This window comes from Zeus faber (genome assembly GCF_960531495.2).
Source record: "Zeus faber genome assembly, chromosome: 1".
Lineage (NCBI taxonomy): Eukaryota > Metazoa > Chordata > Actinopteri > Zeiformes > Zeidae > Zeus > Zeus faber.
In genome coordinates this window covers 37,530,367-37,653,957 of record NC_137193.1, presented here as the reverse complement: position 1 = coordinate 37,653,957, position 123,591 = coordinate 37,530,367, and the positions used below count along the sequence as shown (strand labels likewise).

General features: G+C 44.1%; 9 protein-coding genes across 11 annotated transcripts in view; 4 read left to right on the top strand and 5 right to left on the bottom strand.

Annotated features, from left to right (window-relative positions):
* The window catches only part of LOC307236144 (GTP-binding protein REM 2-like), a gene marked incomplete at both ends in the record, with an annotated part of 12,322 nt that extends 12,095 nt beyond the window's left edge, over nucleotides 1-227 (top strand). Inside the window, one exon of the mRNA XM_080008447.1 lies at nucleotides 6-227. Coding sequence (XP_079864573.1) covers nucleotides 6-227 — 222 coding nt within the window. The remainder of the gene's footprint in view (nucleotides 1-5) is intronic.
* A 1,747-nt stretch (nucleotides 228-1,974) lies between these two features.
* On the bottom strand, nucleotides 1,975-14,407 carry paics (phosphoribosylaminoimidazole carboxylase, phosphoribosylaminoimidazole succinocarboxamide synthetase). The gene is made up of 15 exons (XM_080024227.1): nucleotides 14,083-14,407; nucleotides 13,196-13,657; nucleotides 13,051-13,110; nucleotides 12,075-12,668; nucleotides 11,494-11,562; nucleotides 11,030-11,184; nucleotides 8,186-8,228; nucleotides 7,858-8,061; nucleotides 6,395-6,573; nucleotides 5,067-5,246; nucleotides 4,851-4,964; nucleotides 4,645-4,728; nucleotides 3,938-4,118; nucleotides 2,988-3,146; nucleotides 1,975-2,333 (listed from the first exon to the last, which is right to left on the bottom strand). The coding sequence occupies exons 1-15, from the start codon at nucleotides 14,090-14,092 to the stop codon at nucleotides 2,167-2,169; spliced, it is 2,661 nt and encodes an 886-aa protein (XP_079880353.1). The 5' UTR covers nucleotides 14,093-14,407; the 3' UTR covers nucleotides 1,975-2,166.
* Nucleotides 14,408-21,540: 7,133 nt separating this feature from the next.
* ppat (phosphoribosyl pyrophosphate amidotransferase) lies at nucleotides 21,541-25,259 on the top strand. The gene is made up of 5 exons (XM_080000715.1): nucleotides 21,541-21,593; nucleotides 22,433-22,555; nucleotides 23,341-23,562; nucleotides 24,076-24,196; nucleotides 24,464-25,259. Exons 2-5 carry the CDS (start codon nucleotides 22,433-22,435, stop codon nucleotides 24,637-24,639), a joined length of 642 nt encoding a protein of 213 aa, XP_079856841.1. The 5' UTR covers nucleotides 21,541-21,593; the 3' UTR covers nucleotides 24,640-25,259.
* A 399-nt stretch (nucleotides 25,260-25,658) lies between these two features.
* Nucleotides 25,659-31,774, bottom strand: LOC307248024 (uncharacterized protein; the record flags this gene model as incomplete). The annotated part of the gene is made up of 8 exons (XM_080024212.1): nucleotides 31,664-31,774; nucleotides 31,463-31,526; nucleotides 30,815-30,870; nucleotides 30,630-30,663; nucleotides 30,510-30,535; nucleotides 30,373-30,430; nucleotides 26,836-29,793; nucleotides 25,659-25,684 (listed from the first exon to the last, which is right to left on the bottom strand). The coding sequence occupies exons 1-8, from the start codon at nucleotides 31,742-31,744 to the stop codon at nucleotides 25,659-25,661; spliced, it is 3,303 nt and encodes a 1,100-aa protein (XP_079880338.1). The 5' UTR covers nucleotides 31,745-31,774.
* Nucleotides 31,775-32,972: 1,198 nt separating this feature from the next.
* Nucleotides 32,973-60,669, top strand: aasdh (aminoadipate-semialdehyde dehydrogenase; the record flags this gene model as incomplete). The annotated part of the gene is made up of 14 exons (XM_080024200.1): nucleotides 32,973-33,199; nucleotides 34,130-34,250; nucleotides 35,394-35,677; nucleotides 35,750-35,942; nucleotides 39,194-39,432; nucleotides 41,934-42,213; nucleotides 44,043-44,412; nucleotides 44,877-44,995; nucleotides 45,386-46,145; nucleotides 47,304-47,467; nucleotides 47,955-48,077; nucleotides 48,173-48,304; nucleotides 48,749-49,173; nucleotides 60,564-60,669. 13 exons carry the CDS (start codon nucleotides 32,973-32,975, stop codon nucleotides 49,151-49,153), a joined length of 3,417 nt encoding a protein of 1,138 aa, XP_079880326.1. The 3' UTR covers nucleotides 49,154-49,173; nucleotides 60,564-60,669.
* On the bottom strand, nucleotides 53,474-62,852 carry cracd (capping protein inhibiting regulator of actin dynamics). The gene is made up of 8 exons (XM_080012758.1): nucleotides 62,453-62,852; nucleotides 60,558-60,684; nucleotides 59,887-60,042; nucleotides 58,650-58,910; nucleotides 56,179-58,438; nucleotides 54,815-54,999; nucleotides 54,011-54,170; nucleotides 53,474-53,752 (listed from the first exon to the last, which is right to left on the bottom strand). The coding sequence occupies exons 1-8, from the start codon at nucleotides 62,608-62,610 to the stop codon at nucleotides 53,592-53,594; spliced, it is 3,468 nt and encodes a 1,155-aa protein (XP_079868884.1). The 5' UTR covers nucleotides 62,611-62,852; the 3' UTR covers nucleotides 53,474-53,591.
* A 12,568-nt stretch (nucleotides 62,853-75,420) lies between these two features.
* Nucleotides 75,421-78,738, top strand: chst14 (carbohydrate (N-acetylgalactosamine 4-0) sulfotransferase 14). The gene is made up of 2 exons (XM_079998839.1): nucleotides 75,421-75,785; nucleotides 76,481-78,738. The coding sequence occupies exons 1-2, from the start codon at nucleotides 75,540-75,542 to the stop codon at nucleotides 77,303-77,305; spliced, it is 1,071 nt and encodes a 356-aa protein (XP_079854965.1). The 5' UTR covers nucleotides 75,421-75,539; the 3' UTR covers nucleotides 77,306-78,738.
* A 9-nt stretch (nucleotides 78,739-78,747) lies between these two features.
* On the bottom strand, nucleotides 78,748-99,340 carry cep135 (centrosomal protein 135). The gene is made up of 26 exons (XM_080024188.1): nucleotides 99,278-99,340; nucleotides 98,609-98,736; nucleotides 97,884-98,074; nucleotides 97,570-97,737; nucleotides 97,120-97,261; nucleotides 95,875-95,959; nucleotides 95,657-95,785; nucleotides 94,470-94,685; nucleotides 93,288-93,353; nucleotides 92,787-92,937; nucleotides 92,364-92,608; nucleotides 91,316-91,471; nucleotides 90,639-90,728; nucleotides 90,123-90,188; nucleotides 89,419-89,570; nucleotides 88,814-88,929; nucleotides 87,849-88,003; nucleotides 87,616-87,671; nucleotides 86,983-87,151; nucleotides 86,224-86,334; nucleotides 85,948-86,133; nucleotides 84,866-85,075; nucleotides 84,497-84,699; nucleotides 83,877-83,981; nucleotides 81,075-81,218; nucleotides 78,748-79,132 (listed from the first exon to the last, which is right to left on the bottom strand). Exons 2-26 carry the CDS (start codon nucleotides 98,719-98,721, stop codon nucleotides 79,111-79,113), a joined length of 3,447 nt encoding a protein of 1,148 aa, XP_079880314.1. The 5' UTR covers nucleotides 98,722-98,736; nucleotides 99,278-99,340; the 3' UTR covers nucleotides 78,748-79,110.
* Nucleotides 99,341-99,876: 536 nt separating this feature from the next.
* On the bottom strand, nucleotides 99,877-118,423 carry exoc1 (exocyst complex component 1). Of its 3 annotated transcripts, none has more exons than XM_079996513.1 (19): nucleotides 118,393-118,423; nucleotides 116,949-117,080; nucleotides 116,579-116,709; nucleotides 115,793-115,952; nucleotides 114,342-114,529; nucleotides 112,280-112,507; nucleotides 112,057-112,189; nucleotides 111,374-111,483; nucleotides 110,007-110,075; nucleotides 108,142-108,291; nucleotides 107,795-107,903; nucleotides 106,364-106,527; nucleotides 105,388-105,501; nucleotides 105,200-105,279; nucleotides 104,889-105,117; nucleotides 104,611-104,794; nucleotides 102,554-102,753; nucleotides 100,885-101,079; nucleotides 99,877-100,487 (listed from the first exon to the last, which is right to left on the bottom strand). In XM_079996513.1, the coding sequence occupies exons 1-19, from the start codon at nucleotides 118,400-118,402 to the stop codon at nucleotides 100,335-100,337; spliced, it is 2,739 nt and encodes a 912-aa protein (XP_079852639.1). In that variant the 5' UTR covers nucleotides 118,403-118,423; the 3' UTR covers nucleotides 99,877-100,334. The 3 variants fall into 3 exon arrangements, with proteins under 3 accessions (XP_079852639.1, XP_079852641.1, XP_079852640.1); XM_079996515.1 differs by lacking the exon at nucleotides 110,007-110,075 and adding an exon at nucleotides 107,293-107,337; XM_079996514.1 differs by lacking the exon at nucleotides 110,007-110,075 and having other exon boundaries at nucleotides 118,393-118,422.
* Nucleotides 118,424-123,591: the final 5,168 nt, after the last annotated feature.

Sequence of the window (123,591 nt, the reverse complement as noted above, 5' to 3'; positions counted from 1 at the left end):
CGGAGCTGCTGGAGTGCGCGGTGCGGCTGGCGCGGGGCCAGGCGCCGTGGCCCCCCGGGGCCTGCGCTGACGACATGGGCGGGGCCGGGCAGCGCGAGAGCATCACGTCCCGGGCCAAGCGCTTCCTTACCAGCCTCGTGCCGCGCTACCCCCGGGACCGGGAGCGCGAGGCTGGCCGCTTCTTCAGGCAGAAGTCCCGGTCCTGCCACGACCTGGGGGCGCTGTGACGGAGGAGCGGCGGCTCTACGGAGAGGCTGTCACAAAAAGGGGTGGAGGGGGGTTAAAGGGAGGAGAAAGAGAGAGAGAGAGAAAGAGAGAGAGAGAGAGAGAGAGAGAGATAGATAGCCATTCAGCGAGTAACAGACTGAAAGATTATGTAGATGAGGAGACGCCAATATGAAAGTGCCAGAGTCATGAGAGGAAATTATAAGCGATGATCATCAAACATGAACCCAGTGGAGGTGAGCGGCAGCCGGCGGGTGGTGCGGGTGTAGGCGGTGCGGGTGTAGGTGGTGCTGGTGTAGGTGCAGGTGGTGCTGGTGTAGGTGCAGGTGGTGTGGGTGTAGGTGGTGCTGGCGTGTACATGCGGTCAATATAGAGACTTTGTACCAGAGAATCACAGTGGTTCAGAGCTGGACGGAGCCAATTACAATGCAGTTTAGAAAAACAAAACACTTGTAAATAAACTGTAGTAGTAATACTAGTAATAATTATGATTATATTAATAAAAGAGCACTTTTGTTGTTTTGAGAATAAAATAAAATCGCTTTTGAAAATCACAAATGATGTGTCGTGCATTTTGTTAGGTTGATACCGATGATGTGGAATCATTAACAGGGATATTAAGGTGGAGGCAGCGTCGGGTCCGTGTCAGATTATCATTTTGATCGTGGCTCGTTCATCATAAAATGTCCATCGTTATCCATCGACAGACGGCTCCAAAATACCTGGAGAGGCAGGAAGAGAGGGGGCTAAGGCAGGACGCTGAATAGGAAGTGCAGAGTTATTGTATGTAGAGTGATGGTTGCCAGGTTACGGTTACCTAGGAGACCCGTGTTCGTTGAGACGTATGCATTGTGTGCGTTGGGGCTCAGCCGCCGTGCGCCCACTGTGGAGGATGCGCGCAGACCCCACACCGACCGAGCCGCACCCGGATCCCCACCCAGGAAAACATATATATATTTTAATGAAGGAAACATCCAAACGCAGAGGGTTGTTGTCAGAAATCAGTTTGGCTCCACTCGTGTGCACTTGTGCGCTGAGCTGCTGCTGCAGCCTCCCACCTCCACCCACACGGAGAGGACGCGGAGCTCACCGCGGGTCGTTACATCCTCACGAGCATCAAAGAGAGAAGCTGCGGCGGTAATAACACACAAAGAGAGAAGGAAAGAAAGAACATAGTGGCCCGACATTCTGACTCATATTCTTGGCTCCAAAACCACTTGGGTGGTGAAACTGGTTCGACTGGAGCTTATTCGGCTCAAGTGCGCCTCCTGTGGCTCACTGTTATCATATATTTGTCCTCTTCCCAAATCTTCTTTCGGCTGCTGCCGTTAGGGGTTTCTTCCTCCCAATTAAATATCAAATCAGAAAGGGGGGGTTGGGGGGTGGAATAGGATTCAAGGTGTAAAGATAAACAAGGGATCAGCTATTAAACTGTCAATAACAGATTTGAGTGGCATCTTCTGGCTGATATGAAAAATGAAAATAAATAATGTACGGCGGTATTGGTGCACAATTCAAAGTGCTTTGCGCAGGTGACATCAAGCCGCACATTTAAATATCTTAAATGAAATGTGCCACAGACTATATAGAAAAGTCAAGTTGAAAAATAGCTTAATTTAAAGGACCTGGTCGGTGTCAAATTATGTTTTCAACCTGGAACCTATGAACTTATAAAAACATGGACTCCTTTGAACTCATGCAGAATCCTCAATAGAACTAAGGGAAAATGAAAACACAACCACAAGCCTGCTTAGTAAATTCTGATTTTATTTAATGGAATGATTTAGTTTGTGGTTCAGTGATAAAAGTATTAATCCTAGAGATGGAAAACAAACAAGAGGTCACAGAGAGGAATCGGGAGCCTTCACTGGCTCTGGTGAAAAGCATCACCGGCGGCAGGAGGAAACTGCAGCTTCAATCTCAGGGTGGAGGCTTGCAGCTTCAGAGGGTGCAGGCCTGCAGCTTCTGGTCGGCCAGCTTCAGAGACACCCACGTGTTGAGCATGGCCGCCCGCAGCTTCGCCCAAACCAGGTGGTTGTTCAGCCCAAAGATTTGAGCGGCGAACTGGGCGGCAGCATCTGGAGAGAGGACGGTGGAGCAGCCCAGACCTGGAGGAGGAAGCACACGGTGAACGATGGGTAGTTGGTAAGGCATCAGGTTGTTGTTGAGGTATAGTTTTATGTGGTAATGTGGCACGGTGGCGCAGTGCATTGCACTGCTGCCTCACAGCAAGAAGGTCCTGGGTTTGATTTGTTGGCACCGTGCGGGTTATCTCCCAAATAGGCGCCTTTCTGTGTCGAGTTTGCATGTTCTCCCCATGCTCACATGGGGTTTCCTTCACCTAACATCAGTAAGGACCCTCTCCAAAAACATGCACACATTATCGTCTGACCAGTGATGGACACTCGTCCCCGGGCGCGTCGACGAATGCTGCCCGCTGCCCCCCCCGGAGTAAGGACAAGCCAGGATGGGTTAAATGCAGAGGCCTTATTTCACTGGCCACCATCCAAAGCATGTGTTGTAGTGTGGTGTGGTGCGTGATAATTAAAGATTCTAATGCATAAGACCGGCTGTGTTGGTGGAGTTTCCTTCTACTCATCCATTGATTTGTTTATTTTGTTTTTTTCCCCCCGGTGACTTGAGGTGAATGTATAGACAATTTACTGACCACAACTACTTAAAATAAAAAAAATCACATTACTGCCAGGCAGTTTTAATACTCAATTATTCTAGTATTTAATAACAGAGTTGAACCCTCTCACCACTGGGCAGGCGCAGTGACGACCACACGTCCTGAGCCCCCCAATCCGGGGTGACGGGGGGACAGTTGATGACGGGGAACGCTGTGTTCCCAGACAGCACAGGACCCAGGCCGTTGCTTCTCCCTGCCACCGCAACAAACACTGTGGGCACGCCGTCACCTGGGAAAAATTATGTTCTTCAAATAAAGCCTATAATGACAATTTTAAAGACAGCACTTATAACTTTAGTTCATGCTTTTGACAAATATTACAGGGATAATCTCACATTGCGCAAAAGATTAGTAAATAATATTAATCTCTGAACAGCTTACATTATTACAGGGGACATAAAATATAGAAAGTTAAAACATTCAAAATTAATAATAAAATCATAAATACTAAGAGTGCAGTCCTTTATTGTTACAACTTTGAAAGTCTAATGTGACTTAAAGCAGCTCTGAACATCTTGATATCATTTCTAATCAGTTTGGGTTTAAAACATGAACCATTTCATAGTACAAGCATGAAATGCAACCTAAATGTTTTCATTTAGACACTAAAAAGAACACACGCAATTTTCATAAACTGCCCATATCCATAGATTTTTCATCCAGACTCTTGATCAACAATTACATTTTTGAAATAAGACAAAAAGTCAAATGACCAACTGAAGGTAAGAAAATATATTCCATCACTTATATATATATATATATATATATATATATATATATATATAAAAACAAAAACAAAAAAAAAAAAAAACAGTCAGTGTGGCAGCAGCAGAGAATCAGAATTGATTTTATTTCGCCAGGCACATTTGCATATACGAGGGATTCCTTCTAGTAGGTTTGGTGCACTCCAGTACAGACCATAGCATTTAAAAAAATAAAGAGTGTATAGATATAATGTCCCAGAAGAGCAGTAAAGGACCCAAAAGAGCGATAAAGAGAATAAAGAATATAATCCCCCACCTTCATACTCGGCCTTGATGCGCAGCGTCTCGTCAGGCCCCTTGTGTGCCGAGGTGACCCTCAGCGTGCACGGGACCCCGTAGGACACACATGCCTTGCGGATCTTCTCGCAGTGAGGCAGGTCCGAGGTGGAGCCCATCAGCACCACCACCCGGCCGCTGGACTGGGACTCCAGCAGCAGCTGTGAGGAAAATTATAATAATAATAAATGCACTAGACCCGAATATTACAGTGATATTATTTCACTGCAGAGATGCTTCATTGTGATTGTACAGTTTTACATAACGTATTCTACTTCTTAGACGTGAATCTGCAGGTACAAGCAAACACTTTAATGCCCGTTAATTTAAGACAAGTTCAGAAAAACAATAATAATCTATGCATTGAAATGTTTCTCTTTCAAGCAAAATTCACATTTATTTATATACAAATGTCGACCACTCATCCTCAAGGGTTTAAAAGAACTTCTGACTTATTGGCAAACCAGTGAGCAAAAAGCCAGGTCGGCTTGCGTAAAACCATCAAAGTCCAACTAATCATAGTTTCAACAAGCGTATAGAGTCCAGGGGGAACTCTTAACTGATAAAACTGGACAGATTCTATCAATAATGTGTGTTGATAAAGGTTAAACCGTTATTTTCTGGAAAGACAAACAATGCTTCTCAGTGATTTTGATGTGTGTGTGTGTGTAGGTAGGTTCAGTGTACCTTGACCCGTTCAGAGACCCACTCAAAGTTCCTCTTCACCATTTGCATGGCTTCGGGTGTGATTTCTTTCAGGTCGCGGTACACCTGGCGCAGAGAGAGAAAAATTACTTGAGAATGTCCAAGAAAAACTAAAAAAAAAAAAAAACTACATCCGATTTTCGTGCGATTTAAGAATGACTACAACCCTGCAGATGGGGGTGGCTTACCTGTTTGTCTTTCTGCTGGCTACGATCCCCCGCTGGCCACAGCCTCCACGAGTCGTTGTCGATGACATCAGCGAGGACGACCTCTTTGGTGGAGACATTCACGCCAAATTCTATCTACAAGCAGAAAAAATGAAAACATCGGCCACTAAACAACTTAAAGGCTCATTCCCCTGTACATCCAGCAGGTGGCAGCATACGACCACCACCACACAGTACCTTCATGTCCACCAGCGTGCAGTTCTGCGTGGCCCAGGCCTTCTCCAGGATCTCGAAGATGGCCACCGTGCTGCGGTTCATGATGTCCACCTCGCAGCGGCCGATGGAGAGGCCGGCGAGACAGAGCTTGGCCTCCAGCAGCTGCTCCTCCGACCACTGGGGGTCGTTGTTGGCGTCATCCTGCGTGGAGTGACAGGGCGAGGTGAAAACAAGGGACGTGGACCTCAGCTAAGAGACAATCCTGAGTTCAAACAGTTGAAGTTAAATGAATGCTTAATGGATTTCACTCTAGTCGTATTTCTGGGTTGTTGCCAATGATCAAATCCAGGTTCTTGACCCCAAAAAACAAAAACGGGGGGACTTTCACTTTCTTAACCCGAAAATCCCACCCCTGGAACAGGACCATGTGTTCTTAAAGAACACATTCTTTGCGGTTTCCCAGTATCTAGGCTAGTTGATCCCATTGGCAGCCATGTATGACGCTAACACAGTTAGCATGGAGAATGTCACCCTCCCTTCTGGACACATAGGGATGAAATTTGTATCAACCATCTCATCTGAATGTGGGTAGAAAGACAAATAGCTAATTCCCCCAAAAACTGGAGTATCTCAAGCTTGGAACCAGACCAATCTGCAGCTCATGTTTCATTTGCTCTGCAGAGTACGTCTGGCCACCCTCCCATTCAAACAGATTCCCACCCGACTTTGCCAGGGTCGGACCGATCACAATCGTTTATCTGATATGGGGCGGGTTTGATACGATGGCGATGCAGAGGAGAGCTGTTGAGTCATTTTTGTAAATTAACAAGATGGCTGCTGCTGCTGATGTGGAACGGTCCGCGGTTGAATCCGCTTTCGCGACAGTATTAAACAAACTGAACGGTATATTTTCTCTAAAAAGGTTTAGTTCATAAGAAAGATGTGTTTGCCATACTTCCAACGGGATTTGGTAAAAGTTTAATGTACCGCCTCACTCGCTCAGCACAATGTCACACGTGTCCGTTGCGCTAATGGGTTGTAGGTCTATCCAGTGCTCTGATGGGTTGTAGGTCTATCCAGTGCTCTGATTGGTTGTAGGTCTATCCAGTGCTCTGATGGGTTGTAGGTCTATCCAGTGCTCTGATGGGTTGTAGGTCTATCCAATTGTGTACAGAGACATTTTGGTCTGCGCCCGTTGGTCACGAGCAGCCGTGTGCTTTAATATTCCCTTAATGCCCATGTTGCGCTAAAGACCATAACTAAGACCCTCCTCCCGTTTTCCAAAGAGCAACGCAAGATTTATTTCACTCTGTTGCAGTTTTTCTCTTTGAGCAACACTCTTCACCTACCTTGAAGAACAACTCCATCTTGAGCGGGGAGAAGCGGTATCCCTCCTTCACGCCTGGGTTCCTCTTGAGGAAGGATCCCGTCGCCACCCTGCGGCAGACCCACTCGATGGGGATCATCTCGCAGCGCGCCGCCACAAACGCAGTGTCGGAGTGCTGCCTGACGAACGCCGTCTTAACACCTGGAAAATATAAAATATCCCCAGCAATATAACTTTTACAGCTCTAATGTCCAATCCAATCTCTGAAGCATGTCAATAATAATAATAATAATAATAATAATAATACGCAGTATTACTTAGTTTTCCCCAGTTCCCAGGATTTGGATAAAGTTGAACCACAAAACATATGTTTGTGACATAGCGGTTCAAACGAGAGGTCAACCGTGTTCATAACTTCTGCCGTTGTTCCGTTTCAAATAGTTTTAGACTTTTACAATATATAAAAATGTGCAAAGAGTAGGACAAACATTTGACAGTATTTGGGAAATTAAACATGCATACATGCAAACATGCATGGTGTGGAGATTTGGGGACGGCCCGAGTCACATGGTGGTAATGTCTCCAAATGAAATAAAGTCACAAGACAGCCATGAGCAGAGTGGAGCGGAGCAGATTAGACTCATGAGGAGCAGATGCTTAACACTTACTCGATTAGTCCCAAATTAATGAGAGACAGGAGGGTGACTTTTTACATTCATGTTTTTTTAAAGGGGACGAGCCGACAGCTGTGTGATTGGAGATCAGATGCACATCTTGCACTACGGTGAAATGTAAATAAACGTGTCAAATAAATAACAGGGGGAAATAGGCTGTTCAGAAGCGATACCAGTAGGACATCTTTGCGTTAATGTGAACAAACTGGTTAACGCAATCAAGACACACTGAGGGGAATGATGTCCCATTTATTTAACTCTTTAGCAGCAGATACCAGACAGGAGCCACAGCTCAAAACCTGTTTAACTTATGAATCAGTCATTATATGCAAAAGCTGAGTGTCAATTTATTGTCAATCTAATTTATCTGTTCTCTATTCGCCTTTATGCAGTGTCTCATTCCAATGCACGTCTCCCTTTAATGCACTTTTGCACTTCTTATATTTTCTGGAAAAGATTGAGGTATATCTGTTGCATGGATGGTGCTGTACAAATAAACTAAGCTGTTTTTAGTAGTAGAGCCTGCAACTGTCGGATTAATCAACTCCCTCCCAAAAAACACATCTGTACAACCAGAAGTAGGAATTTGTTAACAGATGTGTACGTTCACTATTATTTTCTTGTATTTAGGTTTGTCAACGGTCTCTTTTTAACTGCTTACATTACCTTTTTTTCGAGTCACTTGGCATTATACCGTCATGTTTGATTCTGTACAGTTAAGTGTGAGGTTCATGGAATATTCCACTTTTTTTGATTTTCATTTTAAGTCTATTGTTAGTCCATTTCTATGCACCCACCCACCACCCCTCACCAGCCTCCTGCAGCAGCCGGAAGACGCAGCTCGTCGTCAGGTTGGCGATGGCGGCCTTGCCCTCCATCTGGTCCTTCCGAGCCGCGTTCCCCGCGGTGATCTGGTCCTTGGACTGGACCAGGACCAGGCCCGGGCGCTCCGGGTCCAGCAGCTCGAAGATCTGCTTGGTCTTGCCCTCGTTGAGCTTCTCACCCAGCTTCAGCTCTGGGAGCAAAGAGAGACACGCACGTTCACCCGCGGGCAGCGAGGGGGGTGGGGGGGGGGGTGAGAACAAAAACACGCAACTAAAGTGAGAAAGTGCAACTTCGCGGGTGTCGCTGAACTTTACCTGGGGTGGAGGACGCCATGTTGCTCCGGGGGAGGGTGTTCTCCTGCGACACAACAGTGAGGAGCGGTGAACAAATGCGTTTTCCGAAGTGTTTGCCCACAGCTCCACGCACATGTGGCGGAACAGGGAAGTCTGTCAAGTCTTGAAGCTAAAGTACCGACCAATCACCGCTCGTGTTGATCCGGAGGGAACCAATCAGAGCCGCGCGCCACGCGGGAGTGGGGGAGCAAACGCTCCTCGGTGGCACGAATTGTACAAACGTTCCCGGGATGATCGATTCCCTCCCTCCCTCCCTCCCCAGAGATTTTGGAATCTCCGAAGCTGCTGTTTCGACAGGCATCGCATTCCAGAGCCGCGATTAGAACGTCGTCAGGACAATGTGTTTGGCGAAATAGTTGACGCGCGACACCCTCGCCGTTGCACCGACACGCTGCTACTTTTGAGAGGTGCGATAGTTCGGGATAGAGGTGTGAAACGATCCTCGTCGTCATTAATTACAATGACTTTGCTTTAGCTGTTTTCCCTCCACCTCTGCCAAACGGAGCGCTCGCGTTTCAGGGTTTAGTAAAAGGGAACACAATTTGACAGATGTATTGCAATTTGAGGTTGTTTATCCAGCGCAGCACCGGAGAATCCGACACGATGCTGCTTGAAACGCGTCTCAAACACACTGCTACTTGAAACGCGTCTCAAAGACACTGCTACTTGAAACGCGTCTCAAAGACACTGCTACTTGAAACGCGTCTCAAACACACTGCTATAGCGCTACGTAGGTTTGCCTCGGGTCTGCGTATCCTTTTTTGGTGTCGATTACTTGGCGTTTCACTAATGGATACTGTTCTCGGTGGATTGTCCCGACTTCCGCGTCGCCTGGAACGCACCATTAGTTGTAGCGGTGAAAGGCTCGACTCTTTTTTTGAGAGTCGGTTCTTGACGGGTCACCCGGTAAAAAGGACTCCTTCGATTTGCCCGACTCTTGGTTCGTTTGGCTCCGAGTTGCGAACCGAATTCTCTCTTCGAATGATTTATTGAGGCCGAACAAAGCAAACCGTGGATTTCCAGCACCTTTGAGCCAAATCCCACAGAGCAATGTATTTTGGCAGTGTGAATTTTTAAAACCTGAAATAAAATGCAAAAAGACGTCAAATAAAGCACCTCTTATGAAAATTGCTTGTTGTGATGGAGCGCAAAGTGTAAACACGGGGACATATAATATTACTTACGCCAAATACTTTGACGTTTTCTTTTTTTCATTTTTTTGTAACTATTTCCAATTTGTCAGTCGAAGACTGTGTCACTGTTGAGGGTTGTTCGTGATGCCGTATGGCTGCGCCGTACTGTTGTATACTGTGCTGTATTATCCCAAACACTACCTCACTCTATTCACATTCACATGCCACTTTAATTCACATGCCACTTTAATGCACATATCTGTATATACATAGGCATATTCCTTCAACCTATTCCATTTTATTTTTATTGTATTTTATTCTATATATTTTTATCTTATTCTATAAGTATTCAACTTGCTGTATTACGTTTTAGGAGTCAGTTAGTCGGCCTATTAGAAAGGATTTTTTTTACTTTTATTTTTTTCCTAGGACATATTGTGTGCTATCACCGGGTGCGTTGCATTACATCCCACTGCATATATGTATGAAAGTATGTATATGTATGTGACGAATAAAAAATCTTGAATCTTGAATCTTGAAGACGACAGTCTCCAGCCGGGGTGGCTCAGGACGCCCCGACTCCTTTTCAAGGAGTGGTTCGCCACGAACCAATCGCTCGCGGGTCTTGAACGCGCCACAAGTTTTCGGGAGCACAAAGTCGCACGTGGTCCGCGGGAGCGTCGCGCGCCCGCCAGGAGCTCGTGCCCCTCAACTCCCTGTGCGTGCGTGCGTGTGCGTGGGTGCGTGTGCGCGCATGTGTGTGCGTGTGCGGAGGTGAAGCGCGAACGGCATGGAGGTGGAGGACAGCGGGATGCGCGAGGAGTGCGGCGTGTTCGGCTGCGTGGCGGCCGGCGCGTGGCCCACGCAACTCGAGGTGGCGCAGGTGCTGACGCTGGGGCTCGTGGCGCTGCAGCACAGGTACGTGGGGGGGAAGCCGGTGCCGTCTGAGTGTCACCGCGGAGCCGTCGATCAGAGCGACGGGCGGACGGGCGGACGGGCGGACGGACGGGGCGTCTGACGAGGCGTTAAGTGAAAAATACAAATACCCTTCTTCGGGGAAAGTAGAGCAAGTACTTGTAGGTGCGGAAGGTATCACAATGAAAAGTACTTGTCATATCCGGAGCCCTGATACAGCAGTGAGCCGTTCGATAGATCCAGGCACTTATTCAAAAGAATACTACTAATAATAATAATAATAATTAAGTAACGTCACTGTCAGACACGAAGTCGAGCAGTAGAGATATTTGCTTTGAAATGTAGTGGAGTAAACGTGGAAAGGCTCTAAAGACTTGACAAAACCTACTTCAATAAAGTAACGAAGTACTCTTACTTACTTTTCACCGCCGCCTAATAGTCTTTGCATATGCGGTAGTTGTTAGATTTTTTTTTGTTTTTTTTTTGTCGTTGTTGTTCTTTGTTTTTGATTGAAGACCAAAGTTGTGTCCAGCCGCAGCCGCTTGGCAGCTGTTACAGACCAGCATCACCGTACTGTAAATGTTCTGTTATTCCCTATGTCCTGTTATTCCCTATGTTCTGTTATTCCCTATGTTCTGTTATTCCCTATGTTCTGTTATTTCCCTATGTTCTGTTATTTCCAATGTTATGTTATTCCCCGTCTTCCGTTATTCCCAATATATTATCTTATTTCCTATATTCCTTGGCTCCATGTTACCGGTGTATCTGTGGGGTGGCTGTTCTCGTGGGCTGCCATGGAGCAGATGGAGTTGATCTCTATGATGGGGATGGGGTCCTGCTCCTCTTTACATCGGGCCTCCGGGGTCTGTGCAGAGTCAGGGTCAGCTCTTTTGGCTGGTCTGAGCAGGGCATCTGGGAATAAAACAGTGGTCAGTCAGCGGAGGAGGAAGTACTCAGAACTTTTATTTAAGTAAAAATACAAACACCCTGATGCAAAATTACTTTAGTTAAAACAAAAGTACCACAATGACATTTCTACTTGGGTAAAAGTATAGAAGTACTTGCTCTAACTAGACTTGCTCGCTGCTGTCTGATAATTTGATTACTAAACTAAATGGGAAGTCACAGGACTGAGCCACCGCATCAGAAATTAGAAGAGATTTTTATTTTTAACGCTTCTCTTGTGACATGAATATTGACTGCAGCGCCAAAACTCCAGACCTTGATCCACAGCTTTCCTCTTTGTCCCTCTGTTCCCAGGCAAACTTTCCAATCTGGTGTCAGCATGGCCTGAAACATGCAGCACAAAACCGTGAATTTCCCATTTATCTTTTCACCACATCTGAAACTGCAATTTAAGTCTGATCAGATTACCCAAGTTGTTTTTTTGTTTTTTTTTATCTAGGGTTTGTTTATTTTCTTTGATTTATTTTTGAAATAACTGCATTTTCCATAGTGTGATGTTTAAAACAATAGATATCCTAATCAGTAAATCTTATTCTGCCGTCTAGCAGGCACAAATCGACTGCTAAAAAAGTGTGTAGAGTTCGTTGACATAGACTTGACAAAGACTTTTGAAGTCTCTCTGCATTCTGCGCGCGCGTGTGCGTGTGTGCGTGTGTGCGTGTGTGTGTGTGAAAACCTTAAGGAATGCAAAGTCAAGAGAAAATGTTTTGCAACTATGGATTCCTGGCTATAGGCAGAAGGAGCTTGAGGCTAAACCCGTCACTGAGTGGGGTATATACGTTCAGTATTTGGACACTAAATGAATGAATGAATGAATAAAGTAAAACCAGGCTTACTCAGTAGTACTCTCTGATGTGGACCGAGGCCATGCTCCTCTCCTTTGGCCTTCACCTCCGGTCTCGTAGAAGTGACGGAACTGGACCTGCGAGTCCCCTCGTCTTTACCTCTCGTCATTGTTGTCACCGGCGCCCCCTTCGTCTCGTTTCCGTTCTCCTGGAACCCTGCCATCATGGACAATCCCAACGGCTCCCCCTGGTGGTCGGGGTACATCCCTACATGACACGGCGAGGCGTCACTTGCTCGGTTCAAGATGGCGTCCACCTCATCGTAGAACCTCATATAGCGCCTGGGGTCGGCGCCGTCGGAGCGCCCCCTCTGGAGCGAGCGGTACAGGTACTTGAGGTTCTTATATTTGGTGTGGCACTGCTTCCAGTCCCGCTCCACGCCCTGCTGCATCAGCCGGCTGGCGATCTGCACGAAGATCTCCCTCTTGCGGGTGGAGTTCTCCAGCTGCTTGGACACCCCGTCTTCGGACCACACACGGATCAGTGCCCGCACTTCCTGGTCGCTCCAGTTCCGGCCCGAGTCCGACACAGTGACCACGTGGAACTGATTGGAGCGGGACGGGTCTGCGGGGGACAGACGGACATCTGGACGGCAAAGAATGATGCACAAACAGTCATTTAAAAAAAATCAGAATAAATACAAAGGTAAACTAACAATTGGGTATTTATTTAAAATCGATACTCTGATTCAATTCTATCGTTTCAATTTCTGAATCGATTTGAAAACTAATATCGATACTTTGTTTGGAAGGTATGCAAGAAAGCTGGTAAACAGAAAAGTTGGTAGGTATTATTATGTATAAATTGTAAATATATTAATATAGAATGTATCGTGAGCCATCTCATAGATATAAGATTGAATCTAATTCCCTTTACCCGACCCTTTTATATCAAAATTGAATCGTGAGATCCTGTCCAGTACCCAGCCACGGTATTTAAGAATTGTTTGGTTGAGTTTCTTCCAGACCTGCTCCTTTCCATCTTGCCTCCATTTCTGCATCGATTTCGTAGTCATCGCTGTTGTCGTCTGAAAGTAGAGCGCATCAAGTTAAGACGGCTCTTTCTTTGAACACCTTAGTTCTGTTGTTTTGCAGTCCAGATTGAACACTTACCGTCATCTATTTCGATGACCAGTTCGCCGTCCGCCACCGCTCTCTGTCCTGCTGGTGACCCTTGACCCCCAGCGTCTATCTCGTCATCGCATGGCTTGAACCCGTTGTCCAGCTCCCTGTCCGTCAGAATGGCCTCCACCTCGTCGAAAAACTTCATGTACTTGCCGGCGCCACCGGCGCCGCCCCCGGCCGCTTGCGCGTTCTTGGCCGTCTTGTACTCGTACTTGAGGTTCTTGTACTTGGTGCGGCACTGCTTCCAGTTACGGACGACACCGAAGGTCCTCTGCATCTCGCGGGCCATCTCCTGGAAGATGGACTTGTTGCGCAGTGTGCAGCGCAGCCGCTGGCGGATCCTGCCATCGGCCCAGACACACAGCAGCGCACGCACCTCCTCATCCGTCCAGTGGCGTCCGCTCTCCTCTGCCCCGTACGGGAGGGCGCTGTGGAGACGGCCCTGGATGCCTGCACACACGCAGACGGACAGATGGACAGTGTTTTCTCGTAGAAACGCTAGAAGGAACTTTGACCTAGAATTTGAGTGTAAATTATCCAGGTCCATGTAGGAAAATATTGTTTTGATGTCATCAAAATTGGAACAGCACTATTCCAGATTTTTCCCTAAGGGAAAAATATCAATCTTCACTGAATGCCCCAAGATTTTATTTTATTCTATTTTTTAAGGTTAAATTTGGTCAAATGACCCATTTTCCTCTCTTATCAGTCACAAGACTGATAAGAGTGAAATATATATATATTTTAATATTTATATATTTTTTGTTTTTATATTTTAATAACTATTTTAATTTGAATTAAAAGGCTGTTTCTAAATGCAGAGTTGTTCTATAGTGATTCACCATCTTCCCACCCACCGCTCATCCTCCAATTACCTTCCTGCATTGGGATAGTGACTGAGGAGGCGTAGATCCCTCTCTCTTCCTCCTCTTCCTCCCAGCTGTCCAGAGGTTGGGCCGTTGAGCCGGCCGTCGCTCCTGCCTTCGTGCTGGGGCCTGCCAGGCTCGTGCATTTGGCTTGGCACTCCCTCCAGCCGCGGTGCACGCTGAGCCTCCTCAGACGCTCTGCGAGCACCTCGAATGTGGCTCTGCTCTCCCCCAGGACAGCAGGCGGCCTACCCAGGTCTTCCCACACCGAGAGCAGGGCCAGCTCCTCGGCCTCCCCCCACGGCCTCTCCACGTCCACTTCCACCACCTCTCTGTCTCCGCCACCCCCTCTTTGTTCCACGCCGTCCCTCTCCATGTCTGAGCTGACCTGGAAACGCTTTCTGCCGTCCCCCTTCCTCCTCAATCCCTCCTGCCGCTGCTGCCCGGTTTCCCAGGCAACCAAGCGGTTAAGCCTCGGAGCAACGCCCACGCAGCGCAGAGCAGCCTCACTACTGGCTTAAGCTGTGTGGTGTGGGGGTGGGACGGGCTGTAATCTGAGAAGCCGCTTGGTAAATAGGCTGAAACTGCAGCAAGATGACTCTCCCTATATGGCGTCGCTGCAGACACAGGCTTTCCCTTCGCTTTGCAGCTCCAACCGCCTCACTGCCACGCTTGCACAAACTGGTTCAGTTTGCCTCAAGCTCTCTCTCTCTGTGTGTGTGTGTGTGTGTGTGTGTGTGTGTGTGTGTGTGTGTGTGTGTGTGTGTGTGTGTGTGTGTGTGTGTGTGTGTGTGTGTGTGTGTGTGTGTGTGTGTGTGTGTGTGTGTGTGTGTGTGTGTAACCTGCCTTTTAAACAAGCTGATTCCTGTGCTGACTGTCAAATTGACTTGACTTTTTTTAATATTTATTCAAAGGGGGAAAGCTTTGCTCTGTTCTGGAACATGAATCCAACCGGTTTATGCTGTTTACTGTGTACTCACAGGGGCCAGGAAAGTGCTGGTATTGTCACGTGTAATGGAGCCAGCCCTCCAACGTACACAACCCACAAGGTACAGTTAATGCAAAGAGAAGTATTCATCATTCATATACATATATATATATATATATATATATATATATACTTGCATTTTTTTTAAGAAGTGACTATGTTGTGGTTTAAAACATTTGAGACAGTGGAGGCACTGTTTCCCCCGATCTCATTTATTCCAGCAAATATTATCTGCAATTACAGGTTTTGTTTTTTTTTAAATAAAAGTTCATTTTGATGTTGATGTTCAGTGTTTATTTACTGTCTAACAAGCTGCTTAGAATGATAGTCAACATTCAAGGCACTACGAGGGGTTTCCCACCATTTCCCTAATCACAGTTCACGTTTATTCAATGCATAACACACAGACAGCTAATCTAAAGATCTGAAATAGCTTTACAATCATCTTAGATGTTTAGAATGTCTAGAATGCCTTTCACCGGGTCTGGTTCCCAGCAATGTCTGACTGCAAATACATTCCGTACAGTAAATTATATTGCCTCATCACTGTAAACTGCTGTTTACAAGAACTACTGGTAAATCTCTCTGACCAATGTTTCAATGCAAATTTTCCCCAAAGGCTGAATCCCCATTCACCTGAGTGATTATGTGTTGTGTTATTACATCTAAAGTCTATTGATGTTAGAATACGTTAAGACAGACAAAACTGTTGTTTTAACAACAAATGCAGTCTCATATAACCTTTCAAGGAGAATTTCCTTGTTTCACTGTTTCCCCCAGCATTATAATGAGAAATGAAATGCATGCAGAGAGAAAACACACAGATCCCTCTTATAATGGAGAACTCAGCTTGTTTAAAGCCTTTTTAAAAACTAGTTTCAGCACCCCAGTAGGTTTCAAACAGCGGGGATTCACGATCAGAGTAGCTCCCCAAGGTTTAAAAAAAAAAAAAAAAAAAAAAAAAAAAAAGGTGCAAAAAATGAAATGCAGCTACAAAAACATATAAGAAAAGAAAAGGCCTTAGATGGGTGGGTGGATGGAAGGAAAGAGAGATCAGTAATGCATATTTCTTGTCAGTCAGTGCTTGATGCCAGATCAAAAACAAGATGCATGGCTGCAATACACAGGGTCCAGTTTAGTCATGTTCGGTAACCTATATTGTAGGCTTCCTAGGTTCCTTAATCCAAGGTTCCCCAATCTGTGCTCTGTGATTATATGCGTGAACTTTTAGAGTGGACCGCGGGACTCTCCGACCATGTCAGACCAGACGCAAAACGTGAAAATCGCGGATCCTTTTTTTGCGGGGATGCGGCCCACGCAGAGCCCCCTTTGTTCTGACACCTTTCTATCAGGTGCGCCACAGTTTGCTGCTTATGGGGCTGTGTAGCCGTAGACTGGTCAGAGTGCCCATGCTGACCCCTGTCTATCACTGAAAGCTCCTACAATGGGCATGTGTCAAACTTGACCATGGCGCAATGAAAGAAGGTGGCCTTTTCTAAAGAATCATGTTTTCTTTTACATCGTGTGGATAGCTGGGTGTGTGTGCATTGTTTACTGATGTGCTGGAACAACAAGAATTATCATGCTGGAAGTAGCCATTAGAAGATGGGTCAATTTTGGCCATGGTGGGATGCACATGGTCAGCAACAATACTCAAATAGGCTGCGGCATTCAAGTGATGATTGATTGGTATTAATGGGCCCAAAGTGTGCCAAGAAAATAATTCCCCACACCACCGCCACCAGCCTGAACTGTTGACCCAAGGCAGGTGGGGTCCACGGATTCATGCTTTTTGTTGCCAAATTCTGACTCTACCATGCGTGTGCCTCAGCAGAAATTGAGATTCATCAGACCAGGCTACAGTTTTGGTGAGCCTGTGCCCACTGCGGCCTCAGCTCTCTGCTCTTGGCTGACTGAAGTGGAACCCGACGTGGTCTTCTGCTTTTGTACCCCATAGGCCTCGCGGAGCTGAAGGCACTCCCACTTCTGTGCATAGGGTGCACTAAATCAGAATCTGTTTGTTGGGCCAATTACATTTTCATGTGCAAGGAATTTGTCACAGTGTAGTGTAGTGCAAGAAAAATAATGCTTAACAGTCTAAAAAAAACGACAATGTGTTCTATGCACCAGATAAAGGATAAAAATAACAAACGGTTCTAGCAGGGGCTAAATGTCATTTAAGATGCAAGTATTGACTGGTTATAAATAAGAATGTGGTTGGATATTCCTGTACATGATTCATAAAATAACAATATGTATACAACAGTATGGACACAGCTTATAACAGGTGGGATAGAATCATTTATTCCAGAATATTGCACAGTTGAACTGCTCTGTGTGCCTAGTGTTTGAATTGGTCAACAGCTCTTAGTGATGAGTAATAATTCTGAATAATGCTCCATGTTTTTAGGGGATGGGGCTGGTGAGCAGCGCCTTCCCCCCCGAAGCGCTCCTGAAGCTCCGCTATGGGAACCTGGGCATCGGACACACCCGCTACTCCACCACGGGGAACTCAGAGCTGCAGAACTGCCAGCCCTTCGTTGTGGACACGCTGCACGGAAAGATCGCTGTCGCCCACAACGGAGAACTTGTCAATGCCGCCGCCTTGCGCACAAAGGTTTGCATGCGTCCAAATCAAATCACACACACAGACACACACACAACAGCATGATGACTATACAACAACATTCTGTCCCAGTGACTCATGTAGCGCACAATGTGGACCAATGTTGAATCTTGTCTGCCTCTGCTGTTTACTGGACTCAATAAACAGATATTCAAATATTTATTTATTTCAGTTCCACCAGTGTAAATGCCGAACAAAAGCAAGAAGTTGTGGATTTATGCACAAAAGCATACAGAATATATACATATATTTATGCATAATAATCTATGTTGTATACTTAATAATTGGTAGAAAGTACAGGTAGATGCATAGTTATTTTGATGCATAATTGTGTATGTGTCATTTGTAACTGATATTTTAGCACCGGGCTCTGTGATAATTTGATATTTCTTTATTACTTTTTATTATAGTGGTTCATGAACTGAAGATAGATGAGGAATCCTGAGTCTTCATGAAATGATTATTATTACATTTCTTTAAAAAATTCTCACAATATGAGCTGTGAAATATTTGTGGGAATTTATTTTGAAATTATGAATTTCAGTCTCATATTTCTGATATTGTGTAAATTTCCCTGCGTTCTCACTCTGTTAATCAGCGCTCTTCTCTGCCCGTGGCGCCTCCTGCAGGTAATGCGTCACGGCGTGGGCCTGTCCACCAGCTCGGACAGCGAGCTCATCACCCAGCTGCTCGCCCTCACGCCCCCCATGGAGGAACTGGATGCCCCTGACTGGGTTGCCAGGTCAGCCTGTATTAATCTGCTGCCATCAGTGGCGAAATGGCTCTCTACCAATTTTACATGAAAAAACCATAAAGACAAATAAAATATTGTACAGTGACTTACACAGCGAATTGTCATTCTCATCGTGGACGCTGCCACTGTTGGTCGTCGCAGCTCAGTGCCAACTAAGCCTTTTGGTACTGGTTTATTGAAATGTATTTTATTCAAATGCAAATTGCATTGCAAGTTTTGGAGGGACTTAGCTCTTGTCACATTATCTCCTCCTTGAAAGCTGTGAACGATATTATTATCTGTTTTTTATTTTCTGTTTGCAGAATAAAAAATCTGATGATGGAGACTCCGGCGTCGTATTCTCTGCTGGTGATGTACAAAGATGTGATCTACGCCCTGCGTGACCCGTATGGAAACCGGCCGCTGTGCGTGGGTCGCCTCGTCCCAGTCTCTAAACTGCAGAGCTCAGGTACCCAGGGCTTCACCGGGCACGTTGAAAACAAAATAAAAAGCCCTAGAATGCATGTCTGGTCAGTCAAAAATGACCCGTCTTAAAATGTGTTTTAATTATATTTATAGTATAAGTTTGAGAAACAAATTAGTCAACATAATCTAAAATTCTGTTTTAATGAATTTATGAAATTTTAGATTTAAAATATTCTTGTTTGGGAGGGTGGAAATAAAAAAAATTAAAAAAGCAATAAAATCGGTTATTTCTGAACCATCATATTCTGGGATAAAAGCATCAGACATGCTGCAAGTGAAGGGTTGAACTGATTTTCTGTAGCTTCTAATGCTCCTGGTGCTTCTCTAGATAAGAGGTCTTCCTTATCTGCGTGGGGTTATCACAGCGCTCCTGTGTCAGAGTTTTAAACACAGTTTGAGTTTGTGGAATGCGGGTCAATAAAGGTGGTCGGCCGATATGGGTTTTCAATGGCCAATGCCAAAATTTAGAGAGCAGGGTGGCCGACATATAATGCCGATATCATGTTTTTTTGTTTGTTTTTGCGTCTGATAAAATACAACAATTTAATAATAATAATAACAAATGAGACACACAACTGCTGAACTTAAATTAACATTTATTTAACACTAATACCCCTTTCTGGGGATGCAGTGGGCTCATGGTTCAGTATGTATCACGGTTTTGGGCCACAGTAACGGCACGGTTTGGATGTCTTCATATTTAAGATGTTGTTTTTTTATTTTTTTATTTTTTAGGTCAAAGGTGTAAAAAATGTTTTTATAGTAGTCTGAGCACCTCGTGTCGGTTTCACACATTTTAGTATTTTTAGAGCTCATTGTGCGTAATCACTGGGTGTCAATTCATGACAAACATAAACACACACATAAACTGTATGTATGACCGTATGTTTATGTAAGTGACAAATAATATCTTGAACTTAACTTGAACTTGCCACAAAAAACTAGTGTAACGCTCTGTGTGTATGACTGTGTACAGAGGGGGCAGACGGGGTTCAAGTTAATACAATTCATATATATATATATATATATATATATATATATATATATAAAATTAAAAAAAATAAAACCTGTACTACACAGGTAGAACAGGTATAAACAGTATGCGCCACACATAAATAATAGTAAAATTATTTATTGAAATAAACCTCACGTGTGTGCCTTCGCTTTGTGAAGCGAGAGTGGGTGCGCTCCTTTTCAGCCAGGGCACCTCCCGGCCAGGAGCCGTCTCTTTCATGAAGGGGGAAATATTGCCAGCGACAGGAGACGGCTACCTTAACAAACAACACAACTTAAAACTCTAAAGCTTGACAAAAAGAACGGCTCATCACCCAGGGAGACTCGGTTCCTTTCATTCATACAAAAGAGCTGTTCAAATGAACCGGATCGTTTGTGAACAACGTGGTGCAAGTAGAAGCGAGTGTCTGAAGAGAAGTTTGTAATAAAGCGGGACATGGCCATCCCAGGGGGTTATTTTCCTACTGGACACCTTGATTGATTGCATTACTTTATTGCTCTTCACAAAAACATTTCTATGTAGTTTTATCTTGTGTTTCTATTGAAAAGGCTGCATAGCCGGGCGCAGTTGGGAAAAAATAGACCTCTCCGCCGCGCAGACCCCGCACGACTGACGTGGCCAGTGGTGCTGCAACAGTGGATTCAATAGGAAGCAGCACTTACGCTGCACCAAGACGTCCAGTCCGGTGTACATTACATTTGTGTTTTTAATATACACTTATTGAAATGTGACATAAGGTTGAAATTTGTCTGGTAAAATAAATTATGCCTTGTGAGCGCAGGCATTGGCGTTTTTTTTTTAAATCTCAAAGAAACAGATAATCTGCCCCATTAATCGGCCGACCGATTAATCGTTACTGTGTTCCCGTCAGGTTCTGGAGAGGGAGACACAGAGGGCTGGGTGGTGTCGTCAGAGTCCTGCAGCTTCCAGTCCATCGGAGCCAAGTGAGTCCTCACACCATTTGTACAGCTCTGATGGATAGTTCTTCTCCAATGTTTTTCATGATGTGGGGTCTGAAACTGGGTGGGGAGATATTCCATTCTCAGGTTTATTGTTTAGCTGCGCTGTACCCTGATGAAATTACTACCTTTTCACATTGTGGTTTACTTAAAATATTTAACAAGTTGAGGTATAAAATTGTGTTAATCGATCAAAGTCTTTCCGCGCCATTGTGACAACATTTTGACATTGTCATAAGTTTGTGGTCTACGTTAATGCAAGTTGTTTGTTTGGAATAATTCATTATCAGTCATAGAGGAGTTGACAATCTGCTTATTTATTCAAAACCTCAAAGAATCAAACAGAGGTTCCTCACAGTGAATTACAAGTCAGTTCAAACTTTTTTCCTTTTTTTTTAAAATTTTTTATAAAATGCTCAAATATTTCACCTCATATTGGGAGAACTGTTGCGGCGTATATTCTTATCATGAATTTCAACTACAAAAGAGTCACACAAGAGGACAATGTTTTAATCTCATAACAATGAACAGGCTGATCACTGAGTGTTTTCGTGCTCTCAGGTACTACCGGGAGGTTCAGCCCGGCGAGATCGTGCAGATCTCCAAACACGGCGTGAAGACGCTGAGCGTGGTGCCGCGGCCCGAGGGAGACGCCCCGGCGTTCTGCATCTTTGAATACGTCTACTTTGCCAGACCAGACTCCATATTCGAAGGTAGCAAGATGGCTGTCACAATTAGTTGATGATTAATTATCATACAAATAATTGCGGTTTAAAAATCGAACTGCCTGCTTTTTTGCTTGTTTTTCACGCCGCTATGATAGTGCTTATACATAAAACTTTCAATATTGTAATAATACACGTCTAGCTGTTGCAGAACAGCCATTTATTGTCATTGAACATTGCTCAAAAACAATGATCTCACCTTATTCACATTTAATTTATTGCAACATTTCTAACATTGGTTTAAAAATTTAAAAAAAAGTTAGCAATCTTCCCAAATAATTGTAATTGGGAAATAATTGTGACAGCTCTAGGTATGAATATTATGTATATGAAATAAATGTAATATTGCTGTTCTTTTAAGTGGGACAACGAAAGGCAATAGGAAAGAACATGGTTCTTTCAAGGAAAGAGGAGTCACCTTGAACAAGCTTTCAAAAGTGTCAAATGTTACGTCTCAACTTTTCCAACATTGTAGTTTCATGACAAAAAAACAGCCTTTAGTACAGGAGTATCTTACCACAGGAAATGTGATCACTGCATATTTTAATAAATAAATGCATTTCTTAATGACAATGTGTTCATTAATCCACACAATTTTGAATGCACAAATATTTTCAGAATGAAATACAATAATATACAAAATACATTACGGCATATACAGATATTTATTCGACATTTTACTTATGCATGGTGTTCAAAATAAGTAAATCGTGGGACACGGATTGTTTTCCCTGTGATGTTCAATGTGCTCCCGAGGAGAAACAACCTGGCCAGTGGCCCTCAGGTACTTTGAGGGACTCTGAACTTGTTTTATTCCTTCAGGGCAGATGGTTTACACTGTCAGGCAGCGCTGCGGACGCCAGTTGGCCATCGAGGCCCCGACCGATGCAGACGTGGTGAGCACCGTGCCGGAGTCTGCCACGCCCGCTGCTCTGGGATACGCTCAACAGGTCTGTACTCTACCTCTACCTCTACTTTTACTCTTACTCTGCGGCTAGGTCGGGGCGGAGGGGCGCTGTGAAGCCAGCGGCCGGCTGGTGACACGGACACCAACACCGGGAGAACTATCTTCTGTTCGCCACATTTCATAATAAGTTTAACCGGTGTAATGTTTAACCAGTGTAATTAACAGGAGGCTCAGTTCATGTGCGCAGCGCTTGTAAATTTATTCCTATTTTGAAGGCTGGCTGATTAGTAGGTTTTGTATTTATCTGTAATGTAGCACAGTGTTAATGTTAGTTAACAAGTTATAACATTCTTTGTCAGCTCTTGAACTCAAAACCATTTTATGTTGCCCCAAAAACATATAGTTAAATAATGAAATTAATATCGTAAACTTTCAACGATTAGTTGACAAATGGCTTGAACTGACGAAAATCTCTAGTCAGGGGCAGCCCTAGAAAATGACAATCAGGTTATTAAATTTTTGGTGGTGAAGAATGTTTCTTTTTAATTATTTCTTGTGTTTCTTATCTATTGTCTTAAAAAAAATCAAGACTAGATCAGGTATACCCACACTGCTACCACCTTCATGTTCTCTGTTTTTACAACTTGCTTATCGTTAACATTGCACTTGTAGAACAGTTTCATGTTCTATCTGATATGTTTGTAAATAAGCAGGAAATAAATCAATGAAAAGTATCAATGTATTTTTAAACCAGCGGCCAATTAAGCAACCGGCGATTTTTAAATGTTCTGCATCCTTGTGGTTCCTCACATTTTCCCGCCCGTGCAGGCTGGTCTTCCCTACGTCGAGGTTCTGTGTAAGAACCGCTACGTGGGCAGAACCTTCATCCAGCCCAATACCCGCCTGCGTCAGCTGGGCGTGGCCAAGAAGTTTGGGCCGCTGACCGACAACTTTGCAGGAAAACGGGTGGTGCTGATCGACGACTCCATTGTCAGGGGCAACACCATCTCCCCCATCATTAAACTGCTGAAGGAGGCGGGGGCCACAGAGGTTAGACCCTAAACCCAGAATTGCTCGCTGTGGGTGTGTATTTTATGGGACAAACTGGACTTTTAGTCCGTTATCAGACTTGACATATCATTGATTCCATTATTCCATTTGATTTTGTTTGGACTGTGATAAAACAACACTTTATTATCCACGGAGGAAAATTGTATTGTGTATGTAAGTGGGGATTTTCCCTAATATCTCAACATATTTACACTTCCACGATGCCTGCATTTCTTAGCCACATTCCCATCTGGAAAATTGTCCTCGGGCACAAAAAGTGCCGCTAGCTCAAACCTTCCAAGTTATAGCTGACCGGTTGGAATGGAGCCGGTCGTTTTGTTGTTTCGCATGTATGTGGCTGAGAAACTGTGGGAGGAGTAGCATTGCAAAAATTGGCTGTAATATGTGTGATAACCGTAAGTGTGCTAAACCAGCACACTTAATAAAGGAGCTGATATCTAGATGTTTCTGATAACTCATCCTCCTGTATTGATTTATTCTTTTCTTGGTCAGGTCCATATCAGGGTTGCCTCTCCACCGATCAAATTTCCCTGCTACATGGGAATCAACATTCCAACCAAAGAGGAGCTCATTGCCAACAGGCCAGAGTTTCAAAACATTGCTGGTTACATCGGTGAGTCAGTTATTTAGTAGCATTTCCTAGTTTGTATTACCGTATGTCCTATTGAAATATTTACTTTTTATTTTTAAATGTTGTCATTACACTCAAATTAATAACTTTGATCTCAACATTTTATCTTCCATCTCAAAATTCAGTTTATTCTTTAAATATGACTTTAATCTCAAGATTGCCAATTTAATTCAATAAAAAACAAAAACAGTCAACTGTACGTTGACTGTTTTTCTGACCGTGTAAAATGCGTTAAAATCTCTTCCTCAGGAGCCGACAGCGTGAAGTACCTGAGCGTGGAGGGCCTAGTGTCCGCCGTGCAGGGCGGCATTGCCACTCAGCAGAAGGACGACAACTTGATCTGCTCCAACAACCAGCCGTCCAGGAGGGTGGGCCACTGCACCGCCTGCCTCACTGGGAAGTACCCAGTGGAGCTGCAGTGGTGAGACTGAGAGGGCGGAGCTCATCAGAGGAAACCTGTACATTAGAATGTGCCTTTTGCTTTGGAATGTTGGTTTGGATTTAGTTTCTGCTTTCTGGGAAACATACCCACGTAAATAAGCGCACAAATGGAGCATCTTTTTTTGTATTAGTTCAGGACCAAACAGTGATTTTTCTTTAGATAGTTGCATTGTTCCCACTCTTCTTCAGTGTAAAATGAATTGTGACATGAAAATGTCAAACCAGAAAAGAGCCAGATTAGAACGAGAGATTTGTTGATTGAGTTTATTGCCTTAGAAGCATAAAATAACGGTGGGTATATTTACTTTCCGTAATCCAATGTACTTCATTTAACAGAACTTAACTACTCATGTCTCAGTGCTAGAAGTTTGAAATTAAAACAGTTATTTTATGAAGAGTGAGAATGGAGTTGGCAATACAATCCTTGATTGGGACACGGTGTATTTTCTCTGTGGCGCCGTCTCTGCCAGGTCCCCTTGGGCAAGGCATATAAACCTAGTCTCGTGCAGGGGCGCCTGTTTTTTGTTTTTGTAATGGGTCCTGTGTATGTGGTCATGATGATGTGGGAGAAAAGATGTTTCAAATAAAATTGTGTAAATTGACACTATTTGATTCTAGTTATTCTATGACTATATAGACGAGAAATTATGCAAAACTGACTCATTTGGGAAATTGCTGTATAAGTGGATAACTAACACCACAGACAGGGGAAAGTAGTCTTTCATCTGAAACAGATTTTTATTGTACACTGACATTCACAAGTGAACAGGAAGAATAGAAAGGACAAACACCTAAAAGCATTGCTTGCTAGACAGAATCTCTAACAACCAAATAACTACAAAGTATAAAAATCATTGTAAAGCAGAAACATGTCCAAATGGTTAAAAAAAGAGGAAAAAACAACTACACTTCATGAAGTAGTAGTAGTATAGTATAGTAGTAGTCATGAGTAGTATAACATTACTGTCAATGGTATATTTTACAAAGCCTTGGCATAAGGGTGTCACCATTTTGCCTTGCCAAGTAAACCTGCAAAGTGGAGATAACATGAAGATAAACACTTAATTTGTTAGAATGTCTTGTTGCTAAATAAAGAATTACATATTTGAGCAGTAGCTTAACAGCAGGAGGACAAATAACTGATGTTAGATGCTTATCTTAATTTAATATTTAATACTGTGGCATGTTATTTTTTAGTGATTTTATTACAAATCCTCAGGTTTGATGGTTATTTCAATTAAATGAGTGCTTTCTGTGTACAAACCTTGTTCTCCATGTAGTTTCGTTCTCTCTGAAACAGAAATCAGAGGATTAGAAGTGGATGAAATGCCTCCAACCAACCAGGGCTGAATATAAGTTCCTAAACAATAGTTTTTACTACTAAATTTCCTTTTCTGTACTAGACATAAAACTAGTGTAATACTGGTTTTAAGTCATTCTATTCAACACAGAAACATGTCTACCTAGCTTTTAAAACAATCTGAAAATCAAATGACACTGGTCAGACCCTTTCATTTTGACCAACTACTTGGGTATTGAAATTTAGGAACAAATACCACAATGTTTCAAAACCCAAGTCTCCTAAATTTGGTCTGTAACATAACTGAATTTCATTTATAGACTCCCATATTTGTTACTTTATTTAGCGGACACTTTAAAAGAAACGGCAAGAATATCAAGATTTGGCATGTACCAGCCATGGTGAATTGGCTAAAGAAGCGCTGCAAGACAGTAAACTGTTGATATGAACGTTCCATAAAAAGTACAAAAAAAAAAAATCCACTTCAAGAGACATTACATTTTTTTAAATGTAAACAATAGGGGTGTGCATGTCTCCCTTCTAAGACGATCCGATATGCATCTAGATACATGGGCTACGATACGATTCAGAGACGATAGTTTAATTCGCTGCAATTTGATGCAATCTGATACAGTTCTGAACATTTGTTTAATGGACGCATTTATTTTCCATCATAAATTAAAATAAGCCAAAGCAATGCAATTAAAACCGATTTGTATCGGTGAATGGTTAAACCCTTACTAAACAAGGCAAACTTTGAAGAAAGTGTCGTAAGACGAGGGTAAACACAGCTTCAAATGTACTTTTGGGACAACGTGATGGATTACCACTTTAAACACCACTTTGCAGAATTCCAGCACTGTTTCCGTATGATTCTTACCCAGACTGAGCAGGTCTGAGGGGGATGCGGGCTGAACGCGGCTCATCCGTCCTTCCTGCCGGGACTCCCTGGCGGAGGGCTGCTGCTTGAAAACCTTGGTCAGAGAAACTCTGCTGCGGCCCCTGGACAGGCTGTCGCCACGGGCCTCCACCCATGTGAAGGAGAGGGGGCTGATGGGATACTGGCCGTCCAGCCTCTCCGTTACGTGGCGCAGGGACCCTGGGGAGCAGGTCCCCTGCCAGTCCCGGAGCCGCTTGGACTGCGGGGTCCGGTCCTGGTCCAGCTCCCGGAGTCGCTTCTTCAGTACGGAGCGGTGCGGGGACAGGGCCAGCGCTGCCAGGGAGGACCATGGGCACCCCCTGCTGGACTCCAAGCTCCAGTCACCGCTGCAGTAGCGGCATGGGGGGGCGCCAGGGAGCAGGGGCCCGGACAGGCACACAAACTGGTGGCATCGCTTCAAGAAGTCATCCTCCACCTTGGCGGGGGAGAGAGCTGCGCCGCTCGGCCTGAAGGGCGACTCTAAGGAGCGGCCCCGCTGCAGCCTGTGGTGGCTCTGCGGGGAGAGGAGCTCCAGGCAGGACAGATCGCCGGAGTCCCCAGGGTGAAGCCTCTTCCTCGGGGAACCAAGAGGCTTCTGCAGTGGAGAGGCAGAGTGATACCTGACTTCTCCGGAGGGGCTTTCCAGAACCTCGCTCCTCGAGCCTTCCCTGCCCACCCAGCGTGCTGTGGCTGGAGAGAGGTGGGTGCCGGAGCGGCCCCGCTGCAGCTTGTGGTGGCTCTGCGGGGAGAGGAGCTCCAGGCTGGACGGATCACCGGAGTCCCTGGGGTGAAGCCTCTTCCTCGGGGAGCCAAGAGGCTTCTGCAGCGGAGAGGGTGGAGATGCAGAGCGACACCTGACTTCTCTGGAGGGGCTTTCCAGAACCTCGCTCCTCGAGTCTTCCCTGCCCACCCAGCGTGCTGTGGCTGGAGAGAGTTGGGTGCCAGAGCGGCCCCGCTGCAGCCTGTGGTGGCTCTGCGGGGAGAGGAGCTCCAGGCTGGACGGATCACCGGAGTCCCTGGGGTGAAGCCTCTTCCTCGGGGAGCCAAGAGGCTTCTGTAGTGGAGAGGGTGGAGAGGTAGAGCGACACCTGACTTCTCTGGAGGGGCTTTCCAGAACCTCGCTCCTCGAGCCTTCCCTGCCCACCCACCGTGCTGTGGCTGGAGAGAGGTGGGTGCCGGAGCAGCCTCGCTGCAGCCTGTGGCGGTTCTGCGGGGAGAGGAGCTTCAGGCTGGACGGATCACCGGAGCCCCAGGGATGAAGCCTCTTCCTCGGGGAGCCAAGAGGCTTCTGTAGTGGAGAGGGTGGAGAGGTAGAGCGACACCTGACTTCTCTGGAGGGGCTTTCCAGAACTTTGCTCCTCGAGCCTTCCCTGCCCACCCACCGTGCTGTGGCTGGAGAGAGGTGGGTGCCGGAGCGGCCCCGCTGCAGCCTGTGGCGGCTCTGCGGGGAGAGGAGTTTCAGGCTGGATGGATCACCGGAGTCCCTGGGGTGAAGCCTCTTCCTCGGGGAGCCAAGCGGCTCCTGCAGCGGAGAGGGTGGAGAGGTAGAGCGACACCTGACTTCTCTGGAGGGGCTTTCCAGAACCTCGCTCCTCGAGCCTTTCCTGCCCACCCAGCGTGCTGTGGCTGGAGAGAGTTGGGTGCCAGAGCGGCCCCGCTGCAGCCTGTGGCGGCTCTGCGGGGAGAGGAGCTCCAGGCGGGAACGATCACCGGAGTCCCCGGGGTGAAGCCTCTTTCTCGGGGAACCAAGAGGCTTCTGCAGTGGAGAGGCAGAGTGACACCTGACTTCTCTGGAGGGGCTTTCCAAAACCTCGCTCCTCGAGCCTTCCCTGCCCACCCACCGTGCTGTGGCTGGAGAGACGTGGGTGCCGGAGCGGCCCCGCTGCAGCCTGTGGTGGCTCTGCGGGGAGAGAGGCTCCAGGCTGGGCAGATCACCGGAGTCCCCGGGGTGAAGCCTCTTCATCGGAGAACCAAGAGGCTTCTGCAGCGGAGAGGGCGGCGAGGCAGAGCGACACCTGACTTCTCTGGAGGGGCTTTCCAGAACCTCGCTCCTCGAGCCTTCCCTGCCCACCCAGCGTGCTGCGGCTAAGGAGAGGTGGGTACTGTTGCAGCCCAGCTGCATCCTGTGGTGGCTCTGCGGGGGGAGGAGCTCCAGGCGGGAACGATCACCGGAGTCCCTGGGGTGAAGCCTCTTCCTCTGGGAATCAAGAGGCTTCTGCAGCGGAGAGGGCAGAGAGGCAGAGTGACACCTGACTTCTCTGGGGGGGCTTTCCAGAACCTGGCTCCTCGGGCCTTCCCTGCCCACCCAGCGTGCTGCGGCTGGAGAGAGGTGGGTGCTGGAGTGGCCGGCCAGTGGGCTGCGCGCTGCCAGGAGCTGCTGAACGCTGAATGACGAGGGACCGAGCTGGTCGGACCTCTGAGTGGCGGGGGGGTGGCAGAGCCTCTCGGGGAGCGCCAGTTCCTGTGACACAACAAACGTCTGGTTCTGAGAGACGTTGGAGCGGGCTGAGGTGGCGGAGGAACCAGAGAAATCCAACACCAGGACGGGTCGGTCTTTCTGCACACAGTCCGCCTCCTGTGGCTCCACTGCCGGAGGAGAACACAGGTTGCTCATATGCCTCTGATTTGAGGTTTTTACCCATTTTGTACAAATGGAGCGGCTGTGAGGTTTGTCGTTTCCAGTCTTCTTGACTTGGTCGTTGGTCCGTCTCATTCTGCGGTACCTCTGCAGCACGGAGGCCGCCGTGTTGGAGACATGTTCCCGGCGGCGGGCCTCCCAGAGCTGGCTCATCATGCTGGGGTAGAGCTCCTTCAACGAGGTGCTGTTCAAGCTCAGAGTCTTCTCCAGGTCAGCATCGTAATCCTCAGGCTGTGGCAGGCTGTCCAATGAGAACTGGTTGTCTTCAACCCCAGACATCTCTGTGGAACAGACAAACACACAGACACACACACACCTTTTACAGTACAGTGGTACCTCGACTTACGACTGCATCCATTTACCACTAATCCAAGATACGAGTAGCGAGAGTTGCGAAAATTTGTATGGACTTACGACCGACTGTTTCAAGATACAACCGTGGAAATTTGCAGTTGGTGTGTCGGCTGCCAGTCAGCCAGCGGGCGACCTGCATCGTGTGTGCACGTAGTTTGTGGCTTATCGATATTTTTTTCATATTTACTGTGTTTGTGCTCTGTATTTTGTTTATTTTCACCCTTCACGATTTCATAATTTATATGGGAAAAATTGCTTCGACATACGATTGTTTTAACATACGACCGTTCTTGTAGAACGAATTACAGTCGTAAGTCAAGGTACCACTGTAGTACTTTATGAATATTATAGACTTATATCAGGGGACTAGATAAGACAAGTCGTTTTAAATACTTTAAGTACTTTATACTTTTACTGTAGTAAAAGCTCTGGGTACTCCAGAAATGTTCCTGTATTAAAGAATGATTTTCAAACTAAAGAAAAAAATAATAAAACAAAGCTCTCACCATCCTGCACCATACCCTGAACCCTGCTCTCATCAGCTTCATGACGCCAACGGTCTAACTGTTAAAACAATTATGAGCAACAGTGAAAAACTATATGACTGAAGCAGCACACAGCCACAGTTTGGACGGTTTATTACCTGAGTATCGCTTGTGGTGTCATTGGCTGTAATGAAGGTGAACAAAAGGATGTGAATCACATTAAAAAGATGCAAGCAAAACTGTCAATTTCACCTTAAATAGAAATAAGATCTGTTTACCTGTTAAGAAATGCTCTGTCAAATCTGGTGAGCGCTGAGAAGGAAAAAAAAAAAAGTGCTTTATTTTATTTCTGCTGATTGCGTTTTTAATGTTGCATGCCAGGGCTGTTTTAAATCCTTCAGCAAAACTAAAAGTTGGGAGTCTGTTTACATCAATCCAGCTTCAATCTCACTATGATTCAAACCTTTGATTCAATTCTTGACAGCTTAATCTTGGACTGAGCCATGTGACGTCCAACATCTTCACCACGCAGAGACAGAGAAAAGGAGCAGGTCAGTAAAAAAATGTTTTAGTAACCCAAATAAAACATGAAATTAAATGCAACTTAAACTGTTTTAATGAGCCCCAGACACTTTCACTCCATGAGATTTACTACACTAATGTGTTTCATGTATTAGATCTATATGTTGTGTACATTCTGGATAGGTGACATTTATAGAAAATCAAGAGCTGGGCCTCATCGAAATATATAGAAAGGCCAAAAATTTACCCAAACACAATATTGGTTCAGAAATTCCAAATCTCATGTGGAAGGATGTTATAGAGATGCATCACATTAAACTGACGTAATTATATACACAAAAACTAGTGTAATATTTTCATAAAAACTCCAAACATTTCAGATCCCATACAATAACTAATATTAACTCTCCTTACAAAAATGTCTTTAATACCAAACAACCTCACCAGAACCAAAGAAAATAACAAAAAAAAAAAAAAACAATAACAGGATCATCGTTTATTTCTTTTAGTCAGATCATATTTTCCGTTCTTCTTTCTCTCATCCTGGATGAGTTGGGTCAGTAGGCCGTACCTCATACTTTTATCCTACCTTTCATATTGGTCTCCAGGAGGTCCACCTCCGCCCCCCCATCAGGATCCGCGAGTTTGGAATACTGTTGTGGGTAAACGACAGAGTTTGATCATGTCTAAATGAATACAATTGAGGTATTGATCCCATGTACTACCATGGAATCGGCCTTAAGGACGCAGCATTCACTCTGTTCTCAGCTGCAACAGAAGCCGCACACACCCTCTCGGCGATCCGATCCAAAGTCCTTTTGAAGACAATGGCGTTTTCTCGCATTCGCTCCCTTCGCTCAACCTTCTCCATGTCACAAAAGGTCGCGAAATAGTCGGTGTTGAAATGTAACCCGGCGCCGTGCCGACGCTAACCGAGGACGAACTGCGCGGACGCTGCGGGGAAATTCAAAATTCCCAACGCAACGTGATTTGACCGCGCGGCTGGGACGTCACATAAGGTTCAACACTGACCGCCCACTTTTTTTTTTTTTTTTTTTTTTTTTTTAAACGGCTCCGTTGCGTGATATTTGCACGCTCTTCAATTCTCATCCCATAAACCACTGAAAATTATACCTTTCCCAATGACTTCCGACCTAACGGTAGTTTTGCTCGCTTGGATTTAACCGTTGTCATTATATTATATTGTGTGTATACAGTGGTTCCGCTCAGTAACTCGCCGCTGACAGTGTGACATTCGCCGGTAAACATTTCCATGGTAACAGCGAGCTCCGCCAATCAGAGACGTCGCTGTTACACCTTAGACCCGTGGGCAGTGTAGTTCTTCTCCATGGAACGGCGAATAAAACATGTTTTTTTTCTTAAAACAAGGCTGATATCATACAGATTTGTGGCTTCCACAGGAGCAAAAACCACCGTTCCACGGCACCATAGCTTGTGGCAGGTCTCCCTTGGACGGTTACCACATTATTATGGCTAATAATCCAAAGCTCGATTCAGAATACGAATGGGGAATTCACTTCCGGGAACTCGCTGTCGTTCACCCTGCTGCATTGCGTTGAACCCGGAAAAATGGCCGCCTGTTTGATGGGAGTGCAAAAGAACGATCATTTGAGTCGGGGTGTCGGGGCAGATTGCTCGGGTCCGAATCGGCCCAGGTCACAGAGCTGTCGTCACAGCGAAATGGCGGCATAAACCGTTAACTGCACACCAAGTTCAATTTACGTGTTTTTTGTTTGTTTGTTTGTTTGTTTGTTTGTTTTAAAACGGGGCCAACTCCGATCTAAAATACGATGTGGGGTGGATGCTATCTTAACACACGTTTTGTAGCTTGTATAATTCACATGTTGCCAAACAAATTCACTGCAGGCGTCCATGTTTTTCCACAAACACATTTGGCTCGGTAGTGGGGAAATACCCCCTCGCGGAGGATATTTCCGAGTTCCCTTGAATACAGCGTCCTTGGTTTGCGTTCGTGTTGGCGACGTGAAGCACCGCGCTGTGTTTTGAAGACGTCCGCCGTCACTAGAACCGTTTCACCCCATGGCGGCGCAGTCTCTTGTGTCCGACGGAATACCGACATGAACATATCGACTCTGGACGAGTTTGTGGTCTCCGCGGCCGCTCTGCACGCCGACCGGGTGGCCGTCAGGTTTGCCGGAGGCGATGGCGGGTCGCTACGGTACCGGGAGCTGGTCTCCTATGGAGCTGAACTTAGCGGGCTGCTGCGGGAACACTGCCGCGGGAGTGGAGGTCTGGTGGGGCTGTACTGCCACACGGATCTTCACCTGCCGGTCTGGATCCTGGGGTGAGATGGTGTCCTGGTATTTTACAGTTCTGTGACTTTGTGCTGTCCCGTCGCCGAGCAGAGCTGTCCTCGGCCGGATCCACCTGGAGAGCAGAGCCGCTCGTCTGAAGCTTCCGCCGGTTCAGCCGAGCCGCGCTGGACTGTAAACAATTTAAAATGTCTATGGTGAGGTCCAGCAGGAGGCATTAGGTACTAGAAACGGTGCCAGAGGGAATCCGAAATGAACTTATTGATAGACACACAGACAGACCAATCCAGTAGGTATTTAAATTCGGTTGTACAAATAGCGGACCTTTAAACGCCATTAGATGGTCTAATAATTGACTTTATGAGGTCTTATTTGCAAAATGTTATCCGTACAATCTTACATGTAGAGTGAAATCTGTCTGAGGTGCTGAAATCTGTGTTCCCATGGAACGCGGCATCAGTCAATTCCTGGTGACACAAGTCGATACACTTGTGACTTCATCCCAATCATTACAAGGGGGCTCCTTCCTACCTGTAGTCCACAGAGTCCTGCCTCACCGTGTCTCTGTGGAAGGAAATCACTCCGCGTGGAAGTCCCCAACAACACGGTTCCATTCAAACGGACTAAACACTGCATGTCAAATACATTTCATTAACGTTTGGGACTGAAATAAAACAGACACAATTCGGACCCGTTGCTCTGGAGCTGCAAGCGAATTTCCATGTGTGAGGACACAAACACAGAATATGCTTTGGACTGTTTTGGACGCCTTCAGTTTGTGTGGTACGACCCCCCCCCCCCTTATTTGTTGCATTTTACTTGAGTCGTCACTAGTTGGAACGTCTTGGTCTATACACCAGGATCTGAATAAGTTATTTTGAAAGGCTTCATCAATCTGTCACAGTAAACAGATCTTAAACATTACACCCAAATAGAGGTTTTAACGAACCTGTCTCCTGCAGAATCCTCCAGTTTCCTGCTGCGTATGTTCCTCTGAACCCGGATGCTCCTGGACGCCTCTCTGCTCGGGTCATCACACAGTGTGACCTCAAGCTCTGCGCTGTGCAGAGCGATTTGTTGGAGGTAAATTGTTAAAATATTAGTATTCATTGTCGTACTACATAAACAGTCAAAGAATGGTGAGAATTTTACAAGGGTTCAGATATTTAATCATTTGTATCTCAAAGTAAAAGGAGACATTTTAATATGCTAGACCAGTATACTGTTTTTAAAGATTTTACTGTTTCATAATGATGATGATAATTTTATTTGTATAGCATTTCCCCCTGCTCAATAACACCTAACTTTAGTAAAATCACTTGGAATAAAATTTGAAGAAAAAAAATTAAAACACAGAGAGCTTCATACATCAAAAGCTATTTTGAAAACGTGTGTTTTGAGTGAGGTTATGAATGGGGGGTGTGAGGTTGAGCCTCGGGTGTGTTTGGGTATATTTACAACCAATTTTTTATTTATATTTAATTTCTTTTCACTTTAAAGCAGTGCTATCTAAGTTTTGGTATTTGGGATTTGGCGCCCCGACAGTTTCTGAGTGCATTTTTGCACTACTGTCGTAAAACTTGGTCTGCTGTCCGATAATGATTTATTTTACCGGACAAATTTGAACTTTATCTCGTCTTGTTTCAATATCAGTCAATGTTACAAATGCAGATATAATGCACACTTAGGTTACTGCACCCCTTGCACGGACCTCGCCGCTTCAGCGTGCACTCAGTCCACGGCTCCCTCGGATCGCCCCGCAACTCACTCGCTCACTGAAATGGGCCCCCTGCTATAGGTGTAGGTACCAGATGTTTTCTTTTTTTTTTAACCAGGCAAAAAAAAACAACACAATTACCAGAGCGATTTTATACAGAACATCAAGGAAGTGCCGTAAAGCACTTTTCCTGCGGTTTCGTACACGAACACCAAAGTTACATAGTGCAAGAACGAAAGAGGTGTCATTCTCCATATTACAAGTCAGTGTACCATCAAAATCATTTTGAAGCTGTTATTTTAAGGTAAAAATGTTACATAGCACTGCCTTAATGTGTCAGGAAACATGTCTTTACGTTTTTATACAAACTCTATGCACAGCACTACAGTTATTGCAGATTAATCATTTTTATGTTGTTTTTAAACATTTTTGAGGTTTATTTGATGATATTTAATAGTATATTTATTATTTATATTTTTTCGTAAATGTTTCCCCCTTTTCCCATGAAGCGATTTCAGAATGCCTTTGCACAGCTTGTTACAATGGAGACAAGTGCGGTGTTGTCTAGTTACAACCTGACTCTGGTCCAAGTGAAGCCGATCCCAGAAGCAGGAAAACAACAGGAAGGAACCGGATCACCTGGCCATGCTCTTGCATTTGCATCAGCAACGGGGTCAAAGGTTACCACACGAGGAGATCTGGCCTATGTGCTGCACACATCTGGAACTACCGGGCTTCCAAAAATCGTACGGGTACCGCACAAGTGCATCGTACCCAATATACTGCACCTCAGGTTGGTGTGGAAATCTGTCTCTGTCTATCTATCTGTCTGTCTGTCTGGTAATCAGCTCTTCTCTCTGCTCAGATCTCTGTTCCAGTTGAGTGCAGAAGATGTGGTGTTCCTGGCCTCTCCATTGACCTTTGACCCTTCCGTGGTGGAGATCTTTCTGGCTCTGTCCTCGGGGGCTGAGCTGTTAATTGTCCCCCATGTGATCAGGAAGGTTCCCAGTCGACTTGCGGAGCAGCTTTTTAAGAACCACAAAGCCACTGTCCTGCAGGTAAAGATGAAGCTGCATGAGCGGATGTGAGTTTTTTCACTGAAGCTCCATCTTGGGAGCCTTTTTGGGCAGTAATCACTGTCACACTTAATACTGTAATTTTAATGATTATAAGCATTTTCCAATGTGTGAAACTGAAAGCCTGATTAGTGGAAGAGATTATTTTGTTAATAATAACAGGTGAAGTGAACACTGGTAACGCCACTAACCGTAGCAACCCTAATATACTGTGTGTGTGTGTGTGTGTGTGTGTGTGTGTGTGTGTGTGTGTGTGTGTGTGTGTGTGTGTGTGTGTGTGTGTGTGTGTGTGTGTGTGTGTGTGTGTGTGTGTGATAAAATTAGAATATCATGAAAAAGTTCAATATTTTTTGTCACTCATTTCAGAAACCCATATATTATATAGATTCATTACACATAGAGTAAAATATTTCAAGCCTTTATTTCTTGAAATTTTGATGATTATGGCTATAGATAGTGAAAACCCCAAATTCAGTGTCTCAGAAAATTAGAATATTACATAAGATCAATTAAAAAAAAAAAAGGATATTTTGAACAGAAATGTCAGGCTTCTGAAAAGTATGTTCATTTCTATGCACTCAATACTTAGTTGGAACTTCTGTTGCATGAATTAGTGCATCAATGCGGCGTGGCAGGGAGGCGATCAGCCTGTGGCACTGCTCAGGTGTAATGGAAGCCCAGGTTGCTTTGATAGCAGCCTTCAGGTCATCTGCATTGTTGGGTCTGGTGTCTCTCATCTTCCTCTTGACAATAGCCCATAGATTCTCTATGGGGTTCAGATCAGGCGAGTTTGCTGGCCAATCAAGCGCAGTAACACCATGGTCATTGAACCAGCTTTTGGTACCTTTGGCAGTGTGGGCAGGTGCCAAGTCCTGCTGGAAAATGAAATCAGCATCTCCATAAAGCTTGTCAGCAGAAGGATGCACGAAGTGCTCTAAAATTTCCCGGTAGATGACTGTGTTGACTGTGGACTTCAGAAAACACAGTGGACCAACACCAGCAGATGACATGGCAGCCCAAATCACCACTGACTGTGGAAACTTCACACTGGACTTCAAGCAATGCCGATTCTGTGGCTCTCCATTTTTCCTCCAGACTCTGGGACCTTGATTTCCGAATGACATGCAAAATGTACTTTCATCTGAAAAGAGGACTTTGGACCACTGAGCAACAGTCCAGTTATTTTTCTCCAAAGCCCCGGTAAGACGCTTCTGATGTTGTCTCTGGTTCAGGAGAGGCTTGACACGAGGAATGCGACATTTTTAGCCCATGCCTAGGATTCGTCTGTGCGTAGTGGCTCCTGATGCGCTGACTCCAGCCTCAGTCCTCTTCTTGTGAAGCTCCCTCAACTTCTTGAATGGATTTTGCATGTTCTCCCCATGCTCACATGGGGTTTCCTCCACCTCACGTCAGTAAGGACCCCCACCAAAAACATGCACCCATCATCGTCTGACCAGCGATGGACATTTATCACCTGGTCCCCGGGCGCGTCTACGTATGCTGCCCACTGCTCCTGGCTGTGCCCCCGGAGGAAGGACAAGCCAGGATGGGTCAAAAGCAGAGAACCCATTTCACCGGCCACCATCAAAAGCATGTGCGTGTGTGTGTGTGCAAGCATGTGTTGTAGTGTGGTGTGTTGCGTGATAAATAAAGACTGTTTCTTCTTCTTCTTTTTCAATCCTCTCAAGGCGGCGGTTATCCCTTTTGCTGGTGCAACTTTTCCTACCACACTTTTTCCTTCCACTCAACTTTCTATGAATATGAATATATAGCAGTCTTCCCCCATGATTGTGAAGCCTACTGACCCAGACTGAGAGATCATTTCAAGGCTCAGGAAACTTTTGCAGGTGTTTGGAGTTCATTAGCTGATTAGGGTGTGACACCATGACTTTCCAATATTGTACTTTTTCACAACGTTCAAATTTTGTGAGACACTGAATTCTGGGTTTTCATTATCTATAGCCACAATCTACAAAATTTCAAGAAATAAAGGCTTGAAATATTTCACTCTACATGTAATGATTCTATATAATATATGGGTTTCACTTTCTGAAATGAGTGACAAAAAAAATTAAACTTTTTCATGGTATTCTAATTTTATGAGATGTACCTGTATATGCAGTATATTAGGAACACTATACTACTGCGTATGACCCCCCTTTGCTCTCAAAACAGCCTCAATTCTTCTTGGCATGGATTCCACAAGATGTTGGAACATTCCTTTTGAGTTTCTGGTCCATGTTGACATGATTGCATCATGCAATTCCTGCAGATTCTTCAGCTGCACAGTCGTGCTACGAATCTCCCGTTCTATCACATCCCAAAGGTGTTCTATTGGATTCAGATCCAGTGACTGGGAAGGAAGAACATTGAACTCATTGTCATGTTCATGAAACCAGTTTAGGACAAGGGTAAGGGCAACGGGTAAATTGTGGCCCTGAAGGGATGCATATGGTCAGTTAAAATACTTAAATAGGCTGCGGCATTCAAGCGATGATTGATTGGTATTAATGGGCCCAAAGTGTGCCAAGAAAAGAATTCCCCACACCACCCCCACCAGCCTGAACTGTTAACACCAGGTAGGTGGGGTCTGACAGAAGTGGAACCCGACATGGTCTTCTGCTGTTGTACCCCATCGACCTCAAGTTTGGACGTGTTGTGCATTCTGAGATGTTTTTCTGCCCACTACAATTGTACAGAGTGGTTATCTGAGTTACCGTAGCCTTTCTGTCAGCTCGAACCAGCCTGGCCATTCTCTGTTGACCTCTCTCATCAACAAGGCGTTTCCATCCTCAGAGCCGCTGCTCACTGGATGTTTTTTTTTTTTTTTTTTTTTTTTGCACCATTCTGAGGAAACTCTGAGACTGTTGTATGTTAAAAACCCAGAAACAGTGACAGAAATACTCAAACCAGCCCCTTTTCCCCATTCTGATGATTGATGTGAACATTAACTGAATCTACTGACCCCTATTTGCATGATTTTATGCATTGCACTGCTGCTAGATGATTGGATTAGATAATTGCTTGAATAAGTAGGTGTAGAGGTGTTCCTAATAAAGTTCTCAGTGAGTGTGTTTATATAAATATATAAGAAAATCCGTAATACTAGAAGGGTGAGTTAATTACTCCCATATGAAAGAGAATGAAAACTACTTTAAGTTTGCATCGCCAGTTTTGTTGGGAATGTCTATACCAGATTAGTCTGACCTCATGGTGGTGTCCTCTCTCCCCAGATGACCCCCTCTCTCCTGGGGGGTTTGGGCCCCTCCGTGCTGCAGGACCAGGTTCTGTCCCGCCGCTCTCGGGTCCGTGTCCTGGTTCTGGGCGGTGAGGCCTTCCCCTCCCTGTCGCTGCTGAGGAGCTGGAGACAGAACGGGAACAGAACCCAGATCTACAACATCTACGGCATCACCGAGGTGTCCTGCTGGGCCTGCTGCCACCGGGTGCCACAGCACCTCCTGCTGGCCGACCAGTGAGTCTCCGTCTCTATGGGATTTCAAGATTGGTAGTTTGGACCCTATCCGACAGACAATGGCTGCCGTTCTTTGTAATCAGTTTAGTAGGACAGACCGACAACCCATACTGGGGCCCTCACACATTCAGAATATCCAGAGCTTTGTTTTGAATTCTCCAGTTGGCTTTCTTGGATATTGTTCTCCACAGACACGTAGTTCAGACTTTCCAAGTTTCCAGATGCGTTCTGTTCCTAAAACACACAGAGCCGTGACCCCATAACTACAGCTGCCAATTGTGATTATTTGAGCTGGCCATGTTCATTTTGCAAAATGACTAGATGTCACAATCGTATGTTTCCATCAAAATGTGGAGGGGATTTTGAACCAATCTTAGAAATGTGCCAACAATTTCAAATGTGAATTTGGTCCGTTTCCATTAATTTGTTTGAGGAATATGAACCATTTACTCAAATGTTCTATTTTCCAATGTCAGTAAAAGTCTCTTTTTCATAAGCAGGATGCATATTATCACACTATTATAGGCTCATTTTGTGATAATAAATAATGATAATGTGATAATAGAAGTAACGAAAGAATGAACAAAAATTACAAATTGACCTAATATTGTATGAATTCTTTGCAATCTATGACTCTCATAACTAAACTTTCCTGGGTGTCTTTTTATTTATTTAAAAAATGATTGCATTAGTTCATTATAAATAACAGTGCAATTTCAAGATAACAATGACAACTGAATAAAAATCTCCAGATAAGTTCAAGTGGATGAGTAGCAGCAGTTATCCAGATGAGTTTCTGAAATGTGATTTGTAAACACTTATTGTCAGAATCTGTTTATTCCAACAGGAACATTTACGTATGCTAGGAATTTGTTCTTGTCAAGTTTGGTGCATTACACTTAGGGCTGGGTATTGTTTAAAAAAATGATGATACCAGTACCAATACCAGTACCCTTAAAGTGATAATGATACTAAAAAAGTACTTCATTCGATCCTTTTATTTTTCGACTATACCCATCATCTGAATGGAAGCATTGAGTTGTGTAAAATGCCACTACTCCTCCCCATCCAAATGGTTTTTACACAAATACGTTTTGAAAGTGTTGAAATTATTGAAATATTTATTAAATGACTGTACAAAACTGTACAATGAAGTTTTTGGGCAGCGTCATTTTAAACAAATAGCCTGGAGAGGAGGAATGATGACAGCGAGGAAAACATCTTTCACTGCTCATACACCTGACTGTTGTTTTAAGACGGACTTGACAAGTTGTGAACCTTATTAGACTGTTGTAGCTGCTGCTGCGGTAGTGGGCAACCATACAAAGGAACGAGGAACACCATACAAAGTCATTTTTTTTGTAGAACTGGATTCAAAATGGATTGACCATTGGCATGAACTAAGAAAAAGTAATTGTCAAATACACTGATCAGTCACAACATTTAAACCGCCACTAATAACAACATATATTGTTTAGCTCCCCCTCGTGCCACCAGAACAGCTCTGACCCGTCAAGTCATGGACTCCACAAGACCTCTGAAGGTGTCCTGTGCTATCTGGCACCAAGACGTTAGCAGCACATCCTTTAAGTCCTGTAAGTTGTGAGGTGGGGCCCCCATGGATCGGGCTTGTTGTCCCAACACATCCCACAGATGCTTGACCGGATTAAGATCTGGGGAATATTGAGGCCAAGTGAACACTTTGAACTCTTGCTCATGTTCCTCAAACCATTCCTGAATCATTTTGGAATTGTGGCAGGACACATTATTCTGCTGAAAGATGCCACTGCTGTCAGGGAATGCTGTTGCCATTAAGGGGTGTCACAGTGTACTTGGTCTGCAACAATGTTTTGTGCAGTAGGTGGTACGTGTCAAAGTAACATCCCCATGAATTCCAGGACCCAACATTTCCCAGCAGAACATTGCCAGAGCATTACACTGCCTCCGCCAGCTTGCCTTCTTCCCATGGTGCAACCTGGTGCCATGACCCTAACACCTCTTCACCGGTTGTCCTTCCTTTGACCACTTTCGTTAGGTACTAACCACTGCATACCGGGAACACCCCACAAGACCTGCTGTTTTGGAGATGCTCTGACCCAGTCATCTATCCATCACAATTTGGCCCTTGTCAAAGTTGCTCAGATCCTTACGCTTGACCATTTTTCCTGTTTCTAACACATCAACTTCAAAAACTGGCTGTTCACTTGCTGCCAGGTGCCACTGGAACATGATGATCAATGTTATTCACTTCACGCCAGTGGTTTTAATGTTGTGGCCGATCGGTGTCTATACAAATAGTCAAAACCATACAAAAATGTGATACTAATGACAGGATCAATTATTTTAATGGATATACAGGGTATAAATTTGAATATAGATTTAAATTATTACTATTTGTTATTGTTGTATTTCTTCCTCCTATATACATAACTTTTGCTTATTAATGTCAATGGAAATATAAAGACATAATCTGAGCATGTTGTCCGTCCCTGGCCCCTCAGAGTGGACTCTCTCGTTCCGCTGGGAGACGCTCTGATGGGGACCAGCGTGGAAGTCAGAGACGAAAAGAACGAGGTGGTGACGGAGGGGGAGGGCCAGGTCTTCCTGGGTGGAGAGCACCGGGTGTGTCTGATTGACGGCGAACGGACCCTCATATCCGGGACCATGCGGCCCACGGGGGACTGGGTCCGGGTCCGGGATAGGCAGATCCACTTCCTGGGACGGAGAGACCGGCTGATCAAACGCCTCGGGCAGAGGGTTAACCTGGACACCGTGCAGCAGGTGAGGTGCCTTGTTTTATCTAGTTGTCATCATTTGAACCCTAAATGCAGCCAATTGTGAACGTGCTGCACCCAAAAATGTGTGATAAGTTTTGTGTTTTTTATTTTATTTGTTCTCATCACAGTTTGGTATTATATCTTTAGTTTACATACAATTATCGCTTGTACAACAAAAACATATTTTTCACGTGTTCAGATCTAATATGTTGAAATTCCAGGTTTTTCACAAATTGTGTGAACTTGATGCTGTACCCAATATGTTGTTCCAAACACCATCAGCCACAACATTAAAGCCACCACTAATATTGTGTAGCCCCCCTTCGTCCAAAACAGCTCTGACCTGTCGAGTCATGGACTCCACAAGACCTCTGAAGGTGTCCTCTGGTATCTGGCACCAAGACGTTGGCAGCAGATCCTTTATGTCCTTTAAGTTGCGAAGTGGGATCCTCATGGATCGGGCTTGTTGTTCCAACACATCTCACAGATGCTTGATTGGATTAAGATCTGGGGAATTTGGAGGCTAAGTGAATACCTCAATTCTTTGTCATGTTCCTCAAATCATTCCTGAACAAGTTTTGCAGTGTGGCAGGACGCATTATCCTGCTGAAAGAGGCAACTGCCATCAGCACCATTGCCATGAAGGGGTGAACTTGGTCTGCAACAATGTTTAGGTGCAGTAGTTGGTACGTGTCAAAGTAGCATCCACATGAATGCCAGGACCCAAAGTTTCCCAGCAGAACATTGCCCAGAGCATCACACTGCCTCCGCTGGCTTGCCTTCTTCCCATAGTGTATCCTGGTGCCATGTCTTCCCCAGGTAAACAACGCGCGCACACACACCCGGCCATCCACGTGATGTTGAGGAAAATGGGATCCATCCATTCTTCCATTCCTCCATGGTCCAGTTCTGACGCTCATGTGCCCATTGTCGGCACTTTCAACGGTGGACATCAGCATGGGCACTCTGACTGGTCTGCGATCACACAGCCCCAAACACAGCAAGCTGTGATGCACTGTGTGTTCTGACACCTTTTTATCATAGCAGCACTAACTTTTTCAGAATTGTATGCTGCAGTAGCTCTTCTGTGGGATCGACCAGACATGTTAGACTTCGCTCCTCACACGCATCAATGAGCCTTGGGCGCCCATGACCCTGTCGCTAGTTCATCAGTTGTTGTCCTTGGATCACTTTTGGTCGGTCCCAACCACTGCATACTGGGAAGCCCCATAAGACCTGCTGTTTTAGAGATGCTCTGACCCAGTCATCTAGCCACAATGTGGCCCTTGTCAAAGTCTCTCAGATCTTTAGGCTTGTCCATTTTTCCTGCTTCCAACAAATCAACTTGAAGAACTGACTGTTCATTCGTAATGTATCCCACCACTTGACAGGTGCCTTGGAACGAGATCAGCAATGTTATTCACTTCAAATGTCAGTGGTTTAAATGATGGTGTATATCAAAATGTATTTTTTGATATATCTATATAAACATAATTATTTAAGAAAAACATTTTTTTTATAAAATATTGATAATATTGGCTGAAGCGAGGACCAAAGTGTCAAATTCGTTGCAAACTGTCAGTTGTAGATTTTCATGTCAATTCTTGAGCTTATTATGATAAATCGCAACATGTAAAGTTATGAGATCATATAAACTGTCCCTCTCTAGTCCAGTCCTGCTATCGTTAAATAACAGGATGTGGAGTGGAGTGTTCTGCTCCAATTCGAGAAATGCTGATGAGTATCGAAACCTTTCCACACTCATTATTTAGATGAATTGTATTCACTTCTGTCCACATACAATCCATTTTCTGTGTCCTTCGTCCTCTGCAGATGGCAATTACTCTTCCTCAGGTGGCGTCCTGCGCTGTTGGGTTGTACAAAGGCTTCCGGCTCGTCGCCTTCGCTGTGGTATCGCCCCCTGCTGACCGGAGGCCAGAAAACCTCTTATCTGTCCAGCAGCATGTGGAACCAGGGCTCCCCACCTCCATCAGCCCCCAGGGAGACTTCACCTCCTCCAGGGTCCCTCAGGGTGACGGAGGCCTACGCGGGGAACTTCAGGGGGATGGAGACCTCCAGGAGGACCTTCAAGGGGACGCAGGCCTTCAAAGGGCCATCCTGCAGCAGTTCCGCCTGCTCCTCCCCAGCTCCAGTGTTCCAGACTCGCTGCTGATTCTTCCAGCGCTGCCACTCACTCCCCATGGTGAGCACAACGACTCTATAGGTTTTTTTTATAAAGTCTTAAAATGTGTGAATGTCATTTCATTTTAGCTGTATGAACTAGTGATGCGCAGATCAGCTCTGACATCACCCAAACCCACTGGCATTTGCCATTTATCCACCCGCAAGTGTCCAGCACCTGGACGATGCTAGATCTGCATCCACGTAAACCTGTTTTTTTTTTTTTTTTTTTACAAATGCGCCAGACCATGTGATTTCCAACCAACAAATATTTGTTGAAAGCGTAATTTTACATTGAATTATAGATTCAATTAATATAAAAGGCAAATGAGCAAAATACTTCATAACTTAGAGACTCTTTTGCCTGCAACGCACTGGCATTTAAACAGAGCTTTTATTGTATGCAGGTCAGGAGTCAGAACTAGTATGAACCCTGCATCATTTTTCTTTTCATATTTTATTTGCTGAGTTGTTGTTTTGCTGCAGGAAAGGTCGACATGGCAGCGCTCATGAACATCTACCAAAAGCAGAGGGAACGTTCTGAGACTCGATCTTCGCTCCAGAATCTGACGCAACTCAAACAGAGGCTCACTGCTTTGTGGCAGGTGTGGGATTTATTAACTTTTTAACTGCACTGATTAAAATGGTGTCCCAATTTGTTGTTTGTTTGAGCAATAAAGAAATACTTAAAAAAAAAAAAAAATACTAGAATCATGCAGAATTAGATGAAAAGATTTGAAATTTCAAATTAGAAAAAGAATCCGCTACACATTATTGTATAGCCTATAATTAACAGTCCGTATTTTTCCTGTTGTTTTTTTTTTAAATAAGGAAAAAGTAACATTGGACAAACATTGGCACCTAAAGGCAGTCATAGAAACTACAACAACATTGCCAGAATAAAATAAACAACTTGAATTAAGTCAACATTATTTTGGATGAGTGTTTTCTGCCGTGTTCATAGTGCATGGTTACATCCTGTGTGTCGTGAACAGGACGTGTTGGGTCTCCCAGAGGACGCGACCGTGGCGGACGGATCCAGCTTCTTGTTCAGCGGCGGAGACTCTCTGAAGGCGCTGCGTCTCTGCGATGACCTCACCACAGTGGTGGGACTGAGCTCGCCAGGGCTTCTGGGAGTTCTGCTCGACGGCTCATTTTCAGACGTGTTGCGTCACGTTGCCACAGTAACAGGGATGATCCTGCCGCTGGAGGACGGGCGCCAGGCCAAAAAGCGACCCGCCGAGCCTCCGGTGGACGTACCCAACAAGAGGGAACACAGAGAACCTGGAGGAGCGGGAGGTCCGACCTCTGGCGAAGGTCGTGTGAAGGTCATCCGGAGGGCGGGACAGGTCATAGTGATGAACATCAGGAACTCAAAGCAGGACACAGTGGAACAACACAGAACTCCAGAATCGACCAAAACCACAAACAATTCCGTGACCGCAGGGACCAGTATGGAGGGCGTCGGTGATGTGGCGCCCCCTACAGGTCACACCGGTGACATGGAGCTGAGTCTCCTCTGGTCCTCGGACACCGGCAGATGTGTGGACGCCTCTCCGGTGCTTCTAGTGAGAGGAGGAGGAGTCGACCAGAACTCGCAGGGCGGGGCCCTGGCCACGGTGTTCATTGGCTCCCACTCCCACAGGCTGCAGGCGCTGGATCTGGCCACAGGGGCGGTCCAGTGGGAGCGAGTCCTGGGGGATCGCATCGAGTCGTCGGCCGCCGTGACTCGCTGTGGAGGACTCGTGGTCGTAGGTCGGTGTCATTTCTAAAGCTTGTTTAAAAATGACGGTAGCACTGTTTAACGCTAAGAGAAAAATAAAGGAAGAATAAAAAGTCCCATATACAAGAAGAATACAAAGATAAAATAAATAAAGTTGATAGGAAACAGAAACTAGCGCTGGGTGTTGGGCAGGATCTCATGATACAATTAAATTCTATTCGATCATTATCGATCGTTTTCAGAAAAGATTAAAATGTACTATTTAGAATGGACGAATGTAAAAAATGTATATTGTCATAACGGCAATACGCTGATGTCAGTACTCGGTATTGGGCGTCAGTATTCGGTCAACGTATAGAGTAATCACATTTTTACTAGAGGGTAAACACAGTTGAGTTGGGGAAAAATGATTACATTACTTTGTATAATGTATATTCCAGTCACATGCCGTTAATTCATTTTAAACAGTTTATCATAAATATAGCATTTTCATTTTGTTACTCTGTTTCAGTTGTAAACGGCTTAGCTTACCACTTCCTGTTTGGGAAAGGACCTCACCTGGGTACTGCTTAAGCTGTCCTCTTACGTGCCTGAAATAAAAGGCATGTGTGGTCAGTGTTACCAACTTGGCGACCTTCTCGACTTTTCAGACCCTCTTTAGCAACTTTATTTCTAAGAAGGGACTAGTGACAAATTTAGCGACTTATTCAGATCATCAGGGAAAAGGCAGGAAAAATATTCCAATATATTATATTGTAATTCATTCCAATGCATCATGCTGCTCAGACTAATCGCAGGCCACGGCTCGGGCTCGGTCTGCCAACAGCACTGGGTCTCTCCCTCTTCTCTTGTGCCGTACGTAGGTAGTCGGTCGGTGGCGTATGTCGGTTGTAGTGTTTGATGGCGTCATTGATATGCAAATGAGTACATCATGTCATCTGGCGACATTTTGCGACTTTTGGAGCTAGTGCTAGCTTCTCTCATTGGAAAAGAGTTTGCAACACTGTGTGTGGTTGCGCGTATTGCCCCCATGAGTTGTATTTAACAAATAGATTGTATGGCCTTATCTTTCTTTTACCATGCTACCATGTTTTGTTTTTTTTACCACTTTTTATTTTTAATAATATATTTTTTAACTGTTTAACTGATGGTATTAGTCCGTCAAAATTAAAGTGTTATTTGTCTTCCAGGTTGCTATGACGGTGGTGTGTACTTCCTATGTGTGGCGTCCGGGGAGACTCGCTGGCTATTTGAGACGGGAGACGCCGTGAAGAGCAGCCCCACAGTGGACCCAGCCACCGGGATGGTGCTAGTGGGATCACACGACGGACACCTGTACGCCCTGAACCCACAGGTGAGGAAAACAATACAGGTATTCCTTAACAGGTATTCCACTTAACGACCTACCTGTTAAAAATGATCAGATTTAAAAATATATTTAATATCATATATGACAGTGACATACGATAATGACAGCTGCGTATTTTTACAAGATAAGATAGCAATTTATTAATCCCTGTGACCTGTGAAAATTTGTACGTTATAGCAGCTTATTAAGAAATGTGAAATAATAGTAAATACACAAAGTTAACCAAATATACAAATACATAGTAATAGACAGTTCAATAAATATACAGTGTAGATTAACAATGAAATAGAATATAAATATTACATATTCTATTCTATAATTTCATATTCTAGATTATAGAATATGAAATAAAGCCTCTAGCATGTGGTGATGATGATGACAGTAGCATATTTATTTATGGAGGTGTATTGTTTATTTATTAAAGTGACCCTTTTTGTAAATGTTTTGGTTGACATATTACATTTTTTCCCAGCTCCATGTTTGTGTGTGGCGGCGTCACTGCGGCGGTGCGGTGTTCTCCTCGCCGTTCCTGGAACAGAACCAGAGGCGGCTCTATGTGGCGTCGCTGAGTGGGACCCTTCTCTGTCTGGACCCCGTGAGTGGAGACGCACTTTAAAAATCAAAAACCATCACGAAGCCAATGTGTGCGTTTAGTAATGAATATTGCTGCATGAAACAATGATGTTCCAGGACGATGGCGCCGTCTTGTGGACATACGACAGGGAGACGCCGTTTTTCTCGTCTCCGATCGGTTCTTCTGGTCGCGTTGTGATCGGATCAGTGGACGGAAACATCTGTGCCTTTAGTGACATGGGAAAACTGGTGAGTCAGGGAGGGTTTTATTTCTAAGGTTTATTTTTATAGCATGTTTAATACATCAAGGGCTATTCAAAGTGCATAAGACATAAATTACATTTAACTAGTGCTAGATCTCACAATATATTTCAGTATCGATTCAATCTGATATTGATGAGGCATGTGATTCTATAGTGATATTTTATACAGAATGAGAATTGCTGCCAAATTTGCAGTTTACCATCTGATGTGCATTACAAAAATATTTAAATTCACTAGAAAGGTCACGGCTCAGAATGATTTTCAATGATTATTCATCTATATTTCTCAAATGAATTGTCTTTAATTCCTCTGAGCAATTCTCAATTAACTGAAATTAACCCAACATATCCGAGTATTCGTGACCGTTATTTTTATTTTTTTACAACAGTCTGATTTACACTTGTGTCGTCGGCATCGTTTCCTCTCCAGCTTTGGCAGTTTGGGACCGGAGGGCCTGTGTTCTCGTCCCCGTGCGTCATGCCCGACCAGCAGAGGGTGCTGTGCGGCTCGCACGATGGCCACCTATACTGTCTGGAGCTTGCCAATGGCTCGGTGGTGTGGCGCTTCCAGACGCCCGGCCGCGTCTACGCCAGCCCCTGTTTGTTGGAGGGCTCCGCTGCGGGACGCAGGGGGGTCCTGGTGGGCCTGGCTTCCACCGACGGCACCGTCTGGATCCTGGACGTGCGGGATGGGAAACAGCTGGCCTCCATTACGCTGCCCGGCGAGGTGTTCTCCTCCCCTGTGGCCTGGGAGCACTCCCTGGTGGTGGGATGTCGCAACGATATGGTGTACTGCATGCAGCTGGCCGCCAGACGGGATGCAGAGGAGCGCTAGAGGAACTCCACGCAGAAGAGGTGCTTTTTCTTCTTAATTTTGTTAATAAGGAAATAAATACCATGCAATTTCGCAGTTGAAAATTTATGTACGGGATAATGTGCAGCCAGCCGGTCATTATCACTAAATAACACGGGCAGGGTGATCAAGACTTCAACGTGAAACAGAGGAGTCTGATATCACTCTGAAGGAGGTTATTTTATGATAATGATGTCTGGCTAGACATTATCCCGCTTATCACATGAAAAAATAATACATTGACACAAAATACTGACTAGTTTGAGAGGTATAGTGGTCCACAACAATGTACAGAAGCAACCTATTCTCCCTCCAAAAAACAAACCTCACCTATTTTACTGTTTGAATTTTAAATTTGGGAATCGTTTGGGGAAATGTGTAGGGCCCGATCGGCCCTGTATTTGGGTTCCTATCGGTTGAAATTTCACAGATAAGGTGCGGATAAACGTTCTATCCTGGTGGTGGTAAAATAAAATGGACACAATTCAGAATATAGAAGAAGAATCTTTAATTGTCACGCAACACACCACACTACAACACATGTATACATACACACACACACACACACACACACACACACACACACACACACACACACACACACGCTGTGGATGGTGGTGGTGGTGAAATGAGGCCTCTCCATTTGACATCTGCCCCCCCGGAGGAAGGACAAGCCAGGAGCAGTGGGCAGCATTCGTCGACACACCCTGCGACCTGGTAACAAGTGTCTATCGCTGGTCAGACGATGATGGGTGCATGTTTTTGGTGGGGGTCCTTACTGACGTGAGGTGGAGGAAACCCCATGTGAGCAGGGGGAGAACATGCAAACTCCACACAGAAAGGCTCCTATTTGGGAGATAACCCGCCGGAGCACGGTGCCAACAGCGCCCCAGGCGGGAATCGAACCCAGGACCTTCTTGCTGTGAGGCAGCAGTGCAAAATATATATATATATATATACATACACGTTTATATACTGAATTGTGTCCATTTAGTCCCAAAAGAGTATAGGTTGATGAAATATCTCTGAGGGACATGCAGTGTTTAGTCCATTTGAATGGAACCCAGTTATTCAGAACTGTCAACATTGAGTGATTTCCTTCCACAGAGACGCTACGAGGCAGTACTCTTTGGACAGCCGAGTTCTGACTCTTAGAATAAAGTAATAACACACAACAAATGTATCAGCTCTCATCAGCGATCCGTCTAGCAGCCTCCTCTAGCCACGTGCCAACCAGGCTTCTACATTACCCACAATGCAATGCCTTCAGGCAACAGGCCCAGTCACTGCCTGATCCGTCCCCCCTACAGGATCTGTCATGAAATTGTTTTTAAAAAGATAGACAAAAACACAACATGACCCTAAACCTAACCCATGACCCTAACTCTAACCCTAAGATGAGGGATTTGAAAAATGTTTCTCAAAATAAAATTCTCTTTTCATTTTAGGTTTGTCAGATTTGTATGGCATTTGTGCGGCATAGACAACTTTTTTTTCTCTTATCAAATATGAAGTTATGGTTGATTGCAGAGTGTAATGGCTATAGAATAATGACAACATCAGCGTTTGGATTGGTTCCCTATAAGCCTCAATATCACTATGCGTACGGACCGCCTCTTGCTACGAACCCCCAGGAAATTGAAGGCTCGATTTACGGCACACAAAAAAAGCCCACTAAAAGCACACTGTTATTGTTGGTTTTGTTTGGGAAAACGGGGAACAGGGACACACAGCGTATCGCACAATGGAGTGGGATGACGGAGATCAGCGGCGCAGCCAACCCTTTTATATGTATGACACATTTTTATTTTATAATTTTTATTTTTTTTGAAGGTTAAAATTCCGGGAAAATAATAAACAAAGAGGAAAGAAAGGAAAAATGCCGGAAAATCCAGAGGAAAAATAGGATGGCTGACAGCTACGCATTTGTTACACAGAACTTGGCACAGAGGAAAACATAAAGCGATCTGGTTGTCTTTGTGACAGCGGCGCAAACAATAATACCACTTGGAAACGTTAGGGGGGAAGTTTAAAAAGTTGTCTATTGTCCTTTAAATAAACGTGTGCGTACTATGTCATAAAGGACACTGGACAGACTGAACTGATGTTCATACTGATTTTGAGTTAGGTTATCATTGAAAATATTTATTTTGTTGTCATACATTACATTTTATTCATACACATTCATATTAGGGCTGAGCGATTAAATCGAATTGCGTTTTCTAAAATTATTATTATTTTTTTTTTGATTTTTAAACCAATATTGTGATATATATATTTTTGAAGTTCCTTATTCTGTATTATTCACTTAACACAAATAATAAATCGTTCTATAGTATGACCAACACAACAATGGATACATTTAACATATAAACTGCTGACATATGATGCAATAACATGAATTTAGGCATGAATTGATATGAATAACATATCTATTTAATTGTAAAAAGAAAAACATTCAATCACAGTATAATATTGACTCATTGATTTTACTTCAAGCGTTGTAATTGGGAGAATCTGAAAATGAACATTCAAAAAATATGCAGTGCTTCAGCAGAAATGTATTATTTTTTTATTAAAATGTTGTCTGCATACGTCCACATACACCGGAGTGCCGCTCCGGGTGCTCAGGGACAGCTTTATGTTTACTACATAAAAAATAAAAAAGGCAAAACAAACAGATGCATTATTCTGGAAGGAGATCCATCCGCACTCTACAGGTGTTCCAAGGTCTGCCGGCAACACATGACACGCACCGTGACCGGGAGAAAACGGGGGCAGCGCGGCAAGTTAGCTATAGCTATAGGCGGGGGGGGGGGGGGGGGGGGGGTTTGTTTCGTACGCACTTGTTTCTTTTCGATTGGAGATGTGAAATAAAATAAAAACACACTGTTCTGGCATGCAAATCGCTGGCACGCACATCGTGGGTACCGTCGGAGGGAGACAGGTGGGCAAAATGTGCCCCGATCGCCCCTGACCGTCGGGCTGTACGTCATTCATTACCTATCAGAAATTCAGACCTGGTAAATGAGGAGCCGAGGGGCCGGTGTTTCACACATCAGCATTTAATTTACATTATTCATAACATTTGCATCTCATAAGAACTTTTTTTTTTTCTCAAGTGGGACAAAAAAGTGCAATTATTACCAAACATCTTTGTTACATTTAACACTGTGTACACGACACTACTGTGCACGACCAAAGGGTAAGAACGAAACGACAGTGACTCAGCTTTGGGGAACCTCTCTAGTTAAAATGTTTCTTAGGCTGAGGAGTGGGGAGGTGGTGACGGTAGAAATGTTCTGTTACGTCAGGCTGACCACTTCAAGTCACATTTACAAGGATGTGGGGCCATGAGCCCAAACACAGTTGTGTTACAGCAGGACAGGTACAAGAACTGTATTTTACAGCAAGCACGTTCTGTCTCTCTCCATAAAACATGAATTGCCTCCATCACAGAACTGTGAGTGTTAGGGCTGGGTGTTAGGCAGGATCGCACGATTCAGTCCAATATCAATACTGACATTTTACACATAATAGGAATTGCTGCTAACTTTTTAGTTTACCATCCAACGTGTATTGCAAAATTAATTGGTCTTATAAAGTAAATATTGCAATTAATTTGTGACTATGGTGGTATTTAATAGTATCAGAGTATCAGTCTTTTGTTTTTCAACCCAGCCCTAGTGAGAATGAATAGTGTGCAGGTCACAGCCAGTTAACCCTCGCGGCCGTGGTGGCGATGTCTCCGTGCCATGTAAATCAGATCCTATCGTTTTGGGTTGCACCAGTTCTGTGGACATGGTCACAGCAGACCTTACGCTCGCTGTCACAGTCTTCACGGACACAGTGAGAATCGTTATGCTAAGTACAGGTTTCAAATAAGAGGTAAAAAAAACAAAAACAAAAAAAGGCTTCTGTACATCACACGGCTCAGGGAAGAGAAGTCGCATCTGCTGTTTAAAATCCCGTGCTCGGAATGAATACCGACGCTGAGTGTAACAGAGGATGCTCGTAATATTTTGTGGTGGATTTGATTCCGTTAGCCCTTAATACACTAATCTGGAACCCGCTCCGTGGATCGAAAACACTGGCCAGGTCATAACTCAGCTCCTTTATGACACAATGCAGTTTACGTCTATGTACAACCAGCACCCCCCAGTGGCTACAAAAGGAAGTCATTTGGATTGGCTGCTGCAGGTTCAATTTTAATGTGTTTGTACTGTATATAGATAAGTGCATGCTTGCAATATTCGCTCATGTATAGATGTGTGATTGTGTTTATCTTTCTATTTTTATTTGAATGTGCAGGTTAACAGGATTACAATACCAGCCAGTGTGCGGTTTCCTGTTGGGTGGGGTCAGCGGAAGTCCGGTGGAGGGTTTTTGGTTCTGGTACCAGTCTGTGGGCATTCTGCTGTTATTTAATGATCTGAGGGCAGTCACTCCAGGCCTTGGCCTTGCGCTTGGCCAGCGCCAGCCAGGCCGGCTCCGTGGAGACCTGGGGTGTGTCGGTGGCGGGGAAGCGCTTGGAAACCTCCTTCACAGCAGGGGGCGACGGAGTGGAGTCTGTGATCTCGACTGCGGCACAAGAAAAAAACGAGAATAGAAATGAATGAAACGCACCTGGTGTGTCCACAGGTATCAGAGTTAAGAGTGATATTTGGACAAAGGTTCTTATTATTTCTTCTTATTATTCTTATTCTTCAAAGTATTTCAGGTAAGTATAAAGGTAAGTGTAATATTTGTAAAACTACATTTCTAGTATTGTTCTTCCCACAAAACCGTCGGACCACTCGTGAAGTCCCGTGCGATCGCGGTGAATGTGTTGCTCCTCACCTGTAACGGAACTGGGCAGCGTGTTGGCCTTCTTCAGATGTTCCCTGCGCTCGAAGCGTCCCAGCAAACTGTCGGGCCTCCTGGGTTCCTCCGGTGTAGGCAGCTTGCAGGGCCCGGGGCCGCCGCTCCCCCGGCCGTCTGTATGGCTGACCAGTGCCACCTGCCGATGGTGAGAGGATGGTTCAGTTAATGGTCTTTTTGAGGTCGGAGGTCAGGAGAGGAAGAGAGTGCGGAAAGAGATAGTTAGGGTTTCAATAGTGGAGGTGAATAAAAAGAGGGTTAAGAGAGTTCAGTAGAAACGGACAGAGATATTATTAGCGATGGGGAGGAGAGAGAAGGTTAAGAGAGTTCAGTAGAGCTAGAGCGGTAGAGAGGAGAGGTAGCACTAGAGAGAGAGAGAGAGAGAAGGTTAGTAGCGGTAGAGATGGGGCAGGAAAGAGAAAGCGGGTTTCGAAAGTTAAGTAGAATATTAGGGGGGGAGCAGGTTAAGGGAGGTAGAAAGTAGGGAGAGGATAAGGAGTTTGGGGGGGGGGGGGTGGGAAGAGGAGGGAGAGAGAGAGAGGTTAAGAGTTTAATAGGGAGATGGGAGGGCAATGTAGAGGGAAGGTTAGGACAGGTGAGTAGAGCTGGGGGTTTAGAGGGGGCTTGGGGAGAGTGGCTTAAGAGGGTTGTGTCGAGGGGGAGATGGGAGTAGAGAGGGATAGGTGAGTGAGGGAGATGGTAGCAGTGGAGTGGAGAGGACAGGTGGGGGGGGAGAGAGAGCGAGAAGGAGTGGTGAGTAGAGGTAGAGAGAGACAGACTCACGCTCTCCTTGCTCTGCCTCTCCACCAGCCTGGCCTCCCTCTGGCTGCGTCGCTCCTCCCGGCTCTGCTGCTGCTCCCTGAAGCCCTTCTGCTTCTGCAGGGCCAGCGTGATCCACAGGGGTCCTGCCTCTTTATCCTGGACACGAGAGCTGTCCAGGGAGTGCCTGCTCTGCAGAGACGGTTTATCTGCAGGAAGATACCAAGGTACTTTAGAAAAAAAAAACCAAGATGAGTAGATAAAAACTCCCTGAGTACATTAAAGCCATGCAGAATGAGTTAAAATGTACCAAGATTGTGGTTGAAACGGGTTTAGTCAGTTTTAAGAAGCAGACGTGTCCAACCTTACTGAGAGTGAGAGCTGTGTAGTTATTTTTACATGTGTTATTATGGTGGCTAACACAGCACTGACCCATCACACGCAAATACTTGAGTTAGGTATACAGTATACATTTTCTAAATAATTCGCAAATTCCGCAGTCACCGTTTTACATTTTCAAGAAATTTATCTAAGCAGCAACATTTAACGTGACCTAGTCCCTCTTATCTAAGTCACAAATAAGTCTCAAGTCATTTGTCCAACTCTCAAGCGAGTCCCAAGTCAGTTTTCCTTAAATAAGTCAAGTCACTTTTTTATCCTCAAGATACTGCATTCTGCATCTTACCTGCAGTATCCGGTCCGGAGAAAAGACAAGGTGCCAGTCTTATAATGATATTATTGACTAACCTATTTATCTGTTCAAAAAGTATGACAATGAATTTCATTTGTATCATAATTATTGATATTCAGGGAAATACATGTAATCAAACAGATAACTTTATAAAAGCTTATTTATTTCTTAATTTCCGTGGTTCCCAGCCACTGCGGACCAACTCTGCGGACCAGCTCAAATAAAAACAGTCAGAACCAGTCAGGCCCCCACTGACTGGTTCTTGGTGGTGCCACCTCATTTTAAAAAATCCTGGAATCGCCCCAACGAGTCAGGACAATGCCATTCCCAGTGTGCACTCACACCGTGTGATGTCACAATGATACTTGTAATGTGAACATTGACAACATTGAACATTTTAATATTTTGTATTCAATATAATAATTGAACTGATCTATTTTCTGTTAAGTCAAGGTGCAAGTCATCAAAACAGCAACACAAGTCCAAGTCACAATGACGTGAGTCCACATCTCTGATGTTTAAAGGTCAAGCGAGTTGTGTTCCAGGCGAGTAGTGTCCTATTAGGAAATAAATTGAGGGTGATGAAGTGAAATTGGGATTTAACTTTTCTCTTGTCTATTTACACCAGCCTGATATTACAAAGGTTGTAGTTAGTCGCCCCCTGCTGGTGAGGAGGGGTGACCTGCAGGCCACTGACCTTTCCTGATGAGCTCTGTCTTCCGGTCGACCTTATCTCTCCAGGGTATGTTGATGGAGGGGAAGAAGGACTTCTTCTCCTTGGGCTCCTCCTCGGGTGTCTGGGCCTGGCTGCTTCTCTGCAGCTGGGCCACGGCTGAAGTTTCCTCCTTCGTGTCTGCTTGTTCCACGCTGGATGAATCCCCGCCTCCCCCTGCTCTCTGGGCCGAGTACTCGCCGGAGACCTTACGGCCCACTTTGGGAAGCGGGGAGGGTGGAGGAGTGGCGACAGATCCTGCCTGTTTGAGAGACGCCGCGGGTCTTTGGTATAGCAACGTTTTGGAAAGCACCTTCTCGCTCTCGGTGTGCACGGCAGGGCTGGGGGACTTGCCTGGCTTGGCTCGTAGGGCAACAGGGGACGGGGACGGGGAGGCGGACGGGTGAGAGAACCTGCCGCTCTCTTTGAGGGGGGACGTCGGGCTGAACACGGAGGATGCGTCAGAGTCTGGTTCTAAGGGAGTGAGAGGGGAGGGAACGCCATCGAAGCTGTCCCCAGCGCTGTACCGTTTCTTCCTTTTCTCCGTGGACTGTTCGCTGTGGAAACGGAGGGAGAAGTTTGTCCTTCTCAGCTTAATGCCGAAAGGAGAGGGTTGGTCCTCACCATCCTGGCCCATCTCCTCACTGCTCTCAGCACCCTCTGCCTGGCCTGGACCCCCGCCTTTCATCTCCACCCCCTCAGCTCTACTTTCATGGCCGGGAACCAGAAACGAGGGGAGGTCTTTGGCAAACATACACTCTTCCGACCCTCTGTCCACGATACGGGCAGTTTTGTTTGTCCTGTTGGGAGATTTAGAGGCTGGAGCTGGCGAGACTGTCCGAGAGCTACAGGAAGTGTCCAACACAGCAGCTTCCTTCTCTGCATCCTTGTCCTCAGGACTCAACAGATCAGAGTTCCTGTTCGAGTCCCCAAATTTCTTCTTAGCCGGGGTGATAGAGAACTTGGTGCTGGCGGACATGGTCTTCCTGAGGTTGGTGTGTGAGAACGGGGGCTGGTTCGCGTCTTGGCTGCCGACCCCAGTCTGGCTTCTGCTTGGGTCGGGGTAATCCTCGTACTTTCCCTCCTCTGCTCCCTTGAATATCTTTGACCTGATGCTGGCCCATTCTGCTAGGACGGCCGCCCCAGCCTGGTCCGTGGAGAGCATGGACTCATTGAGAGACTTGGTTTTGTCTGACTTGCGGTCGGGTGAAGTCTTGCTCTTGGGCGGGGGAGTCCCCTGCGCTTTCCTGTCCTCACCAAAACCCAGCAGAGACTTGCAGGCCGTGTCTTTGATCTGGTCCAGATTGACGGCCGTCCCGCAGAGCTGCGCCCCTGTCACCAGGATGGCAGTGTGGGGGACGTACTGGGACGACGGCAGGTTGGGGGAGTCTGCTCCTTCAGGGGAGGAGGCCTTCACCCCCTCCCGCTGGTCAGCTACAGTGCCGCCCTGCTGGCTGGAAGCCGGCGTAACAGGCGTCAGGTTGACTTTCTGGAAGAGAATCTGCTTTTCTCCAGAGGACACTTTGAAAGAGAAGGGCCTCTGTCTCTCCTCCATCTCCCTCCAGCGAAGCTCCTCTGCCCTCCTCTTCCTCTCCTGGACATCGGCACTCCCCACTGCTTCCTCTGAGGAAAGTCTCTTCCTCTGCTCCTCCTCTTCTTTCCTCTGTGTCTCCTTCAGCCTTTGTTTCTCTTCTTCAAGCCTCTTCCTCCTTTCCTCTTCCTCCTCTTTCAACCTCTTCTCCTTTAAACATCGTCGCTCTTCCTCAAGCTGCCTCCTCTCCTCCTCTTTCTTCCTTCTCTCTTCTTCCTCTCTTTTACATTGCTCTTCCAGGTGTCTTCTGGTTTCCTCCTCAAGCTGCCGGCGCTCCTGCTCTTCTCGCGCGATTATCTCCTCCCTCCGTATCCGTTCCTCTTCCTCTCTATGCCTCAGTTCTTCTTCCTCCCTGATCCTTCTCTCCTCTTCCTCCCTCCTCCTCTTCTCTGCCTCCTCCTCTTGGATTCTTCTTTCTTCCTCCTCACGTAGTTTACGACACTTCTCCTCCTCCAGTTCGCGTAGTCTCTTCTCCTCCGCCCTCCTCGTCTTCTCCATTTCCTCCAGTCGGATACTCTGCTCCTCCAGCTCTCTCTTCCTCCTCATCTCCCACCTCTCCTCCTGAGCAGCCATATGTCGCTGGTCGTCAGCGGAGACGCCCGCCGCCTCCATGTCCTCATGCAGGACGTCAGGGAGAGACACCCCATGCAGGTCCTGGCCGTGGCAAAAGAAAACAATTTGCTTGATTTTAGTGCCAAATAATTTGTGTAAAAGTTACATATGAAGACTTATTGGTGGCAAAAGATTGCCCTAATCAAGCAGTTGGCCATGTAGCTTTATGCCATACTGGATCCACAATCCGCAAGCCTGTTGCCCCTGGTCTCCACCCACTCATGCTACTCGTAGTCTAACCCTGCGCTCTCACCTGTGTGCACCGCCGGTGTTTGCGGGAAACCCTCTGATTCTTGGGCTTGACGGACAGCTTATGCTTGGCAAACGTATTGTCTAGACGTGGAACTGACTGTGGGACCGCATCCAGGTTGATGGACTCAATGGTGCCATTGGGGGGGAGGACTCGTTTGGACCTGGGGGACTTGACCGGAGTGCTGTGTGTCGCCGCCTGCTGGGCTCCATGGACTGCATGGGCCTGCTGGGCTCCATGGACTGCATGGGCCTGCTGGGCTCCGTGGACTGCATGCGCTTGCTGGGCTCCGTGGACTGCATGGGCCTGCTGGGCTCCATGGACTGCATGGGCTTGCTGGGCTCCATGGACTGCATGGGCCTGCTGGGCTCCGTGGACCTGCTGGCTTCCCAGGATCTGCTGTTCACGCAAACAACATTCACAACTTTAACTTTATTCCTTTTCAACCTGTAGTCAAGAATGAAAATACAATACAACAAATACTGCTCCAGAAAACATATTTAGAAATACACAAATGAAGGTTGTGTTTTTCAACAGTAGCCACTTAATTCAACCAGGAGCTGAAAGGGTGTTCAAATGCCAATTGAGACGTAGTAGTGGAGAAGATCAAGGTCTGAGCTTCATTCAGACAATACGGCACACATGTGAATCTGAGGCATTGAGATCCTCCAATCCAGACAACCCAACATGAAAAGTGACCTTGAAGGTAATCTATGCATTAGGGATGCCACGGTGAGGAATCTTTCCCACTGGTTAATAAACTCAAGACAACATTTTACAATCGGGGGGGGGGGGCGGCATGCGCACCAGTTACGGATGGAAGGAGACAGGTCCCAATCTAGACCTGATCTAAGGTCTCCTATCGCCTTCTCTCCACTCCTCCTGTGAGAAGCAGACTGTGCTGTGACTCTGCTGGGCACGCAAGCAGACACTTTCACTTTCTTTTTTGTGGCGTCCAACTAAGTATTGACAACACACTTGGTATTTTACAAATAGTTTTTTTAGTGGATTGGATTTTATTTCTATAAAAAAGGAAAAAGGAAAAAAGAAAACGACTTAGGGTGGTGGGCAAGTAATGTAATCAGTGTACGCCCGAACACCGTGTAACACTGATAACTGCGGCAACCCTACTATGCATCAGAACATCTTGGGTGTGTTTCAGGGCACTGTGTAGTGAATCGCTCTATAGGCCTACTGAGGTCCATTTACTACTTCCAATGTGGCCTGGTAGCTCCGGTACCTTTGGCTCTGGCTCCGCTGGTTCGGCCTCCACCTGGGCCAACACCTTCAGAGGGCTCAGAGGAAGCTCTTCCTCATCCGAGCTGCCCTCATCTCCCTCGCTCTTCCTCAGAGATGGAGGCCTCTGGCCAAACTTGATACTTTGCGCTATCTGCCTCTGTCAAATCCAGACAGAGAAATTAAAAAAAAAAATTAAAAATCATGTACTTTTTTTTAAATATCATTTGGCCCTATTATTGATTTTATTTGCCTTGATATTGGTAGTTTTGTGTAGTGATCTCTATGTACATTACTGTATATAATATAGTATAGAATATAATACAATGTATATAACAATACTCAATAGTTAAATACCAAAATATATCTGTATATTATGATATACTATAGTGTGTGTGTGTGTGTGTGTGTGTGTGTGTGTGTGTGTATGTGTATTACCCTAACCCTAACATACTTTAATTAAATAAATAAAAAACTAAAGTCTCTAACTCTACTAGTGCCGCTTATTCCTTTAACAGACAGTTGGTTTGCTACTGTGACAAAAAGCAAGAAAGCTTTGGACAAAAGCATCTGATAAATGATGTAATGTAATAATGCTACATTATTGATCTTTGTTTTTATTATTTGCAGCTGTAGTATACAGATAACAATACCATATAATGTCATTTTTCTAACCTGCAGATTCCGGACTTTGTCGGACACGTTTTCCTGTGACATGGTTTGGTCGGGACCGGCCTCCAGCTCCTCGGGGGTGAAGATGCTGTCGTGGGACAGAGCTCGAGGCACCACAGGGTTCAGCTCCCTGCGGACGAACGGTGGATTTCAGCCTAAAACATAGAGCGCTGTGCGGGCGTCGCGGTGTAACAAAAAAACTGGCAGCCCTCTGTTGACACAGCGGTGATAACAATTACAGGCCTTTTATCGTTTTATGGAGTTATACATTTATTTTAGTAGAGCCTCGTCCTTTCGCCCTTTCGTCAGTGGAGATTGTAGTGAAGGAAAGATTGTGAATGAATGAAAGTGCAAGTGAGTTGAGTTTTGTTATGATTCACGCAGGACCAGCTTCACCATTATGACTTTACGGTAGGATCCCTCAAATCTAGATTCATGTTATTCATTTATACCCAGAGCCATAAGAGCAACCATATTGGCAACCCACCATGGCTAATTTAATTTATCTGCATAGAACCATGTTTTGTATACTTTTATATGTTTCTCCTTTTTCTTTTTCAAGACTTAAGCTTTTTTTATGACAATAATCTGTACAGCAATGGACTAATCTTTACTGAGAGAAACTCCTTGTAAATGAAAATGTACATGGCCAAATGAAAAGATTCTACCCTACCCACTCTCAATGGTAACCTGTTTTAAAGGATTGATCATTTATAACTGTTCAAAGCACAGCCTGCTGAAGGCTTTATTATTGAGAAACTTGCTGCAGATTTTCACTAGGATAAAATTAAATGTTAAATTTCCTTTACAAAACGCGAGGATCACGATAGAGACAGGCAGTCTTTACATACCGAGGAGAAATATGGTTGCAAACCATGCATTTGATCAGGTTTTCAGGGTCTTATTGACCCTTTTGGCTACATCCGCTCTGACACAAGAGACTAGAAACAGGAAGTTGCGTCGCTTACCTACTGGCAACCTGCTGGACCAACGTTACGCTCTGCATTGCAAAGAGTTTAGAATAAAATTACATTACGTTTTCTTTTTGTAAGACTTAATTGTTTGCCCCATTGGACTGCATTGAAGCCCAGTGGGAAGCTGCAGCAGAGTGGTAAGTTTCTCAGTAGTAAAGCGTTCAGAAGGTTGTGCTGAACAATCATAAAATTAGAATAATCAACGATGGAAACCTTTTAAAAGAGCTGATTTGAAAAACGAGTCTTTCAGAACATTTAGTCATTTACATTTAGCAGACGCTTTTATCCAAAGCGACTTACAACTGTTCAAACACCGACGGACGCAGCCATCAGGAGCAATTAGGGGTTAAGTGTCTTGCTCAAGTACACTACAGAATGCTAGCAGGAGGAGCCTGGGATCGAACCAGCAACCTTTAGATCACTAGACCACCAGCTCTACCGCCTGAGCTACCATCCCCCATAACGGCTGGTTTGCTCCAAATGAACAAAACCTCAGAAAATATTGAACATATGCAAACTGAAATACAGGTACTCTTCACTTAACAACCTACCTGTTTAACAACCGTTCGGACTTACGACCAGCTCTCAGACCAGTCTGTATTGTATTGTGAAGCTTGGCGCGGTACGATACCGCGGCGTCTCATCGTCAAGCATCTCATCACGCATCACCGTTCTCAGTCTCGTTCCCGCTGTCTGTCAGTATTCACTATACTAGCGTTCGCAATCGCCATGTAACCTTACCGTGAAATGACACTGGTCCTCGGAACGGAACTCTGTCGTTAAGTGAGGAGTACCTGTATCAAAAAGTTGTGGTTCGGCTTTCTGTAGCAGCGCAATCCCAAAGTGCACCGGAGGAAAAAGCTTTCCACTAAAGTCCTAAACACTGAGAAGATGAAGTTAACTTGATACATATTTGTTCGTTACCTCAGATGTTGGTCGGTCTCGTCGTCAGAGACAACTCCATTGCTTCCCTTCCCGGTAGAGAAGCCGATTTGCGCTTCCCGCTTCTTCCTCCTCCCGAACAGACGGCGCAAGGGCTGGAATCTGCCCTGACGCCTCCTCTCTGTCGGCACACAGCACATGCGTGATAACCGAAGATACGCCTTATCAGACCCTCAATCTTTATATTGCACCGCTCAGTGGGATTGCGCGTTCAATGCGATAAAGGCATTCTAAGGCGGGCAGATGGAATGGAGGGAAAACCTTGTGGCTCAAAAATAAAATAAACTGAATGATACTCAGTCTTCACATTCAATAAAAAGCTTGCCGATCAAATTCCCTAGATAACTGACAACAGCAGAAAGTGTGGCTCCTTGTTATTCAAACTGCAGAACCAGTCAGGTTGCAAGGTTTCATGTTGATTTCAAGGGAGCAAGACCCTAAATACAAACAAAAATGCCTGCCTGATCTAAATGCGCAAATTTTAAAATGACGTCAAAAACAAATCCAATGGAACTGAGAAGCAGTCCATCTGTGATAGGACAATGACCAAACAGTGTGTAGTGACACCCCCCCTAAGTTAGAACCCTGCTTGTTTTTTACATCGATATTTTATCCCAGAATCCTGTCGCGTAGTTTAGAAGCTAAACCTTCCCATGGGGGGAAATGTGCTCTGTGCTCAGCAAAATGAATATAAGATTAATAGTGCTTCCCTCTGGACGCAGATCTTTGCTTTCGTTTGGAATTGATTTTAGTCTTGGACTTGGATCGTTGCAGCTGAGCTGCGACGGCACCTTTTACAAGAAATAAAGCTAGTCCAGACGTTACGGTAATGGGAGAGTTTCATAATGACTGGGAGAAAGTTGTAATTCTTCCAACCCGTTTGTGTTTGTGTGCCAGCGTCAGGTTGTTCAGGATGATGCTGTGCACTACTCTGTTATACAGCGTATTCATTTCACAGCTAGAAGTAGAAACTAGTGTGGGATTTAAGTCTAAATGCATCATGGGAAACAAAACAGTGAACTGCTTTCCATCCTTCTAGCCCAGTCTCTGAAGTGTGAAAAGTAACTTTTACGCAAGTACTGTACTTATTTTAGTGAAATGTTGAAAAGTTTAGGTATTTGACGTTGTTTAAAAATAAAACTTTGCTAATTCCTTACTTTCATACTTGTTAACTGTGTAGATAAATACATTACTCCATTACATTTAAAAGCTCATAACTTTAAATTTGTTTACATTTAATACTTTATTACACTTAAAATAAATACTTTACTTTGTAATACTTTAACAAATTAAATACTTTAACTAGAGTAGAATGTTAAATGGATGGTTTGTATATATGCTATACACTACAACAACAAAAAATGCATCAATAATGAATTTGCATCCAAAGGACAATCTCATATCTACTCATTTATCAGAAATAAGATCCTGTGCGGTGGTTTCACTGAAAGAGTGACTTGTTTGTGTTATTGATCGTGTCACTGTCACATGTGAGCTGAGATGTGATTTAAAAAAGCCGGTCGATTCCTAACCTGATCAATCATCCCATCAATATACTCCTCCCGCCCTGCCTCTCTGAACTGGAAGCTTTAGGACGGCCATGCTTGTTTTTACATTTCATTCGCAGAGAGAGGAATAGATGAAATATTATTCCTGTGGGATGTTGTGAACGGATCATTCCCAGTTCTGTCAGAGTGAAGTGATATTTTCATGGCGCTGACGTCCTGCCCCCCCTACGGGGCTCGGCTGGACCGCTCCCAGAGAGCTCCCATAATGCACTGCTCCCGGCACGCTCATGCATGAAACGTGAAAGGAAACCTTTTCAGCAGCGCTGGAACCTCCGGGCGCACAGATTCATCCAGGCAGGCAATTCATACAAGTCTCAGCACGGACTGTTTGTCCGCTTTCCTATCTGTCTGCTAAAGTCTGCTGCTGTTCTGCACAAATGTGTTTTACCAAACACACACAAGGTAGTGGTTTAATTAAACAGCAAGAAACACACACACAGAAAACCTCTCGGTCAGAAATCTCTCTTCATTTTTGTCAAAAATGGATTATTCCTTTGTTCTACTTAATATTACAAGGCCTTGGACCCAAACTGCGGTGGGCGATGGAAGCATTTGACTTGATGTGTTATTAATGTTTTGTCCACATTGTGTATCTCTCATCTCCAATGGATTACAGCCGCAGGTTCTCGGGGTGAACTTTAGACAAAATGCCATGTTGTTATAAATTCCACCTGCTGGAAACACTGGTCCAAATCCAATCTGAGGTTTATGGTAATCATTTCTGATAAAAAAAAAACCTGCGGATATAAACTAGAAATTAATATTTATTGGTATTACATACACCAACCAGGCTACAAGCCCCGATTTACAGTAGGTGTTTTTGGTTCATTTTCAAAATAGATTAAAAATATTCCATTCTATAGTTTATTTCAGTCTTGAATTTTTGTTGCCGTCTTTACATTTAATATGTTGTTCAGCCCTCCTATGCCCTGGACCAAATCCATCATAAAAACAGGTTGAAAAGGAGGCGGTGAAGTTCAGAAACACCACACACAGGTCAACACACAAGCATCGACTTCCGCAGCTACACACCAGCAGCACAGCGTGCACGTCTTAAAGAGACAGAGGAACGACGGAACTCTCTGGAAAACCGTCAATTTGAATGTTTTTTTTAGCGCTGTCTCTTTAAGATTCCAGAGTCTAAAAGCACTCTTCTTTTCCTCCTATTTACCTGCGACTTTGGATACGGTTACCTCGACATGTGTGTCATGCTTAGTTTCCCTGGCGTCCGTTGCCATGGTCACCGCCCTCCTCAGCTGGTGAGAAAAGGAGGAGGAGGTGGTGAAGGGAGGGAGGGATGTTATCTGCTTCATCGCAAAGGAAAAGGGGAAGAGCCTCTGGGTAGGCGAGGGAGGGAGGAGAGGAGAGGGAGGGAGCTGGGGCCAACCCTGCCTGAGGGGTGGAGGTGGAAAACCCAGGTTCAGAAAGTTCAATTCCACTCCTGGATTTCAAGTGAATCGTCTCATCGGCACCAACGCAGACCCAACCGATGGTCAGCGCACAGCTGGAGGGAAAACATGGAAACAGGCCTTTCGGATTGTGCGAGGGATCAGTGATTCCACTTCGTCCCTTAAACACGTAGTTGTTTTCCTTAAAGTTTTGCTCTCTAAGACGCCGGGTCTCTCCTAATGTCCCTCGGGCCCCGGCGAGGACCCGGGTAGAGCATGATGAGGCCTCTGAGGCCGCTCTGTTTTAGTTCGTTAGCTGACATTCGATGGTCTCTCTGGTTAAAACGCATGTTTAAGCGACAACATACACGACCTACATGTCAACAGATGGAACCATATCTGGTCCTCAGCCTCGTAGAGCCTAATAAAACCTTCATGCGAACGACTGGGAACATCCCAGAATCCCTGCCATGCTCTCTTGTGTCAAACACGCAGATTCTCAGCGGGTTCTTATTCTGCCTGATCTCAATTTGTCCATGAATAAACAAAATGAACAGTCATCGCCACGTGAAGGCCTGCCGGAGTAATACCCCATGGACTGTGGCCCACGCTGCAGTATTCCTCTGAATGTTAAGCATCTTATTTTATTGTTCCGATAAAGCTTCTTCAAATGAAGCTGCAGCAAATATGCAGCAATATTCCTCAGACTTGAACGCATCTTAGAAACGCAGCTCACTACAAACTGCAACCTCTGAAACCTCCTGCACCCCAAACACACCAAAGGTTTTCTGGGCAAATGTTTCGGGGGAAGCATTGTTTGACAAAAAACACTAGCACAAAGGGAGAGAGACAGAGGTGAGAGAGAGAGAGAGAGAGAGAGAAAGAGAGGGGGAGAGAGAGAGAAATACAGTACTGATGAGAGAGAGAGGTGTTTATCGGCGATAACACACTGAGACTGAACCTGTGGTTTCTCCGTGGGTTCCTTCCTTCTGTCAGACAGAAATGTCTTTGTCCTCCGCCCATTCAATGTATGTGTGTGTGTGTGTGTGTGTGTGTGCCTGGACACAGTGAGGTACTGTTGATCATCATTATGACGGTACACTGTGGACTACTTGATTTTTGGCCTTCAACACATCGTCCGCATGCAAGAGCAGCGACGATCTTGTGACTGTGCGTGTTCATATTGAGAAGATGTAAAAAGGAGGTGATGAACTTTGTTAGGAAAGCTGGAATATGGTAAAAAAAAATATATATATATATTTTTTGTATTGTATCTACTTTCGTAATCCCTCTGGGGGAAACTAGCTCTCCCCATCCTAGTGTCTTAGTACCTAGGAGCAGTGTGCTGTCGCGTAGTGGCGCCCGGCCACCAACTTAAGATCTTGACCTTGCTCGGGGGCATCGTCAGGAGTGTCTGACCCCGGCATGCATTTCTTTAAAGGGGGCGGGGGGCACCTGGAGGAAACCCACATGAACACTGGGAGAACATGCTAGACTCCACACAGAAAGGCCCCAGTCGGGTTAAAACCCAGAACCTTCTGCTGTGAGGCAGCGGTGTTAACCACTGAGATTTAGACAGCTTCACTTAAAGCAGCAACACTGCAATGTATTCACTGTATGAAGCTTATTGCAGTGAATCATGATACGTACGCCAGGTTCAAGCCAATACACTGCCTTGGTGCGTCGTGCATGTATCTATGTATTTATACAGGCCAAGTCTATTTATGTGTGTTTACTATTTGTATTCATATCTACATATCGGTTGCTGTCTCTGAGTGTCTGTCAGTGTCTGCAGCAGGACAGATCTGCAGATGGGATGTCAGTAGCATGGTTGGGGTGGGGGTGGGGGTGTTCTGATGGATGGTAAAGCACGACACCTCCACGGCAGCCCAGCATGGTGGCCGCATGCTCCCAAAAGGCCACGGGGGGGAGGGGGTCAGCGAAGGGGTCAGTCGAGGGGTGGGGTCAGCGAAGCAAAAGCCCTTTGCAGCGCTAACACGGTGCTGACGGAGCAAACGGACGCACTCGGGTTCGATAGGTTGTTTTTTTTGTTGTTGTTTTTTTACCTATTTGAGTTGCACACCAGCGCAGAAAGACCCGAGGAAACATCGATCTGCGCGTTCGCATTAGACTCGGTTGAGACAGGACGATCCTTCGGGGTGAAGGCGGCGGTGAAATACAAGCAGCACAAAGAGAAGACAGCAGGTTTGGGTTAGGTCGGATGTGAAGCATCGGGTATTAGGGGGACGTGAAGGTCAGGGAGTGAGACAAGGTGGGAATGAGGAAGATGAGATCAGTCATCTCCTGGAGGGTGGATTCAAGAAAAAAGGGAAATTCACGGACCAGTGCTGGAGGACACCATGCAAGGGCTTATTGTACTCATCGGGAGTAGTTAGGGGTTCGGTGTTTTGCTTGAGGACACTTCTTCTCCGGCTACCAGGAGGAGCTGGAGAAGGAACCAGCGACACTCTGAGCACCAGACAACCTGCTCCACCTCCTGAAGCTCAGTGAGGATGATGACGGGGAGACGAGCACGCATCCATACATCTACAAGACCAATGGACTTTTGTCGGACGTGATGACTCTTCCATGTTTCGGATGATGTTTCTGACAGTGGAAATGGGTTCATTCAAAGGTTGAGAGTCTTTTGTTTCCTTCTCCTTGTTGAATGCACTTTAAAGGGAAGGTCTCATGTTTGACTTCATGCGTTTTAGAGGTCAGGTCAGCGTCCATTCACTGAGATATTCATTATAACCTGCATTTTGACCTGAGGGGCCAAAATCATTCCACCGTACATCTGTAGAGAAAGGCATCATCAAGAGGGTAACGCATGTGGCAGCTCTGCGTGCGTCTGTGTGTGTGTGTGTGTGTTTGAGTGTGTGTGTGTCTGTGTGTGTGTGCGTGTGCGTGTGCGTGTGTGCGTGCGTGCGTGTGTGTGTGTGTGTGTGTGTGTAAGAGTGCGATAAGCACATGACCAGGTCTACTGTTACCATACAACTGACTGGTTGAGTAAGAACGCCACAATGGCAGCAAGTCAGCAATGTCTTCTCCTCACTGTCCCACAGGACACGACTCTTCTATCAGTTGTTGGTTTTTGAAAAATACTGTTTTTCCAAAAAGAAGTAAATGAAGACAAACGACTCCTGAAAAGCATTTCAGACGGTTTGAAAAAGATAAATCCTGAGAACAACACATACATTTATTTTCCTAAATCAACGTCTCACGACCTACAAATCAAACGCAAATTGCCCTCATCGGATACGAGTAGTGACCCGAGCCAAAATATGCAGAGAAAAGAAAACAAACAAAGAAAATAGATACAATAGAGGCTTTACTCGAAAAGAAACAAACCAACAAACACAATAACAGAGACAGCTCGAGGTTGTTGTTTTTTTTGGTCACGTTTCTACATGTGGAACGGTGTCTTACCTTGGAGCGATCAGCTGAGTGAGTTTCTTCCGTTTCTGTTCCACCTGCCTGCTGTCACTGGAAGTAGGACATTACCTGGAGTCAGGTGTCAGAGAGAGAGGGAGAGAGGGAGAGAGGGAGAGAGAGAGGGAGAGAGAGAGAGAACTGAGTTCAATATCTTTTGGCCATAATGCTGATTAAGCTTAAGTATTGATAAATGCTAAAGCATCCAAATTAAATCACTTATCAATTATGATATTAACAATCGTCAGTACGGATGATAATGATTATGAGCAACAAAGATTTAAGAGAAGGAAAATGAAATGCATGAATAAAAAACATGCAAATAAAGTGCTAACCTAAAAGGATTTGGGTATTTCTTAAATCTTCCATTTCTTTGAGACAAACTGGTGGATCTCAATGAGGTCGGCTGAGAAGGACAGACAGCGACAGAGGCCGAGATAAACAGAGAGACAGACAGACGGACAGACTGAGAGCAGACAGACAGGCAGCAGAGAGGTGTTTTATGTCGGATGCCGCTGAGGAAACACAAAGTGTGACTTTGTGTTGTCGTCCAGGGGGAACAGAGCGGCATTCAGCGCCGGGCTCGCCGCGTCGCACAAAAGCCGCCGTTGTGGCCGAACTGAGAACGTGTGTTGTTCTAATGTGGGATTCCAAGGCTTTGTAACGCGCTGCGCCACAGCTGCCTGGAGATAAAACCTCCGTCAAACTCCATTTCCCATAGATGCGTCTGAAAGAGTGACTCGTCGAGGGACAAAACTCATTTGTTTTGCTTCTAAATCAACTTTTACAAACAAAGTGAACGCCGCTCGTCAGACGCGAGTGACGGCTTTGCCTCGCGATGAGTTCAAGTCTCCGCCTGGAATAATCACATCAACGCATCCACCAGGACAGTGTTTTTGACACCTTATACACTTTTGGGAGGCCGCGAATCGGGGTTCTTTTTCGTCCGAAATGCCTCCGTATGAAAAAACTAGACAACATCCAATTTCACGGCTCCGTGAAGCTCCGCGAGCCGCGCCCCGCAGCCTCTCGGGGAGCTGTTAATGACGAGCGTCTCGCATCCCGAACGCCGCTGATTTTACAGGAGCCGGGCCCTTCAAACGCTCGCTGACGCCGCGTATAAATGGAAAGCCTGGCTAAGCAAACACCGAGCGCCGGCGTGCGCTCGCACGGACCCACGTGCCCACGCGTGTGAGCGCCGTCTGAAGCGTCGGGGCGGCGGGGCCGAGCTCGGCGGCGCTCAGCCGCTCCGGCTTTCCGTGGACGACAACACAAACAATGATTAAAAGCCAATGCGTGATCAGGTTTTGGTGGTCAAATATAAGAGATAACGTGCGGCCAGAAGGTCATTACCCGCAACGTAACCCCCTTCAGAGTGATGGAGGGTGACATTGACCGGCTTATTTCGTGCAACTTATTAAATAAATGAATACATTGACATGGAAAACAGACTTTATGATTTAATAACTAGTATGGCTAGTTTAAGAGCTTCCACTAAGAACAATAGTCCACAACAAAGTAGCCAAACTGCACTGCAGCGACATAGCCAACTATTTGACCTACATATTACAAACCCATTACTATTATTTATGGTAAATTGGACATTAATATTAATTGTGAAACGTGACGCTGAATGGGATTTTTATGTCGACGTCCACATTCATCGCTTCAAGTCGTCCATTGTAGCTTCTATGTAGCGTCCCCAGATGGCGCCACCAGCTAGTGTTAGCATTAGCATAGGGGCGGGGTGATACAAGGGACTTGAAACCAGAAGAAGTGGCTGCTCATAGCAATGCTCATTATTGACAGATCAGCGGTCATCATTCAGAAATAACTGACTGCTGATTGCCGCTTTCAACCAATCAGGATCAGGTATTCCACAGAACTGCGTGATAATAATATCTGACACAACATAACACGACACAGTGAGTGTATGGATTTACCGATTCTGACCAAAATGCATTGCCGCGTATACCGTGTGTGTGTGTGTGTGTGTGTGCGCGTGCGTGTGTGTGTGTGTGTGTGTGTGTGGGTCTGTGCCCAAGTACAGATACTGTAAGTACAGTAACAAAGTCGTTCCTGAAGGAGATTTAACCTGAACTGAGCCTGACGCGTTTCCTGGCTATTTTAAATCCTGCATGACGCTGTGTTGCAGTGTGGAGGAGTGGAGTGTGTTGCAGTAATTACTCGGCTGCTCTGCGTTAGCTAAGGCTGGATCGGATCCCCAGAGCCGCTCATCACTCTCCTGGTTTAATATGTACACGACCGCAAAATATAATCAGCTATCGGGGGGGGGGGGGGGGTTATTATTCAAATAGTCATCAGCAATTTCACACAATATCAATGCACCAGATCTGCCTAATTGTGCAACGTCTGACATGAGAGACTGCAGCGAGGTTCATCCGACTGAACGGGAGGTGTTGTGCAGCTAATTCCACCAAAACTCTAGTTTTCAAATCAAGCTCCAATATTTCAGACCTCATATTGTGGAAAGAAGTAGCACTTTGCTTTGTGATGATTATTAATTGAAGGCAACTAAATTGTGTATGATGATGTCATCGTGTTGCTGCAATATGATATCAGTGAAACATGATGAGTGATAACAGTGAATTATCGCAGAGCTGTAATATGACACAGCGGTGGAAAGCCACGTAGTACAACTACTTGTTACTGTACTCCAGTACAACTACTTGTTTCTGTACTTAAGCACAACTACTTGTTAATGTACTTCAGTACAACTACTTTGCTACTGTACTTAAGTACAACTTCCAAGTACCTCTACCTACTTTAGTGGATTGAGTTTCTGAGACTTTCAACTTTTACTCCACAACTTTTCAAAGCACACGTCTTGGATGTCAAATATACTTTCGACTTAACAACATTTCAAACACAGTCGCGTTACTTACTTTTTTAGGCTTTATATAAATCAGGATTTATATTTATATGTCCTTGTGAATGGCTATGACACCTTCTGTTCTATTTGATTGTAAATTAAAATCGGGATCTGCACGAGCAGCAGCTGCAGAAACAAGGTTCAGTACTTTCCGTTACATCAGGACACTGGTCACGACACGTACTTTTTAGTTTTTTATACTTCAAGCACTTTCAAGATAAAGTCCTTATATCCTTTTACTTGAGTAGAAACACGAACGTGGTACTTTTACGAGAGTCATTTTGAGTTCCTCCTCCGCTGCTGACGTTGGTCAGGGTGCACTGTGATTTCGTTTGAGGCCCCATCACAGGTTTGAACTGTTTCCTCCTTCGTCGTAAATATTCAAAAGAGAAGTGAAGCCTCTGTCTTGTGATCAATGTTTTTCCACCTTTCCCCCGTCAACGTCACGTGACCTTACTTCAACGCAAACCCAGGGATGCTGCTGGTGAATTATTCAGCCAGCCTCCACCACCCAGCACCACCCTGCAACACCAGCATCTCTTCCAGCATGTGAATTCAATTTTGGGCAACACGCCAGCCCCCCCCCCCCCCCCCCCCCGCCCCCCAGCAGCAGCTCTGGACGTGGAAGGACGAAGGACACGGACGGCGGCCGGGCCGGCGCCGTGCGTGGAAACAGGAGCGACCCGAACCGCGACGAGTCTTCTGTGGCGACGAGTCCCTCTCGTCGCGGTTTGCGTCGGAGGCACGAGGCCCGACGCGGTAAAGGGATGGGGCCACGCAGGGCTGGCTCGGCTCGGTCCGCTGCGAAAGGCTCAATGTGGAGCCAGTGCAGATCGATCGAACACGGATTAATACGCGTCACAGCTCATTCCGCATGAGATCATACCGTGGATTCCGGCAATTCGCTGGATGTTGATGCGTTGGAAGAGGCGCACGGAGAACAAAGACCCTGGCCTCGGGTTTTTCGTGCACTATCCCCCCCCCCCCCCCCCTAAAAAAAGACCTGGTCCGGCTTGTGTTAAAATCATCAACGGTGACTTACCGATAATCAATCACCGTAAATCCCCCTTCGGCTCCGGTGACACCGGCGCTCGGTTTGCGCATTTACCTTCGGATCAAACGCGCCGGTCACAGCCTTGCACGGCACACACACATCTGTAAGGGATGGAGGGATGGGTGGATGGAAGGAAGGAAGGGTAGAGGGATGGATCTTGGATGGAGGGATCGAGGGGTGGCTCGGTGGATGGATGGAAGGAAGGAGGGCGGGAAGGATGGATGGATGGATGGCTGGAGCTCAGCGGGACGGGAAGGTAGGAGCCGCGGGGACAAGGTCACCTGCCGCCTCGAGGAGTAATCCGTTGTAGCGTCGGTGAGAACCACCCGAAAGGAGGAGGGTCGGTCCGCTACCTCTCCGCTGCTCCCCCGCTCCTCTCCGCTCCTCTCCGCTCCTCCTTTTGTGCTGCTGATGCTGTGGGTGCTCGCCAAGGATACACGCACTGGCACACACACACACACACACACACACACACACACACACACGCACACACACACACTCACACACACATCAAAACGGCGACGGAGCAATGGGATCCAATCCCGCACAGCTGCATGCAAGAGAGGGGAGGAGAGAGGGAAGGAAGGGAGGGAAGGAGATAGGAGAGGATGGGACGCAGAAAGACAGAGGACAGGGGGGGGTGGGGGGGGCAGAGAGAAAGGGGGTGAGGAGAGAAAGAGAAGAAAGGCAAGGACAGATGAGGAGATGAGATGGGGTGAGGAGAGGATGGACCGGATGGGGGAAGAGGGGAGGATGGAGGGAAAGAGAGGAGATGATGGGAGGAGAGGAGAAGACAGGAGAGAAGAGAGGGGGGCAGACAGGGGAGGAGAGGAGAGGGGGAGGAGAGGACAGGGAAGAGGAGGTGGAGAGGATGGAGAAGAGGAGGAGAGGGTGAGGCTGGAAGGAGCGTCCTCCTCACGATGCAACCTGGGTATGAATTCAAATGCAGCCCCACGGAGTGTGGGTCCCAACGTGGGGTCTGGGGACCCCCCAGGGGTCCTTCTAGGGGGTCCCAGCCAAATTGTCAACAGTTCAACTTCACTGTTATTTCATTTCCCATTACGTCAGAACCGTGAGAGAATGTAATGTTCGTCATTTTTGTTTGGATCCTAATTTCACGGTAATCTGCCGAACACCAGGTCATGATAGGTTCCAAAGTTCCTCATCCCAGGTGGGGATGCAGGTGTTAGTACAGGAAAGAACAGTGCAAGTCAAGAACGGAATAAGAAGTAAGATGGAGATATAAAAAAAACCACCCAAATATAAGATTAAGAAAACAAAACACATCCACGGTCAACGTGGAGCAGCAAATATAAAGTAGCAGTGGTTTAAAGGTTAAATATATGGAAGTTAGTGAAGTTAGTGTAAATATAGGTTAATTACAAAAATGGAGGTTAATAAAGGGAGATAAAGTTTAATGTATTCATAGAAAGCGTAGACGCTATAAATAGAAAATGAAATTATTAAACCCAACATGAGCTATTCATCACGTTAAAAGAGCAATACTGATACTGATACTTATGTTTATTTTCCTTATCTTTAGGTTCATCTTTCTGGTTCACTGTTAGAGTTATCATTATTATTATTATTATTATTATTATTGTTATAGTTATTATTATTATTGTTATTATTATTATTATTGTTATAGTTATCATTATTATTATTATTGTTATAGTTATCATTATTATTATTATTATTATTATTGTTATTGTTATTATTATTATTGTTATTATTATTATTAATGGTATTATTATTATTATTATTATTATCATTATTATTATTAGGTTGTGTTTTATTCAATACTAGTTATTATACTGTATATGAACAGATCTTTTCTGTTTATTTTTTGGGACATTTTCATGTATTCTATTTATTTATTTCAATAGTTTTTCCTGTACATTTGCATGGTTGTATTTCTTGTTTATCATTAGGGTTTAGTGCATATTGCCATATTTGATTGTGTACAGTTAACTGTAAAGTTTTATTGTATATTTTCCACCGTTTTTCATATATTTCCATTTTCTTTGTTATTTGTTATTATATCGCTTTATTATGTTTGCTCATTTGAGGTGAGCTGCTATGACAGGGTTATTTCATCCATCCATCCATCTATCCATCCATCATTTAACCATCTATCTATCTATCTATCTATCTATCTATCTATCTAGCTACCGATCGATCTGTCTGTCTGTCTGTCTGTCTATCTATCTATCTATCAATCAATGTATCTGTCTGTCTGTCTGTCTATCTATCTATCTATCTATCAATGTATCTGTCTGTCTGTCTGTCTGTCTATCTGTCTGTCTATCTATCTATCTATCTATCAATGTATCTGTCTGTCTGTCTGTCTGTCTGTCTATCTACCTATCTATCTATCTATCTATCATATATCCATCCAACCATTGATCCATCCATCCATCTATCTCATAAAACTTGGGGATTAGGGTCGTTTATACAAATTCTGGAGAAAAACAATTCCATTCAGATGATAATAATAATAATAATAATAATAATAATAATAATAATAATAATGTAATGTGATATTATTGTATCAGGGGCCCCGTAAAAATCCGCCTACAAATCCCACAGTCCTCCGCGGCATCGTCTCCACTCGGGGAAGGAGTTTGGGCTCCAGACTTTTCGCCCCTGGAACGACAATGGCTTCTTGGTAGACAAAGTTCCGCAATTCGCTCAGAAACACCACAACCACCGCACGACTCGACACCGCGGCGTGATGCCTCCGAGCAGAGCCGCCGGGGCGCGGAGCGGCTCGGCCGGGGCTCCGGGCTCGACAGGGCGCCGGGGCTCGACAGTGCTGCCGTCGGTGCTGACGTTCCTGGTCATCGTGGCGTCCGGGGGCCTGCTGCTGCTGATCGAAAGAGGCATGCTCAACGGCCTGGAGACGCCTCCGCCCCGGAGGGCCGACCGAGGCCCGGAGCCCGCCAGGAGGGACCAGGCAGCCGTGGACACGGAGTCTCAGGTATGGAGGGGGGGACACGGACTGGAAGAGGTTTTATTCGTGTGGGAGAGGTGCTCAGAGCCCCCCCCCCCCCCGAAGTGAACGTATCCGGACCCGGGATCAGTCCAGGGAGCGTCCTCCACCTCCCTCCCTCCCCGAGGGGGAAGTGTTGGTTGTACGGGAAACGCACGGCGCAGACTATGACGTTTGTGATCCTTTCGACAGCGGTTCCCACACTCTCTGTTCACGGCGAGGGCGCCGTGGCAGAGGAACCCCACCCGAGAGTCAAAGAGCTTTACTGACTAAATGTGCACGTCTGACAACCACCACATCCCCGTCGTTGCTGAGGTTGAGTAGAAAATGAAAATGCGTTATGGACCCCTTGCAATTCCCTCAATGGCCCCCAGGGGGCACCGAAGGAAATGAGATCAGTGTTGGATTTATTTTTTTTTTCTCTCCATGAGAGGAAATCTGAGATAAAAAAAAGGAGAAAATCAAACTTCTTCTCTTTAATCTCCTCCATGTTTTGCATGGCTCTGGAAATGAGATTTCTTTTTCGTAACAAGGGTATTCTTTGATACAGATTTCTTTCTGTCTGGTATCGGATATATGTACAGTATATCTGATGGCTATCGTTGCCTCCCTAATTATAGTTTCCGCCAAATGATGTTGCCTGTGATCAAGTCTCCTCCACCTGTCGCATTCTATGTCCTCAGATCCTCCAGGAGATCCGTAACCGCACCATCCGCACGGTGTGTGGCCAGAAGAACATGCCGCACAGCGTGTGGTCCTTGAGCCCCCAGCAGAGGAAGACCCTGCTGCAGCACCTTCTGGTCAACGACCAGCACCGCTTCCTCTACTGCTATGTCCCCAAGGTGGCCTGCTCCAACTGGAAGAGGGTCCTCAAGGTGCTGACAGGGGCGCTGGAGAGTGTGGACGTCAACGTCAAGATGGACCACCGCAGCGACCTGGTCTTCCTGTCATCCATGAAGCCCGAGGAGATCCGCTTCCGCCTCAAGCACTACTTTAAGTTCATGTTCGTGCGCGAGCCCATGGAGCGGCTGCTCTCCGCCTACAGGAACAAGTTTGGGGAGATAGAGGCGTACCAGAAGAAGTACGGCGTGGAGATCGTGCGGCGCTACAGGAAGGGCCGCGCCAAGGAGGCGTCCGCCGGGGACGACGTCACCTTCACCGAGTTTGTGCACTACCTGCTGGACGAGGACGCAGAGCGCATGAACGAGCACTGGATGCCGGTGTACAACCTGTGCCAGCCCTGCGCCATCCCCTACGACTTCATTGGCTCCTACGAGAGCCTGGAGCGCGACGCCGAGTTTGTGCTGCAGCGGGTCGGGGCGCCAGACCACGTGCGCTTCCCCGCCAGGCAGACGTGGTACAAGCCGGTTACCACAGAAACGCTGCATTACTACCTGTGCAGCCTGCCGCAGAAGCTGCTCAGGGAACTGCTCCCAAAATACATCCTGGACTTCTCCCTGTTCACTTACCCACTCCCCAACACCACCGCCAAGTTCTGCAGACATTAAGCAGGGAGCGCTTTAGAGTTTTCTAATTATTTTTTTATACACAATCTCTTGTACAAAGTATTTTTTAAAGCTGAGGGAGCGATTAGTATCGTGACAGCAGTTTGACGTTTTATATCAGTTGTCTCAGCATCATTTCAAAACTCAGGGCCTGACTCCAACTTCTAGAAGTGGTTGCTAAGTTGCCAATCTTACATCAGGTGTTTGTTGCCAAGACTGACAAAATCAGAGCATATAATTATATTCCAATCCATAATAATATTGCTATCCATTTTAATTCTCGTTTCACCATTTTTGACAGTAAGTGTGCCAGTGGTGGAAGTTTTTGAACACATGGATATTGTAACACGCATTTTTATATGAAAGGTTCTTGACAACAGAGCAAACGTAACGCACAAAATGGTTGAAAGTGGATCAAATTTTGTTGCCTGGGGCAACTGGGAAAGATATTGTTGGGCCCTGATTTCTGAGAACTGACAGATTTTCCTGATTTCAAACCACTAAAACTTGAATCGGATGTTAAAAAAAAAAAAAAAAAAATTTGTTACTGGATACTGACTGCAAGTTGCACAGTCACTGTCAAACAGTCTGTTACGTTAGAACCACCAGCAGCAAGACAATGGTACATTTTACTGGTTACATTTTATTTTATCTCTAACTATGGGACAGGCTGCTTTTTGGTTCCATCAGTAGCACATTTTTTTTTGGAGAGATGTGACTGTTCATTAAGGGTTTCTAAATAAGTGGTTATGGTGTAAATTCATTGGTGATAGAAACTATTTGAATGTTATAAGAAAACATGTTTTATTTCCATATTTGAATTATGTTTAAGTGATTAAGGCAGTTCCCACTCTAAATAAGGTGAAATTCCCTGCCCAAAGAAAGAAGTAATATTTTACTTTTTACTCAATATAAATGTGATAAACAACCTCAATTAGCGGTTTGGTGTGAACTCTTAATATACAAATCTAACAAAGTATATAAGAAACTTTTACCATTGTGAGTGAAATATGCCCAAACCAGCCTCTATGGGGAATTATTCTGTATGTTGTCGACAATCAAAATGCTTGAACATTCCATTAAATAGGGAAAACAATTTCATGATTGTTAATTTGCCTGCCCGAAAATCTGACTTTCCAGAAATCTTCCAAACAAACGATGCAAGGGACGACACAGACAATGGAATCATGGCCTCATCTTCCAAACAACTTTAAAATCAGTTTGTACTTTTCAAGCTTTATTCCAGGTGGACAGTAGAGGCGTTTAAGGTCTGTTTGGTTGGCTGCAGCACACACGGTATAATGAGAAAGGTCTGTGTTTAAAAAAAACACGCTCACGTTTCTTCCCCATTCCTTCCCGTCTGCCTGCTTTCGCTACAGAAGCACTGTGTACTTCTATCAAAGTGGAAATGCTGATTAAAAGGGCATGCAAGGCAACCATCCAGTTCACTGTTGTTCTGTTTTATTGTTCATTAATAATTTAATAACTTATGCATCATTTCACAAACATGCGTATCCAACACAAACACCACAGAAACCAAATTTGGTTAAAGTACTGTTAATACATTTTGAAGCCCAACAGTTTGTAAAGCATTGTACTCATCGTTTGTTTCAGACATTGGCACCAAACTCAGTGGAGGGATTTGGACGTTATCTTCTCTGAGCAACGAGACGTTAGAAAAGCTACGGGCGGGGCTCCTGCCGCCATCGGCGCTAGCACCCAAACGTTCACGGGCGCAGAGTTCTCATGGACAGACATGAGGCTTCCAGAAGGTTCTGGCATGTTTCAGCAGCTCAGAGTCTCTGGTGCTACTCCCTGAAGCTCACGCTCCTGGGGAGATACAAACACAGATTGGTGTAAAATCAGCACACAGGGAGGAGGGTCCAAGGCCGTAGTCACTGCCTTCTTACTGTGTTAGGTCAATGCATGGCTGCAGATGGGATCAACTAGTCTAGCTCCTGTGAAATTAGGGAAATACACCTTCCAGCATCTCTACATTTGGTATTACCATAAACTGTAACTACTGTACTGGAGTTTCCCAAAACAACTGCAGTGTCCCTTTTACCAAGTGGGGACCGCTAAACCTGCGCAGATAACACAAAAAGCAACGGTCTAATTCACAAAGCGCTCACAAACGGTGAAATGCACCCCTTGCTGCGCTGCCACGCAAAGAGCGACTCAGTGCTCCGGCGCTATTTGCACATATTTAAATGAGGTATCATTCATACATTTGGTGCGAAAATTGGCCCCTATCTATGCAAATGAGCCTCAATGCAAAAAAACATTCAATTCAACACCGGCCCTAATAGCCACACCCAGTTAGTGTGAAATCATTACCGAGAGTTGGTGGTAACTGATAGAAAAAAAAAAAAAAAAAAGACAAAAGGCTGCTCCCTGACCCTGCATTTATAAGGGGCGTCACGCCCAGACTTTCCAGTGATCTATCAAGAATACTGACATTATTATAATTATTACTGTCGCGGGCATTCGAAGGTAGCGATGCCTTGAATGAGCAGCAGACGGTCAAAATCAAAAATGTCAAAATGCACTCCAAAAGCAACTTCTTGAAACTTTGAAAAATTCATTGTACAAAAAAGGCGTTTGGGATGATTTGGGAAAATAATCGAATTGCAATTTTTTTAAGACTAATATTGCGATTTAGTATGTGATTTTTTTTTTTTTTTTTTGCGATTTCAGGGTTAGAGAGTTACGGAGAAAGTGTCCCCATTACGTACGGTTTTGTTCCATACAAAGACGTAAAATAGAATAAAAATACACTCTTCTGGCACGCTCATCACAGGCAGGCACATTGCTGATACGGCCCTCGTTGGTACCATCAGAGAGGGAGACAGGTGCGCAAACTCGCTCCCTCTCTGCCCCCCCTCCTCTCAGGTTGGCGCGCAAGATCGCGGCCTTCGGCCTGCACTGAAAAAATGAACTTTGTGGTAGAGTAATTACTACAATGTAATATTAAGATACAGTGAGAACTAGAATTTGTTTTTTATTCTAGATTCACCCATTCTATTTAAATGTTTTACAGTCACTGCACATTAACCTAAAAATACTAAGTACATTTTAATAATATATATTAAGTATAGCGTGTCAGAATCCAAGCATCTCTGTAATCAGACGCAAAACAAGGGAAAATTCCACTCAGCAGCAAAACTTTATGGGCGTGTTTGCACTGTCATATCATTAGTGCAATATTTTTGTGAATCCGCGGCCCAGATAGCGGGCACAGGTGACGCACAATTCATGGTGCTATTCACGGCCACAATCCACTCTTCGTGAATTCGCCCCTCAGTGATGGATCGGTCAGGTTTACCTGGCAAGGTGGAGATGCTTATATTGTCTTTGTGAGTCAGTCGCTCCAAAACTTGCAAGTTACAAACTTTTGAGTTGTTTTTTTATTATTATTAAAATTGCTGGAATTGCGATTAAGAATTGGAAGTCGAAGCTATCTTTTTTTTTGCCACTACCAATGAAAAGCCATATGTCATCACTTGCCTATCAGAGAAACAACTGGAAATATTTGAGTACACACCTATTTAGTTTTCAGAGAGAGCTCAAAGTTACAAACAACCAAATAAATAAATAATGAAATTCTGCTTTTGCTTTGGATCTGGTAATAAGTCGATGTGATGATGTGCCGACAGCGTCTTAGGCGCCGCCTCCTCGTGGCGACGAGATTAAGGTCTGTTGATTTGGACATTTAATGTGTAATAGTTGACGGAATTGAGCAAAATTACAAGTGTTCGGATCTCAGTCTTACTTTTCTGCCATCCGGTCGCTCAAGTGCTCCGTGGCTCGTAGGATGGAACGTTCTGGAGTGGACGGATGAGGGCTGAGCGGAGAGGAAGATCGCAGGGAGGAGAAAGAAACGCCATGACGACGCATCTCCTGGACCGCCCTCTCACTGAGGAGAGAGAGGCAGGCATGGGGCAGAGGGAGAGTTGAAGAGAAATAGAGAAAACAGTGTTGGAGGTAGAGGAGGATAAATTATTAAAAAGGAGAAGGGGGAGAGAGACAGAGAGGGATAGAGAGACATGTTACAAATATGTTAGAATTTCACAAATCTCCCCTGAAATTATTATATTTATTTTTAATATTCAAATGTATTTAAATTTTAATGTTCAAATTTAGTAGGTGGGGCTTAGGCGCGGTTCGGCAGCTCCGATCAGAGCGATATTTTTTCCAAACAAAGCAAATAAAAACTCCAGATGTATTTCATTTAGTCAGTTTCCAGCTGCTGCGGAGTAGATTGCAGAACGCTCCTCAAAAAATCCCACCCGCGTTCTTGCGGCCTGCTGGCAAATGCCCCGTGGCTCAGTGCGGTCCGCGAGCCAGTAGTTGGGAACCTCTACACTAAAGGACATTCCGTTGGTGATGGTCGGGTTTATTTCCCACTTTCATCGCCACATCTGTGAAATTACTGGACATTCTGGTCAAAGTCAAAGTCTATTCATATTTATTTTATAGCACCTTTAAAACAACAGCGGTTGACCAAAGTGCTGAACAGGGTTAAAATACCAAGTACACAAATAATGCAAAAGCAAATAATGTAGAAACATCAAACAAAAATAAAAAACATAAGAAAAGAAAACAACAGACATAACATAAAATAGTAAAAGAAAAAGTAAAATAATTGCAGCACACCAGGAGATGAGGTCGGGGTGTAAAGTTCAACTTGAATTAAAAGCCAACGAGAAGAGATGGGTTTTCAATGGTGATTTCAAAGCATGTAGGGTCTGCGCAGATTTTTTGTTAATGGGAAGCTTATTCCACAGTGAAGGGGCAGCCACCGCAAAAGCTCGGTCGCCTCTGTTCTGTTTCATAGATCTTGGAATATCCAACAGCATCTGGTTTGTCAACCTCAATGATCCAACTGGAGTACGACGATGCAGGAGTTAGATAATGTGGCACCAGCCCATTAACTGCCTTAAAAAAAAAGCAATAAGATCTTAAAATCAATCCTGAAACTGACAGGAAGCCAGTGGAGGGAGGCCAATATTTGAATGGTTTATTTTTCCTGTCGGAAGACGAGCAGTTGTGTTTTGTACTAATTGCAGATGGTGACGAGACGACTGCTCAACGCTAACATGCAGAGAATTGCAGTAGTCTCAACGAGATGTAATGAAAGCATGAATCACGCTCTCAAAATCCAAGCGAGAGAGATAGGCCTTAATCATGGCAAGAAGGCTTAACTGAAAAAGAGCTAGATTTGACAACTGAACTAATCTGTTTATCAAGTTTGAAGGAGCTGTCTAAAGTCACACCAAGATTCTTAAGATTCTCAGTCTTATTTTCGTTGAGATGAAGGAAGTTCAAGTCCATCCAAGTTTTGATATCTTTTAAGCCGTTCAGAAGAGGCTGCATTAAATCAATGCTTTTTGTTTTTAAATCGGCAGATAGATTTGTATATCATCAGCAAAGCAATGAAAAGGGATATTGTGTTTCTTAAAAATTGATGGCAAGGCAGCATATACAACGAAAAGAGGACGGGTCCCATAATTGAGCCTTGCGGGACCCCACAGGTAAGTGCGGCTGTGGCGGAAGAATATTCGCCGGGGAGAACCGAGAAACATCTATCCGTCAGGTACGACTGGAACCATTTTAGGGCAGTACCTTTGATGCCTACGGAGTGCTCAAGACGTGATAAAAGGATCGTACGATCCACAGTGTCAAAGGCAGCTGACAAGTCTAAAAGCACCAGAATAGCAGAGTTCCCTGAAACAGCAGTTCGGATTAGATCATTAAAAACTCTTAAAAGAGCTGTTTCAGTGCTTTGGCGTGGTTTAACCCCAGAATGAAACGTCCCATGAATGCCATGGTTGTCCAAAAAGACGCACTGTCACTTGTACACGCAGTGAAGCGCTGGAGGAGAGGGAGACCGGCGGTGCGCGATTGAGACTTTGCACAGTTAGCGGATAATTTCTCTCTAATGTGTGTTCAGTGTGCAACAAATGGGATGAATTTATGTTGAACTTTATTGTTCATCACATGTGAATTGATTCACTAACGTAAGCAAATTTATATTTATAATTGATAATCAATTATAAATATTAAAAAAAATACAGAATCGAACAGCAATTTCAGCATTCGAATAGCTTATTTTTTGAATAGTCTAAATTCTATTTGAATTTTGTTACTGCTGCCCTAAAATACAGTATATATTGTAAACATCAATGTTGTCAGAGAACAGTCCAAAAAGTTGTTGAATCTGCGCTCTGTGATTACATGCGGGGATGTTTGTAGAGGACAGAGGGACTCTTTCTGACCGTCTCCGACCAGACGTCACTGAGAATCATTGATTCTTTCTTTAATCGCTCTCCTGTCATTCATTCAAAACAACACTGCTACATTCAACAAGTTTAACGCAACAAAGAAAGCGTAAAATGTGATATTTTACAGATATATATTATATCCCATGACCCTGTATTGATATAAACACTCATGAGCATCGAAACAGTCAACCCATATTACTGAAGTCTTTTCATCTGTTCAGTATCAGGGAGTGGAAAATAAAAGTAAAGTTTGTTTACAGCCAATGTGTGGAGTCATCTTGTGAACTCACCGCTCGAAGCGTTCGGTGGTCAGCTGCCTCTTCAGGACGTCCAGCTCTGTCTGCAGCTGAGATGCTCGACCTCGGAGCTGGGAGATCTCCCTGGCATACTCTGTACTGCGCGCACACAGACATACAACATTAATAATATTTCTCTGCCGTCTTGTATTTCCTTGAGTATTTGACACGGAATTCATCTTGAAGTGGAAGTGTCAGCAGATTATAGATCTGTCTACACCATGACTAATTACTGTTAAGTAAAAGTAATTCAGCACAAACACTTACAGTACCAAGTAATCAAATCTACAAAGTTGTATAAAAACAATACCTAAGTTTAGTTAAGATGATGTCAAGGAGTCCCACTCCTTGACAGGTGTCATTGAGTGAGATGATTAATGTTATTCACTTTACCTGTCAGTGGCTTCTAAGGGGTAGAAAAGATGTTAAAAATATGTGATTACATTATCTAAGCAGTTATCCAAGTTATACCAATTGAATTCCTGTGAACTTGGGAAACAACTTCCAGCACAGCTAGGCTAGCTGAACCCCTGCAGCCTTGCATTATGCTCACACAGTTAGCATGCAGCCTGTCAACATCTCAGTACTGGACCCACGAATCGGACGTGTCTTACGCTTTGCTGTCGGCCAGCGTGAGGCGCTCTCTCAGAACTTTAAGCTCCGCCTCCTTCTCGGTGGCGCTTAGGTGCATCTGGAAATCTTTCTGACGGTTGGTGGAGAGCAGCGCCTCCAGGTTCCGCACGGCAAGCCGCTCGCTGGCCAGCTGCTTCTTCAGCAGCTCCAGCTCCGAGCGAACGTCCTCCAACTCCCCTGTCACCTTGGAGACAGACATGTAACTCGCATGTTAGACGGAGCAGAGCAGACGCTACAGGGTCCTATAGTTTTCTGGGGGTCTTTTGGGGGACAGGTATAGAGTGTTTTCTGGGGGTCCTTAACAGTGTTTTCTAGGGGTCTCGTACAGAGTGTTTTCTGGGGGTCCATACCCTCTCCAGCTCCATGCTCTTGGAGGTGAGCTGTCGTGCTGTCAGCTCCTTCCCAGAGTCCAGTTTGACGCAGAGCTCTCTGACGGAGGCCACATCCGAGAGGAGCGCGGCCTTCTCCTCCTGCACCGCCTGCAGCTCCGCCTCCAGACGGGACGCTCCTCGCACCAGCGACGACGCCCTCCCCTCGTATGCCTGCAGGGCCTGCATGTGCTGCACAGAGGGTTGGAAGCTTACATTACAGGACATGTCACTAGGGTGAAGGAGAAGCTAAGAAGGGAAGTGTGCACATTAACGGTTGCCCAGATGCTATAGGCAACCAGAATTGAGCCACTGGCAACTATTGCTTTTGGTCTGGTTGCCCAGTTGTCAAACACTTCTCATATGTTAAATAATAAGCAACATATACCTATTTGTTGAGAAACTGAAAATGTAATAATCAGGAATCCAAGTGAAACGTAAGTGTTGTTAAACCTAGTTTAACATAGTTCAAACTTCAGTGAAGATATTGACGATGGCATGATTTTCCTAATATTCTTTATATACGACAACTTCTCGACATCCTCTTAATATTGAAATAATATGTTATTAGATTATGAAACTAAATAGGTCAATATAACTAAATTATAAAATTATTACAATTTGGCAACCATTTTGTCAGTCTTGGCAACCAACAGCTGCTTGTTAACCACTTAACAGCCAGTGTCAGGTCCTTTGATTGAATCTATTACATGGGTGAGAAAAAAAACATTGTCCAGAATTTGATATATACCCATTTCTTTATTTTTAATTACTCATTCCAGCTCTTTATGGGATTTAAAATAATTTAATGTGTTGATATTTGTAAGTAAGCAGTTTTTGTCAAAAATGCATCTTCGGTCTGAGCAAAACTTGAATGTCACAAGAGCAGAGATCTTTCATAAAATTTAATACAAGATAAACACAATACAAGATGACCTTATTCACTTAATTATCATCACTGGGTGATAAATTCAGCATATTCATATTAATAGACCTACTGTTTGTACACACACATACGGTATCGTTAACTGTGGTGTTGGGATGGACTGGATTTAACTTCTCACCTGCTGGATCTCTCTTTCCTGGTGGCTGATGGTCTGGCGGAGGTTCCGGCGCTCGGTGTCCGAGGAGAGCAGCTCCAGACGTATGGAGCTGGTGAGGCCCTCGGCTTGTTGGAGCTTCTGCTCCCGTTCCTCCACCTCTGAGTGGGCAAGGCGGAACTGCTCCAGCATGTCCCTGTTCTCCTGCTCCTGCGGAACCAGAGTGAGACGGCAGGGGTTTCCGTAAAAGTTTCAGTATAACGGACTATTAAAAGGTTTTCAGTAGAAGTCTTCTCTTGCCTTGGCAGCCATTAGCTTTTCTATTCGTGAAACTTCAGAAATGTAGGAATGAACTCTCATCTTGAGCTCGTCTTTCTCGTGCAGAGCATCCTCCATTTCCACATGGACCGCCTGAAGAGAGACAGCCAACATTAAAAACAGGGCTGGGCTAAAAAAATGAAATAAATCAATACTCTGATACAATTATATTGTTTCAATCATTTCTGAGTCGATTTAGCAAATTGGAATATCAATACTCTTTTTTGGAAGTTATGCAATATGTTTGTGTGAAATGAAATACTCCAGAGGTGTCATCAGCTACGAGAAATGTGATCGATCGGTGTGATCAGCCGTACCCTCTTTCACAGCGGCAGTGTGAAAGAGGGTACACTTCAGTAATGTTTTATATATTTGTATAAGTACCATACAAACGAGCCTAGTAAAGCAAGTCTAATAGAAAACTTTAAATAGTTAATTTCTGTATTGGACTGAATTTGTTATGTGAAATATGTCTGTGATGCACGTCAGACGGTACACAAAAGGTTGGTAGTAACTGTCATTATGTATAAAATGTAAATAGTGCAATATAGAATCGTGTGTTCCTGCCCAATTCCCAGCTCTATTCAGCTCCAGCTCCTCCTATATTCAGCTGCTAATCAAGCTCCATACTTCAGTGTAACGAACTATGTGACTACTCTTTAATGCTGCTTTGAGACTGAGCCCTCCACTGGACTGTACAGCAGCTCTCTGGCTGCTCTGTTCTCCAGCTGTTTCCTCTACCTGGTTCTCTCTGGTCATGGTGCCCAGGTCGTCCTGCAACCTCCTGTTTTCCCTCAGCGTCACCTCCTTCTCCTTGCTCAGCACTGCCAGCTCCTCCTGCACGGTGTCCAGCTGCCGTCTCAGGCTAGAGATTTCCCTCTCACGGCTGCTCAGCGCCCCCTTCAGCTGTCTGCAGGAAGCACAACTCAGTGTTACCGCCACAGGAAAGTCAAGTAAAAGTCCTCTCCAGTATTACGAGTCGGCTATATGTATGAAGCTGTAAGCTGTCTATATTTTCTAACCTGCAGCACTGGAAAGAATTAAGTAGGGTGTATCGTATTTATATTCGGTAGAGAAGTGAAGCTTATTGTGTGGAATAAAAGATACTTTGCAAATACGTAAAACATCAATGTAACAAAAACAAGTGCACTCAAAATGCGGAGCTTACTGAATCATTAATTAACACACGGATAATCAAATCCAATGTCCAAAGACAGATCAGCCAGCATGTAGATGATAAAGCATTAACTAACTGATTATAATTTGTCAAATGAGAGAATTTGCTCATATAAGAAAATTTAAGATTTAAATTTGAGGTCCACTGCTTTTTCCAGACTGACATGCATACAGCCTGTAAACAGGAAAACCTCTTACCCCAAAGAGCTGTCCAAGGTTGTCACGGTGACTCTGACATCCTCAAGGGTCTTTTCCTGCATGGTAAAAATACAGAAACCATCCACATCATCATTTCATAATGCCCTTCATGCACAATTCGTGCAAAGGGTCTGTTAACAGCCTAGTTAAAATTAAATGTTAAAATCAAGGACCCTGTTTGAACCCTGCAAAACGATTCCACTGAAGCATGACATATGCCAACAGCGAGCTACCTTCCTGGAGAGCTCCTCCTGGACCTCCACCAGCCTCTCAGTCTTCTGGTCCACCTGGTCCTGCAGAGCATCCTTCTCCTGGTCCAGGGCAGCGATGGACTTCTGGAGCACAGAAACCTCCTCCTTGTGGCCGGAGCCCTGACCACTCAGCTCCTCTGAAGAGGGAATTCAGCAAACAGCGGAGTTAAGAGAGTTTTGGGCCACTTAATGTTAATACATTGATTCTATAGCCATCGCTATACATTTTAGACCAAAAGCTGCAAAGTACAACAATAAATTACATTGAATGAGACAATTACATTCAAGGATGTTTGATGACTTTTTCCAGAACTATTTTCCTGTTCTTAAAGACTTCAAACAAAAGTAGATTTGAGATATTTTATTCAACCCCAAATTCCACTCAAGGTTGACTTAGTACATTTTCGCATTGACAGCAGATTTGAAAAACAGGGTACTTTAAGGTGTATTAAGTGCTCCCCTAAAAGAAAGCTGATTTCACAGGAATTTCAGTACTTCAAGTCAAGTACTCAAAGTATCAACCCCATTTCAGGCTCTAGTTGAAATTATACAATCTGGCTTGACCTCCCACTGTGAAATACAATACTTGTTCTGTCTCTTTGTGACTGCAGCATTGCAGTCTATTGTAAGGGTGGAGGTGGAGGTGAAAAATCTTCCACTTTCACTCTCCATTAATGATGCTAGACAGTAGTGTTAGAGAGCATCTGCGCTTTATACCACTGGTTGCCACGGTAACGATCATATGTGACTATTGTATTCTGAAAACAATCAGTAAAATTGTGGATTAATTAAGCATTGTGTTTTTAAAATGAATTTGCAGGCCGAGATTAAACAATATAACATGGAGCAGGCCGCACTAAATTGTCTCGCCAGCCAGATGCGTCCAGGCCACCGGTTTGAGACCCTTGGTCCAATCTTTACAGGCCGGTGAATGTGTCGTAGTTCACCTATTCTGTCCTCCAGCTGGAGGATGTTCTTCTGGGCGGCTCGGAGCTCGCTGTTCTTGACGGAGTGTCGGTGCTGGAGGTCACACAGTGACTGCTCCATCTGGTCCTGGAGCAGCCTGAGCATGGAAACATGCACGTCACAAGCAACTCAGAGGGAGGTTGGCAACACACTCACCATGTGACCAAGTTGACATTTCAGGATAAAACAGACACGCAAGCTCAGCTTTAACTGGACAATAAAACATACACACATAAAAAAAGAGGAGAATACATTTGAAAATTATAATGATATTTGGGTTTGAAAGATAGGTAGGACTTTTTCCGCTTAAATTATAAACCACCGGTCACAAATCAATTGAAATATTACATTTCTGTATTAGACTGAACTTGTTCCGTGAAATATTTTGTAATGGACGTCAGATGGTGAAACTGAGAAGTTGGTAACAATTATCATTATAAATATATCTCATAAATGTCAAGATATAGAATCGTCATCTTGAACCTTTGTATCGAAATCGAATCGTGACAAATAATCTCTTGAACTTGAACTTGAGATCAGGCCTAATAGACACGCGTTGCTATAGAAACCGAAGAGTGGATCCAACCTAAGAGCACTGGACTCTGCCCTCTGCTGGGCAATCTCCTCCGCGGTCTGGAGCAGAGCACTGGACCGAGCCTTCAGCTCATCCTCCACCGCCTCCCGGTTCTCCTTCAGGACCCGGACCTGGGACCGCAGGTCCGACCGCTCCCACTCCCACTGCACCAAGCCACACACACACAGCAACAGCATCCACACACACACACACACACACACACACACACACACACACACACACACACACACACACACACACACACACACACACACACACACACACACACACACACACACACACACACACACACACACACACACACGTTAATGATACATTTACTGACGCATGATAATTGTGAACTAGATTCAGAAATATCAATAATACTACTATCGGTGGGTATTATAAGAAAAATAAACAAGTTGAAGTTTATAATAATCAAGAATATATATATATATATATATATATATATATATATATATATAATTATTTTTTTTTTAGTGCTTTTCAGAATTGTGCAAAATAATTAAACCGTCAACTGTGTATAAAATGGACAGTATGAATATTAGTTTATTCTAATAGAGCTGTTTTGAAGCCAAAAACATGTTATTGTTTCTTCATTTGAACGTTAGGTGGTGACTAGTCTTTTCGGAATCATTCTTCTGGGCTGCTCACTACTGAATGTGACATATTTTGGATTAAAATGGAGGCCTCACACTCTTCACACTGTTTTCCAGATCTAGGATCCTCCTCTCCTCCGCCAGGGCTGAAGTCTGGGCGGCCTGAAAAAAGAAAAGACCCCACAATGGTTTCTCAGTTTCTCATATTCCAAGACTTTCCCATGACTCAAAGGCAACATAAAAATCCACGTTTTCCAATACTGAAAACATATTTCAGCGTTTTTTCTTTAAGAAAGAAATATACTCATGCTGCATAAGCATCATAAAAAACTGACAATGGAAATCAACTGCAAATACATTATTTGCAGGATTTGTATTTGAAAATGTTAATACTACCATATACCCAAAGGTGGAAAATAAAAGTTTTATCTTATTTTATAATTACTGAGCCCTATTGTAGTTTTAAAACATATTCACAATTATCGTTGAATGATTAAGACTGAAACTGTCTGATGGTGTGTTAGAAGTGGTTGAAGCAGCATTGAACAGGTGAAGGAGACGAGGTGTGGAGACCTTTAATCGTTCTCTCAGAGAGTTCCGTTCTGCAATGACCTGATGGAGCTCGTCCTCCGCCTGCGCTCCGTTCTCCTGCAGCTGCTGGAGCTCAGTGGAGGCTGCTGCAGCGCTGAGGTCGTCCCGCAGCTGAACACACAGAGAGAGGTCTGGTCCATGTCTCTTCAGGGGAAACTTTCATTTAACCATCCATTCATTCATTCCGGTATTTAAATTATGCTCGAGTGGAAACTTAACTAAAAGTTGAAATTCCCTCTTTTCCAGGAAGCAATTCACTGTCCAAGGAATTCAAATGTTCAAAATAAACACTTTTGTTTTCCATTCACTAGTTCAACAAAATCAAACTGAAAAAATGTGCATGTCAGGAAAAATTATCACAACCCAAACGTTTTGTTCTGGAGGGTACTGCTAAATATCTGCTCAAATGATTCAAGTACTGAGGTAATTTAAAGTAGAATATTTTGAAATACACCTTCTTGATTTGACAACACATGCATAACATTTGTCCCTGAAGTGATGCTCACAGAATGGTTGAGATATTCCAAAGGTTCAGACCTCATGGCGTGTTTAGTTGTAAATCTGAGCATGCTCAGTAGTTTATTTCTAGATCTTTGCTCTATATACTGTATATCGGAACAGGCGCAGTAATTTAGTTCCATATCTTTCTCTCATTTCATAAAACAGAGACCCACAGTCTGTTTTTTCTTGAAACCGACCTGTCTGAGTTGCGTTCTCAGCTGGTCCCTCTCAGTGTGCAGGGCTTTCACGTCTGTCTGGATGTCCTCCATGTGCTGCTCAAACCCGACCAGAACGTTCCTGAGCTCGTCTCGTTCCTTCACGACACAAGACAGGTCCGCCTCCACGACGTACCTCTGAGGGACAAAAGCCGTTATGGTCTCAAATTAAACCCAGTTAAAAACCTGCATGTCCACCACTCAACTTGGGTCATATGGGAGATTGGAATAGGATAACCGAATAAAACTACAGTTTTTAACAATCTAAAACTTTCTAATATATCTACCCACATATTGACAGTTTGACAAAAAATGGCATTTACGGTTCTTTTTTTCTATTAAATTGGTGGGTGGTGGCACATTTTTATTTAATTTCTATTATTGATTTGTATATTTCACAAATCTTATTTATTATTTATTTTTTTTACAAGGCAATTTACCGATATACACCAATCAGCCACAAAATTAAAACCACTGACAGGTGAAGTGAATAACATTGCTCATCTCGTTCCAATATCACCTGTCAAGAGGTGGGATATATTAGGCAGCAAGTGAACAGTCAGTTCTTGAAGTTGATGTGTTGGAAGCAGGAAAAATGGGCAAGAGTAAGGATCTGAGCGACTTTGACAAAGGCCAAATTATGATGGGTAGACGACTGGGTCAGAGCATCTCCAAAACGGCAGGTCTTGTGGGGTGTGATGGAAGGAGGTGGCCTGGTATGATGAATCACGTTTTCTTCAACATCATGTGGGTGGCCAGGGTTAGGGTCCGGCCGAGCATCTGTGGGATGAACTGGATCATAAAGCCGGGTCCATGAGGCCCAACTCGCAACTCACAGAACTTAAAGGATCTGCTGCTAACGTCTTGGTGCCAGATACCACAGGACACCTTCAGAGGTCTTGTGGAGTCCATGCCTCAATGGGCCAGAGCTGTTTTAGCAGCACTAGGGGGAGCTACACAAAATTAGTGGTGGTTTTAATGTTGTGGCTGATCGGATATTGTCTGTAAATATTTACTAGAGGCCACTGACCCTGGTTCCACGGGTCCTGGGGCTCCGACCCCTGCCAGGGCTGTGAGTGGGGCTGAGGGCCGGGCTGAGGGCCGGGCCACCTGGTCCCCCTCTGACCCCTCGATAGTGCTCGACCTCCTGGCGGTAGCGGTCCCTCTCCTCCTCCAGGCTGTGGACGAAAGCGTCCAGACGGGATGGCGACCGCTCACGACGGCATACACCGTGCACAGACCGCAAGCTCTCCAGCTCCAGGACCAGTTCCCTGTCTGGGAGGAGACATTGTGAGTTGCTACATACACTTGCCGAAGCCCAACTGATGGAAACTTACCGAGTCACATTTTATTGTAAGGTCTGTTGTCTTGAAATGTATAATATTGAACCCATGGATGAGCTGGACTTATCTCCCACTGATGTTCAATTGAGCAGCAGAGTTAACAGGCTCACCTGTCGCCGTCATCTTCTCTATTTTCTCCTGGAGCCTGAGTTTCTCCTCCTCCAGGAAGTTCACCAGACCCTCCAGTTTGTCGTTCCGCTGTCCCAGTTCTCCCAGTTGGTCCCTGATACGATCCTTCTCGTAGTCCCCCTCAGACTGCTCCTGGATTAGAAACGAGTAATCATCTGTCAACACTCAAGAGTCCAAACAGAAAACCGCCCTCATCCGTTCGGTCATATTCAGCGGCCAAATACATTTAGCTTTAATATGCCCCCAAGCTTTTTTTGCCAATGGGGTAAATAAAGATAATAGTTAGAAAGTTACAAATTAAAGTGAGATAAATTATAAAGCCCATATAACAAAGTTCATAATCCATTATTCAACAAAAAGTACAGATCACTAGCACTAGGCACATTAGGTACTAGGCACTAGGTTAATTTAGTATATTAAAAAGCAGCATGTCATGGTGAGTGAAGCACAAGTGGTTAGTTTGGATTTCAAAAAACTCATACCCTTCTTATTTTTTTGACGAGATCCTCTAAGTCCTCGATAGTTTTCTGTTGCCTTTGAATTTCCTCCTAATGAGAAAAAAACCACAAGGTTGGTTGAGTTTTCTGAGCGTCACCGTGATTTAAAGGTTGTATCAGTAAGAATTTCCCTGCTCAGTCTACAAACAGACTGAAGCTTGGAAGAGCGCTTGATAGATTGTAGACTCCACTTGGGCTAATGATTTGGGAAAATAATCGAATTGCAATTTTTTAGATCAATATTGCAATTGCAATTTAGTATACAATTTTATTTTAAGTTCCTTATTATTATTATTATTATGTTATCCTTATTATTCACTAAACACAAGAAATAAATCATTCTATAGTATGACCAACACAAAAATGGATAAAGTCAACATATAAACTGTTCTTTCCTTTAGGCGAGGTCTACGTGTTATGACGAAATTAGATGAACAGATGCATGAATTGATACGAATAACATGTCTATATTTAACTACTGAATTGTAAAAATAAAGTGTTTCAGCAGAAATGTATTTTTTATAAATAATAATGTTGTATGCATATGTCCACATGTGCTCCATGTGCTCATTGACAGCTTTATATTCATTCAATTTAAAAAAAAAAAAAAAAAGTAATAAATAAAATTAAATAAAAATTAAATGTTTAAAAAAAAAAAGTTATTTGCGATGTCGGTTTGAATTTGAATAATCGTTCAGCCCTAGACTCCACTGTCAATGGGATTGAGACAAGGTTTTCTGGTGTTGAAAATGCTGTCGGTCACTGATAGCTGGCAGGATTCTTCCCCCAAGAGTGGAAAATCTTACTGATACAACCTTGAACCTTGATCATATTTTCCCCCTTCCCTCTCGTTAGGGATGGGGGACGAACAATAACTTTCATCATAGAATATCTTTATGATAACTCTACTGTATGAGTTAAATTCAGACCATAAGACGACAGTGAAGTAAAATAAGGATGCTTAAAATGATGCAAGTGCTCACCACGTGTTATCTGAAATCAAACAGACATCTTGAATATTTACCCATCAGTCTAAAACTGACAATTTATTTCTATATTATGGAGGATGGACAGGAATTCACATTTTTGATCCAAACACATTATTTTGTTATTAAAACTAAATCTTATGGATTGTCTATTGTCCCCCCCAGATTCTGGTCTCATCACCTGAGCCTCGAGCAGCTCCTGGTCGGCCGACTCCAGGACCCTCTCCTGGTCCCTCTCCATCTGCTGGGCCATGTGATCGATGTGGCTGAGCTCCTGGCACAGCTCCTGGTTCTTCATGGAGAGGTCGGCCACCTCGCTGGATGCGTCCTGCTTCTTCTGCTGCAGAGCCTCCACCTTCTGCTCCAGCGTCCTGTTGGCTGCCTGCAGGTACTCGATCTGAGGAGATAAAGGGACAGGTACCCAGTTTGTCCACTTTTATGTCCATCCAACAATATATATATATTTTTTAAGTGTACTAAATTTCTCATGTTGTGCTATTATTTTGAAACACTGTTTCCAAATGTGGCTATAATGACTTTAAATTAAATCAAATCTCTTCAGATCACTTGCTAGACTCCAGCTTTCCACATCAGAGCTCACTGCAACGTTATGTTTGGGTGGGGCTAAACGACGAAGGAAAAAGTGGACCCTGAACCCATTCCAGCTGAGAATAACTGCTGTAGGATGTGTAAGATAACCCTGACAGAGTGATCAGGTCTTAAATCACTCTGAAGGTGGTTATTTTGCAATAATGAACGGCTAGCTGCACATTATCCAATTTATTACACAGCCATTTACTAAATGAATGAAAAGATTGACACAGAATATTGATTTGTAATAATTTTATAACTACTATGTCTAGTTTAAGAGCTTCCACTAAGAAAAAAAATCAACAACAGCATAGCAACACTGGAGCAACGTAACTTACTATTTGCCCTACAATAAAACAACAAAATGGTCTACATATGACCTATTTACTGTTATTAATGTTAAATTGTATATATACATTAATCATTACAATGAATCATGCTGAATGAGACGTTTGAGATTGATATTATGTCTGTATTCATCCCTTCAAGTCGTCCATTGTAGATTCAAGGTTGCCTAACTAGGTGGCACCTAGTGTTAGCATTAGCATTTAGGCAAAGTGATACGAGGTATGTGGAAACAAGAGAAGTGGTTGCCCGTGGCAACTGTCCTAACCAACAAATCAGTGGTGATTATTCAGAAATAACCGACCGCTGATTGCCACTATTGGCAAATCAGAAAGTAGTATTTCACAGTGTAACAAATTACTTTATTATTGAGCGATCTCAAGTTTGACAGAGGCATGGTTGTACTGCACCTTTGAAAGCCCCTCCACTGACCTGCAAGTTGAGGTGGGCGATCAGCTTCTCGTTGCTGATGTGCTGAGCCTCAAGAGAGATGACATCGTACGGTCGACCCCCTTCCAGAGCGCGATTCAGACGCTCAACTTCTCTGTCGCGCTCCTCCACCTGACGGCAGGTTTCAGAAAACACACGGTAGCAGCTAGCCACACACCCACAAGTTCATGTTTCGACCGAGTGAAACGTTCTGTTCTCACCTGAGTCTTCATGTGATCCATGCACTCCTGAGCCTTCTCCAGGTCCAGTCGCAACTTGAAGATGTCATCCTGCAGCTCTTGGATCCTAAAAATTAAAAGTCTTGTTAAACACTGACATTTTTTCTCGTCTCTTATTAAAAGTAATAACAATAATACCCCTTTCCCAATGCACCAAAAACCCAGTAACACCCAGTAACATCCGGCGTTTGTCAACAGTGGGAAAGGAAAAACCTGGGTCTCAGTCCCGGGTCAAATGAGCCGGCAATAGACCTGAGTTTTAATCAGCTGCACCTCCGATCAGCTATGATGGCCTTGATATGAACAGGACACCAGGCGAGTCGACCCCACTAATTTTGTCCCCTTTACCATGCGACACGCGGTGAAATTCCGGACGCTGGTGCATAAATAGACAGGAATATCCGTGTACCATTCCATCATTTCTTGTCCCATTTGGAATCCAAAATCAAAATCAGAAGTTATTGACTTTTTCCCGCATGGGGGACTGTGAAATGTTGCGAGTCAGGGGATCGCACCGTGGGCAGCACAGCGGAGAACCCCCATGCTCCCCGGCGTTCTGCGCTCCCTACTGCCGAAGGACCAGCGCGCGCCAGCAGCATGGAGTATCCGTGAGTGGGTGCTCCAGCCTCTCTTCTCTTTAATCTATAGTGTTGTGTTGTCCATGAGTGATCCGATTCTTTTGAAAGGCTCAAATACTTTTTGTTCAAGTTTAACAGTTTTATGTCTCCTCTGCTGTTTTGTTCCCAATCACACAGGAACCCAGACACACTTCTGGCGTGTTTGTGACGTCGAACGTGACGCACCAGAAAAAAACAAACGGCATTTCTGCTGGCAGTGGGGAGGCGTCCATCGCCTTTTTTAGCGGGTTAAGTCAACGCCACATTATGGTGTGAAAACGTTATAAGTATTTTTCCAGGGGGATCTTTAGGTGTAGTAGCCAGTTTGCATTCCTGTCTATCAATTTGATTGATTTGATTCATTGAATAGTCTGACACATGTCAGTCATCAGAAATGTTGACTGATGCAGAATAACTTGGTTTTTTTAAACAAAAGTAAATTAATAAATAAATAAATAGATAAAATCTGATAGTATTTATATTAAAATTAAGCCCCCATAAATATAAATTCAAGACAATTAAATTACTTTTAAGGCCTTTTACAGACTCCTGAAGGACCTGCAGCCACCCTGTGATAGTCTCTACTGAAGTTTAGAGGTAAAGCTCAAACCTTCCATCGGCCAGATGCAGCAGATCGGCAACGTACGGGTCGTCAGGCTGCGACACAGGATATGAGGTGGAGCTGGGCGCAGGTAGCAGCTCGTCGATCTGCATCCGCTGCCGTCTGAATGGGATGCTGAGCTTCTTCCCACCTGGCCAGAAACAGAGTAAACACAGGAGGTCATGTGCCGTAGTCACGCCCCTCCACGTCATTTTATTAGTTATTAGTAGAGTTTAAAGGAATTGTGTGTTAAATCTAGTACCACTCTACCTCCCTCTATACACTGTAGGGAACTGATGAGGGAATCCACCATTTGTAATGAATGGTGGATTCCCGTTTATGATAAATATCTTGATCAAAATACATTTGACTCTTTAATTTATCACTACTGAGACTAGAAACAAGACAACAAAGACATTTATCAGTTTTTCCCCCATAGATCAGCAGAGGCAGGTGTACCTGGGGTCTGCACCACAGCTTGCATGTTCTTCTCCTGCAGCTGCTGGATGCGTTCGGCTTTGGCCTTGCCGTCTTTCTCCAGGCAGCGCACCTTGTGCACGTACTGGTTGTTCAGGAACTTCAGGTCCGTCGTTTCATGGTCCAGCTTCCTGACGTGAGCTTTGAGCTCTGAAACAAGATGGAGCGCATTCATGTGAGAACCCATCAAGCCCTTAGTTGTGGAAACGAACAAAAATGCTTCTCCAACATCATAACTATCCAAAAGATGAACATGGTTGACTCCAGCACAAAAGTGCATGTCTTCCACCTCTCACCTCTGCAGATCCTGTCCTTCTCCTCCTTCAGCTTGAGGAGGCTGAGGTGCAGCTCGTTGTTCTCCTTAACCAGACGGGCGTTCTCTGTCTTGTAGGGCTCCAGCATGGCGTCCAGGTTCCTGTTGTCCTTCTCACTCTTCCCCGCCAACACTTTGGCATTTCGCAAACTCTCTGTCGTGTGCACCAGATCACTGCGAAGCAGGGCGGAAGTAGATCTACTCAGTAAAACACCCACAGCAGAGTTTAAAACGCATGTTAAAGTGTATTTGACCGGCCAGGGGACATACTCAAAGGCTTAATGTGAAATGGCTTAAGAACGCAAAAACATCTTGAACATTTTATGGATATATATGTTTTATGTCATTACGAATTTTTTGAAGATCATTACGTTTACAGCTAATATGAGCTTAATGGGACCTACATGACCGAAAATCTAAACAAAATTACAAAACAACATTTTATTCAGGTCAGAGGACAAATTGATCTTCTTTCAGCCAAAATTAATTCTTAAGAGAAATTATTTTCTCCTATTTTACTTTCACCAATGGTTGTAACAATGGTGCCGTGCAACCGGTTGAAAGTTCTTGAATCTTGAAGCTCTGGGTTTGTAACTCGTTAAGCCACATCAAGCCTTCCAGACCGCCCCCCCCCTGGCGCCCCGCCGGCTCTCTCTCTCTCTCCCCCGCCCCTGGTCAGAGGCCGCAGGCGGCGGCTTTCAATCCCACCTGAAGAGCTTCTCGACCAGTGGTAAACTCTCGATGCCCAGCGGCTGTCGGAACCCCAGCTGGTCCAGGCGCTTCCTGAGGTTGAGGAACCTTCTCTCCGCGGTGCTGCTCATGGCTGCGGCCTGACGCTACATTTCATTAAAACACACACACACACACACACACACACATACATACATACATACATATACACACACACACATACACACACACACACACACATACATACACACACATACATACATACACACACACACACACACACATATACACACACATACACACACACACACATATACATACATACACACACACACACACACACACACACACACACATATACATACATACACACACACACACACACACACACACACACACACACACACACACACACACACACACACACACACACACACACACACACACCCCGACTAGTTAGCTTTTGGGTGTAGCTGGGTTGCTACTTTGACCGGAAGTTAGCATCTAGCTAACGAACTGGTTTGAAATGCAGCTTTACGGCCCCTGAAGTAAACAAAGGAGTATGTGCTGGTGTTGGTAAAGTCCTAGTTCAACCGTTAAGTTAGTTATTATAACGAGCAGCGGGCTAATTAGCGGTTAGCTCCGACTGCTAACTATCACAGGATATTTAACTTTATAGTTACGCACCTTCTTCACCAGAAACAGCCGCTAAGATTTGCCGACGTTGAACGGAAGCTCCGCTAGTTTGTGGCTTCACCCCGTGTCGTCATAGTCTCGCTCTTTCTTGGCTAAAATGGTGTAAAATCCGTGCGCGTGCGGTGAAATGTTTTGAAAAGAGCGCCCCCGCCGACGACCCTGGTCACCATGGAAACGGGACTCAGCGGAACCAGGAAGTGTCCTGGTGAGCGGCGTTTCCTTGGGGGCGGGACCGGGGCTGTCGGCGCGTTCAAGCCGAACTGGAGGTGGGAGCTACGTTCATGCCATTGTGCGAAATATATGTAAATAAATGCATACAACACATGCTACTATCAAATCCATTGTGGATTTCATAAATGTGACTGTGTGTGTGTGTGTGTGTGTGTGTGTGTGTATATATGTGTGTCTGTGTATATATGTGTGTGTGTGTGTGTATATATATATATATATATATATATATATATTTATATATGTATATGTATGTGTGTGTTTTTGTGTCTAAATGTTTTAATTACTAAGGGACAAGGGCAGTATTTCATGATAAACACATGGAACGTTGCACTATATAGAAGTGGATTTCAACTGTTATTTATTATGTACATTTGGCATTACAACAGGATAACTGTATACTTAGAAAAGCACACCTAGCTGACAGTAATTGATTTTATACATGATCAATACATATTTATGCGGAAGAGGATTAGGCCCCATGAAAAATATTATTGCCATGGGAAAAATGCATTGGTCAGAAATTAATCTTGTAATTCTGTCTTTTTTCCAGTTAATTATGGCTTTTGGATGGACAGACAGAGAGATGCTTTATTAATCTCCAGAGGGAAATTGTTGAATTCTGAGATTCATCTCTGATCTCAAATCAGGATTACCATTTTTCCCCCCATATGGCCCGAATCCTCTTCCGTATATTTCACTCTCACACCCAGCTCAAATCAAGAGTTCATCAACCTGAAAGGTTTTTTAGTAGTATAATATTTGAATCGGGGTAAGTGGGGTGCTGTAAGCGCTGTGGGACGATGTGGAAGCAGCAGGATTAGTGAGACTGAGCGATGCTGGAAAAGAACTCCAGCATGTCTTGGATGGTGAACTCCATGGTGATGCCCGACCCCGGGTAGCAGCGGCCAATCAGCCCCTCAAAGTGCTTGTACTGGCGGATGAACTCATCCTGCATGGAGTGCCACACCACCTGGAGGAGGAACATTCAACAGCGTTTGGAGTCAGTCTCATTTTTTGAGGGAATAACACAAGTACGTTGGTTCCTTGGGAAATGTGGGACACGGTCGTTTAAATGGCAGAGGAAACCTTTTATTAGAGAATTTCAACTACAAGTAAAAACAGAAGCTCTCAAACGTCTTTCATATTTAAACGGGATGACAACCAGGGCAATGTTTGGGCTGGTCATGGGATGCCCATAAGGAATGTTACAAACCAGGATCCATGGTTATAGAGGAAAAAATATAATGCAAAATTAAAACCCAAAAATGTAAATGTTGCAGTTAAAAACATATAAATATAAAAATAGAATTGAAGTTAAAAAAATATATATACACAGATAAGTAAAGCATAAATATATATTCCCCCACCTGCAGGAGGCTCTCCTCTTCACACAGGTGTTTGTCCATCTTCTTGTACAGGTTGTCCAGGCCCTTCTTCACCTCCTTTCCGGGGTATTCCTTGATGACTTTCCTCAGCTCCTGTTTGTTGAAGGCCAGCTGGTAGCTCACCTCCTCCTCTCGCACGCCCTGCGCTACACGCGCCTCCACGCCCTCAAAGAAGTGCTGAAATATAAAATATACGTTCACGTGTGCTATCAAGTTTAGATTTCAGGTTGTCAGAATCAATTAACTTGCCAAAGCAAATTCTGATATACCAGCAATTTAAAGGAGAACTCCAGTGTTTTTGCAAACCGAAACCTTATCTTTCGATAGTTGGCTGTCAACTCGAGTGATTGGCATCAGAATATTTTAAATTGATCCAGTACTGATTGTGAATAGCTTCAGATTCCAATGTGTGACAGTTGGCTGAGGTTGAAAACTTAATTCAAAGTCCCTGTAAAGCGCCGATAAATGTGTTCTGGGGTTGTCACACCACAGAAAAATGTGTTATTAACCACCCAGCCAAATTCGAATGATTAAAGAAAATCACCACGCATATATAATTAGGTTTCAAAATCATGATAAAAAGGCAGTTCCCTCTGCTCTGAGACACTGGGGGCGTGTCTGCTAGGCTTGGGCGATCGTGCATCGGGAGGGGGGTGTCTGAGCACCTGCCCCTTGGACCCCAGGGTTCCCTTCTTATCAGGCACGCTTTTGAATCCCCCCCCCCCTCCCCATTTTAAATGAATGGGTGACGAAGTAGCGGATTGTCTGGGCAAGATATATTCACGAGGAGCTTCTCATGAACCTTGCACCTCGCCGCAGTGCGATGTGTGTACCGTGACTCCGCTGTTCTGCACTGTTTGCCCACAGCGGCAAAATGCCTAGAACTGGAGCTGGGTGCCTTTTCTATTTTTTGAGCACCTGCCCAGAAAAGTCTTTGTGTCGGACTGTAGAGGGAAAGTGAGAGCTGATCATCAGTGGTTACTGGACAGCTCTGAGCGGAGAGGGGGAGCGCCTCCGCCCCATTTCTTTCCTGGCGAAAACCCCCCCCCAAAAAACCGCCTGTCATCAATGTCAATCGGGATCGATGGAGTCAATTAACAACAGACGATTTCATTGTAAATCTCCCCAAGCCTAGTGTCTGCTGAGGACGCTGAAACCACGCCCAATCGCAGGAGAGGTGCGGCCTCTCTCAAGTGTCAAATAACACTTATCCAATACATACATATACAAATCCAAAACCATAAAACGAATAAGGGGCTGTATTTTGTTGTTTTGATTTTGGTCTGAAGTTAAAAATAGAACATAAGAAAATAGGATATTTGTTGCGGGGAGTGTGGTGGCACCCCCAGCTCCGTGCACTCCCAGGGAGGGGGATGCGCACGGAGCCAGAACAGAGTCCGGCTGTCCGGAAGTGCACGGAGATAGGGGAGCCACCACGCTTGGAACAGAAACGTAAATAAGGAGACTGAGCTGTTATGTACATTCTGGCATCCGGGGAAGATGCATTTGAAGTACGAAGGCGCCATAGCTAGAAAGCAAACTAGTATAGGCTGTAGTAACTTGTAGCAAATGAGTGAGGGAACCACTGATGAATGCGATAGGGCCATGCCAGTTAGTTATTTGGGCCCGCCCAAAGAATCAGGTTGCTCACGTTGAGCTTCTCCAGCGGCTGTCCCAGGGAGTTGATGACGTAAGACTGCAAATGCTCAGTGTACTTGTGCTTGGCCTCGCGTCGCTCTGCCTCCAAGCATGAGATCTTGAGGCGCGACAGCGTGGAGAGGATGTGGTGGAAGTTCTCCATCATCACCACATCACGCGGCGTCTTCTGGCTCTCCACGGCGACCTTCTCCACTGGGGAGGAAGAGCGGGAGTCAGCAAGGAAACCCTGAAAAGCCCCATCGCTCACATGAAAGAGTATTAAAAAGGTGAAATCGCAGATTAACGTTGTGGTGTAGGGATGGTGTGGTTTGAGCAGCCACACCTGTTCTGAGTCTAGGTAATTGGGGCCCAGGATCAGTGTGGCTGTATGCCTGCTTCTTCTGTATGCGACTTGGTTGGCGTGTGGCAGTTTCCCCTGCCAAATGCCATCCAAGTGGCAAATTCAGGGCCCTCCGGCACAGAGAGACAGATGGTGGGGTTGAGAAAACACAAATTTATTGCGGAGAGGGGGCTTGATAGAACAACCCCTGGAGCAGATGGACACATGTCATGACTAGGGCTCCTCTCCTGAGTGAGTGTGGGGATGGGGGTTTTACCTGTTGCTCGTTGGACCAACCACGAGCAACAGGTGTACAGCTACACTGATCCTGGGCCCCAATTCAAAGGTTTAAGAGGAAGGTGGTATCAACCCAGCTTTTGGCTTTTATGTGTTATAATAACATCTTTAAAAAATTCCCGTCTGGTTTTAGAGCTTTAAATAGTACAGAAACTGCCCTCCTCATAGTAACTAACAATATCCTTTTAGCCGCTGACAGCGGGGAAAGTGCAATCTTAATTCTTTTACATCTAAGTGCAACCTTTGACACTGTAGATCACGCCATTTTAATTGACTGCCTTGACACCTGGGTTGGCATCAAGGACACTGCACTTAGCTGGTTTTATTCCTACCTTTTAGAACCTTTGTTGTCACCATAGGTAACTACTAATCCCCTACAACTCACATTGCCTGTGGTGTACCGCAAGGTTCTATTTTAGGTCCAATTTTATTTTCCAATCTATATACTGGCATTTGGCCAAATTATCCAAAGACACAATGTCTCTTTTCATTTGTATGCAGACAACACACCTTCCTCTGAGACCTGGTGACCCAAAAACTCTCGCTGTTATTATAGATTGACTCAAGATGGCACAGAATTTTCTTCAGCTAAATAATTCAAAATCAGAAAACCTATTGTTCACTCCCCCAAACTTTACCATTCAAATTGATAGTGGCCTTGGTACGCCAAGGTCCGCAAATGTGAAATCTGTTGCCAGAAACAGACAGAGTCTGTGAGCCTAAGAATCTCAACAGTCTTGTTTGTCCCCCCACTGTTAACAATGGTAAATTCTAATTTGCATTTTTCTGTTTAAAAGTAGCTCTCCACCAGGTGAGGTCTGAGCTCACGCTCATTATTAATGCTGTTTGTCTTACAAAGATAAGAACTGGTTATTATGCCAGTGCAGTATTCTGGTTCCGACTGTGACAGCAATATTTAAATATCATTAATGCAACAAATGTATTTATTTTTGGGTGCATTTTTTGCAGTTTGCTGTCCCTATTGTTTTCTGTTAAAAAGGCCACAAAACAGTTGCCAATTGACTCAATGTGGTTGCCGAGGGCAACCATTACTGTCAAGCCCTGGATAATGATTTTTTTTTGCAACCTAAAGACTAAAGACTATTATTTCTTTGGTTTCAAATGGAGGTATAATATATACTATATATATAATTATTATATACGTATAATATAATATACTTGCAAATGTTTTCTGCAAGCACAATTTGTTCACAAAAAATCTGTTCCATGGGTAGTTTTTAACACTATTACACTTCTACTGCCGCTTAGTTCTTATTTTTGGTAATACAGATTTTGACCAAAATTACAACATAGCTGAAATCAAATATCGAACAGATTCGTTTTTCTTTTTTCGACAAAAATGCAATTGAATTTCACTTGGACTTGGGTCTAATTGTTTTGTTTTAGAGAGTGTTGGTCCCCCTCTCTCTCACCATTCATGAAGACGGCTCTGATCAGCTTGACGTACGCCTTGTCCAGATCTCCTCGGCGCTCAGCGTTACGGAAGATGGTCTCGGCCAGCTCAGCAAACTCCTCAAAGCCTGTGACAAAGGGCAGGATTCCCACCTTGCTCTTCTTGGAGATCTTCACCTCCTCCATCTGCCTGATCTGACCCGACTGGGAGACAAGGAAGAGGAAAGAATTTGCCCCAATATGTCAAATACAGATAAGTATGCAGTCATTGTGTGTGTCCCGTGTTGGGTCCACCCACAATGCACTTGTCGAAGTTCCGCTTGACGGTGACCAGGACGTTGCCCAAAGTGGTGCTCAGGTAGGAGGCGGGGTCCACGTTCTCCGCCGTCCACACATGGTGGCTCATCTTCACCAGCATATACAGCGAGTGGAAGCTGTCCATCTTGTCTCCCAGAGCGATGAGGCTGTTCAGCTCTGTCTCGATGCTCTGGAAGATCTTGTTCATCATCAGGCGCACCAGGTCCTTCCTGCAAAGACCATCAGGATTTAAAGATTCTGAGAGACCTAGTCGCTGCTGGTTTTAGCTTTGAAGCTCTGAAAAGGACTCACTCGGAGGACAGCGAGTGTCGGTGCTCGCTCTGCGGCACCTGTCTGGATGTAACAATCCCATCCACGTCCTCTGCTTCAGGCTGAGAACAGGGAGTCAAACATCACACATCTGGACAGCCAATGTCAACATGGCAGTTTGTTTGGATACAATTTAAGTCAACCTTTGCATTTGAGTGGGAGAACCTTACCTGGGCGAGGGGGGGCGCGGCGGTGGGATGCTGCAGCAATTTGAAGAACTTGCTGATGAAGTCTTGTTCTGCCAGACAGAGTGGCTCCAGCTCGCTGAGGACCTGCTCAAATATCTACAGTAAACAAACAATCAGTTAATACCAGAGGTGGAAAGTCCAGGTTCAGAAAACACAATTCCACTCCTGGATTTTGAGTCAACCCTGTAGATTCACCCAGAGGTCCAACAGACGAGTGAAATCAGATGATCAGCGCTTGAAGAACAGGAAAACATGGAAACAGGGGTTTTACTTTCTGAACCTGGAATATGAGGTTGTGTTCAAGTTTTACATCAAAATTCACACTTGAGAAAGTTTCAGCACTATAATTATAAGTCATTAAACAAAACGCTATACTTAGTAAATAAAAGGTGATTTATTGTTTATTCCATCTTTTAGTGGGACTAAGCAGTTGTTTAGTCTCTTCTACAATAATATTGCCCATTTCTTTACATATTTTACTTCAGCCTAAACATGTTTATGATACATTTGGCTTCTAATATAAACCAATTAGTTGATATATCACTCTGTTAACCCAGCAACTAGTCAACTATTAAAAAATACTTTTTAAAGCAATTTATGCTTTATCCGTCAGCAAAAATGAATAGAATATTATAATTATTTTTGTAAGGGATGGCTCGATGCCACTTTTTTTTAAACGTTCATCCGATCTACTTCACACTTGGCGGGTGTATTACCTGGGACCCAAGGACAGTGTCGAATTTGGTGCAATTTGGACCCGCGACACGTTTATTAATAAACTTTCAATAAACAGCGAGCCAGCAGGGGACGGGGCTTGAAAAGTTTTGTCTTCCAGTGTGGAACACGACTGAATCGTTGACATTTTCTTAAACTGTGCTTTTAACATGTCCTGGAAAGTCTTACATTTTGAACGGGCATGTATTAATTATTAGAATAAGGAGTGAGATCTTCATGTCACCTTGTCGAACTTGGTTCTGTCGGCAACGTCCAGGTCAGAAGCTGACATGTTTCCCATGTCAAGCAGTGAGGACGACTGGGAGCGCCGGCTATTGGAGCCCTGCACCGTCAGCTTGTTGAGGCTGGAGGTGGAGCCTGTCAGCTTCCCAGAGCTGCCGTGCAGGCCTGGGGCAGCATGGGGGGGGACAAGCCTTAATACTGTGTATATATATGATATATATTATATAATATAACCTAAACCACACAAACTACAGTGATGCATTCAGAAGATTCCCAAATGTAAAATCTAGGCTTAAAATTTGGCTTTGGATACTTTAATACCAATAGAAATAGAGTTGGGCGATATTGACAATATTGGATATTGATACTCTAATATCATGATATTTTTGACTGAATACCACAATGTTGCCAATGTGTGAGATTGTAAATAATAGAATAAACCGCTGTTATTCTTCATGGTTTTATTCTACAGCTAATAAAAATACAGCTATAACAGTCTGATAAGTTCAGTCTTTACTGATCACGTCATTGTAATACAGATTTTAAAGCATATCTTCTCTGTTTTTCAGCCCAGGCCTCATTAAAATGTTGGTTCCTTCATTTAAAACTGTTCATAGCACAAACTCACAGTTTTGTTATAGGGAAAAAACTTTGTTCGGTTTTTCCAGTGTTACAGGTGTTATTGAGCTGATAATGACATGCTGCCTGCACATTATCCCTTACAGATCTAGTTTCATGTGGTGATATCAAGACTACATTGCTATATCGCTCAACTCTAGACAAAATCGAAATATGTGTCAATGACACAGCTTTATTGTGAACAGAAAGCACAGGCCTAATAGAAGTAGCTGCTTTGGGTTATCTCAGAGGTAGAAGAGCTGCAGATAGCACAACATGGCTGAACATTCCCTGTTCGAGGGCGACACTTACTCTCCGTCTCTTGTTTGAGAGCGCTCTCTTTCCGCGGAAGCGTGGCTGGTGGTCGGTTAGAAAGGCAGGCACCAGAGACAAAGACAGGTTAGACACATGCAGCATGAGGAGACGGGCCGCTAGATGTTAGACGAACCAGGTCAAACATGCACTGCAGCGGCTGAGCGAGGACAATCCTCTCCGAAAACAAACTCTACATTTTGTTTTCACAGGGAAGGAAATGCAGAACGGTAAAAGCAGAGTCGTTTCTTTTTTCCAAATCACAGTTGAAACAAAACTTATAAATATTACTCCTAGAAGTATAGAAATGGCTTTTAACACAGTCAAACAGAAGATTAAGCCTTGTGAAGGAGATGTCGAGACAGAAGTGGTGGAGACACAGAGTTGGAGAGGCTGAGTTAGGCATGATAATCCAGAGGAGATCTTCCTGCTAATGTAGAGTTTTTACGTCCTAGATTCAACAATGTACTCATTTCAACACAAGGTCATTGCCACTTCTTACCAAACTTCCCCTTTGCTTCCTTGCTCGTTCCGGCCATCTTTATCTTGGCCACCTCAAAGAAATCCTTGATTTCTCGCTCGTACAGCCTGCTCATGTAGTCCACGTAGGTCTGCAAGGATTTGGGGAAGGGAAAGGAGTTCCAAGTTTTGAGCATTATCTACCTGATGACAAACACACAGGGTATCCACACAAGTATCCTTCCATCATTGCAATTTGATGCAATCACTGCATCAAATTGTTAGATTCTACAATTATATTTTCCTCCAAAGTTGAGAGAAATTTTAAGCCAATGTGAGAAATCCTGAATTAATGAAGTAAATTTGGAATGTTTCCATGGCCACACTGACCCTGGACAGGCCCTCGTACTTCTCATGGTGTGTGCTCTTCAGCCACTCCATCAACTTGGCGTAGCGCAGTAGGTCACGGTGCAGGGGGCTGTGTTTGGGTAGCGTGAGCTCGGCCGTGTGCTGCGACAGCGTGGAGCTCTGGTCGTGGCCCTGGTCGAACAAATAACACTCCTTTTAGACCACTTGGAAAAAGGTCACAAAGGCATGCACGCACACGCACACACACACACACACACACACACACACACACACACACACACACACACACACACACACACACACACGTTCCCATATTTATGGTTTTAAACAAAAAAAATGTCCTCAATGTCTCAGGGGTTTCCTAGACCAACTAGCCATGACCACACGCCATTTTTAACCATTTGAAACCTGTATGGACTGTTAAGAGTGATGGATGGTAACATATACATATATACATATACATTATACTTGTGCTGGATTTTGTTTAAGCTTATTTTTTGTAATAAATAAGTGTTTACCATAAAAATACATTACTGTTGACTTATTGTGTTGTGATTTTACATTACATTCACCAGAATTTAGGAATCAAAGGTTGGGAAGCATGCAATGGAGCCCACACACAGAACACAGGTCAAGACTTATCACAATGGTTCTCAACATGCTGTTCGGGGACCCCCAGGGGTCCTCCAACAGGTTCTAGTGGGTTCCCAGCAAAATTATTAATAGTTCAAGTCCCTGTAAAGTGAATTCAGTGATTTGTTTCTAACCAACTTATACATGTTAGAAAGCAATTGCTGAAAACAAACAAAGACTGAACAATGTCGTAATGCATTGTGGAGTTAGACCGTTTAACTGTTTCTCACCATTATTGTGGTCCTGATCTTTTGGGCGGGACTCAATCATGACCCAATGATGTATACGAGGTCATACGTTGCATGACCCTGCCCCCCAACACTATATAAACACCAGGTCGGCGTTGCGCCTGTGATGTCGCACAGCGAGATGCACAGCAGAGATTCTCTGCTCTGCTCAGACACGCCCCCAGCGTTTCAGAGCAGAGATTACTGGGTATTTTTTCACGATTTTGATGTTTTTAATATTTCAAATATGGCTTGGGAGTTAATAACACATTTTTCTGTGGTGTGACAAACTCAGAACACAATTTTATTTTCACTTTACAGGTACTTTAAACTTCACCGTTATTTCATTTAGCACAGTAGCACAATGTACAATAATGACTGTTTTGATCCTAGTGTCACTGTTATCTCCCTTACTACAGTCATCAGGCTGAAGGTCCTTGAGGTTGAGAATCACTGACCAATCACAGAGTTGGTGTTTAGCCACAGTGTGGCTAAACATTGTCAAGCCTGCCGACCATAAATCCTACCAAGTCAGGGGTTCGTGACACATACAGTTATGAGTTTCAGATCCTTACAATGCCACAGATGCCTTTGAAACGCACACTGCTGTATTGATCTGCTTCCTCTACACTTTTCCTTTCTACTTTACTATGGAGCCTCCAGCTGACATGCAAAGGCATTGTAGGCATTTTGCCTAACTCTAATGCAGGACAAAGTTGCAAGCCAAGGCTGGAACCTTCAACAGAAAAGATGGTTCATGTGTCTCTGGCTCTTTAAGATCAGATGAGAGACAAGGAGAGGTTAGGGGCGTATTGACATCATGCGTCCAATGCTGTGCACTAGTACTGCAGGCAGCAGGAGGGGTGAGTCTGGAGGGGGTGAGTCTGGATGGGGTGAGTCTGGATGGGGTGAGTCTGGATGGGGTGAGTTTGGATGGGGTGAGTCTGGATGGGGTGAGTCTGGATGGGGTGTTAGAGGGAGCTGTTTTTGAGGGTTTGGGGTGGGGGTTGCTGTGAGGGTACTCACTGGAAGCGACAGACAGGAGGACCTATAGAACTGAGGGATGGTCATTTTGAAGTGACTGAAGTGGTTGAACTGACAGAGACAGAGAGGCAGAGGAGGAGCAGGAAGTAGAAGAGAGCACAGGAAGTGGATCACAGCAAGACAGCAAGTGGATCACAGCTAGGCAGGAAGTGGATGGGTCAAGAGAGAGAGAGAGAGAGAAAGGGAGAGAGAGCCTGCTGCAAAAACAGGAACATGTTGGCTGACAGGTTCACCGTGTTTGTATTTGACCGTATGTTAGAATCCAGCATATTTGCCCTCTGGGGATTTTCCCTCTGGGATTGATTGATTGAAGTCTGATCTTAGTTTTGCTGGCTCTGTTACATTGTGCTACAGTCATAAAAGTTTGTAGTATTTTGTAGTGCAGTATCAGGAAGGAACTAGATGAAGCTTGGCTTTGAGCCTTTACAAATTTTTGATCGGCATTTATAGTTATTATGAACAAAGAAACACATTTCACATAAATAAATGTTTATCATAAGTGCATTACAGTGTTTAATACCATTATTCAGTGTAACTAAACAGTACACAGAAATATGCATTGTTTTTAATCCGCAATATTCTGCAAAATCATGTTTAAGATTAAATAATTTGCCTTATATGAAAAAATGCTGTAAATGCCCCAATTAAATAATAGCCAACAGATTCTTAAGAAACATTCATTAATACAATTAATGCACAAAATGTGCTTGAAAAATAGTATGAAGAAGTTGAAAAATACATTCAATTTATTATCGCAATTGCTGCAGCTGTGACATTGCATTATTTCAACGACCACTCTATTTTCCCTCCCTTGTTGCTGCTGTGGTCTTTTAAATAACAGTTTAGCAGAACACCATGATGTAAGCACAGGGAAATAACACTTTTCTGCATGATTCAGCAAAGTCACGGACTTCTTTAATTTTCTGTAGATAATTCAGTTTTCCACAAAAGATACCGTTGAATTGCAGATTTCTGAGAAGCCTGAGTAAAGCCTCCATTGGCTGTAGAATGTGAAATCACTGAAGTCTAATGATCCTTTACTGTAGAATCCTTGTAAAAACAAAACAAAACAAACAAACAAAAAAAAAACCACAGGCTACAAATGCAAAAGCATTTACTCAGGTTATATTTAGCAGTGTAATATTTTGCACCATGAAATGTAGTAGTGGCCTTAGGTACTGTTGATAAAACTTAAGATAGCAATTGAATAAGGTATTAGGTAAGGTAGGTAGAATAAGAGGTTTAAATCCCATTTTAGCTCAAGAATAATTAAAAATTGTGTTCTTAAATTGCAATGACTTATAACAATGCATCAGTATAAAGCACACAGTGTTAAATAACTTTGTTACCTGGTGGACAAACACGTTGTTTAGGTGGTTGGTGAGGCGGCGCGCGAATGTGTCTCTCAGCTCATTGAACAGATGCTGCTGTTGCTTGACGGCTGCCAGTTTGTCGTGACCTGGAGGGAGACACAGCAGCCTGGTTCAGTATCTGCCAAGAGCCCTGTCGCACGACTTCCCTTAGTATCAATCCATCAGCTGGTCTGTGTTGGAGGGATTTTCTGTGAAGTTCCAGAATTCCATTCAAAACTCCAACATCGACTGACTTGTGTTTTCTTGGTCCCTTGAGGTAGTGGAGATATTTTTTTGGGAATGTTCATCCATATCCACATTTTAGTGACCACAACTAACTACACTGCTTTAGCTAGTCCACCGCAGCTGCCTTATACTTCTTGCACAGTGCATTATTTCCTGAAGAGGCGGACCTCGGCACCAACAGTATATAGAGGAGCACATTGATAAGTCAAATATAGTGAATTGCCGTTTCTGATAAAGTACCAGCATAAATACGGGAAGCAATTGTGGCAACTGGACAATGCCATGCCTTTGCTGTGGCCCTGCCAACGTCACATAATTGTATAAAATGTAGATAAAAAAAAAAAAATAAAAAAAAAGAAGAGTGGTGGGTTGTCCTACAATCTAGCAATAATCCTACAGAAGTGTTCATAAAAGCGACAAGCGGCTTCACCCACCTTGTCTGAGAGCCACGTTCATGCACTGCAGCAATGCTTCAGAGGCGTTGATGCAGGCCTCAATGCCTTTTGGGGAGGAGAGGTCTCCGTCCTGCAGAGCCCGGATCTGCCCCTTCGACAGGTCCAGGGAATTCTGGGAAACATGCCGCAGTTAAACTGTCTTGGAGAAGATGGGAAAGTTCTGTTTCTTTGTGACTGTACTGGCGTTTAAAGGAGTTCTTACCACCAGGAACTGGATCTCATCCAGCAGCTTGCCGTTGTTGGTGCTGCTGACCTGGATAAGGCGGTTGCTCTGGGAGATCTGGTCCATCTGCTCTTTGACACTCTGCAGCATCTCCTCATAGCTGCTCAGCTTGTCCTCGATGGTGTCTACCTCAGATAGTGCCTCGTCCAGCAGCTGCATCAGGATGTTCACCTGCTTCTCAGATGCCATGATGGACTGGATGTTGGCCTGCCAGCGAGAAGGGGCGAAGGGAGCTTTATATGGAGCAGGTTGGGGTTAGGGCTGGGAGCCATGGAAGAGTTTTTGAGCCAGATTGTTGATCCATTCCAATCCGCAGGGTTTGTGTTATGTGGTTTCAATGTATTTTTTGAGATTTGTGCTTTTTTTTTTTTTTCAAGATATTGTCGCTGAGTTTCATGTTTATTTATATGTGTTATTTTAAATTGTCGGGTTGTTATGGTTAGGGTTTGTCTTTAACCTTGCCGCTCTACAAATTTCAAATTATAAAGATTTATTGGAAGATAAGGTAGGATTCAATTGATTTTAGTGTTTCAGCAGAAAGGAGAAAAAAGAGGTTAGAGGACAAGGCAAGAAGTAGGAATAGGTACTATATTTACAAATCAATATAATTTAAAATACTAATAAAAGTTAAAAATAAAAAATAAAATAAAAATTGATATTTCTTGTTTTATATAATATCTGCTAATATTTCAGATCCCATGTTACAGAATCCAACCGAGGTTCATCACATATGGCTGTGTGGTATGTAAAGTACGATATCATAATATACAGTACCGTTATTTCCGGACTATAAGCCGCTACTTTTTTCCCACGCTTCGAAGCTCGCGGCTTAAACAATGACGCGGCTGATTTATGGATTTTTCCCGCTTTCACAAGCTTCATGCCGCCAAAAAACTGAGCAAAAAACACATTATGTGACAGTGCTCAGTTTTTTGGCGGCATGAAGCTTTCATTAGACCAATGAAATTGCCGAACGGGTTAAGGTGAAACAATGTAACTGTTTAGTTTACTGTTTAGATTAAATTGAGCGCGCTCAAACTTCCCATCATTTACGGTAGTCATTTCATCACCCTCATCATGGCAAAGACACAAAGAAATGCATATGATGCAGCTTTGAAGGTGATCGATCTGGCTGAGGGAAAAGGAAATAGAGCTTCTGCACGGTAGCTTTGCCTTAATGACGTTGGAAACAGCAGCGTGAGGAACGGACTCAGTGCAAAAAGACAACAAAAGCTTTCAGAGGGAAGAAAAGCAGATGGCCCGAACTAGAAAATGAGCTTGAAGACTGGGTCAGCACACAGAGAGCAGACGGCCGAGGTGTTTCAACTGTGCAGATCCGACTGAAAGCCAAAACAATCGCCACCGCAAGAAGTTTGAGGATTTTAGAGGTGGAGCATTGTGGTGTCTGCCAGTGGGTCCTGACAGCGTGGAGCATTGTCAAAAAATCCACTATCATCAACAGGTTTCGAAAGGCTGGACTGCTGCGTGTTGAAGAGGGCAGCATGAGCCCAGCGGGGAATTTGGCTCCGGATGAAAGTGACGAGAGCGACAATGAAAACGATCCAACATCGGATGAAGCAATTCTGAGGCTATTCAACTCCGACACCGAAGGAGATGACTTCAGTGGTTTCAGTGCGCAGGAGGAGGAAGATAGTGACCAATGACCTTCTTGGTAGGCTACTGTTTACGGCAAATTTTTTATTTTTGTTACAAACCGTGTTTCGTTAAAGCCTATTTATTTTTGTTACAAGCCGTGTTTCGTTAAAGCCTATTTATTATTGTTACAAGCCGTGTTTCGTTAAAGCCTGTGTAAAGTTTATTTGTTTCAATGTACCAGTTGGCACATGCGGCTTATAGACATGTGCAGCTTATTTATGTTCAAAATAATACTTTTTTTAAAATTCAGTGAGTGCGGCTTATATTCAGGTGCGCTTAATAGTCCGGAAATTACGGTATGTATGTTTTTAACGTTGAAAAACATTATTTTCTAACGTTTCTCAAGATATTAACTATTTCAGAGCTCATATTGTGATCCACTCACCCCGTCCAGGACCTGCAGCTCTCTGGACAGCTTCTCGGCGAAGGCCTCAGCGTTGGAGATGGCGTACTCACACACCTCCATCATCCCTTCGATGTCCTGCTCCTCACGGGCGTTCAGCTCCTGATAGTCGTCAAGAGCATCCTCATCTCCACCAGCAACACTTTGGGTCTCACCACTGGGGACTGACTCTGACAGATGGGGGGGTGGGGGTGACAGAAAGAGAGAGAGGGGGAGGGAGAGAGAGATTGACGGAAAGAGAAAGGGAGAGAGAGAGGGAAGAGAGAGAGAGAGAGATGACAATGACTGTAAGTAATTAAGTAAAACGAAAAAAATCAATAAAGAAATTATATGCGTGTGAAGATAAAAGTGCTGTTGGACAATGGACACACACACACACACACACACATCTGTCATCTTTCAGCTGAACCGTCATCAACAAAGCTAAGGACAACAACAGAAGGATGGATTTGGATCTTCACTGATAATCTGAGAAAAATAGAGTAAAAGATCATAGGATAAAACACATTTGATCAAAAAAAATGTTTTAAACTGATTCTCTTTCTGAATGTGAATTTTAATGTATTGTACAGATGACCCCTTGGGCTCTGTTTGTAGTAAACTATAATAGAGCTTTGCTTAGCTTGCAACCTTTAATGTGATCTCTTATTTTAGATGTTTTAATTCCGTATTTTCTAATTCATTGGTTACATATTTACACTCTCTGTAATTCCTGGTATTAACTCATTAATATAGATTGATCACTTTATTTTTTCACTTATTATTTCCTATTTATTGATATTGACATGAGTCAAGGGTTTTCAAGCATTTCAGTTTCTTGAATACCATTTTAAGTGTCTTTGAGCATTTAGAAAAAGCATTAGTTTAATTATTTATTTATTATTAATTAAATTATTATTTAGTAACAGGTTTGCATTCTCATGCCAGTGTAAAGAAGAGCGACGGCTTGTTGGAAGTGTGGAATTGTTATGACAAATGGCTCTGACAGGATGAGAGGACGATGGAGAGGAATGAGAGGGTGTGGGGGGGTGTAGGGTAATTTCTACCAACCTTCCGCTTTAGGAAGTTCTGGCCAGAGAAAGATTTAAAGAGGAGAGTGAGAATAAAGAAGTTTAGCCATAGGAAGCCACACTACACATCAGGATACGAAGAGGAAGCAGAATATATTGGATACAGAGAAACTCAGTAACACACAAACACATCCTGTATCTGCTCATGCAAACTATCAGCCCAGAGTTTTAACCGGAAAAAAGACACGTCATGCAATAGAATATATATCAATATTCATTCATTAGAGAGATTCATTTTTGAGGGGAATTTAGAATAACAGGAACATTGACACAGGAATGTATTAAGAACAACAGACTGGAAAAGGGAAAAACACCATGCCTTTCATTTGAATAGAGTAAAACCGGGAATGCAAAGACACATACCTTCCAACAGCTGAGAACTGACATTCACAAACTCCACCTTCTTCCTCAGGTAGCGCTGGTTCAGCTTCCAGATGCAGGAGATGAAGGAGTTCTTCTCCGCCGTGCTGCTGGCCACCCAGCGGTACACCTTCTCAAAGTGGAGGTCGAACTCTGGGTTTTCCTGAATGAGAGGGCGATGAAAGCAGAGAACACCTGAGCCCGAGAATAAGATTGAAGTTGATCTTGAACAAAGCTGACAAAAGAAGACTATATTTTTATGTTATCCAAACAAAAGGTTGAGGACATCACCAAAAACATGGACTGTGTTTCAGAGAGAGAAACATTTAAGAAACAACCATTAAAAATGTGGACTGAGCAGGAAATTCATTATTAATTTCATTCAGGCCTTAGATGTCAAGAAAATCATATCACATTGCTGTAATAGAACCTCCACCTAGAGGTTTCACAATGGATATATCGTCCCCTCGCAATTATCTTTGCAAAATCGTTACATTCCATAATCATGTGTTTCCATCCAAATCTAAACCAATGTTAGAAATGTCACAATAAATAAAATGGGAATTGGGTGAGTTTCCATCAGTTAGATTAAGCAAAATTAACTGAGCTATATCACCATGTTACAATTACTGAAATAACATAAAATATCTCGTCTCATATAAAATCAAATAAATATAATATCAGTACGTCAGCCAGTTTTAGCTTGACATGGAGAAGAACAACAAATAAAATAAATATAAGGCAGAAAACATTATCTGTCACATTTTAGGAGAGATATGTTGTTCTCACCTTGCTGGCATCCTTGGCGTCCACCTCTGCCAGATCCCGGAGCTCCCAGGCCAGCTGGCGCTTATAGAAGTCCCCTTTGTCCGACTTCTTCACCTTGACCACTCGGACCTGGATGGGCCTCTCTGTGGTAACTTCATTCAAAAAATAACAACAAAAAAGAAAAACATTCAGAGCACTTCCCTTTTAGGAATCGAAATAAATCCGCCGTTCAGACAAAAGCACAAGTATTGTTATATGCTGTGTGCGTCTCTTTTATCCACACAGGCGAAATCGAAGCATGAGCCTGGATTATGGATGGATCCTCTCTTGTGACATACGCGTTTAGACTCTCTGGATGATGTATTTTGCATTCAAACCGTCCGACTCCTACCTGTCGCACACAAGAAGCAGTTCTTCTTTTTCTTCCCCGCCTTGCAGACATTAACAATGCTGAGGAGACGTTCGTCGTTCGGGGTAAAAATGTCCCTCTGGAGTGCATGTTTGATGGCTGTCATGGTGGATGCTGTGCCGCAACAAAAACAACAACATTTTCTTACTGTGATCAGAGAAGAAAAGTTCAAGTTCAAGAGATTATTTGTCAAATACATATACATACAGTCATACATATATGCAGTGAAATGTCAAAGCACCTCTCACTGTTAATCTGCCCATCAAGTAGATGTTATTGATGGTGTTTGTATCATCATCCGTGAAATTCATTTTTTAACCAGAAAGAGGTGTTTGATTTTTAGGGCTGTCACAATCACTACATAAAGGCCTGATCGCAATTAATTGAGCAGATTGTGGTCATTTTGTACCATTGTTAAATTCTACAATCAAATGTTTCCATCCAAATTTGGGGGGAATTTTTAATAGATAGTAGAAATTTCACAAGAATTAAAATGTGAATAAGGTGAGTTTCCATCAGTCAGGTTGAGGAGAACTGATTGTTGAATTTTTATGTTCAAATGTTTAATGTAAATAAACAGCTCTTCTGCAATATATAGATAGACATGCATTATACGATTATGCTGTGATAGTGGCATGCAATGGGGAAAAACCAGACTATCAAACTGTTGGACAGTCGACAATGAATCATCAATGCAAATTTGATGAGCCCTAATTTCTTTTTAAATGGACACTTGGCAAAAGAGTTTATTCAGTTAATACAGATGTGCAATCGGAACCAGTGTTATTTTCGAGATAGACCAGCTCATAAGACAGTGTAAATTAACTGCACTTGATTCCACATGTCACCATTCATGACAAATTAGAAGCCAGGGAAGTTTTCAGATTCTAGAAAAAGGGACTTGTTCATTACGTCGGGTCTTTTTGGAAATACCTGGAGCACAACTCAGATGAAGTGATCCTTGTTTTCCGTTTGGCTCACATTAGATTACATGGATACTTTATTGATCCCCGGAGGGAAACTGCATGAAAAAAAATGTGAAACAATAAACCAAAAAAAAAAACAACAACAAACCAGTGAAGCTGCGTATCAAAGTGTAAAATCGGGAAATTTGCACATTTGTAAACTTGACTGTTGATTTTTAGGAGATGCGTTCAATGTCCAACCGCATATCCTATATCAACGTCATTATTCATCTTCAACAGAACAGAAGCTCTACAGCCAGAGCTCAGGTACCCTTGGTTGTCAGATACTCACTGCTCACTGCTAACAGCTAACTGCTAAAGCAGGATTGGGAATCCGTACGGACATGCGTGCGTCGGTGATGTTCGGGTGTGCAACCTAATCTCTGTCAACACCTTCGCAACGTCTGCTCAACGTGTTTTGTTTTTTTTAGAGAATAAAATGTTTTTACAGCGACATTTACCTGTTTTCATCCACCGCAGCGCCGGACGACATCCACTTCCGGAACACTTCCCGTTTCCGCCAGCGTGTCGTGTCACGTGACGGGCTGAGCCGCTGACGCTGCTGTACGCCGACAACGTATTCTCCTTGATTAAAACACAAAAACTAGAATAAACCTCTTTCGTGAGCATAAGATGGTTGTATGTTGTTGTTGTTGGTTTTTTTTTTTGGTGTTATTTTAATCTTTTTTATTTATTCTTATCAAAATGTCAAAAATAGTTGCTTTCCAACTGCAACTTGCCGGGGGCCTTTACCTTTCAATATGGCTGGAGGGCTGTGCTTGTCACATCACCCTGTCCCTCCCTGTGCAGCTCACCGTGTTGTTGTCACACTGCTACTGCTTTTATGATTTTACCCCCTGAAATGACGCTACATGGCGCTGGAACGACACCAGGGGGGGCGGTTGATCCATGGCGCCTCCCTGGCTGTGTGCTCTTTGTAAGAGTACCTAGATGCAGACCAAATAAGGCGGACGCCAAAACCAATAAAAAAATAGATGTATACAAAGTATATTCATTAGAAATATCTTTTAAAAGTCAGCTGACTCTCAAAATGTTTAAATCGAAAGTGTTTATCAAACAACTTCTTACAAACAATTAACTAAACGATGTGAATACGCGCTGGGTGACCCCGTGAGCTACTGATGAAACACAACACATCCCTTAGCACTTTAATTGCATCCTCCATTGTCAAAATCGAAATTAACCAAGCTGTTATGTTAAAACCAACGGACGTCATTTTAGATCGGATTGACCCCAGCAATCGAAACCGACCGAAGTGTTACCAACAATTACACTTCAGAACATGAGCAAGCAACACATAGCGGTTAGTCAATCATGGAAAAAAACACCAATAAAAGTCAATAAAAACACAACAAAGGGGCGCGTTGATACTGAAGCTGGCAAAGCAGCGTTCTGTTTTTATACTCCCAGGAACAGCTTCCCAGTTGATCTGTGATATGCCCCCACATTTATTTTTATTTTCAAAGCACTAGGCTAAAAACCTTTTGAGTTGGTATAGCAAATTCCTAAGCATCCATACTCCTAGCCCTCATACCTTTGGCCTGCAGGTCCAGTGTTTCCCATGCATAGACAACTTTATGGTGGCTCGCCACAATGTTTTTTGTTTTTTAGTCACCATTTAACTGTAAGTAAGGGGTATTTTTTTTTCCATGACAAAACGATCGCCGGCTGAATTCCCGAAAAGAAGAACTAACAGTTATTAATGTTATTATAATATAGCTTGGTTTCCAGGATTAGCAGATAGCTGCTCGTTGGGTTCGGGTTCATAATAGGATTTCTCAAAGGAGTTTAATTATTATTATTATTATTATTATTATTATTATTATTATTATTATTATTATTATTATTATGAGTCATTCTAGATTGTTATTTTAAAGTGACATAACACACACAGCCTACATTTTGATCTGGTTTCCCCGACCCCAGATGATTAGTTGAAAGAGAGAGTTGCCTACGCTTGCTGGATTTTTCCATATATCAAAGTTACCTCTTTCATATTTTCTATTATCTTCATATTTCAATAAAACATTTTAATATCAGAAAATTTTCAGACAAAAGTCCTAATTTGATCAAGAAGGAGAAGGTGGGATGTGAATGAACTCAAATCTTTTTTTTTTTATTGTTGTAAGATGAGACTTAATATAATGGAGTAAAAAGGAAAAAGTGGAATATTGACTATATACATTTATTGCTTGTACTCAAATAGAAGCAAAAGTATAATTTCCAAAACATGCTTGGAAAAGTACAAAATATAACTGAAACACAGGCTGCCTGTAAACATGTCACTCCCCACCTCTGGATAGTTATAATCCAAAGACCTTATAGTAGATTTTACAGAGAAACCACTGAATGATTCAAAAAAAAATCCCAGGGACTGAATCAGTGAATGAGTGAATAATTGATCTGAAGATAATCTGAGACCGTCAGAGGGACGGTGTCAGTGCAAATACTATCCCAGTTCATCAAGATGAAGGTGCCTTCCACCAGGGCTGTCAGTTACAGGGTGACGGACATCTACCAAAATGATGGATAGTATTATTTATATCTTCTAGATTATCATTTCGCTTAAATTTCTAGAATCCAGATTTTAAATCTAGATTTATTTATCTATTGTGTTAATCTGATTTGCGTTATATTGCTCTCTTGTCCTCTTCATTTGAATTTGTCTGTTTGTGTTGTATCTAACTGATATTTTATTGTGCTTCTTACTTTGTGGGCTCTGACTCCTTTTCTTTTACTCTATTTTAGATTATTTTATTTTATTTTATTTTATTTTGATTTTTCTTTTAATTTCATTTTATTCTATTCTATTTTTTTATGCCCACTCTCTGGTTTTAATTTTCTTCAATCTCCTTTAATTTTATTCAACTGTCTACCTGTAAAGACTTTGCAACAGTATGTTTTAGAAGGTGCTATACAAATAAAGATTTACAAATAAAATAAGATTTACTTGGAGTGCTCTGTCATTGGTGTCTGTAATTTTCTTTTCTCAAATACATGGATATGATTGTGGTTGTTTACACATTGGGAAATGATGGTGACGTGAAGGACTTCGTTAAATTATCATCTAGAGAAAATGTATCAAATACAATTTTAGCAATTGAATGTATTTTTAAATAGTATAAAGTTGTCTTTAAGACGGCGAGGACAACATTTAAAGATCAAGATCGATTTATTTTTAGCTTCAGACAGTGATTAGCATTTACCTTCATTTTCTACCTTTTAATGCTTTTTTTCTGGAATTTCAGCATCTTGAATTAATGGAATGATTGAGAAAATAATCTACAGATCAATGGATGGGGAAAATGGTTGAACGTTTCTCCTGCAGGAGACGAGGCGAGCTGCAGATTAATCAGTAAGGAGCTTTTTACAGTCTCACACCAGTAAATATTTTCCATCTTAATGAAGAAATTCGAGCTCAAACAGGTTTTCTTTCTTTAAATTTTATCCATCAGTTGAATTCTACTTGAAAAGCTTTTTATACAGTACACAATCTGCTCTGGAAAAAGTTGCCATGCGTCGTTTGTTTTGGTGATTATATCCTAGGGAAAAGGTAATTTTCGGCCGACCAAGTGTAATGTGCATACGTGTATCCAGACTTCAACAAGACACACACACACACACACACACACACACACACACACACACACACACACACACACACACACAAACACGCACACATCATTATCTTTCCTCACCGTCTCTGTTAATTCTGTTATGCACATTCATCCGTGTGGTCATGATTACTGTCTCTCTCTGTTATTTTGATGCATACTGGCCATCATTTTTTTATATTTGGTGAATGTCAGAGGTTAGTAGTCAGTCCTCACATAACACACACAATAAATGTGCTTTTAGAACGATGATGTGTCCTGCGGCTGCAGAGGGTGGTCGCTGCACGGTGTGAATGCAACATGCAGAGGATCAGAGCTGCCCAGTCTGATGGGAACTGGGATCCAAGTTTGACTCTTACTTTTTTGATATTCGACTCTTGTTTTATTTTCAAAAATATATGTATTTCCTCCTTATATTTGTCTTGTTATTTTATGTTTTTATGCCCACTACGCAGTTGTTGCCTGTCATGCCCCAAGAATTTCGTTGTACCGAATGACCTTGTGTTGTACTGTACACTTGACAAATAAAACACTTTGAACCTCCCAGTGTCCCAGTGTCCCCCAGTGTCTCCCAGTGTCCCCCAGCATCCCCTAGTGTCTCCCAGTATCCCCCAGTGACTCCCAGCTTCTCACAGTGTCCCAGTGTCCCCCAGTGTCCGCCAGTGTTGCCCAGCATTCCCCAGTGTCTCCCAGTGTCTCCCTGTGTCCCAGTGCCTCCCAGTGTCCCCCAGTGACCCCAGTGTCTCCTAGTGTCTCTCAGTGTCCCCTGGTGTCCCATGGTTCCAGTGTCTCCCAGTGTCTCCCAGCAGAGGATCTGGTGCTACCAGGAAGCCGTGGGCAGGACGAATGACATGCAGATGTGATTTGCAAACAAAAGGGCTTTCTGTGGTGGAACCACGGTGCCGGGGGACACAGATTGCATCTGTGTAATCTGCCGTGACATTCACAGCAGCGATGGAGGCCTGACAGCCGTCGCAATCCCGATTCAAATCATAAACGCTGGAGTTGCTATCAGGTTGGCATTTTGCATGAGCCCTTTAATATGTTTAAGGGGACAACACCTACAGCATCCGCTTTGCTCTGTGTACAAACGCGTTGTTTCTGTCATCACAGCCGATTCTGGATGATACTGAAGCTATAAAAGAGAATCATTCCGTCACAGGAGACCAGATTCACTGGCTCCATATTCCTGAGGTGTTCTGCGGAGAAGTGAGAGTTTACAAGTTTGAATCTCCGTCCCCTGCATGCAATCTAATCTAATCTAATCTAATCTAATCTAATCTAATCTATTCTAATCTAATCTAATCTAATCTAATCTAATCTAATCTAATCTAATCTAATCTAATCTAATCTAATCTAATCTAATCCCATCTCATCTCATGGCATCTCATCTCATCTAAAAATGATTGAATATAGTGACTTTGCATCTAATTTACAAATGTCCATATACAAACCCTCATGGTCGAAAGGTTTGAAAGGTTTGTTGACAGTATGTCCAAATGACTCACTTTCCTGCTGTCATCAAAAGGTCAGCTCTGCGATACTCAATACGTTCAAAATACACTAAAATACACACTAAAGTAAACATAAAGTACACAGAAACTTGCACATTGGTCTTGGAACTGAGGTGTATCTGAGAACTGCTATTATGTGAGCCATTCTCCCTCTCGTTCTCTCTCGCTCTCTCTCTCTCTCTCTCTCTCTCTCTCTCTGCCCCCTTTCTCTTGTTCTGGTTGCTAAAATAGCTAATCACCTCATTGCATTGCATTGAATATCCGTGCACTTACTCATCAACACATGTTTGGTTTTGAGCGATGGAGAGGAGGAGGAAAGAAGAAGGGGTAATTTTTACAGTAATAAAGCACACCGTCCAAAAGGAATAGAAAACATATTTTTTTTTAAATTAGAAAAGGTGGCGATTGAGCAATTAGTTGAGCATGAAATCAGATCCTAGGAAGAATACCACGGAATATTGAAGCCAGTGTAATGAGTACTGCCCCTGGTCGCCACTCAGCGAGATCACAT

What these genes read in the sequence shown, in the direction of transcription:
- paics (XM_080024227.1), bottom strand. An exon ending in GGCAAGATGGAAAGGAGCAG is followed by an intron (nt 12,669 to 13,050) that starts GTCTGGAAGAAA and finishes TTTGCCGTCCAG; the next exon opens with ATGTCCGTCTGTCCCCCGCA. An exon ending in CATGGCGTCCTCCACCCCAG is followed by an intron (nt 8,062 to 8,185) that starts GTAAAGTTCAGC and finishes CTTTGCTCCCAG; the next exon opens with AGCTGAAGCTGGGTGAGAAG.
- ppat (XM_080000715.1), top strand. Translation starts at nt 22,433, where the DNA reads ATGGTTTACACTGTCAGGCAGCGCTGCGGACGCCAGTTGGCCATCGAG. An exon ending in CTCTGGGATACGCTCAACAG is followed by an intron (nt 22,556 to 23,340) that starts GTCTGTACTCTA and finishes CCGCCCGTGCAG; the next exon opens with GCTGGTCTTCCCTACGTCGA. An exon ending in AAACATTGCTGGTTACATCG is followed by an intron (nt 24,197 to 24,463) that starts GTGAGTCAGTTA and finishes TCTCTTCCTCAG; the next exon opens with GAGCCGACAGCGTGAAGTAC.
- cracd (XM_080012758.1), bottom strand. Translation starts at nt 62,610, where the DNA reads ATGTGCTGTGTGCCGACAGAGAGGAGGCGTCAGGGCAGATTCCAGCCC. An exon ending in GAGACCGACCAACATCTGAG is followed by an intron (nt 60,685 to 62,452) that starts GTAACGAACAAA and finishes GTTCGTCCGCAG; the next exon opens with GGAGCTGAACCCTGTGGTGC. An exon ending in GCTGCCCAGTTCCGTTACAG is followed by an intron (nt 53,753 to 54,010) that starts GTGAGGAGCAAC and finishes CTTGTGCCGCAG; the next exon opens with TCGAGATCACAGACTCCACT.
- chst14 (XM_079998839.1), top strand. Translation starts at nt 75,540, where the DNA reads ATGCCTCCGAGCAGAGCCGCCGGGGCGCGGAGCGGCTCGGCCGGGGCT. An exon ending in CCGTGGACACGGAGTCTCAG is followed by an intron (nt 75,786 to 76,480) that starts GTATGGAGGGGG and finishes CTATGTCCTCAG; the next exon opens with ATCCTCCAGGAGATCCGTAA.
- cep135 (XM_080024188.1), bottom strand. Translation starts at nt 98,721, where the DNA reads ATGAGCAGCACCGCGGAGAGAAGGTTCCTCAACCTCAGGAAGCGCCTG. An exon ending in GAAGGACAGGATCTGCAGAG is followed by an intron (nt 97,738 to 97,883) that starts GTGAGAGGTGGA and finishes ATCTTGTTTCAG; the next exon opens with AGCTCAAAGCTCACGTCAGG. An exon ending in TGAGAACGCAACTCAGACAG is followed by an intron (nt 90,729 to 91,315) that starts GTCGGTTTCAAG and finishes CTGTGTGTTCAG; the next exon opens with CTGCGGGACGACCTCAGCGC.
- exoc1 (XM_079996513.1), bottom strand. An exon ending in GGAAGCAAAGGGGAAGTTTG is followed by an intron (nt 106,528 to 107,794) that starts GTAAGAAGTGGC and finishes ATGCTGCCCCAG; the next exon opens with GCCTGCACGGCAGCTCTGGG. An exon ending in CAGAGCCGTCTTCATGAATG is followed by an intron (nt 102,754 to 104,610) that starts GTGAGAGAGAGG and finishes CTTCCTCCCCAG; the next exon opens with TGGAGAAGGTCGCCGTGGAG.